General features: G+C 43.9%; 1 protein-coding gene across 1 annotated transcript; it reads right to left on the reverse strand.

The window, feature by feature from the left end:
• Window positions 1–25,998: 25,998 nt before the first annotated feature.
• OTUD7B (OTU deubiquitinase 7B) lies at window positions 25,999–90,541 on the reverse strand. Its single transcript, XM_074938490.1, has 12 exons — window positions 90,425–90,541; window positions 59,320–59,470; window positions 51,342–51,512; window positions 50,027–50,242; window positions 40,288–40,389; window positions 37,460–37,587; window positions 34,645–34,757; window positions 33,132–33,259; window positions 32,303–32,452; window positions 31,269–31,383; window positions 29,350–29,434; window positions 25,999–27,796 (listed from the first exon to the last, which is right to left on the reverse strand). The coding sequence occupies exons 2-12, from the start codon at window positions 59,402–59,404 to the stop codon at window positions 26,468–26,470; spliced, it is 2,622 nt and encodes an 873-aa protein (XP_074794591.1). The 5' UTR covers window positions 59,405–59,470; window positions 90,425–90,541; the 3' UTR covers window positions 25,999–26,467.
• Between the last annotated feature and the right edge of the window lie 30,422 nt (window positions 90,542–120,963).

The following is a 120,963-nucleotide window of genomic DNA, read 5'->3' on the forward strand; positions in this document are numbered from 1 at the left end:
TTGACTGCTGGCTCGCTCTATGAGCTTGGGCAAGTCATTAACCTCCCCCTATTGCCAGGCCAAAGCACTTAAAAAAATTATCAGGCCTCAAACAATTGTGAGACTGCCTTAAAAATTATGAGGGTTTTTTTAATAACATTATTTTCATTTGTCTTCTGGGCTCTGAGCATTCGGGGTCACAGTCAGGTCACAGTTTCAAGCTTTTCTGTATGACCACAACAGCTAGAAAGCTGAGGCTCTCACATAATCACATGACTCCAGGAGCGGGGGCTTTAATGAAAACACCAAATACAGTGAGTGTTGGCAACACTTTGTTTTTCGGCCTCCGCAGCAGTGAACGTTTACCAAGCACTCTAAGAGCCCTAGCTGAAAAGTGCTCAAGGAGGATAAAGTACAGTGATCTGGAGGGTGTTGCCGATACCAGATGCCTCCTGCATCACTTAGAGCTCCCTACAGTGGTTTCCTCATCTCCCACCCTTTGGGCCTTTGTCCCCACCTTGTATCCCACCTTTGAACCACAGCAGCTGTTGGGGTGAGGTTGGAAGCAGGCTGGGGGAAAGGCCAAACCAAGAGGGGGATAGGAAGTGAAGAGGAAGGTGCTGGCTTTGGGGGCACTGCAGATCAGCACCCCTGAAATATTGAAGGGCCCAGCTACCTTGAGGGCTGTAGCAGAACGTGAATAAACCAAACCCTTTGCTGGTGAGTCCCTGCTGCTAGAGGAGTGCTGCTTCTGTTGGGGTAATGCTGGTTCTCAAACCACAAATGGCTCATAGAGGGGAAGGATGGTCCAGTGGATAGGACCCTGCCCAAGCGACCTGAGATGAATTCCCAGCTCAGCTGCAGACTCCCTGGGGCAAGCCCCTTCTCCGCATCTCAGTTCCTCCCCTATTATGCCGCTATCAGCCCCAGGATGAAAATTGATTTGCGACTGCAAGCTGCTGAGACACTGCAGCGCCCAGGACTGGAGAAGTACTTGGGGTTCGTCTTCCCTGGGCTATTAGTTCACGGTATAATGCTTACGTTGCCCCTAACCTGCCTCCTGTCCCCACATGCACAAATCTCTAGCTGGAGTTAAGTGGGGCTTTAAGCTAGGGCTGCAGCTAGCTGGCGTGGCACTCACGGGTGCAATGAAGACGAACCTTCTTAGGCTGCATGGCTCCCAAGCCGTCCGGCTCCAGTGCTTCCCCTCTGGGGGAGCGGAGTTCTGAACTCACAGGTGAGCAGGTCCCCGGAGGAGCAGGTTGGAACCAAGCTGAACAGCTGAGCCATCGACGAGGCGCCCGGCTCAGCAGGACCCAGAACCTGGCGCCTGCCCTCTAAACCAGGCAGGAAAGGTCACAGAAACCAGGCTGCATTGGCCCCGGCAGTGCATGGAACCCGCTCTCTTGGCGGACAAGGATGGCAGCTGGGCCCTGGCTATGGGACCACCAGCGTTGAGCCCACACCGTAGTCTGCTAGGGCTAGATTCATCCCTGTGACAGTGCAGAGCCTGGAGGGGGAGACGGCAGCTGGCCTCTGCCCTATCCTGAGGCTGGCTTGCCCCTTGCCCTGACTTGCCTCCCAGCCGCCATGCTCCCTAGCAGCCTCAAAGCAGCCAGCACAAAGGACCACCCCAGCCACACCCCCTCTGGCCCCTTCTCCACCCCCTAAGCGAGCGGCTCCTGCGGAGGGGGGCGGCTATAGGTGGCAAAGCTGCCTCCGCACCTGGCTGTGTGTTCCCGGCGGGGGGGGGGGGGTGTATCTTCCAGCTGTTGTGCAAATAGGTGCGGTGCCATGGCCGGTAGCCCCAGGAAGCAGCAGTTTGCTATTAGAACTGTATCCCCACGTGGCGCCAGCTGAGATGATGACTTCACCCGCCGGGCGCTGCCCAGCCACAGAGCGGGAGACAGTCCCTCCCCCCAACACCTGGCAGTCTAAAGCGACAAACCAGCCCCAGGAAACAAGCGTCCGGGACTGAGACTCAGAGATATTCACAACTTGATCCAATGCCCATAGAGATCAAAGCAATGGGCAGCAAAGCAGGTGCCAAGGGACCAGCCCAGGGTCACACCAAGCTGGGAGTGGCAGAACGGGGACTAGAACCCAGGGCTCCTGCGGCCCAGCCTTCCTCTGCCAGGGCTTTTCAAACTTCATGGAGCCTGAATAGGCTGAAGTCACATCTGGCCAGGTGGAGTTTTTCACTCAACCCAGAGGCCAAGGGTTATAGATTGTACAGATGTAATCTACGGCTGGGAGAGGGAGGCGCTGATTGGGAGGCTGAGTCAGGCTTGAACCCAGGTTCTCAGCCCCTGCTGACATAGCTGGGCTGACACAAACAGGGTGAGGAGCGGTGCTGTAAACTGCACCTATGCCTGAGTGCAATGGGAGTCTGGTGATGGACGTGCGCTCTCTGCCATGGCCCTGCTGGGGGACGTTGGACAAGTCAGGTCCTCTCTCTGTGCCTTTGCTTCTCTTCCTACTCCATAGTCTGTCTGGTCTATTTAGATTGGACGTTCTTTGGGGCAGGGACGGTCTGTCATTCTGTGACACGCAGCGGCTGGCCCAACAAAGTCCTGATCTCAGCTTGGACGTGTAGGCACCAGCATAATACACAATATCAGGCGTAACGTCACTGGTATCATTATTATCCATACTGCAGTATCACCTAGGTGCTCCAGGTATGGATCAGGACCCATAGGCATTAGGCGCTGTACCAACATAGAACAGAAAGCCAGGCCCTGCCCCGAGGGGTTTACGCTCTATAATCAAAACTCAGCCACTGTCTCATCTCCAGTCTATTGCCGGACAGCTGGTCCCTGGTGCTATGGTTCACGGCCCGCAGGTGACTAGCCTGTATGCCCCTGCCCAGCAAAAAGCATCACTCACTCATTTCTGAAACGCTACTACGTAGCTGGGCAAATGTCCCTGAGAACCCCCAGGCAGCTGCTCAGCACCGCAAAGGAGCAGAGAGGCACAGCAGGGGCTTAAATCCTTGAGAAAGAAAACCACGGTGCAAGCTTCAGGGCCCACGTGTTCCTGGGATGGGAGGGAGACATTGGGCTCTCCCACGGCCTGGCACTTTGGGCTTATTTTAAACTATGGTTGCAGGATTTTGGCCATTTTCATCATGAATTTTCCTTCAGGTCGGGGCAGAGTAAGGATAGAACCCAGGACTCCCTACCCACTGGGCCACATGGCCACCACAACTCTGAATCCAGCTCACTCCTAAGCACTTCCAGCTGGCTAGCAGCTGCCCCCTGCAGCACTCTGTCCTGTGGGGAGCTGGGCCTGCCCACGCAACAAGCAGAACCAGTGGTTCAACCTACAGGAGCAGCAGATGCTTGGCACTCAACAAATTGACTGGCCGCTCCCTCCGGGCAGGGCTTGTATAGGAGATCAGCCTAGCAAGAGAGCAGGAGAGGCAAGGTGAGATGAAATGCAGGCTGGCAGCTCACAGGAGCACAGTCGCTGTATCAGATAATGCCCTGATGGTTTTTGTTCATGCTCATGCAATATAGATCAGCCGGCTCCAGCGTGCTGTCCCAGGGGAAACAGAGCATGCCGTGAAATTACATTGTAAACCAAAAGGCAGGCTCCCCGTCTCACGTGCATCTCCCCGTCTCAGTACCGAACCCAAAGGCCCGTCATGGTACCACAGAGCCACCGGGCAGAAGGAGACACCCCCTCCCAACTGAGACAAAGCCAAAGGGCCTGACATCCCATAATAATTAACATTCCCTGGGACGCATGGGGAGAGTAAGGATGCAAACCCCGGTGTCCTGGCCAAATGTCAAATCAGCTCATCTCATATGTTCCTGTCATTCCTTGTCTGTTCCATCTCTCTCCCCTACCCTGGTGGTCTGGTCTCTTTGGGGCAGGAGCTATCTCCTACGCTGTGATTGTGCAGCGCCTAGCACAAGGGGGCTGTGTTTTTGATTGCGGCCTAGGCGCTACCTTAATGAACATGACTAATAATGGATAGCCCGGTCGCAGTGAGCTCTGGGCCTGGTCCCATGGTGACTGCATTCCAGGGCTAGGTAAGACAGGAGCTTGCATTCTAGCTTGTTAAGCTGGTAACTCTGGCAGATGCTCCTCTGGACAAGTGCAATAAAACCGGGTCACGACTGCCCCTGGGCAATTCACTAGGTACTCAGGGCCTGCCTTGTGCCCTTGCTCTACCCCCAGCTCCACTCCTGATGGCTACAGCATTACAGCCCCACAGCAACGCTGTAGATAAAGTATCATGCCTAGACCAGCAGCTGGAGAGATCTTGGAGCAATAGCTCAGGTGTGAACAATCCTTTTTTATCTGAATGCAACGTTGACTTTGAAGCCTGGCAGTGGTTTTAATGTTCACATTAGCCATTTCATTCTCTAATCCAACACATATGGAGGTCATTTCCAGTGTCTGCTTGTGCTCACTTCAGGAGCTATTGGCCTGAAAACTAGGAGGCCATGCACCAGATTTGCTAACGGAGGAGATGCCATGCACCAAAGCAGCACTGGCATTGTGATGCTGCAAAGCCCTGGGAACAGATAAGCCCAGCTTATTTGCACAGGCTCCAGGGTGTGAATAAGCACAGTAGCTCCGCTGGGGTGTTTGGTTCTGGTGCCACGGAGCAGCTGTGGTTCAAAGCCCCACTGTAGATGCACTGCCCTGGGCTCCCCTAGCTATTTTGTTACCCCAGTTCTGGCTGTCTTTAGCCCAGGTGGGCTCATGCCCTTTCTATCACACTGCCCATGCAGCAGCCACTTCCACCAGGATCATTTAGCTGGTTAGTGCACAGAGAGATACTCCCAAGACTATTGTAAGTGAGTACGGACGCATGGACAGCAGCGGACTATGCCAATTCAAGCCCCCGCCCCCCAAGGCTGGGTCCATGATGTCTGTAAATAGAGAAGTTCTGGAGCTTAGTTCATTAGCCAAGAAGGGAAGAGAGTACAATGGTAAAAATTTTGATCTTGTTTTCCATTAAGACTCATGCAGCGAGTACGGCATGGCTAGCAATGAACAGAGCAGAAGCCATCACAGGTTATGAAGCTCAGTACAGAGCTAACTGAGTGAATTCTCTGGCCTGAGAGATCACATGGTCCCTGCTGGCCTTAACTGCGATGAAGCTCTGTGAGATGAGCATTTGTACCCAGTTAGAGGGTTCAAGCGATTTGCCCATGTCCACAGAGCAAGGCAGTGCACAGTCAAGACTAGACCCCACGGTTCCTGGCACCTACCCCTGCAGCTCATGCCCCAGACCCTGACCCCTACCTGATGAGACCTCTTTTGAACGTAGCACTCTGGTGCTGTTACAATTCCGGCCATCTGTGCCTGTACGGATTTCACTCTTCTTCCCAAAGAGCCTCCCGCATTCTTTATCAGCCCTTGTCTTGACGGATGAAAAGGAGCTGCTCACCAAGCTGAAAATTACCGGTAGCCTAAGTACAAGTGGTCATGACTTGATCACACTTATAATGTGCAAACAGAATAAAGTCCAGAGCAGTAATATATATAGAGAGAGACTTGGTGCCTTAAAAGGGACAATTTCACAATGCTGAAAAGAATTAAGAGCCAGATCTGCTGGGAGGAAGAATTTAATCAGAAAACTGTTACTGATCCCTGGGAATTGTTCAAGAAGACTTTTAGATGCCCCAAAAGCCACAATTGAGGACAATGGCCATATTGGTTAAAAACAAAACAATTTAGAGGGGAAGTAAAGCCGACTATAAAAATAATATTTAACAAATAGAAGAAAGGGGAAGCAGATAGTACTGAATATAAATCAGAAGCTAGGAAGTGTAGAAGATTGTTTCCCTTATCAAAGAGATACAAGGAGAAATCTATGGCCAGCAGAGTTAAGGACAACGAGCAGTAGTTTCTAAAGTATAGTAGGGAAAAAAATAATTCTGACAATGGTATCGGTCCATTACTAGATGGAAATGATAGGATTATCAGTAATAATGCAGAAAAGGCAAATATTTCTGTTCTGTATTAGGGGGAAAAAGACAGTCACATCACATGATGTTGCTAACACTCTTTCCATTCCACTAGTATTGCAGGAGGATGTCAAACTGCAGCTACTAAAGTTAGCATGAAGAAGGGTTTAGCCAACTCCGCTGGGCTCTCAACCTGAGCTCCCAAGGCTTTCAAAGCTACTGCCTAGCCCAGTCCATCTGTTTATTATTTCCCTACTAGATGCACTCTCCCGCTTTGCTCCATCTTGTATATTTAAAAAATAAATACAAAACTTAAACAGAAACTAAAGAAAATTTCCAGCCACAAAAATGTCTCTCAGGGTGAGGTGAGGGCGGGGCAGAGTAAAGGGTAAAATAAGTTTCAGACTCGAGTTTATTTAGCTCTGCCTTTTGGAAAGGAAAATACCCACATTGTTTTCCCAGCTTACACAAATATTGTCTGCTCCAATTCTAGACAGGCAAGCCCCTGTGAAGAAGCCAGGCAGTCACTTGCCATATGCAACATCTGCTGCGAATCAGCGTTCGACCGTAAATTCTAACGGCACAGAGGGGTTTGTTCCCATAGAGAGAAACTCCCCCAGCCCTGGGCCTGCATTCTCTTGAAAGAAACTTAGCTCCAAACAAAAACCCCACGAGGAGCTTCTGTTCTTTTATGTTCCCCTGTTGTTGCAATGCTGGCCCCAGCAGGGAACATTTTAGACGCTGCCCAATTATGGTCTGAAACCGATCATCACGGCCGCAGCGCCATGGGTGAGAGCTAAGAGGAGATGACGCTTCAAAGGCCGCGCAGTGTGCGCGTGTGGGGGAGCAGTCTGGTTAAGGGGGAGAGTGGGAGTGACACACGATGTAGGACATAAGACAAAGGCCTAAGACACAAAGGAAGGGGTTGATTCAGCAACGGGGCCGCATGCATTCCAGGCCATGAGAGCTCTGTTCACGGAGGGTCAGCGGAGCAGCCTGTGGGTTAAAAACAGCTCCAGATGTCCTAACGCCCAAGTAGCAGGCACTCTTGTTTATTATGGTAGTGCTTCGAGGCTCCAACAGAGATCAGGGCCCCGCCGCGCTAGGCGCTGCACGTTCACCAACTAAGAGACCATCCTTCAAGGCAGAGTTCCTAAGCTACCCTGGCAGCATAGCTGTGCTGTCTCCTCTCGCTCACAGCCGGCAGCCCTGTAAAGCACTTCTAGGCCTCAGCTGGGAACCTTATTTTTGCTCTGTTACTGCAATACAGCTGCAATGTCACTTGCCCCAGAGGCCAGCCCAGTGATGGTGTAGCATTCTAGATGGGTTGCAGCAGGTTAAAGCAACAGAGTAAACACAGAGCTATAAATAGCAGCGGGCGTGGTCAGCAGGTGAGTTTCCCCAATGAACAAGGTACCAAAGGCAGGCGCTGCTGTGCTATAAAAATCACAGTAAAACTCCAGTTCGAATTCTATTTTGCTCTTCCGTAATGTGGCACAGCTGGGGCTCTCCAAGCGCTTGGGAGGCGACAAGGGCAATTATGAGCGACACCGAGCTACTGAGGGCTGGTCTGCACTTAAAAGTGAGGTGGGCCCGGCTACGCTGCACGGGGGTGTGAAAAATCCACGCCCGAGCCCTGGCACTAGGCTGACCTAAATTTTAGGCATAGATGCAGATGGGTGGGTGGCAGAATGCTTCCATCAACCTCTCTACTCTCACACGAGAAGGCGGTATTCCCACAACGCTGGGGAAACCCCTTCCGCCGCTGCATCTACACTAGGGGGTTATGGCATAGTGCCGTTGTGTAGTCCTGTAGCTATGGCGGCTAGAGTCTCTGCAGTATAGACCTGGCCTCAGATACTACAAGGATGAAGGCCAGGTATAGACAGATTTTTTAGGCCCACAAGGGACCATTAGATCATCTAGTCTGGCCTCCTGCAGAGCACGGGCCAGAGAATCCCTCCATTATCTCTGTATGGAACTCAATATCTTGTATGAGGCTCAAGCATCTTCCAGAGAGGGAGCCAGTCTGGATGTGAAGCCATCAAGAGCTTGAGAATCCCCCATCTGCCCTTGACACTTTGTTCCGCTGGTTAATGCCCTCACTGGTAAACATGGGTGCCTGGGCTCTTATTTGAATTTGTCTGGCTTTAACTTCAACTTCCAGCCACTGGTGCTTGTTCTGCTTTTCTCTGCTAGATTCAAGAGCCCTTTAGTTCCTGGTATATTCTAACCCTACTGGAGCAGGGGCAGAGAAGGGCAACTAGGATGATCCAGGGAATGGAAAATCTCCCTTATGAGAGGAGACTCAAAGAGCTTGGCTTGTTTAGCCTGACCAAAAGAAGGCTAGGGGGAGATCCGATTACTGTCTATAAATACATCAGAGAGATAAATACCAGGGAGGGAGGAGAGTTATTTAAGTTAAGCGCCAATGTGGACACAGGAACAAATGGAGATAAAACTGGCCATCAGCAAGTTTAGGCTTGAAATTAGACAAAGGTTTCTAACCATGGGAGGAGTGAAGTCCTGGAACAGCCTTCCAAGGGGAGCAGGGTGCAGGGGGAAAAAACAGAACTGGTTTCAAAACTGAGCTGGATAAGTTTATGGTGGGGGTGGTAGGAGGAAGCTGCTTACAATGGCATGTAGCCGATTTGCAACTGCCCACAGCAACTATCTCCAATGGCTGGTGATGGGACGCTAGCTGGGGAGGGCTCTGAGTTACTGCAGAGAACTTGTTCCCAGGTGTCTGGCTGGTGGGTCTTGCCCACATGCTCAGGGTCTAACTGATCGCCAGATTTGGGGTTGGGAAGGAATTTCCCCCCAAGTCAGATTGGCAGAGCCTTTGGGATTTTTTTTTTCTGCCTTCCTCTGCAGCATGGGGCACAGGTCACTTGCAGGTTTGAACTAGTGTAACTGGTGGCTTCTCTATAACTTGACATCTTTAAACCATGATTTGAGGACTTTGCTAACTCAGCCAGAGGCTAGGGGTCCATTACAGGAGTGGGTGGGTGAGTATCTGTGGCCTGCCATGTGCAGGAGGTCAGATTAAATTATCACGATGATCCCTTCGGGCCTTAAAGTCTGCGAGTCTTATACACTAATCAAGTCACCTCTTGATCTTTTTGATACACAGCAGTGATACTCAGGCCTCAGGAGCCAAATTAGTGATCAACAGTACCCAACAGAGCCACAGGAGTATGAATTCATTGTTTCATTTACTATCCATTCATATTGAAACAGTATGAGGAGAAATATTTAGTGTGTATATATATAAATTCTCACTGCAAGAGGACTGACCACATTTTCTCAACTACAATCAGTTAACACAGTAAAAGCAGCCTGATTAGTTAATAATTAAACCAGTGTTTTAATATCACGTGCTGCAAAGAGCCGCACTCAAGAGCCACTTCCGGCTATTGAGCCTGGGTTGGAGTATCTCATTGATACACAGAGTCAGGTACCACACGGTCATGCTGAGAAAGCACTGGGAGAAGAGCCCCAGGTGGAACACACACTATAAATATGACTACCCAAAGCACAAGGATCGTTAACAGCCCCACTATCCCAATGCCCCTCGCCTACAGCACTGCTCTAATCGATAGCAAGGTACCTTCGATGTAAGCACAGGAACAGCTTGTACCATTTAAACTGCAGGTCCATGTCGTACGTAGGATGAGTGCTGGCAACCTGAGCTATTTGACACGTATTAGCTTCCTCAACCTCCCCAAAGCGACCTTGGAGCCTTCCACCAACAACCCAGGGAGATTCATCCACAGGAGTCACGCCTGGCAAATTTCCTTCACCTGGCTTCATTTTATTGGCTGATCGGACATCTCAAGCACCCAGAAACAAGCACGGGGGACGCGGAAGGAGGTCCAGAGGAGATGGGCAAACACGAGGGTTCAGAGCACACAGGACCCTGGAATTTTCTTGTGGCGGTTCTGCTCAGGGGAAGGAGACAGGAGCTTGGGGGCTAAGAGAGATGCTACTTGCACTCTGGAAGTTAAAGACCTCGGGGAATTTATTACCATAGCGCCTAGAGGCTCCAACTGAGACTGGTACTAGGGGCTGTACAGACAACATGATTGATGAAGGACTTACAGTTTAAACAGACAAGGGAAAAGATGGGAGGGGAAACAGGCATGGAGCTAGGAAGTAACTTGCCCATGGTCACCAGCAGGCCGGTGGCAGAGCGGGGACTAGAACCCCCGTCCCCTGAACTAGGTCTCTTAAACTAAGAGCCGCCATCATCTCAAAGCAGTGGGCACTCAGCCACCATTTTGTTTTTGGAACCCAGCAAAAGCTTTTTTTCCTGTTAAGCGAGGCCAGCTCAGGCGTTCTCTGGTCAGTTATGGCAGCAATGAGAACTAAAGCCTGGTCTACACTTAAAAACGTAGCTCAAGGTCCTAAAAATCCACACCCCTCTGGGCCACGGCTCGGCCCACATAACACCGAGTGTAAACACAGCTAGGCTGATGGGAGAAAGCTTCCGGCAACCTAGCTACTGGCACCTGGGGGTGGTGGTGGTGGGGAGTACCTAGAGGGACAAAAAACCCATCCATTGTTGTAGGATGTGTCTACACTATGGGGGGGGTATAGGGCCATAGCCGCACCCTAGTGTAGACAAGCCCTACGCCATTGCATGCACAGCTATGAAGAGGTTACTTCAAGCGAGAGGTGAGTGGAACACAGGCCCTGATCCGGCATTTTCCTGGGCTGCCCCTCTCCGCCTCAGCTTCCTTTGCCGAATCAAAAAGGTGCGTTTCAGCCACCTCAGAGAGAGACTAGCCCACGGAAATCCCAGGCCTGGCTTCAGTGAAGGGCGCTAGTGTGCAAGACACCATCTGTTGGAAATTGCAGGAAGCTTCGGTACAGCCAGTTCTCAGGCATGGCTCCCACCCAGCACAGCGAAGCCGGCTGCCAAGAGCCAGGGTGGAAAAAAGCTGACTGCAGGCAAAGTCATTTCAGCTGATGGGGAACGGCTCCCGGTGTGTGTGTGTGTGTGTGTGTGTGTGTGTGTGTGTGTGTGTGTGTGTCTGGGGGGGGGGGGGGGGGAAGATCCCGTCCCCTTCAACTGCTGGAAAGCGTTGGGGAATCATAGCAGCCTCTCACTCCTAATGAAGATGGAAGAAAAGGAGGAAACCGTTCAGCTGGAAGCGGAGAGGGTTAGAAAGGTTTTGCAGCGCGCCCCATGGAGCTGAATGTTAAAAGCAGGGCCCATTATGGCCAGCGGATCAAAGGAGCTGGGGCGTTCAAGGGAGAAAGGTTGCGTCAAAAACATTCGTCCAAACCAACCGTGCGATGAAAAGAACTCAAAGGATTAACCATTTGAAGACTAAAATACTTAGCAACACACTTGTCCCACAGCCTGGGAACATAACCCCGGAGTCCCAAGTCCCGTCCCCAGGTCTACCCATTTCCTTCCTGAGTCAGGAATAGAACCCAGGAGCCACTCTGCTCTAACCATTAGACCACACTCCCCCCCACCCCGATTCAGGAATAGAAACCCCAAATTCCTGATGCCTTGTGCCCTGCTCCAGCTACTACACAACACACTCACCTCCCCAAGACAGAAAGAGAACCCAGGAGTCCTGACAGCTTGTATACTGCTCTAACCACTAGCCCGCACTCCCAGGAAAGCATTTCCAGTTTGAAAAAAAAAAAGGGGGGGCTAGAGGCATATGCAAGTTGCAGCCCTACAGCACTAGGCAGCCTGAGCACAGAGGGAATGGTAGGAATGCAGCAGGCATTTCTCTGCACCCCTGCTCCGATGGGGCTTGCTCGAGGGACAGTCTAGACGGCCCACTGTTCCAGCATCGGACCGCAGATCAAGCATCAGTCACCACCAAAGCAGCCTTTTAGAGCATCACCAAATTGCTATCGCAGATCACAACAGTGAAGGCCTGGCGCTGAAATGCAGCAGGCCTGGGGAGTCGAGGTGAAACTGTAACGGCTAGCAGAGAGGCTGGCCCCTTGGGCTGCAGCTCTCTCAGGAGGATGAAGGCAAATGGGTTGCTCTGGTCATACTCCTTCACCAGCTGCTTGCAGGGGCATGGAGCGAGAGCTAAATTCTGGTTTAGTCAAGGACCCTTCCCTCAGGGTCTCGGATTGCTAGGTTCAGAGCTCCTGGTTCTTCTCTCCCCCTGTCCTGCAAAAGGGACCATAGGCTGCTGGTACCTGTCAACCTGCAGGGGCAGGAAGGATATTTGCTTCTATGTCCGTGACGAGGGAAATCTCTCCCTTTCCACTCCAGGAAAGTCAGGGGATCCCTCCTTTGCAAAACACCTTTAAAAGCTTTTAGGAAATCCCATTGACTTGATAGGATTAATGCCACTGAATTGTTTTAACCTTGCAAGTGGCATCATCAACACACATTCTGTTGCAGGATGCCGGCAGAACACGAGGGGCATCAGGCCCGAACCAGGAACTGAAGTACTGACAGAGAGGAAGGATGACAAGACACTGGACTAGCTCTCAAAAAAAAATCTGGGTTCAGTGTGGGCTCTGCCACACATTCCTCCCATAACCTTGGTCACGTCACATCAAGTCTCAATGCCTCAGTTGCCCATCTATAATATGGGTATAACCCCTCCTTTCTCTTCCCCCTTTGGCTTGTCTGTTTAGATCGGGAACTATTCAGTGCAGAGACTGCCTCACACTAGGGGGTTGACTTCACTGCAGAGCTAGGGGTTACTCCTAACCCCACGCCTGTCCACACACCAAACCCTCTCACCCAAGTTTGATTGTGCTTTCAACCCAGGCCAACGGGCACAGGTGGGGCTACAGGTGAGTCCCCCAATGTCTTGCCAGTCCCGTCCCTCCCCAGTAGGCCCAAGAGGAGAGAAATTCTCCCACAATTCACTGGGAGAGACTCAGCGTCGCACGCTTGTTTGAGCACTATGAACCAAGGGGTTGTGCCCCAGAAGCCCTAGCGACACACACTGGGAAAGCGCAGCGCTAGTGAGGACGGGGTAACTCAGCCAGGGCAGGGCAGTGCGGCTGCTCACACACATGCTAGCTCTGCGGGGAAGATGTACCCTGTACGTCTGGACACCAACCAGCACCATGGGGAGGGCCAGGTGCTACCGGAATAGCATTAGAACTAGTGTTTTAATTACCCTAGTTTATTCTTTTCCCTTCCCCTTTTAGGTCAATCAATCATGTGCAGGTTTTTTAAAAGTTAAGATTCTTGCACTTAAACCTCTCCCAGTTATTAGTTCCGACTGTGAAATCTGCCTTATTGACTTGTTTTGGGTCCTGTCTATGGGATTCCCTGTTCAAAATTCAAGCTTTACCTCTGAAATGCCACCTAATACTCTAATGTATCTGGACACAAGCCTCTGCCGGCCCTGGCCAGTCAGTGCAGCTTTTCACCGCTACCCGTGTTTTCAACGAGAATCGGAACAAAGGCAAAAAGTTGAAGACCAGCCCCTCTGGGATCAGCCAGCAAACTAGCTGTGAAAGTTCACCCAAAGACCCTGCTAAACTTCATCCTTCAAACTTCATGATCAGTAAAAATCCCATAGATAAGAGTCAATGGAGCGTGAACTCAGCCCTGAATTGGAACTCAAGGTTGATATGTTGGATCATATTAAAGAAATTCTGTATTAAAAATCACAAATGAGTTTGATTCCCCCTAATTAGGAATACCCTGGAATTTAAACTAAGAGGTCTCTTGGTTTTTGGTACTGTTTCTCTCCCTCTAAACTTGCAAGCTGCTTATTGCCTTAGTACATTCTAAGACAGAGTCTGTTCTCAAAGCAGTTCACAGAGAGAGAGACTCAAAGCAATACTCTGTAACAGAAACAGCACCCAGAGACTCCCCGCCCTTTTGTTGTATTAACAATTGTGATTAAAATAGAGATAGAGGATGTATGTGGATGGATGCTTGGTGTGGATAATAACTGAATGATCAGGGAGGTGCCAGCCTAAGAATCCAGTGTCCATCAGCTGAAGAAGGCGTCAAGTGGAAATAACCAGAGGACCCCCGGAGGGCAGACTGGAATCCACCCCACAGCCTCAAGAATGGGAGAACCAAAGAACAAGATAACATCTAGCAGCACAGAGCCGTCAGGAATGTGCCATCTGCTGATTGATTCAGCAACAGCATGATGAAGCAATTCCCACAGACTGGCATAGGAAGAAATTCCTATAAAAATGGACTCTAGAAAGTGAGAACTTTGGGGTCTGATTCTGCAAACCAACTTCCAGGAGCATCAGATGAGCATCTGACAAGGCCCTGCTCCCGCCTCATGTCCAGGCCACCTGGCCAGTGGCTTGGCATGAGCAACTCTAAGGCTGGTAATTATGATAACAACCTTGCAGAACCTGTGTGTGTGTGTGTGTGTGTGTGTGTGTGTGTGTGTGTGTGTGTGTGTGTGTGTGTGTGTGTGTGTGTGTGTGTGTGTGTGTGTGTGTGTGTGTGTGTGTGTATATATGAATGAGTGAATAAATATGAGATTGAATGGAATGTTATAGCTATAACTAACTGCTTACTATGATTCTTTCTGTATTCACAATAAATGTGGTATTTTGCCTTTTTCCCTTTAATAAGATCCTGCTGGTTTTTAATTTATTGGTACAACAGATAGACCAGCTGTAGATTTAAGTCTAGGCCAACAGCTACCAGAAGGGATGCAGTTAGGAGAGATTTTTCCCCTGTAAAAAAAAAAAAAAAAAAATCAGCAATGCAGGGGGGAATTTCTGGAGATGTTTGTTCTTTCGCACAGGGAGGTGGCATTTAGTACCATTAACTCAACAAAAGGTTCTTTCCTGTAATCAAAGACGGGTAACGGAGTTTAGAGCTCAAGCAGTCAACCGCTTTGCAGAAATTGGCTGCATTGGACCCCAGATTGGTAACGCAAACGGCTTTATTCACCCACCACGAGCGTGTCTGCCAGCACAAGACTGAGGCAGATTGAAGCAGAAAGGCCTGGTAGACACCGTTTTTGTCCCAGGATAACTATGTGGGTTAGGTGGCGATTAATTTCACCGATACAGTTATAATGGTACAACTTCACGTGTGGATGCAGTTATACTGGTATACAAGTGCCTTATAGCCAGAAAAGTTATTTCCCTTCCCATATGGAAATAAGCTACACTGGTATAAACCCCTTTATACTGATCTGACTGCATCCAAATGAAGGTGGTCGCACTGCTTTAACTGTACCAGTCTAGACCACTGGGACGCTGTAAGTGTTTAGACAAGACCTTATCGCTGGTAGATTGCAAAACAGGGAAGTATCTCAGTGATCTTGTTCTTTATGAGCCAAACAGCTGGAACAGAAGACCTCTTGCTTGCAACAGCAAGCTGCCCTTTGCATTTAGGCAGTCAATAAATGCCAAGCCCCATTGTACAGACAAGACACAACTACTCCTCAAGCCCAGCAAGGCATCTGTAGGTTTAAATGCACAGAGCAGCGGTCTGGGAGCCAGCTCCCTTGAGTCCCAGATGCTGCTCTGGCCACTAGCCCATACCACCCCACCCCTGAGATTTGCAGAGGGACATTTTGTAAGTGCACCAATGCATCCGATGCTAAGTTACTGCGACTTTTCAGCTGGCCGAGCCAGGCCCACAGCCAGCGTGATCCATCAGAACATACAAACGTCACTGCACGTATCGCAGCGCGAAGAAGCCGGTCAACAGCATTCAGAGTGCAGGGGTCAGTCTAAACTGGAGTAGCAAAATGGCAGCCAAGGCACACAGAGAAGGGAAATTGTATCTGGTCATCTGTGGCTTTGGTAGAGGAGCCATGGCCAGATGGCACGAAGACGGAATGCAAGCTAGGACAATGAAGGAACGGGTGGAAGGTTTAAGATAGTTTCTCCCTTATCCTAGCTTGCTTTTGGTGTGAAGGTTTTTCCACCAGTATCGACTGCATATATTCCTTTCATTTAGGCTTGTGCTCCCAGATGCCTTGGTATGAGTTTTGACTCTGTTCAAGCATTCAAGCAGCAGGAGATCATTAAAGCCAGGGCAGGGCACTGAAGCAAAGACCCGTTTAAAAAAAAAAAAACCAAAACAAAAAGGAAATTGACAATCCAATGACTTATGCCAACTATGAAATCTCCAGTCAATTCCAGCCATTCCACTTTTTGTTGAGGGAGAACTTGGATGCTGTCTGAACTTAGCTAAGAATCTGGCACCTTGCGAAAGAGGAATTTCCTCCAGGGTTATAAAACCAAAGCATTCTTTTCAATCATTTCTACACAAGCTGGAGAAACCCAGCCCTCTCTCTCACAAGGGTTCAATGCCACGAGTGCAATATGAAGACCATGGGGGCTTATTCTGCGCTTCAGGCTGGAATCTAAGGGAAATTCCCATACCACCACTAATTGGGCTGTAATATTTTAGTCTCTGCCAAGTTATCGGTCTCTGTGCCAGGGTAACGCAGCACGGGTTAGTGGCAGGAGGTCAGATTAGATGACCCAGTGGCCAATTCCGGCCTTAAATTCTATAACTCTCAGACCAATTCAGAGAGCGCACAGAGGTACAGGGCGCCCAAGAGCATGTACCAACAGGCCTGTTTCTGCTCTTATTAAAGTCAGTGGTGAGACTCCCATTGGCTTCAACAAGAGCATGGAATTGCCATACTGCAATGGTTTTCAACGGGGCGTGGACACAGCCCTGGGGGGGACACAACATTGTGGGTACGAGGCAGGTACACAACTCATCTAGATATTTGCCTGGTTTTAACACAGGCTACATAAAAAAGATGAACAAAGTCAGTACAAACTAAAATTTCAAGGTTTCAGGGGATAGCCTATAAAGCAGCATAAACAGACTTGTTTATGCTGCTTTATAGGCTATCCCCTGAAACCTAAGTACAGTATTTATATGCCAATCGATTTTATAATGATACGGTAAAAATGAGAAGGTCAGCACTTTTTCAGTAGTAGCGTGCTGTGACGCTTGTGTATTTTTAGGTCTGATTTTGTAAGCAAGTTGTTTTTAAGTGAGGTGAAACTTGGGGTACACAAGACAAATCAGACTCCTGAAAGGGGGACAGGAGTGTGGAAAGGTTGAGAGCCACTGCCACACTGCAATAGTCCATTATGGTAGCACCTAGAGGCCCCGAATGAGATCAGAGCCCCATTGTACCAGGCGCTGCCCAGACCCACAGATTTTGCCCCCAAAGGACTTAACTAGACAAATAGCTGAAGGGTGGGATACAGATAAAGGATGGGAGGACACAAAGGCAGAGAAGGGGGATGACTCATCCAAGGTCACTCAGCTGGAGAGGGGCAGAACCAGGAATAGAACTCGTGTCCAGCTTCTCAAACCCCATGCCCTAACCACTAGACCGCACTACCTCATCTAGTCCAGTGTCTGAGTGGCCAACACCAGCTGCTTCGGAGGAACCTGTAAAACACCTGCAGAAGGCAATTATAGGATAACTTACCCACAAGGAAAGCTTCTTCCTAGCCCCCAATAGATAGCCACTGGCATATGCTCTGACACATGAGGGTTTATTATCCCTTCCAAATATACCCCTACCAGTATATTTACTGTTGTCAATCTGGATATTCTTGTTAGCCATATAAACGTCCAGTCCTGTTTTAAATCTGGTGAAGTTCTTGGCTTCACTGACATCTTGCGGCAAGGAGTTCCACAGTTCCAATGAACTGCACTGAGTAGAAAACTGGAATGTCACTGTTCGGACTATTGTATCCTAAATTCAGATGCTGAAGTTCAAATGGATTTTACAGTAAGTGTTAAACCCAGATCAGCACAGTGCAAAGTGTAATGAACAAACAAGACAGTATTTATACATGAACACACAACAGATGCTGAATCTCTTTTACAGGGCCTGAATTTCTACAGCTATAATGGTATTACTGTGCGGGGGTGTTGTTTTTTTAGGCTTACTCAGTTCACAGCTATGGAAAGAAACCATGCTGCGTTCCATAAAATTAATATCATCCAGTCCTCAGAAAAAGGGATCAATTCAGAAGATTATTTTTGCACCGGAGGATGGGGAGACGGAAGTGAAGTGATGATAAAAAAAATGGTTTGTGCCGTTTGCGATCCTCTCAGCTGTGCTCAAATGTTTGCATGCGGCCACTAGAAGCAGCTGAAATGCTCGATTTCCATATCACTTTAGCATGTTCCTATTGGGGGAGAATTCACACACACAAGAGACGCCTAAGTATGTTTCAACCTCTCCACTTTCAGGCTTGGAAAATCACGGCCACTCAGCTGCTATAGCAGCCATGCTGTCCTTTCCCGCGCCTGCCCAGAGAGAATCAGTAGCATGGTTTGGGGAGGGTGCACACCAATGTTTGACAGCTGCTTCAGTTTGACACACAGCACGGGCTGGGACTTTTGCCCGTCAAGTCAAGCTAGATGGAGCGTAACTATGGGAAGCAAGGATGCCCAGCAATAATCCAGATCCACTATTTGGGGGACTTCCAGCTTTTGGAGGCAAAGAAGTAGAATCCAGAGAGAGAAGAGACCATGGAGCCGAGGATGTTTAGTTATGGTCAGATTGAGCTGAAACATCTATGATGCTGTCATGAATACTCATTCTAAGCAGCACAGGGGAGAGTGGCTAGAGATGCACAGAACAGTCAAGGAGACGTTGGGCTGGATGGGGTGGGGGGGGAAAAAAAAAAACAAAAAAAAAAAACTGTGGGCCTCTAGGAGTTTAGTCAGAAGCCAATAATAGCAAGGAGTTCTTGATCATCACACTGTGCTCTGGTTGGGTCAGGGAACCAGGACCTCTCTCTGGCCACCTGCGTGACCACCACACGAGCGCATGAGGTCTTCGGAAGAAGTAGCCAACCAGAAGGACAGAGCGGTTAACATGAAGCTCTGACACCACAAAGCGAGAGGATGCAGCTTTGATACATGGCAGGTTTCTGGGGGGGAGACCCATGGCAGAGTCTCTCAGAGCCTGGGTCAACTGAAAAGCAGTGTAGATATTCCCGCTTGGGCTGGAACCCACGGTCTGAGACCCCCCCTCCCCTCCACACCCTTGCTGGGTCTCAGAGCCCAGTTTCCAGAGGGAGTGGGACATCTACACTGCTATTTTTAGTCAGCTGGCCAGGCTCTGAGGCTTGCTGCCGCAGGGTTTGATTTGATTTTTTGCAGCATAGATGTACGCTGGGATGCTTAGGAAGTTTGCTTTCATGTCTGCAACAGGTCGAGGCCAATCCCTCTCCAGTCTTAAAGATGGGTGAGAAAGTGACCAGTGAGAATAATTAAAAAAGTGTCTAGGGATAAACATCATGGGATAATCCCAAAGTTCTAATCCAGGATGAATGTTTAAGAGAACAATGGAAAGTGGTGGCTCATTTGATACATCAACTAGAAAGCCAACATACTTTGTTCTTTTACTAAACTATTAATTCATATAATGTAAAACCAATACCAGGTATGGAGGCAAAACAGGAAGTTAGGAGACACTGGCAAATAACAAGAGGTGCGCTGCTAAGCAAATGCATCTAAGCATGCTCCATGCAGGCAACATCAGCATCCGAAAAAGTGGGAGGATTTGGGCAGGAAATCTTGGCATTCCATGAAGACCTTCCATTATTCATGCTCTGTGTTTCTAATTTAACCCAGCTAACAGTGGGCACGATTCTGACTCGGTAGCAGATTCCAGCACAATTGTCGACAATCCTCGACAAAGAATAAAAACTAAAATAGGATAAAGTGTGGACTTTCCAACAGTCATCTGAAAGCATTTGCAAAAGAAACTCATGGTAAACCCGAGGCCATTTCCCCTGGTTACTTCTTACAGGCCTGACTCAAAGCCCATTACACTGAGCAGAAATCAACTGATTTCAGTGGACTTTGGAACACACAGGACAGAGCCAAAGGAATTAATTTTGCGCCCAAGTCAACAAAGCACTTAAGTGCTTTTTTTTGACTCAGGGCCTTAAATCTTTATCTCATCACTAAAGCCATCCCTAGATCTTTGACACTATTTTTTTAAAAAATTGACTCCTTTCCCAGATTTATATGGTTTACTTTTCTGCATTCCTCTCAGTTTGGATGGAGAAGTCCATTTCACCTTCTTGTTCTTATGTGTTGGTGCCAGCACTGCTGTGGTTAAGCTTCTAACATGTCAGGGGACAGTTTACATTCAAAAACCCCTTTTAATTCGAACACCTGCACAGAAGTATTTATGTAGTGGCAATTGGAAGCCTTTCCCCTGGCTTGTTTTTAGTAGAAAAAACAAAATTTGTTACCCAAATAAAGGGAAACCGGAAGTTTAGCACAATCCTATAGTAGCACTGTCAGCTAGTCCAAAATGTGAGGCTACATTACATACTTACAAAGAGCCAGCAACTGAAGTGAAGAAAATGGGTACAAAAGCAGCGTGGCACAGACTGGTTAAGGTGGAAGTTCGAAAAGGTGCCAAGGGGAAGTGCAAGGACCTGATACACATCTAAATCCATGTTCACAGAAGTTAGTGCCACGAACGGAGATTCAGGAGAAAATTGCTCTGGGCAAAATTTGTACTCTGGGCACCACACTTTAGGAAAGATGTGGACAAACCGGAGAGAGTCTAAAGCAGAACAAAGATGACAAAAGGATTAGAAAAGGTGACCTCTGAAGAAAAGTTTTAAAACTGGCTCTGTTTAGTCTTGAAGACAGACAACTAAGGGGAGACCCGAAAACAGTCTTCAAAATACATTAAGGGCTGTTAGGAAGAGGACAGTGATGAATTGTTCTTGTCCTGCCTTCAGTGGACATGGAGAAGTAATGGGCTTAATCTGCAGCAAGGGAGATTCAGGTTAGATATTAGGAAAAAAACTTTCTAACTCTAAGGGTAGTTAAGCTCTAAATAGGCCTCCAAGGGAGACTGAGAAAACCACATCATTGGAGATTTGTAACAAATTGGACGCATACCTGTCAGGGATGGTCTAAGTTTACTTGTTCCTGCCTCACCATGGGGGGGAGGGAGGGGCCGGACTTGACGACCTTGCAAGGTCCCTTCCTGGCCTTCATTTCTCTGATTCTAATATCTATCTACTTAAGAGAATTCTCTACAATTCCAGCATGACAAATTTTGGTTGGAGCCATTGTGGATAGTTCTCTGAACCCATCTGCTCAATGTGCAGCAACAGTCAAAAAAGCGAACGTTCAGAACCATTAGGAAAGGGATAGATAACCGGACAGGAAAAATCATAATGCCACTACATAATTCTGTGGTGTACACACACCTTGAATACTGTGTGCAGTTCTGGTCACCCAATTCTCTTTTGGGATGGTAACAGGTACAGAGAAGGGCAACAAAAATGATTATGGGGATGGAACAGCTTCCACAGGAGAGATTAAGAAGACCGACTGTTCAGTTTAGAAAGGAGATGGCTGAGGGGGGACATGATAGAGGTCTATAAAATCATGAACGGTGTGGGGAAAGTGACTAGGGAAGTGTTATTTACCCTTTCATGTAACACAAAAGCTATGAATCACCCAATGAGATTAATAGGCAGCAGGTTTAAAACAAACCGAAGGAACAGTCAACCTGTGGAATTCGTTGCAGGGGGATGTTGTGAAGACCAAAAGTGTAACTTGGTTCCAAAAAGAATTAGATAGATGTATTGAGGACAGGTCCATCAATGGCTATTAGCCAAGTTGGTCAGAGATTCAACTCCATTCTCCGGGTGTCCCTAAACCTCTGACTGCCAGAAGCTGGGAGTGGATGACAGGGGATGGATCACTTGATAATTGCCCTGTTCCATTCATTCCCTCTGGTCACTGTCGGAAGACAATATAGTGAGCTTGATGGACCACGGCTTTCCTTATGTTCTTATGCAAGACGTTGACAGCCCTCCACACTGTCAGCTTTTTGGGTCAGGAGGACCATCTTTTTTGTTCTGTTCATCAAGTGCCAAGCACAACTAGGGCTCTCCTGCAATACCAATAAATAATCACACACAGGCCGGTTGGTTTGCGTAGCTGCAAAGTTGCATCCCTGAGATCTGGTTTTAGCAATCCAAGAAAGAAGCAGACAAAACAGCCACAGCTGCTTCTCAGCGGTTATTAATTGAACTTTTCTTTTTATTGGTCAGTGAAATCTATGGTAGCATAAATGAAAGTATACCATGTAATAAGACTGATTACAAAGCGCCATCTAGTGTTCATTACAGCAGTGCATTTAAACTAGAGTAAAAAGTTGCCAACCCAATATTTAAATTAAATTAAAAAAAAGTTTATCAATAAGCAATTGAAGAATTAATTCAGGTCACTTCTCTTATGACTAATGAAAACCAGGCTATGTGCTAAACCTTTCTATGGAGATTCTCCAGGCCTGCTAATCACATCCATGGCTCTAAAAACTGGTCTTTAAAATCAAACGATGCCGCAGATCTTGTAGAATTAAAGTCTAGCAGGTGAAAAATTAGAACGACATATCCTACGGTGCCTTCCCTGCAACAGAGCTGGAGTGTAAAACAAAGGTGGAGGGCAGTTAAAATGCTCTTCAAATGGTTCATTAAATATTTTAACCTATAAAAAAGCCGCTAGTGTCTCTCTCAGGAGCCAGGGCAGTGCAGAATAAGAGGCTGCCCGGGGCTATCCAGGTCCCAACGGCAAGCAACGTTTCTTCCAACTGCACCCCTAAGTGCACTTGTTTTAAGACCAAATCAAATGGCATCCTCCCCTTTTTCCGTCTCTTATGCAAGTCCTCCAGGAGCCTGCTCTGCCTCTGGTGCGTGCGCATCGTCCCCACTAGTCTCCGTGGGAATCCTGCCAGGCCAGCAGACACGGAAAAGCCCCCTCCTGTTTGGTTCTTGGAAGAGCGGAGCGTTTGGTACTCATTTTAAAACAAAGGTGCTTTGGAGTCCACACTGCTGCTCTTCCTTCCTCCCGCCCTCCCAACCCACTCCCATCCCCTTTAAAAAAAATAAAGTACCGTAAAATACTCAGCCCCACCACAGGAAGATTAATGCTGCGTGGGCAATTGATTCAGTATGTTTATGCAAAGGAAAACTGACGGTTAATACTGTCTTTCAATAAATATAAAATGTATATTTAATCATCCCTTTTTTAAAAACGCGCACGCGCACACACACACACACACAAAAACACTTTCACTATAAGGAAACATAAATGACCTGAAAAAATCCTAGCAGCTCTACAGAAATTCAATAGATACCTCTCTAGTCAATTCATTATGACATATTAAGGCGGGAAAGCTTTGGAATCAGTTATGTTCAGGGTAATAGTTGAAACTCTGTAGTTTATAGAAAAAATACTCTTCAAATTTTTTTTAATTGGAAACTTAACTTTGTTTGAAGTTCAAATTTTTCTTTTTTGATTAAAAAAGCTATGAACTATACCTAAACTGCAATAAAAAAATGGCAGACAAGCAAATGCCAGAAACTGACTGCAAGGGTAAGATCCTACAGAAACCTCTGTCTAATAACGGACGACACACAAGCAGCAGCGCCTGCGGTCAGGGCCCCATCCTGCAGTCTCAGCTCCCAGGGTAGTTAAGGGGAGTTCTTCGTGTGCAAAAATTGCAGAGCTGGGTTAAATGGGAGAACAAATGTTTGAGGAAACTTGCCCTTCACCTGCTAAACTTCCACTATCTCTTTGCCAAACTACTGAGCAATCAGATCCTGGCATATGAGAGTCTGACTTTGTGTGTTTCTCTTTCACGCTTTCAGACTCCTATCCACTATGTACAGGTTTACATTCACACCACAGTACAGCAAGCTGGGTTCAAACAGTCTTCGGAGAGAGAGGACAATACAGTCAAACTTCATTAATAAGAATATACTGTCAGTGAATGCTGCCACTGGAGAATTAAAGCACCCAGCTAAGCTGTTTTTAAAGAGCAGTGAATCTTTGTAGCAAAAACTCAAGAGATTTCAAATGAATTCCTTTTAGAAGAGTGAATTGATTCAGTGTTTGTAACTCGCATCTTCCTAGCTAGTCTATTATTTTTAACTAGCATTGTGTGTGTGGATGTCAGCTTACAAAATAAGTGAAGCTGCCCTGAAACCGGTTGGTTAATTTCAATTTACTCTATACGGCTAAGATTTTCTGAAGCAACTAGTGGTTTTGGATCTCAAGTCTTGGGGGCCCAACTTCAGATACCTTAGAGGGGTCTGACTGAGAAAGTGCTTCTGAGAACGAAGCCTTGGCTGGGTGCCCAAAAATCACTAGGCACTTTTGAAAAACCTTGGCTTACATCACCCTCATGAAGAATGCTGCAGACTCATTTACCTGACAGCAGGGAGAACAGACATTGTTCCTTCATCAGTTTGGTCTGGATGGAACAATGCTGATAGCATACTGGAATCAGCCCAGAACGGGAGATGGATCCCCTTTTACAAAAGGAAATAAGACTGAAAGCTGATGTTTTATCAGCATAGCAAATGTGGAGCTGCTGTTTTGGTTCCTGGGAAAGAAAAACGCAGCCAGGAAACACAATGAGAATATAACACTCAAACTAAACACCTGGGGCATTATTCTGTTACACTCAGGCTCGGATCTACCACTCTGGCAGTGTAAAGTGGTATCTGTCAATTATAGTTACCCTACTTGTGAGGCCCTTTACACTGCCACAGCTGTGTACAGGGGCTTCTGACTGTCTAAACACAAAGCAGTACCAGTTTAATTAAAGGTGTGATTTAAAATCAATTTAGTGAAACCAGTGGAAGAGGCCGAGTGGACACTCATGTCACTAGTCACCTAGCTTCAGTCAATTAGAAAGAAGTTTAAGCTAAACAGAAATAAGGCATTCCAGCCAAAATAATATCCACAGGGGGTTAGCACCATTTTAAATAAAGCCTTATCTACGCAAGAAAGTTACACTGGTTTAACAAATCAGTTAAGTTACGCCAGTGCAAACTCCTGTGTGGACATTTCTTTTGGTTTAAGAGCAGCTTCTTTTGGTTTAGCTTCAGCCGATTCCTAATGGGAAAAGAGTCCGTCCATTTTAAAGCACACCTTTCGTTAAACGGGTACAACTTTTCCCTGTAGACAAGGCATCAGTCATTTAAAAACACACTTACATTAAACTGGTGCAACTTGCATGTTCAGACACAGCCTGGGTGTAAAAGAGAATAAGGCCCGAAGGTCATTTTCCAGTATAAGTATACTTTCATCTTCTTTGCTGAACCTTCCCTCCCCCAAGTTAAGGACAATGGGCAGACTTAAAATGGAAAATTGCATAGTTATGCCTTCTTAAACCAAAAAGGGAACGTTGTAAAGCTTTTAATTTATCATTACAATTCAAATTTTATTTCAAATGTTCACCCCTGCTCTGTGCAAGACTGGAATGAGGACAGCTCCAGTTTGGGGTCTATCTTTACAAATGTCTGTGCAAACACTGCAGTGCTAAAGTTCTGCCCACCCGCAAAATAACATGTGGACATAAAGGTCCCGTCCACGCTAATGCTGCAGGGGACTCAGGGAGGGTAGGGAGGGAAAGTTGTGGACCACGTAATAAAAGTGTGTTTAAAATTATGTAATAGCTATGCTGTACTTATTACAGTTTCTTTAGCCCTGTTATCAAAAAAATATCTTTATTACCCATTGTTCAAATGTCAGCTATGGCTCAACAAAACAGAGCCAAATTAACGCTATTCAGCACAACAGAGGTAGTATGGAAATAACTTGCTCAAGTAGAAAAATCAAAGTTAGAGAGAAAGAGTGTGCGTGTGTGTAAAAATAGCAGCAAACTGGTATAGATTTAGCTTCCAGTGCTGCAGGGTGCTTGATACATCCTTTCCACTTCTACTTCTCCACACTGATGGTTATTGCTGGGTGGAGACATCGACTTCATTTTCACACTGATTCTTACTAAGTAGGTTTGACTGTATCCCTAACAGAATCATTTTGCACAGTACTTCTGTAAGAAAATGCAAACACTCGGTATTGCAGCCCTCCCACCCCCACAAAAAGTTTAAAAATAAAATTTAAAAAATATAGTCAAGCCCATCTAAAGGGTAGAGTCCTGAGCCTGCTGCTAAGAGGCACGCTCAGAAGACATAGGATGGAGATGGGTCTGGAGGTGAGGGCCCCCTTCAGAGCCACTACACTGAAACTGTCCAGTTCCAACTTTAAATTCTTTTCAGTACCAGCAAAGAATAAAAACAATGTTAAAATCTCTTCTTAAAAAGGTCCACGATATTTAAACTAAAATTGCTGGGCTGTTTTGCTAACTCCTCTGAAAAGCTATTTTAAATTACTTTAAGTTGGAATCCAACTAAAAGGACACAGTCACAGTATTCTCCACGTGCCTTCACTTAAAGCTTTGGTCTTGTTGATTTGATCATTTTAAGAACCTGGCGTCTTATTCCCTGCTTCACCATGTGCTCTGACCCAAGCATGCCTCCTCCAGGGGCTTGCTAATCTTAGTCACCCTTTGCCAGAAGAAAGCTGTGATAGCATCCCCCTCTCTCCTGGGAGGAAAGGTTTGTTCCCCCCACTCCGTTTAAATGGATCACCACTAGAACACTGGAGTGGAATCACATTTGTTACCCCAGCCAGCCGTCCCCACCCTCCTATGAAGAGGGAGAGAGGAGCATGGAAAGTAATTATTATTGCATTCCCCATACTTCATGGGTCCAGATGGCAGCGCTAGCCAGACTCTTCAGAACCTGTGTATTAGTGCTTCTCGTTCCCTCTCTTTGCGTTTCAGCTCCTCTTTGTAACAGCAGGAGCAGAAATTCCCAGTTTCCGGATGCCCGTAAAAACTGCAGGTCGGCTGCTTGCATTTGGTCTGCTGAACGTTATAAAGTATTCGGCTTTTGCTTTTGTCCCCGCATGCTCCCTTCTGCAAGCTGTCCTGCTCTAGGGGGTCCCTGCAGCCGTTGCTGTGGGGGGCCATGCAGGCAGGGCCGTCACACTCGACGGGGTAATTTGGGGGTACATCCATCTCTGTTGGGGAGAGCCGTCCCAGGTGGGAAGGGCTAGTTTGGTACGCGTGAGGCCGCCCCTGAGTGCAATGTCTGGGTAAGGTAGCATAGGGAGGAAGGCTGCTGCAGGACCCACCTGCTACCTGCCTCCTGGTATCTTGATAGCTGGGGGGATGTGCGCCTTCTACACAGTTGACCACAGCGGGCCGGGGAATGGTAAAGACCCCCGAGTAGCTGGAAGGAAAAGCTGTCATTTTAGCTCCTATGACATGCTCCGAGGTCTGGCTGCTGTAACTAGGAGGCAACTGGGGGTAGGATGGATTCAGTAGCACATCCTCACTTTTGTGAAGATTAGCCTCCGGTTCCAGCTTCTTGGCAGCAGTGCCGCCGTTTGCAAAGGCCTTCTTCTCTACCTCCTTTTGCTTCTGCTCAGCCAAGAAGCGCTCCTCGGCATCAGAAAGGTACCTCTGGATCATCTCTTCCTGGTACTGGTGCCGGTTGCTGGTCTTGAGGTGGCCAGCGAAGATAAACTTCCGCTCACCCTGCATGGCTGCTCGCAGGATGCTTAGGCTAAGTTTCACGTCGTTGCTGTATTTATAGGGATCTGACTGCTTCTCGGTGCTCACTTGGCCTGGGCAGGTTTTCTCAGCAGAGGCTGACAAATCCCCTTGGGAAGTTTCTTCTTTGCTGCCTTTCCTCGCTTTTAAGGATCCTTTCTTCTTCTTCTCCAAGGTTTCCCCCTGCCCATTGCTCACTCCTCCTTTGACAGTTTTACTGTGCATCAAGCCACCCATGTTCTTTTTTAGCTTACTTCCCAAAGTCTTGCCAAAGCTGCCCAGCTTATTAGCAACCGAGTCGGTCCGTTTCTTCTCTTTCTCCTTGTCTTTGTCCTTCTCTCGGTCTCTCTTTGGCTTCTCTTTCTCCTTGTCCTTGCTGCTCTTACTGCCACCGTTGCTGGTGGTACTACTGCAGACAGATTCCTTGTCCGACTCCCCAGATTCCGCCGCTGAGCGGGCATCATCTCCGGCGGAAGCAGTAGGGGATTCTGGCTGGGCTAGAGGGGCCTAAGGAGAAAGAAAGCAGCCATCAGAGAAAGTCAATTAGTTCAGCAGTTGCAGTCTTCTGGCCAAATTCTGAGTGGATGCAGCACACAGGTGCTCACTAGAAAGGCCTGAACACGCACCAGGGGGAGCCTTTTCCACACCAATGCTGGCTCTCCCAAAAGCCGCAGACAGGCTACTCCGTGACAGGAGCTGCAGAGAAGCATGCTGAGCCACAAGGCTGCATGTACATCACTGTGTACTCCATAGCACACCCCCACACGGTTAAAATACATCCCTAAAATTACATTTACAAATTAGGCTCTGCAGATGCATCAACTTAGTGCAAGATTTAAATGGGGGAAAGCAAGACCTTAACCAGAGATGTGCTCTACTAGGGTGACCTATCCCTTTCTGGCCAGCTACAAAAGCTATTCTGGATGCATTCTGGAAACAGCCCTTATAAGGTCACCACGAAGGACAAATGCAGGAATGTATGTAGCCCACCTAATAAAACAACCCAGGAGTATAGTGGGGTGGTTCTTTATAGTGTGTTTGTACGGGATACAGGAGCAGCCGTTTGGATTCTGGAAGTAGTAACCACAATCAAGACGACACCACAATAAAATGGTAGCTATTGCTCAAGCTCAGAGCTGCGGCCCATTTCACTAGGGGACACCATACCCCCATAGTTCACTAATGTAATTTACTTGTCATGACCTGGGGCCCATCATGGCGGGCGAGGATTTAGAGAGGATATAGGTTCACAAGTATTGTGGACAATCTATGGGGAGGGAGGGGGGAAAAGAATGGTGGGGGGGGACAGAAGGAGAACTGTTACTTTTAAATGCAGTCATTTGAGCTTTTTCCTTACACATCACACCTTGGCAGCATCTTGTTCTTGGAAATGATCCAAGCTTGAAATTTAACAATTCACACGGAATTTGGAGGAGTCATTCCAGGTCCTGAATTATACCAACCCCACAACTTCCTTTAAAAATATATATATATATATATATATATATATATATATATATATATATATATATATATATATATATATATATATATTTTTATGAACCTGGAAGAATCTAAGCCATGTTTTCACTGTTAATTCAGCTACCATGACTTGGCAATACGACAGCATAGGGATTTCGGGAGTATGCTGAAGTATTCCGAACCCTACATATGACCTCTTAAGGTTTAAGGCCCTGAAGTTATAGCTGAATCACCTTAATATCTTGATTCACTTTCTGGTGGCTGTAAAGCAAGTGTCCAGACCCCGCAGCGTACAGAACATCCCAGGTGGTTAGTGCAGTAAGTTGAACTGGCGACTCTGTGTATTTTGAGCTTTAACATTTAATGTAAACTATTACTAAAGTGTGCACAGAATCTAAGAGGTACATCTGAATGGCATTTCTCTGCTCTTTCTGATCAAATCAATGACATCCAGGCCTTCTAATGGCAGGTTAAAGAAATGTACAAGAATGAAAGCAAAAGTCCACCCCCCGTCTAGTCCTCTGTGGGAAGGAAGCATCACTGTGTTCAAAGGAATAAAATATTTCCTGTTTCTTTACCTGCATTTCACACGGCAAGGTGATCCACTTAACATTCATGTAACTGTGCAGCAAATGTAGTTTTGCTTCCAATGATAATGTCACACTAAAAAAAAAAAAAAAAGATATGAAACAAAGTACCAATCCAGGATCTTTTTAGTAACTGCGGTTCTATTTTCCATACATGGAGATTTAAGTATACTTTAATTGCCTTTTTCTTCTATTAAAAATTGCTTGCTAATTTTTATAATGTAATAACTGGATCAAAAGATACCTTGGAGTGATACCTGTACTTTTTTATATGAATTTCCTCCTTATACGACTAGCATTTATGTAAAAAGTTAATGGGACAAATCAGGTTAATTTAAGCCCCATATTCAGGATTTGTGTAAAAGGAATTTCTGAAAAACACTTCTGTTCACACTAGTGTTGTAAAAGTGTTATTTCACTTAAGTTTTTAAATTCAGATTCTTCTGCAGGTCCGGAAACTTGGACAAAACAAGTGCATGAGAACCAGAAAGGAAAACTGACCACACGCTAAAAACTTTATTTTTAATCAGCAGTTTTATCAACGAAACAAGGCAGCAATTTTCTCGTCTCTTTAAAGATAAATGTATCTTTAGAAATCATTTACATTTTTCTGATTTTACATAAACAAATTCTACGTATTCTTTTCATAAAAGAAAATAGTTGAATATTGGCCACAATGATCTCAGTTAACTGAAGCTGAAAAAATGAAGTGGTCACATACATTTGCTGCATATGGATTTCTATCTTGTCAGTGTCCCTTTAAGAGGTAGCAGCAATACAAGAGAAATCGGAGCATCATCCAGCATCCTAACTCAACCTTAGTAGCACGCAGACATATCATGGCTCTGTTCCTGCCTACACAGAAAGGGGAGTTATGTTGTTCTTTGGCATACCAGGGGATAAATTCCTACGAAATTAACAAATCACCTAAGAGATCCTGAGGAAGCAGGGATTAGGTTACAGCAAACATGCACATGCAAAGTCAAAGAACAAATACATCATGCCTTCAATTATTCAGGAGAGCTCTATCTTTTAACTGGCTGAAGTTTATGAGACTGTAAAATGTTAAGACACTTGACCACACTTAAAGGGTCTTAAAGAGCAAAGGTTAGTTAAATTTTGTCCAGTAGAGGGCCCTTTAAAAATAAAGGCATTTGAAGTTCTGGAACTGAATAAAATAAGGCTTATTTAACCCTATGCAAGAATAGACAAAAGACTGAGCTGTAGAAAGTTAACTAGTGCCATTGAGTTTTCTGTAAGCTTCCAAGGGCCTCAATGAGATTTAGCAGCAGAAACGGTTTTGTACTGTAATTATGTAAAATTAAATGACTGCATGTGAAATGTGGCCAAATTCAAAAATATTTTTCTGTATTAATTTGGCATACAGGATTATTTTTGTAATAATGTTAAAAGGCCAGTCATTTGTACATGATGTGCACTTATTCCTGAAGCAGGTACCACAGAAAAAAATCTAAATACAGCTGGTTGGGAAATAAGCGTTTCCCTCCACAAAAATATGACTGATTTCATCAAAAGCCATTTTTCCACAAAAATGTCCATTTGGTCAAAAAGCAATTGGCCCTTGAAAATACACTGCTAAAAAGTTTTTTACCTGCTCTAGATTGATAACTTCAGAGAGGTTACTTGTTCCATATAATATAGTACCTACATAAACCTGCACCTACCTTAAGTACTTTGATCTTAAATACTTCTGCCCATACAGTCCTACGGCCTTACAATAATTGACAGCATTTGAAAAAAAGGGCTACTACATCTCTATTGATGATTTTCACACACAAGCACAAGTTTGAAACAAGATGCTAATAATTAAAATTTAAGTTATTAGCTAGGGGATACTAAGCGACAGAGCAGCTGCAATCAGGGAGTTTAACTTCCAGCTGAGAACTCACCTTGCTAGTTTGACATTATCAGTGTCATCTCTGTCCCACTCCCATTCTTTCCCAGGATCCACAGCGAAGTGCACGGGAAGCAGTTTGTGTTCAGAGTCAGTCAGAGGGATCACTGCTGCAATGGAAAGAGGAATAACACAGCTTGTTTAGGGCCTGAAGGGACAAAGGCCTGGGCAACAAGGTGGAAGTGGACAGAGGTAATGTGGAGCGGAAATGGCAAATCACAGTTTACTATTTCTACAGGGCATCATTTTCTTTGGAAAGCGAATAGAGTGTTCGTGAAAAGCTCTGGAGGGTGAAGCCAAATGTTTATCTACAGAGTAGGTACAGCATGGGCAACTTAAGCTTCCTTCATATCACCAAGCGCTCCAGTTGTCGAAACCCTATCCTGGGAGCGTCACCCTTAAGCAGTCAGAGTGATTCACAGTCTCTCTGGCTCAGTCTTTGACTGACACTACTGAGGAGGGTGTCAATTTTGAGGGTGGCTTGTGTAATGCCAAAACATGCCCACAGTCTGGGACCTGCAGCGTCTCTTAGCCTGGCAGCCTTATTGCTCATGCCTTAAAGTCACCAGTCTTGTTCTATAAATAGAGATTCTGTTTTTCAGGGTTTATAATTTAATTTGGGGGTGGTGGGGGTGTGTTTTAAGCAATTTGAGTTCTATATGTAGATGTCTAAAAATTATTTTCCCCCCAGGGCTCTCTTTGTATATACTGTACTGAGTAATCTGTTTGCAACAGTCCTTAGTGTGCTTTAACATAGTACTGTTTCAAACAGTACCCCACTAAAAACGCACGAGGGAACCTTTAACGCGCACCAGCAGGGTCTACATGGACCAATTAACACGCAATACAGTAGTGCTCTTTAGAAATCACCCCCAACCCATAGTCCACATGACTGTTCCATGAAGACAAGCCTTTTGACACACACAACCATTTCCGGAGTTTTTCTTGTGTCTAGCGGATTAAAAAAGACTTTTTTGTATTGGGGGCATTAATTGGTGAAAACCAAAAATCAGAAGCCCTATAAGGTACCTTGATCTTTTATGGGTTCCTTCTGCTCCATGGATACTAGTGCAGAAAAATGGGCTTGATCATATGCCAATACCAAAGGAGAGCGATGACATTTGTTGGCTGGAACCTCCAGGGGCAGATAGATGCCTCCGAATGGTATAGGAGCAAATGCTGAAAAGAATTTATAGTGCGTTATTTTTCAGAATAGGTTATTAAGAACCATTTGTATTGAAACCTCTGACAGACTGAGCCAACTCGTTTCACCTTCACATTAGATCCGTCTATCTAAATTATTTTATCAGGGAGGAGGTAACAGACACCACCACATTAGAAAGGATAAAAAACAAACAAACAATCAGAGGTGCACAGTTGTGGAATTAAATCTATCTACACATCCTTCTTTTCTTCTCCACAAATACCCAAAACTTACACACACAAGATCAGTAATTGATTCATCTTTTCTGACAGGAAATGAAAAAGTCTGCTAGTGGAAAATTATGTTCATGGGGAGTGGAATTTCCCTTCTGCACATGAGTACATGGGGGCAAATTTGGAAAAAAACATCACGTACATGCTGTCTCAATGCCTTCGAGACCTCATATTATAAGGTGTTCAGTGGTATGCCTTAGAGCTTCCATCGGAACCAAGCTGGTTCACTGCAGCAGCTCTGCATAACCCAGAGCCAGTGCAATGCATCTTTTCTCCTCGTCAATTTAGAGGCAAAAAAAGCCCTTGTGGAACTGAGTGAAGGGCGGAAGGAAGCATTCCACTAAATTGCACCACATACATTTGAATAAATAAAAGCAGCCTGGCAGTGGAGCGAAGGGGACTGCAGACCTGTGGGACTTACCTTCTCCTCCAGAGTCTCGCAGCATAGTGTCTGCCACTACTACAATAGGCCTCTTCAGCACATGGGCAAGAACAAAGACATGGAACTCCTCCAGGCTCTCGTACACTGGCTCTTCAGAGCTGTCAACACTTTGGAAATAATGGAGAAATGTGATCAGCCCTTCACCTTTTGCACCTTTAAATCACTTGCTTTACAAACAGACTCTGAACAAAGTTTATATAAAGCATCCGCATAGCTCATATTAATATCAGATCAGAAATGGGTGCAAGCAGGGACTAAACAGATTTGAATTTTGGGCCAGTATGGATCCCAATCCAAACAACGTGACAATGAGTCATCTCCAATAATACTAAGACGTTGCACTTCTAAAGGGTCTTTCATCCTAAGGCTCTCAAAAGGTGGCTATTATTCCTATTTTTCAGATGGGAAATGGAGGCAGACAGCCAATCCCTAAACCAGTTAGAGGGCTGTAGTGTTGATGAACTTCCCTGCCACATGGAGCATCAATACATCTGGTGCTGCAGCGCTCTTTCTGAAGCACCAGTGTTCCAGTGCAGAAGAAAGCTAGGACAAGGTTAGACAAACACGAGTTGTGAGCCAACAAGATCCCGCTAAAGTAGAGACACGCCTCCTTAAATGTTGTCCAATGCTCTGTGTCTACTGCGAAGAGAAAGTGTGCTCCAACATCAGAACATAACAAGGATTTCATGGTAGCCTTTGTAGAGACATTAATCCTTAGGAACACAAATACATAGAAGATTAAATTTTTTTCCTCTTCTTTGTTAAACTTGGTGTGTGGCTATTTTTACTTTAGCCTCTGTCATCTGGCTGAGAGGTCAGACAATAAATGAGAATTGCAAACACTAGAGGGCATCAACTAATTCATCTGGGCCTTACTCATGAGTGAGGGTAAATATTTAAGATTTAGGGCTCACCTACATAAACAACTCGTTCACGGCAAGCTGGGGCGTGAATCTACCTGCACTAGCCTGCCGCAGGCTGTCTGTGCAGACCCTGCTGATGTGCATTAACGCACCGTAGATTCATACCCCAGCTTGCTGCAACCTAAATGTTGGTACAGACAAGCCCCTCGCTAGTAGTTGTGAGTAAGTTTTAATGAGACAAAACACTGGCTAGAACCAGAGTACACAGAGAGGTACTGCTGGCAGTAGCACTGAAGAGGTTCCCCATCATGGATCATTGTGATCGGCCCTCCGTATACACAACATAAAAAGATGACGCCTTGCCCCAAAAGTTCACCGTTTAAGTAGGGCTGCGCCTACAGCACCTTCTGGTCCCAGTCCTGAGCTCCCCACAAGCAATTACTGCAAGACACGCACCAATGGTGTCCAGTGAGTTTTACGAGACCACTGAACTATTTTGTTTTTGAACCGAGGGCATCTCAGGGGGAAAAAAAAAATAATAATAAAAAAAAAAAGACTACTGAATTATCTGACTGGCCCGCCAAACCCCTGTGGCATCTGGCATCTTTACACAGGTGTCTTCTACCTACCCTCCACAGGTGCCGCCGTTTGTACCATAATGCATGCGGGGCTCACTGGATGCAAGCTTGATTAGCTCATTCCATTCCTTTTGCCACTCCTCTTCTGTGTAAACAAGGCCAGACTAAACAAAAAACAAAAAATCCACACAGAATAAGGGTTTACCAACTCGCTGAAGCAAGCTGCTTTAATTTGCCCCAGCATCAATTTCCTCTACAGAATTTTGCAAAAGCTGCCAATATATTTCATGCAAAAGAGCATACAGTGATATGGTCTGGACGTCTACCAAGTAACCAGAACACACAATAATAGGGTTAGATTCAGAATCTACCATTCATGTGAAAGATAAATACATTTCTGATGCACTGGAAATATGAACAAATATTTAAAGCTGGAGAATTGGACTAAAACTTAAATATCCCAATATTACACTGAAGGCATCTTGATTCTAAGCGTTACAGATTGCATAACCTATTGAGAGACAGTAGCAGGAAATTATAACTGGATTAGCAGACATCCAGGTTTTGCTTTAGAAAGCAATTTATCTTCCCTTCCTACAGAACAAACCAGCAGCAAAGTGTCCAGAAAGATCCCACATAAGGGCAGATTTTCAGCTGTTAGTGATTCTTCGAGGTGTTACAATAAAACTGAGTTTACATTTTCAATCCCACTTTCATTTTAGTCTGCACACACTACTTTAGTGCTTTCATTTATTCATTTCATTTCAGTTATGAGCACAGATTGGTCTCACATGATGTACTGCACGATTCTGAAATATCTATATTACAGCGGTACCCAGGGGTCTTTCAAAATAGATTGGTGCCCTAGTGGGCTGAGCACTACCAAAAAAACCACATATGAAAGCGCAATCCTTGCCCTGAAAAGCTGATAATCCAAAAAGATTATTGGCGAGTGGTATTACACAGGTGCCACCTTTACTATGTTTTCATTAGCTGTGGTCTTCAGAATCATATCATTCAGTAAATTATATTTTGGGAATAAGGAATCTTCAACCTGCTCTCTTGGCTGAAGCTGGTAGGTTGCTATGTTAACGCCCAGCATGCCCACAAAGAGTGACAATTTAAGGTAAAAAGAACCAGAAACCATCACAATGCCCTAAAAGAACAAAAACCAGAAAAGTCAGACTGATTTTGAAGTTAGACTACACAAGACGTTATGCCAAACTTACTAAATCAGATTTCAGAAATCCAATTTCCCAGGACTGGAATGCGGGACTGCATGGGAGCCTGGTGTACTCATACCTCTCTGCCATCTTGTGCTCCAGAACCTGAGCTTCAGTTTTAGAAAATTAAATCACTAGTCTTATGAAATCATTCAAAATGTGAACCAAGAGTAACCAATGCAGCAGTGTCTGCCCCTGCTGGTCTCAGGGAAGTGTTAATTCAGAAGTATAATGATGATATAATTTAATCATGAACACTGTTAAGTATTTCAGTTGATCTGAGCATCTACAATGTACATCTCATTACAGTGAGCTTATTTTGAGGAGGAGGGGGGAGCTTGCACCACTAATCTTTTTCAATCCAAACCCCAACTTACAAGTCAACAGTTCAACTGCACCTTGAATATTTCAAACTGGACGCTCCACTTCCCCTGAAATGAACTCATTCCACTCAGAGATACCAACGCTATTTTAGTGTCTTACTCTACACCCAAAGAATGTTTGTGCTTGTTGGATAACATGCTTCCCCAACTCAACCAGGGCTTTTACTCATGAACAGAAGAACTGGTGGCAGAGATCACCTGAACTCTGGAATGTCAGTCAGTCACCAGGTGAACAATCAGACAGATTTTCCAAACAAAGGGACTAGCACAAGCCTGCCTTTCATAACACTGAAGGTCATTAAAGCACACAGGATAATTGTGCTTTATTTGCAGGCTACAGCTGGAGACAGCACTCAGATGCCACAGACTGATGAGGTGCTGAAATCTGCGCTTTTAACATTAATGATGAAAAGTCAATTTGGTTTTTTAAATATTCAGTTTTAACAAGGATGGCTCTCTCTTTCTAAACTGGGAAATATTAATCTAAAGTCTCTTATTTACGAATTACGTTTTTAAAAAAGATCAAACAGCCCTAAGGAAAACTTACTGTGTTCTTTAGACCCTACATGCAATGGTATTCTATCTAGCTACTCAAGGACATCTGGTAACTTTCCACCCTGACAAACATATGTCCTTGCTTTCTGGGGCTAGTGTCACAACTGTAATGGTCTTTTAATGTGGTGAGTGTGTGAATTTCCTTTTTTGGTGGTAAAGTCCACACAGCGCTCAGACTGAGAAGTGTCTCTCCGATCTTATCACAAGAGAAGCCTACACAGGGTATGATGCATTTCTTTTCTCTGAAAGAACTGTTTTGTTGGTAGTGACAGGATGCGATCCCTAACGTAGGCACAGTAGGAATGGCTGCAGCAAAATCGTAATGTAACAATACAGGAAAGTATGAGCTTTCAGTCACGTTGTATTATCCCATTTACACTGGCTCTCACTTGGGAGCCTAACACATCAGGAACACCACACACCAATATTGCTAACACAGCTATAAGTCAACAGAACATCCTTACCACAGGAAAATAATTTCTTCAAAAGTTTCACAACTGTACTTCAAATGGATGGTTACTTCCCTTCGGAGTGAGCCAATTCATTGTACATTATGGGTTTGCCCCAAATTTACGTTAACATTTTTTTAAAAAGCTCAGCTTTTACCAGAAGAGGAAGCAGGTCCCAGAGCCAACTAGAATTATGCCTGGACATGCCTCCTCGAGTCACAACTAAGAGCTCAGTCTTCGTTCCTTCGCCTCCTACCTCTTTGTTCTGCTGTGTTTGCTGCCACCGCCACCTCCGCTGGAGCGCTTCCCTTTCCACACCTTTATCCATTAAGGTGTAAAGCGATTTGCGCAGCATGAGATCTCGATCATGGAAACCCCACATACCTACGTGGCGGGGAGGGAGTGGGGGAGAAAAAGAAAAGCATTAATAGCCGCTGGCCTTTCTCCAGCCTCTGCCTTCTGAAGATGTGTCACACTAAAGCCTTACAACAGCCCTGTGAAGTAGGGAAGTGCGTAGAACCTGAGAGTTATGAACACCTCGGGACTGGAGGTTGTTCGTAACGCTGAACAAAACATTACGGTGGTTCTTTCAAAAGTTCGCAACTGAACATTGGCTGAATACAGCTCTGAAACTTTACTATGCAGAAGAAAAATGCTGCTTTTAACTTAAATGAAACTAGCACAGAAACAGTTTCCTTACCTTGTCAAATCTTTTTTCAAATTTTCTGTTTTAGTGATTTACATTTAACATAGTACTGTACTGTATTTGCTTTTTTTGTTTTGTTTTTTGGGGTGTCTGCTGCTGCCTGATTGCGTATTTCTGGTTCCAAAGGAGGTGTGTGGTTGACCAGTCAGTTCGTAACTCTGGTGTTCGTAACACTGAGGTTCTACTGTATCCCCATGTTACAGATGGGGAAACCAAGGCAGGTAGATAAAGTGACTTGCCTAAGGACATTGAGAGTTAGTGACAAAGTTAGGAATGGAACCCAGGAATCCTGACCCCAAGCCCCTAGCTTATCCACAAGACAACAGCTGTATAGCATTTTTCTGTAGCACAGAAATGTGGAAGTTCGAGTTAAAGTTGACATTTTTAATTTAAAATACCAAAAACCCCATCAATGGTAGTAAAGTATTGTGTCCATAAATTACTTGAAATCAATCAGGGGCCAGGATAACATTTGCATGAGGCAGGCTGGCTTCACTACTTATGAACGGCACCAGTCCCATGTAGGAAATACTCAACTTCTGTTGACTTAACCTCAGAATATTATACCAACACTGAGAAGATTAGATCACCGGGGACTAAAAATTGGGCTTCTAAAATGGTCCCAGGCCAGGAGGCAGCATCCCTATACTAAATGTGTGAGGGAAGAACGGGTGGCTCTGCTACTTTAAATTCCCTTTGCAGATATGAGTAAGCTTTGCCAGAGGGAAGGGTAGAGACAAATATCATTTTCAAGCTTCTGATATCTTAGGTGTTTATCTGGCCACCACCACAGGAAAATCTGAGCACCTCACGATCTTTAATGTCTTTATCCTCACAGCATTCTTGCTATTAGCTTCATCTTGCAGATGGAGAACTGAGGCACTGAGAGACTACATGAGCTGCCCAGGGCCACACAGGAAGTCTGGGGCAGAGGACTTGAATCTGGATCTCCAAAGGCCCAGCCTAGGTCCCTATACCACTAGACTATCCTTTTCTCTCTTAATAAAATGGATTAAAAACCAGAGGATAAGCTATCCTAAAGCAGAAGAGGGTCCTGTTTATCTCAAGCAGCTCCCAGAAGCAGCGGCATGTCCCCTGTCCAGGTCTTATGTGGAGGCATGGCCAGGTAGCTCTGAGCACTGCCCTGTCCGCAGGTGCCGCCCCTGCAGCTCCCATTGGCCTCAGTTCCTGGCCAATGGGAGCTGCGGGGGGAGGTGCTTGGGGCAGGGGCAGCATGTGGAGTCCCTTGGCTGCTCCTACATGTAGGAGCTGGAGGGGGGACATGCCACTGCTTCTGGGAGCCGCACGGAGCTGGCCAAACCCCCAACCCTGCTCCCCAGCTGGAGCTCCAGGGCCAGATTAAAATGTCTGGAGGGCCGGATGTGGCACCTGAGCCATAGTTTGCCCACCCCTGTTCTAAACAGTGTTAAGGATATTCATTTACTACCAAAAAACCACTTTCATAGTTGGAGAACATATCTACCCTTCACACATTTCATTTAGAAATCCATGTCTAAAAATAGAGACATCGGGGTGGGGTGGGGAGAACCAGAGGTTTTAAAGTAATGGGACTAGGACAAAGTGGGGAAATGCTACATACTTTACTTAAAAAAAACCCAACCCAGAAATAATCCTTCTCAAGTAGGGATGTGGGCACTATAGGAACTTTTTACTCCCTTCTGCTCTTAGTTCAGTCTTTCATGGAAACACCAGTTCAGCTGCATCTCTTTCATGGAAACTTCCCCACAGCTGCATATCTACCTCATTACTCTGAGGATACAAATCCTTCACCTGAAGGGGAGGGAGGGGGCACCATTAAAAATGAAAGACAGGCTTAGTCCTTTCAGGCTGATGCAAGCTAACGCTGTTGAGGAAAGAATAAAGCTCTTCTAGGGATGGGTTCAGAAAAAGGCAGACAGATGCACAAACCAGAATTCACTGCCCCATCCTAGGTTATTCTGGACTATGTAGGTTTTCAAGAAGGGAATAACACACACACTTACATAGGGCCTTTCAAACTTTAGTTCTTGTCACCCTTCTGTGAAGCAGATGGAAAATGGAGGCACAGAGAGGTGAAGGGATGTGCCCAAAGCTACAAATCCTGACTAACAAATCCAGGAACTAACAAGTTCCTGACTAACTCCTGTACTTAGATCATCTCCCTCTCTGAAATGTAACAAGTTTTATTTCCCTTCCTTAATGACCCTCTCTTTATTTCCTTTATAACATACTATGCTATTAAGGGAGGAGGTAAAAATCAAGTGAGTGGTTGGAAGTTGTGCCTGCAAAACTTCTCTGGATCTGTTGATACTCAAGTGTCAAAAACTGATCAGTCACAACTGTTATTCACTTCACCATGAATTGTTTTGAGGTCTTACCAAGGGAGGCAGCATGAAGCAGGCAGTTCCCGTCGCCTGTCGTCGCCAGAGGAAGTAGCCTTTGGCAGCTGGGATCAACGTTAGCCCACCAGTTCAGGCGACCTGTGGAAATATTGCAGAGTCCCCCACTGTAAGCTCATACTTGACACAGGAAGAGCAATCGTTGTCTTTGCCTGTTCAAAGGCGAAAGGTGGAACGGATTGTAGCTTGGCCTGTCTCAGAGCACCCGGCAAACAGGAATAAGCAGTTATGTATCTACTTGCCAGTGGGGAAGGGAGAGGGGAACAAACATATTTCATTGCATTTTCTGACACAGATGACCCTCCCCCTCAATCTGTTTTTCAGCAGAGAACAAATCTCTCCGAAGAAAAAAAACAAGGAAGGAACTCAAAGTAACAAGTAAACAGCCAGAGAAACCCACTTACAGTAGTAGCTGAACAAATAAGGCAAAGCGCTACTATGGCTCAGTTGATACCAATCAGTCTGAGCCAGAAGGATGTGGAACTCAAGTTATGCCTAAATAGATCGAGGTGGCCCATACTGCCGGCTGTGTCGGCTTTTGAATGAGACTTTAGTATTCTCTCTGGCTGGGTCTGATGAGGGCCCTTGTGGAAGTTAAAGATCCCTATAGCACTTTAAACAAAAATAGCAATTGGTGTCTCCAGTATCAGAGACAAACGTCCCTGGCCACTCTGGAAAGCCAAGCCTTACCACCTGTAAACATATGAAAGATGTAAAAGGAAGGAATAAGAGTTGCTGTAAGCGATAAGTACGTTAGGCTACACTGACGGGGGATAATAGGAGAGAGTACAGGGATGGTGGGGTTTATCATCTTTTCCGGAAGGTGAATGCACAACCAACTACAGTCTACTAACATGCACGCCAAGCAAATCCATTCTGCAAGACACTCAAAACACCTACAGTGTCTTTCATCAGATGTCAAGGTTCTTTACAAGCTTTAATACAGTACATTAAAATCATACAACATCCATTTGAGGTAGATTACTAGATCGGCCCCATTTTACAGCTGAGGACATAGGCAGAGAGGGTGAAGTGACTTATTCGAGGTCACATGAACTAAGGGGCAGAGCTGGAAACAGAATCCGGAAGGCCTGGCTCCCAGTCCTGCGCTTTAACCTTTAGCGATTTTTCTGCCGATCTTCAACTGCAAAATGCTATTTTTAGTTTCTCCTGGTGGTTTCATCATTCATATCTTAAGCATGCAAACATATACTGTACAATGTTCTTTTTGTTGAGGAACAGTGCTTGGGAAAATTCACATATCTCACCAACTAAGCAGCTTTGAAAGTGATTTTAGCAATCAATATATGAACTGTCAGATTAGTGCTTTAGACAGTTTAAAAACTGGGAATCCGAGCTCTCAGGTAGTATAAAGCATTTGAATCACTGCAAATCAAGATATGGCCTCTCAGATCATCTGAAAAGCAAACTGACTTTGAAAAATTAATATTAAGAATTGTGGTCATGTGTAGCATAACTGGAAGAAGTTGAATCTTTGCTTCTATGAAGAAAACAAAGTTAGTTTACAGTAGTATCCAGCAGAGACAAACCTACAGAAATGTTCCAAGCCACCTTTAAGAAGGATTCAGCTTTAAACCATGTCCTCTAAACAACGTGTTCCCCAGCTCCCAATGACCACTGTTAACTTCTCCACAATAGACGAACTGAATGTCAATCTGCAGGCAATAGGCTGGCGTGTCTCTATTCATACTCCAAATAAGTTGAATCAGCATGTGAACCCGTCTTTAGAAAAACTAGGTCTCTTCCCAGAATTACAATTTAGCTTTCTAGTCTATAGAGTCAGTGAAGAGTCTCTGCTAGGTATTAGATACAGACAGCACTTAAAAGTTAGGAACACACATTTCTTGCATGCATCCAATGAAGTGAGCTGTAGCTCACGAAAGCTTATGCTCAAATAAATTTGTTAGTCTAAGGTGCCACAAGTACTCCTTTTCTTTTTACATTTCTTGTGATTTCTCTTTGCAGTCTCACCAACAGATGCAGAAGAACTAAATTAAGGAAGTTTTAACACCACAAAGGGATAAACAGAGAAAGCACAAAATGGAGCGCAAACTGCAATCTGATGCCAGAAATTTCTTTTCCTGGGACTAGAAAAGGAATCCACGCTAGATGAAAATGGTTTAGTACACAACCTCTCAAGACAATGGCTCCACTCAGAAAAACAGGCTATTTTCAGTCAATATAGCTTCTGGCACAGCAAAGTCACAACCCTTCGCCAGGTGGAATGGTGCCAGAAGAGTAAATTGAGAAACAAAACAGCTTCTGACAAAAGCTAAACAAAATTTAACACCACTGTAGTGACTCTTAAGCCTTTTGTCCACTTCACATGTTTTCCTGGGAATTTGTTCTCCTTTCAGCCGCTAAACTTTAATGTGTACAAGGAAGTTAACTTTCCTGGATTTTAACTGTAACTCTGGTTAGTGTCTGAATAGATTGTGCAGTCTCAGGCCTGGGCTACATATAAAATGTAGATCAACATAGCTACACTGCTCAGAGGTATGAAAAACCGCACACCCTTGAGAGCCATACCTATGCAGACCTAGCCTCCAGTGTAGATGGAAGAATGCTTCCATCGACCTAGCTAGTGCTGCTTGGCGAGGTGGATTACCTACAGTGACAGTAAAACCCCTTCTGTTGCTGTAGTAAGGGTCTACACTACAGCATTACAGCAGCATAGCTTCAGCGCCGTAGTTCTGCCTCTGTAGTGCCCGTAGTGTAGACGTGGCCTCTCGCACTGCAACATCAGTTTAAAGTCAGAGGACACATTTTAGAGAGGCATTTTCTATTAGCATGTCTTGATCACAGGCTGCAATGTACCTCCAAAGGGACGTACGAGTAGCAATTTGTACCTATTTCCACATGCACCAAGTTATGCAAAAGCGGGCACCTCAACTCCACTCCCTTATAACATTTCCAAAACCCATTTCTGAATGTTTTGCCTTTTCCAAGGTGATGGAAAGGCCAAGATACCTGCTAAAAGTCTTGAAAACAAGATATCCAGACAATTCGAGAAGTCTATCTTAAGAAGCTTTGCGCACAGCGCTAACCCAAAAGCAGGCCAGTTCTCTCTGAAACCTTAGCTTCAGAGATACAATTACACTACAAGTGGCTTTGGGTAGCAAGTCAAATGAATATGAGCACAGAGAAGTACAGCTAACAATAACCCAGGAATAGTTTATTTTGTACTTCCAGTGAAAATCCCAGTTTGCTCTTCTTTTCCAGCCTCAGAGCTATTATCCTGCCTTACCATGGTCTAGAGATTGATTTCAGGTAATAGGTAGTTGAACACTGTGGCAGACTTAAGTGCAGGGAGAGAGTAACCACAGGAACCTAAAAAGTGCCATCACTCAAACCACCTGTCACCAGAATTGCAGTAGCTAGTGGCTTTAGAGCAGGGGTGGGCAAACTTTTTGACCCAAGGGCCACAGCAGGGTTGCGAAACTGTATGGAGGGCCGGGTAGGGAAGGCTGTGCATCCCCAAACAGCCTGGCCCCCACCCCCTGTCCACCCCCATGCTCTGGGTGTCCCTAAACTTTTGACAGCCAGAAGCTGAAATGGGATGACAGAGGATCATCAATGATTGCCCTGTTCTGTTCATTCCCTCTGAAGCATCTGGCCCTGGCGACTGCCAGAAGACAGGATTGTGGGCTAGATGGACCATTGGTCTGACCCACTATGGCCATTCTTACGGTCTTACTGTATTACAGTAGCACTTACAGGCTCCAACTGAGATCAGGGCCCTCTTGTCCTAAGTGTGGTATATACACATTGTAAGAGAGTCCCTATCCCAAAACTAAGTAGACCAGGTAAAGCAGGAATGGGCAAACTACGGCCCAGGGGCAGCATCTGGCCCTCCAGATGCTTTAAGCCAGCCCTCAAGCTCCCACCGGGGAGTGGGGGTCTGGGGCTTGTCCTGATCCGCGCGGCTCCTGGAAGCAGCAGCATGCCCCCCTCTGGCTCCTATGCGTAGGGGCAGCCAGGGGGCTCCACATACTGCCCCTGCCCCAAGCGCTGCCAATGGGAGCTGCAGGGGTGGCGCCTGTGGACAGGGCAGCGTGCAGAGCTGCTTGGCTGTGCCTCTGCATAGGAGCCAGAGGGGGGGACATGCCGCTGCTTCTGGGAGCTGCTTGAGGTAAGCACTGCCTAGAGCCTACCCCCCTCCCATGCCCCAACCCCCTGCCCCAGTCCTGATCCCCCTCCTGCCCTCTGAACCCCTCAATCCTAGCCTGGAGCACCCTCCTGCACCCCCAACTCCCCTAGCACCCGCACCCCCTCCCATACCCCAACCCCCAATTTTATGAGCATTCATGGCCCACCATATAATTTCCATACCCGGATGTGGCCCTTGGGCCACAAAGTTGGCCCACCCTGAAGATAAAAAAAGGGTGGGGCAGAAAGACAGACATTGCCACTCCCAATTTCTCTGAGCCACAGAGAAATCAAGGGAGCGGCTCATGGTCCACAGAATCTGTAGCGGCACCAGAGACTGAATGCAGCACTCCAGTCCCACTTCCTTAGCCACAAGACCGTCCTTCCTCTGTAACTAGAGCACACAGTAACAACCACGAGTTACTTGCCCTCTTGCGTCTCGATTTAACATCAACACCCACCACCACACCGCTCATGTACTGTTGAGCACAGGTTTTCCTCCTACTAAATCACTGAGCACTGGGTGTGTTGGGTGGAATTAAAATGCAAAGTAGGTTAAGAGAGCAAAGAAATGAATAAAGGGGACAGCTTGGAAAGTGCAATTAAGAGAACTGGTGTCTATACTGAGCTGAGTTCTTTTAAATATTAATCATAGCTTCTGCTTTTTCATAGTTCTTGATTATATATTAAATATATTAGTTAACTCACCCACTGATTCTCCTAATGAAAGCTAAGAAAGCCCACACAAAACGGATTTGACAGTCTGAACATTTTTACCTTTGAAAGTTGACAGCTATGATGAGAGCCTATTCCAATGTACTGATGCATTTACAATTAGCTCTCTCCTTGAGCACAGGGCTTTTTCTGCCTTTCAGGAAGTTATGTGAATTTAAGGCTCATATAAGGTGCTGAGTGACAGCCCCAGAGACACATGTCCTGTATCTACAGAAAACGTACAGTAGAGGCAATGGTGTAGTACAAACTTCACCCGCAACTTGACCAATGTGGCTTAACCCTGGAGGAACCATCTCTGTGGGGTTAATTCCACGTCAGGGCGCATTCAATCATTGGCCTCTCCACTGAGAATGCCAACAGAGGGTCCAATTAGCACAAAAGGCGGTCGGGGATGGAGGGGTGGGGTTTGCAGCGTGGGCACCTGATCAGCAAAAACCTGGAGAGGCTATTATATATTACAAATTCCTTGAGTGATCCAATCCCCAGAGAGCCATTAGAAACCCTTTCGAAACAGTATTGAACGAGCAATGAATCTGACTTACCTGTGAACCTACCTCCAGTAACAGCCAGTCTAGTCAACAACATACTAGCCAGAATATTTGCAGAACCTCTAAAAGCCGAAAATGCATGACACGTAGTGCTTTGGGGGATGGCTTGGAGAAACTCGTATGCATTTTTTGTATATTAAACCTAGGCAAAAGGTAACATCCTGATAGAAAGTGACCTTTATTAAGGCCAGTGGAAGTCTTGTATTGATTTCTCTTAACACCAGTTAACAAATGGGAGGTTTCTATTCTGAGCATACAGCATCTGGTTTGCCATTCACTCACTGACTTCATCAGTAGGGTAAATTGCATTCAATGACAGGACATGCTTAGTTCTAAAAATCATACAGCAATTTCTAATAGTCTGCCTACAGATGACAATTCACAGCTGTATTACCGTAACTTATAAATAGAAGAAAGCAGAAGTTCTCTTGCCAATATGCGGTGGGGCTTTCTAAAAAAGCTACTCAGCATTGCTCAACTGATCTCTAGGGAGGACTGATGATCATGTGATTAAGGCACAAGTCTGGAAGACAGAAGATCTGGAGCTTATTCCCTGCTTTTCCACAGTTTTCTATGCAACCTTGAGCAAGTAACTTCACCTCCAGCTGCAAAGGAAGGAAAATACTTCCTTACCTCCAAGGTGTGTACTAAGACTCAGTACATTAGCATTTATGAAGCACTTCAGGATGCTCAGTAGGAAGAATATTAAAGGGCCTGATTCTCAGGCCTGGTCTACATTAGGAAATTAGGTCAGTATAACTACATCGCTCATGGGTGTGAAAATCCACACGCCCTGAACAACGCAGTTAAACCAACCTTACTCCCCTAGGGTAGACAGTGCTGTCGATGGGCAAGTTCTCCTGTTGACCTAGCTTTTGCCTCTCGGAGAGGTGGATTACCTACACCAGAGGTCCCAAACTGTGGGGTGCACCCCTGTAGGGGGGGCATGGAGGAAAATACAGGGGGACACAGCGGGCCCAGGCCAGCCCCCATGGGCTCAGGGAGGGAGCACCACCCAGCCCCGCCCCCAGCCTCAATTCTGTCCCTGTGCCTGACCCCGTCCCCAGCCTTGGTGAAGTTCTGCACCTGGCCAGGGCCCAACTGCTGGGTCCCACCACAGCCTGGCTGCGGCTCCATTCCCGGCCCTGCTCCGACCCCCAGCCTCAGCCCCTGGCTGCGGCTCCACTCCCGGCTCCAGACCTACCCTCAGCTGCAACCCCCTTATCCTGTCTGCATCCCCTCCCCTGCCAGAGCCATGGTGCCGCCCCCGCCCCTGGTGGAGTGGGAAGGAGAGAACAGGGTTGGGGGTGCATGACCCTCCAAAGTTTGGGGACCACTGACCTACACCACTGGGAGAACCCCTCCCATTAGCATTGGTAGCGTCTTCATTACAGTGCTGCATTGTTTTAAGTCTAGACAAGCCCTCAGTTACAATAAGGCCTGTTTTCACTACTCTGGCAGCATAACGAAGCTTTAAAGTGGTGTAAATTACACTGCCCTTTTACACAACCAGTAGAGCAAAGGGTCCTTTATGTAACTGAGAATTAGACCTTAAGCTTATGTCATCCACTAAGGATACTGCCCACTAAAAACTCATAATAAAGGAATTAATTTAAAATCTGAGAATGAAACTCAAATGTTGCTCTGAACTAAGCTTGGAACATTTAACATTTTGTTTACTATACAGGATATTTCTATATTAAAACAAATACCTACAGTATTTAAATTAAATAAATAAATACAGAATGTAGTTGCATTTCATCTTCAAAGCACTTTCTAGACATCTATTAATTCAATCCATCACCCCTCCAATCTGATAGGTATTGCCCTATTACAGTCAAGGATCTGCTCCAGCTCTATTGAAGTCAATGGGAATCTACCTACTACCTATAACCATAGTAATTCAGGAAAGAATCCATGAGTTCTCACTCTCAGGTCATTGGTCTCACCACTAGATATGCAACATGTGCTCTAGGGTATAAAAGATCTGTAAAATCATTTGAATAAAATATATTTGAGTTACCCAGTTACATTTTGAAATAAAATCCTCCTCAATCATGTGTGTGTCAACACACATTCCATATTAAAAAATGCATATCTCAGATCCACCTAGATATGACCCCAGGCTAGGATACATGAAATTTATTCACATTAGAAAAGATGGCTTCACTACTGCTAAATGGCAAAGCCACAAGTAATAATATCACTCGTATAAAGTGTCAATTTCCAAAACCACAGAATATTTATTACAGAGACACTCAAGCAGATTAGGTCTAAAATTTGACTTACCTTAAAATTTATGTTACCTACTGAGGAAAAAAAGTCTTATTTAGACATGTGTATTGGTGGTGCAGGCAAAAAATGATGAGATCAAGTGCAGAGAGATTTAAAAAAAAAAAAATTCCCACAGGAAGTGGGTGTTGGAACCAGATTAGAATTTGGAAGACCTTATCTTCAAGTCTTCTGCTCAGACCAGGACTCCTTTTAAAGAGAGGAGGATTTTGAAGAAATCTCAAGTTTATTAGCTTGATTCACCCAGATTGTAATAAGCTCCTAAAACAGACTTCACGAGTCCCCTCTCCTACTTTAATCAAGGTTTACAACACCCCACTCCAAATGCTTTTATTAAAGCTGTACAATATCTGAATTAAGCATCCACCACTGTCTGAGATATATATTCTACCCTGTGCGCACACATAAAACATGTCTACGCTGCTGGTGGTGATTATATTCAACATAAATTTTCTGGCTGCAGGAATGTGGAGATCAATGTCCATCATGCTGACCAATACTGTCTCATTGTTTCCTTATACTCTCCTGTCTATTCGTATGCACCTGTTGTCTCTCGTTATCTTAGATTATGAGCTCCTGAGGGCATGGACTGTCTTTGTTCTGTATATGTACAGCACCTAGCACAACGGAGTCCTGGTCCACAACTAGGGCTCCTAGGTGCTTCAATAATACAAATAAATAAAAATAAACAAAACAATACAATACATGCTGGTTTATACATTTCATGCTTCTACCCTCTAGAAAGCAGCTCTTCTTGCACTACTTATGCATCAGTTTCATGTGCATTTTCAGGTTGCTGCACTAAGGTAGTTACCATGCATCTTTTTTCAAATCGTGCATTTCAAAATGTATTGACGGTCATCTGTTGTCATCTGCTATTGTATATATTGGGTAAAAACCTCTCCCGCCTTTCTCACATCAATAACTGATGAAATAGTACACAGTAGAAATGAAATCTTGGTGAGAGAGAAGTAGGGAGTACTGCTAGGTAATTGTGATGGGGCATCCACCCCACACTGGCCTGTAAGGGGTTAATGAGCCCTACGGAGGCTGTGCAAAAAGCAGCCAATAGGAGGCAGGGCTGTGCAGAGCAGCCAATCAGGGCCTGACAGGCCCACATAAGAAGAGCTGCAGGGCAGGGCAGAGCAGAGTCAGTAACTGCCTGGAGCTCAAGGAGGGAAAATCAGGCTCCTAGAAGAGGAAGGAGCCACCAGCACCCTGGACAGAGCAGAGCAGGGACTGGGGAACCTAGAGAGGGCTCCTGGCTGGCTGCTAAGACTGGCACACTGAGGCCGAGGTAAGGGTGAAAAGGTGCTGGGGCCACAGGAAAATGGCCCAGGGAAATGTACTGTGAGGTCGGAGGGAACACAGAAAGTGGCTGACACCTAGAGGGTCCCTGGGCCAGGACCTGGAGTAGTGGATGGGTCCAGGTTTCTTCCCCCCCTCCCCCCGATGGGGTGGCTGGACAGCTGGACTGCAGTACTGGCCCCCCAGGAAGGGCGGAGCACAGATTGTGGCATGGCCAGAGGGCTGTGTCATGAAGAGGATGCTGCGGTCTTTGGAGTGACATGGGTCCAGTAGCAGATGTGACGGCAGGTGAGACACCACTGAAAATGGGCATACCTATGGAGCTAATCCCCAAGACGACCAGCAGGAGCCCCGTCACAGTAATATTTAGAAACAACACAAACAGATCACATACATACAGTGCCTACACACAAAAACAAAGTAGCTTTAAGCCTGTTCTATAGACTTCTCTCTTAACTCTATGGTTTGTTTTCATGCTAGAGAGAGGATCAAACAACTTTATCCTTTGTAGATACGGAGTGCATCATCCCTATAACATGTTCCATTCTTTACAGCCAGAAGCTTGTAAACCAGAGCATTCCAGTTGGCACTGGCACAAAATTGCTACCGCTGCACCAAATTAGTGTCAAGAACAAAAAAAAAAAAATAATCAGGGAAACACTTACCAGCCTGTTCCAGTGCTACCAACATAGATTGCTCAATGAGATCTCGCTCAATGAAACTGCGGAAGTCCTCTGTGTACACGGTGAGATCGGGTAACTGGAAAGTGCAAATGGGCATCTCCAGCAGATGTTCACTGCTACCATTGCTGGAGACGTGGGAGCGGGCCAAAGAGACAATGGTGGAGCTAGCATGGGAAATGCCCCGAGACAGACGTTTCTCTGAAGGAAGAAGAGAAGAAACATTAAGATGTGAAGATAAGGCCTATGCATATTTCCTGGACTACTTTCCCTCGAAGTAAAAGCATTTTACATAGTCTTCAACTAGTATTTTAGTTTTGTGGCAAGCATCTGAATTGCCCTAGCATATAGAACTGACAAGTACTTCTAATTCCAAAAGGGAAGGAAGGAAAGCAAAACTGGGCTGTGGAGAAGGGCCGTAACCTACTTGTTAAACCACAGGTCTCTTGACTCTGTCCTTAGTTCTGCTCCCATCTCTGCCCCTACCTCAGCATGTGACCCTGGACAAGTCATTTCATTTCTCTGCCTCAATTTCCACATCCAACACTGAAGTTAAAGCCTTCATCCACCAGGAATTAAGGTTTTATTCATGAAAGTGCTTTGAGATCTTCAGCTGGAAAGTGCAACGAAGCGATTCTCAGACCCTTCAAACTGCCAGGACTGTACAGAGCCTATCAGTTAACAGCAGCCTGGACTAGCGGTTCCATCTTGAAGATTAAAAGGAAGAGGCAACAACGCTCTGCTCTGGATTCGGCACTCAGCTTGTTATCAAATAACCACTTGAAGACTGACTAGGCCCAGTTTCCACATTTCACTTCCACAAAGGCATAGCCAGTGGCTATGGCACCACCTTTGCATACAAAGGCATAGCTATGGCTATGGCACAATATGGCTTTGGCACCACCTTTTGCAACCTGTGAATTCTGGGCTGCTAAAGGTACTGAAACAGCCTCAGACACAAGTTGGAATGGCCCCTGGTTGTTCAAATGCTCTGACTTTCAGTATCTCACCCTCGGCTGCTTACAGACACCAATGCAGCCCTGAATCCAGCGGTGCAGCACTCCCCAGCAAGCACCCTGTGCTGAGGCTTCTAAGGAGTAACTTAGAATCACTTCTAGTGGCCCTACAATGCGTGTCTGCCTCAGGGGAGTTTTCCCCTAGCTGGATTCCATCCCCTATATTGTCAAAGCAGGGGAAAGAATCTGTCCCACTGTGTTTTAGAAAGGATTTCATTCTCCTTTGACACATGACTGAGTGTGAACATGATCCAGTTGAAAATCATCTAGAAATGTTCCTTTACCTTGAACAATGTCATCTTGCCGCTGGAGCGGTGGCCGCACTGGTCGAGCAGCTTCTTTTTCCAAGGATTTAAAGTTGCGCCCTTCATTGAAGGAATGCGGCAGGTTCCCAGCATGCACTTGCCTCAGCTGTTCAAAGTCACTTAGTGCTGCATTCACATCCCAGTTTTTACCTAGTTTGGAAAATATAACGAAAACTCTCAGCATTAGAGAAAAAGAGTTAAACCATTTTTGAAACATGCTCCCCCGAGGAATGCCTTAAATGCAAGTTATCAACTTGTTATCAAAACACTGACTCTAACCTGGAAATAAACCAAGACGACCATGTGATGGAAACAGCCATCAAGCCTGAAATTCAATAGTATGCATTGTATATGCTTAGGAGTAGAAGATGGAACAGGGGAAAGCTTCTAACAGTTTTTAGTATTTACGTTAATTTCACACTTTGAAAGATGCCTATTTTGTCTGTAAAGCTGCACTGATCCTCAGATTTCCTTCACATTCAACAAGCACTTTCTATGCAGACCAGTTTGTCAGCTGATTGAGGTCATACTTAATATTGTTTTGTAAGCCTCTTCTACTGTATTTCAGAAATTTATTACAATGTAAGCCCCATTTGCTCTCCAATAAAGCTAACAGCACAGAGCTTTCCATTCATCTTTCACATTACTGTAGGGCAACACAAGGATCAAATAGTCATACATGGTCAAATTCAGTTCTTTTAAAAGTTGACAATTTATTTGGAATTTAAGGTTCTGATCATTCATGTCAGGGAGAGGAAAAGATTTTCCCCCCAGAGGAGACAAAACCAAAGTATGAAAGCATGAGAGTTGCCAACCACACTAGTTAGCTGGGACATTTTATAGAAGAATCAGATGCGCTACTAACTGAATGAGAGACAATGTCGCTCAACAGCAACTTCAATGGGATTGACGGTATCTTTAACGTCAGTCCTCTTAATTTTAAGACTATCCACCAATCTGAAAGGATCCCAGATAAGATTTATCAATATAAAATTAAACCATGTAAATCCTTCAGCATGCAATAAATTGACCTTTTAGAAACAGTCATTTTAGATATAGAAAAAACAGATGCCACCAAGTGGGTTATGATGTATGTTGAACCTGCAATACTGAGGATTTAACAACCTATCCAGAATCTTAATACATTGTTCATTTACTGCTTTAAAAGAAAGCCAACATATGCAGTATATTCACTACAAGAATAGTTAAATTGCTGATTGTCCATGATTTATTATAAGCCAAATCAAAACAAGTGTCACAATATCTAATTTCCCAAGGCAAATATGTTTCTGGAGTTTTTAAACTTCTTCTGAGAGAGATTTAATTGATAATGTTTAGTGACTGACTGCACAGCAACCTGCTTGGTAAGTGATCACTTTTTTGAGTCAAGCTTTTATTTAAAAGCATCAGCATCAGGAATTTACTGACCCATTAAATCAAAATTTAATTTGCAATCACAAGTCAAAATCTGCCTCACTCGCAAACATACAAACCCAACAATTTCTACTGTTACATTGCTCGAACTTCTGAGCTCTAGAAGCAATACACATCTGTGAATACTCAACTATTACTACAACTTCTGAATTTCTATATTAGCCAAACAATTCACCAAATGTTTTTTCCCCTATTTTCACAAAGACGACATTAAGTTTATATGGAAGGATCCCATGTGGTGAGGATTCTTAAGTATTCACAGATTTATAGTGATGTTCTGTTTCCTAAAAGCAAAATCAATAGCTAGAGCTAGTGTATTTTTTTAAGTGAACTCAGCATTGAACAACTTCATTAATTATTCTAGATGGAGACAGATACAGTGAAACTGCTGCCCAAACAAAGTTTTCACCAGATTTATGTTATAAGATGTGCTGTTGGTCAAACTTCATTTATATTTTAAAAAAGTGAATAAACTGTGAAGTCAGCTAAACTAATATTAACTCACACAGTAACTCCCCTGAATAAAACCCAAATATGCGAGAGCCTAGGGGCTTGTTTTCGGCTTCAAATAGAAGCTGCAGGAACTCGGCACCTTTAAATCAGGCCTTGCACGCATGCCCTGAAGATGAAACTCTAGCTATGTCAGACTTAGGGCTTGTCTACACTACCCGCCGGATCGGCAGGCAGCGATCGATCCAGCGGGGGTTGATTTATCGCGTCTAGTATGTCGACTGCTAAGCACTCTCCCATCAACTCCGGTACTCCACCAGAATGAGAAGCGCAAGCGGAGTCGACAGGAGAGCGTCGGCTGTCGATTTACCGCAGTGAAGACACCGCGGTAAGTAGATCTAAGTACATTGACTTCAGCTATGCTATTCACGTAGCTGAAGTTATGTATCTTAGATCGACCCTGTGCGGTAGTGTAGACAAGCCCTTAAGGAAAAAGGCAGAGTAAAGGGCCCTGTCCACAGACATAGATTTGTAGGGATTGAGACAGACAAGGTAGGGAAGGGTACTATCTGCTTTTTGACCAACGTCTGCTGGTGGAAAGGACAAGCTTTCAAGCATCACAGAGCTCTTCTTCATATCTGGGGAAGGTAACCAGAGTGTCCAAGCTAAATACAAGTTGGGATAGATAAAGCATAAGGGGATTCACACATGAAGGAGATCACTTCAAAAAAAAAAAGTCCCAATTTATATTTAGCTTTGATACTCTGGTTACCATCCTCACACCTGAAAAAGAGCTCTGTGAAATTCAAAGCTTGTCCCTTCTGCCAACGGAAGTCGGTCTAATAAATTACCTCACCTACTTTGTGTGTCTAATATCCTTGGACCAACACAGCTACAACACTACAAACAAATATGTAGGTATTGTCAACCCAAGTCTTCCAGCCAATGATAGCTGCTAGGTTAAAATACAAGGAGAGGAAGTTTGAGATACATATAAACAAAGACTATAAAGGATTTTATAGATCAACACTAAACAGCTTAAAAACTAAGAATAGCAACCACTATATTGTTTATTGTAGAGTATCCTCTTACAAAAAAGTCAGTTATCCTTAAATCACTGAGACTGCCTGAAATAATGGTTCAAATTTTCCTATCTGAATCAGACTGATACCCACTGAAAATGTTATGAAAAGAAAATAGTCATGAGTGTTTTCACTCAAAGCCTTATCTGCAGTTAGCAGCATTCTTCAATATTGAGTAATTATTTCCTAAAACTTGGAAATATCTAAGTTTAAAAAAGCAAAATTTAGAATTTAACCTGGAGGAGATAAGCGTGCTCATTTCTGTTACTACAATAATTCTGTTACCCTAGTACTGCACGAACAATTTTATATTCTGCTGCTACAAACGGCATTTCTCCTTTCTAAATAAAAGCCTACATGAGGACTGATAAAATTTAGTTCAACTACACAAGTGCCTGTTAACCACACCCAGATATGATCAACTGCTCATGTTTTACTTTAAATTAATTAGTTCAAGAACTAAAAAGTTGTCCAAATATACTGAAAAAAATCCAAGACAAAAATTCACACCAACCCTGTATTCCATATGCCCACAATTGTAAGAAACTTCACATATGTAATACATCACTAACATACAAACTGCTCACAAATTGATGAGCAGATATGCTAACTTAATAGATCCTATACAAGAAACATTACAGCTCCTTCACGTCAGATTTATACAGTACAATGAACTGTATAAAATGAATATTATAAGTAGATTTACACAACTCTACTCCAGACAAATTTTATTATTGAAAAAGTACATTTCATCTTATACATAAAATATTGAACTAGACAAGGATGGGAAGGAGCCAGATAAGGAAGCCAAGAAAAAACTCTGGTTATGATATTTTATATTATCTTCAGGGTGTCTTATAAATTCCCAAACTATTTGGGAGAGACAGTCATGCCACTAGTCTTTCAAACTGTGGCAGTCCCTAGATTAGCAGTAAGGTCTTAGATTTGACCTCATCACAACACTGCCATTTTTAATCTACCACCACTAATATCAGATATTTATATAAATAAACTCTTACTATAAACATATTAGTAAAGTAAATTTAGAGAGTGATGTAATATCTTTTATTGGACCAATTACCTCACACACTTTGTCTAATATCCTGGGCCTGACACAGCTACACCACCACAAAGCAATTTTGGTAGACATGTAAATAAATATTTTAGAAACTAAATTTTGCGTGCAGTTATTTTGTAGATAAGGGTGCTCCACTGGGCACTAATCTTTAAATATTCTGTTATAACTTAATATACATTTCTGTGAATGACAATGCAGTATTTAAGTAGAGCATAAAGTAAATTATTCATTGAAAAGTGAGTGTGGGTTAAGTAGCTCAGACCCATATGGTTTTTGAAAGCAAATGGCAACATGAATCAATCAGATTTCACACACACACACACACACACACACCCTGCATTGACATCTGAATAACCAGACTGAAAATAAAGGGGTATTCCAGAGGCTAGAACTTCAGTGGAGACAAAAAGGAAATTCACCATAGACAACTGAGATCCGTCAACTATTTCTGCAGAATATTTGGTTTCTGGAGGCCACAAAAAGAAAATCTAACAGCGCACATTCTAACTGGAAGACAAAAGAACTTAAAACATTAAGCCTGGATGATCTTTCCAAATGACGTATTTTCCAGATTCTTTATTTTTGTATTGAAATCCTCACACCTGAAACTTAACAGCAGGTCTTGCCAAGCAAAGCCATTTACACTTAACAGCATTAGTAAAGTTAGATTCTAATCAAACTACAAAGCAGGTATAAAAAACTGTAGCTGTGTGTAGGAAAGGTAATCAAGATACAGCATAATGTGTAATCAGAGTCAGACAGCTTGAAATTCATATGTTCAGCTCTGTATAGCTGACACAAGCATATGGCTCTTTATACACAAAAGGGGCCATATTGCATACTTTCACCCTTCTTAAATTGTCAAGGTTTTGGATAACTTAACTTTATAAAATATTCCTGTTCCAAAAAGCATACAGTAGAACCATACGAATCCCCCCGCCCCTCAAATCAGCCTAGCTGCCTTGCCCCACCTCTCAAACATTGATTGGCAAATGCAGTTAAAAAAGATCTTCTATTAACAGACTACACACTGCATAACATCTCACGCTAAGATATCTCCTTTCCTATTCACCCACACAGCTACAACTCTCACCACCTCGCATCTCGATTACTGCAACATCCTTTTCCTTGGTCTTGACAAATGCAATCTTGTCCCCATCATATCCATTCAGAATGCTGCTGCCAGGATAATTTCCCTACCCGCAGCTTTAACTAGGTCATTCTTCTCTTTGCATCCCTCCACTGGCTCCCTCGTCTCCATCATATCAAACAATCTACCTCTTTGCACTTGCAAGGCCCTTCACAGCCTATTCCCAACCCTACTTTTCTCTCATTCAGGATCAAAAAAAGTCAACTCCAGTCTGTCATCAGCCTCCATCACTTGCTTGTTATATATTCCAACAGGCAACCTCATGCTTTCTTCCATGTTACTCCTCACACTTGTGAGGAGTGCCTCAAACATCCACAAAACAAATTCATTTTCCTTCAAAAACCCATCTCAAAACTCTCCTTTACTGCCAGGCCAACAGAAAGACGGGACAACATTTAGATGGATTGTGTGCTGAGACCACAGTCTATCATGCTGACCCACATGGTCTTATTGCTTCCCTGTACCTTCCCGCTGGTCTCTCTGTACCCCTCTGTTATCTCATCTTATACTCAGATGGTAAACTCGGACTACTTTTGTTCTGTGTATGTACAGTGCCTAGCACCACTGATTCTGGGCCATGACTGAGGCTCCTAGGCACTACGATAATGCAAATAAAAAAAAATATAAGACTGCAGTTCTGCTAGTGAATTATGAAAATTAATTAAGATTACAGCTGTCAAAATAACCACACAAGTATTGGAGTGGGAGAGAAAAATTATAAAATACCTCTCCATCCCAAGCTAAAGTATTTCCCCTGAAAGACAACATTCAAAATCCTTAAAATGAAACACTAACTTAAATTAGAAACCAGAAGATATATAAACACCACAAAACCCACACTCGACAGACTTCCTTCTCGACAATATTACCATCTGTAAACACAAAGTGAAATCCTGGCTCCAGTAAAGTAAATGGGAACTTTGCCCATCAGCCAAAGTAATTGAAGAGCAAAAGCTCTCTATATGAATATGAGCCAATCCTCAGCCCTCAAGGGGCATTATCAAGGGGGAAAATGGAAGCTAAGAGGTGAAGCAATTTAGATCTACACTGACAACTTTAGGGCCTGTACCTCATTACTGTTGTAGATCCAAACTGATAGTAACCGCAGGGAAACTAGTGCAAGTTGGATGTAGATGTTCTTGAAATGTTGGCTAGTTTTTCTCTAAGTGGGCTACATGACAGCAGTAAAAATATCGGCAGCTGGTCCCATCTTCGTTAGCACTAGTAGTAAACCGACAGCATGTCCCATTAAAGAACAAAAAACAGTTGCATGCTAGCATCTTAATTTGATTAGAACATTAAAAAACCCACACTGAAGTACTACCTACCCCAAACTGGAATTGTTAAAATATCTATAGTTAAGATTGACAGAGATTGGGAGAAGACTTGCTCATTTTCCCCCTCAGTGACTTGCTCATTTTCCCCCTCACTTTCACCAGGTTGAAAGTGTTTATAAATATTAGATGGGAGACTGGACTGAAGTGTGATGTCATTATAAACACAGTTAGTTATTTTCATAACAAAGATAGACGATTAACCTACACCAGTGGCTCTCAACCTTTCCAGACTACTGTTTCCCTTTCAGGAGTTGGATTTGTCTTTTGTACCCCAAGTTTCACCTCACTTAAAAACCACTTGCTTACAAAATCAGACAAACATACCAAAAAATTGTCACAGCACACTATTACTGAAAAATTGCTTACTTTCTCATTTGTACCATATAGTTATAAAATAAATCCACTGGAATACAAATACTGTGATAAACAAGTCATTGTCTGTATGAAATTTTAGTTTGTTAGTGCTTTTTATGTAGCCTGTTGTAAATCTAGGCAAATCTCTAGATGAGTTTATGTACCCTGCATAGAGAGGAAGACCTCTGCATACCTGCAGGGGTTTGCGTATCCCTGGTTAAGAACCACTGACCTACACTATGCTCCTATGAAAAAAAACAAAAATTGTATGCTATCAGAACTGCTATGTAGGCAAGAGCTAATATTCATACACTGATCAGAAATGTAGACTTAATTTAATGAGAAATAGTGGTTCCAAATTAGATTTTACAATTCAGATTGTATTTGCTTTGGGATCTGTACGTCTAAAGCACAACACATCCCCAGGGTTGTGTACAGTTTTGAAAGCTGCAATTTTTACGATAAAAGCTGTCTGCCTACTAAATGCATGGAAGATTAAATAATCAGAGATTATACAAATGCAGTAAATTTGTCTCAAGTCTTAATCCAAGATCAAGGTTATGGCAAAGTAATAGCAGAAAAGTTTACAAGTGAGTAGTTCAGAGGCAAAAGGGGCACATGTGAAATTCACACCTCTACAACGTAATCACTCACAAAATTCTGAAATAGCCATATGGTAGAGTACACTGAAACTACACTAAAGGCTCTTTTCCCAATACAAGTTGTTCAAGCTTTAGAAAACACCTCTGATCAAACACCAGTTTTTGTTAGCCCTTGAGATGATTGCTTATGGTGTGCATCACGCAAGAATAAAAAGGCATATTCCAACACTATGCTTTTGTTTTATGCATTCTACCCCTAGCAATCAGCTGAGGTTTGTTACGGTATTGACATGGAACATGAGATCAAGCCAAGATTTCACTAACTGTACTACGAAGGTAATCTTAATATGTGCAGTACTACCCCCACTAACAGCCTACCTACCCCTCTCTTGACTCCTTTTTCTATCATCTATACCAATACAAAACCTACTGAAGAATTAACTGTTCCTACCCCATCACTCACTCTTTACCTTCAAGTAGGTCTCTGGCCAGTCCTGGCTCTGCCCCCGTTGAGCGAACAAAATCCGACAAGACGACATCCATATCCAGGGTCATGTGATCATGAATTCCTTGCAGGCAGTTGGAAACAGCTGGGACATAGATCAAAGCTTAGTCTTCAATCTAAGAATGAAATGTACACAGCTCATGTTACAAAGTATAAAATAATTAGCCTGGCAATGCAGGCTATGAGCAAACTGGGAAGTATCCAATAGCAGATGGTTCATTCTCATCTTTTAAAAACTAATTTTGTTTCAGGATTAGAGGTGGCTGCTTGCCTGACTATTCACTAATTGATAGAGAATATGAATTATGTTGCTATTCTTGTTTCCTGGAACAGAACCCTAATTGTTTCAGTACACCTAAATTATGTGACAGGAACTGTGATGGCTTGTGATACCAGGACTTTAACTAAACTTAAATGAGACGTTATCCAAAACCAGAAACACAGCGTGAAGCAAAGAATATTCAGTGTACAGAGAAGTAGCTTTACTAATTAAAGGAATACAAAAGCTGATTAACTTAAGAAAAGCCATTCCTTTAGTCAGCAGGACTTATTTCAAAACAGTAGACAAGTAGTTAGCAAAATATATTAGTTTATCTAGAGAATTTGCAGGATATCTCGATATCTGGACTGAGACCAGTACATCCTTGACCTCTCATCTAGAGACGTTCCTCTTCAAAGCATGTTTGTAATTCACAAGAAAAAAAAATGAGAACTGATTTTCATTAGTAGATGCAGTCTGTACAAAACAAACTACTTTTCAGGTTAAAAAATTATCCTTCCTTTGGACTAGAATAGTTGACCAATCAAACTTTGTACTAGGCAGAAACCATTTCAGCATGCACTTGCTGTAAGAACAACCAACCACTAAAGCAGCTATGAAATAGCTGGTGAACAGCTTTATTTGCAAAACTTTCCATTCAGATTTTGCAGTTACAAAACCCGCCAAGTCCACCTTGTAAAGACAATGATGATGTACTTCAGCTTGGTGGAAATATGAATCAGCTTAGCAGCCTTTGCAATTTTCCATGCAAGATCTCCTTCTACCCATAAAGTCACTACTTTCCTCAGTGAAAGGCCTCTGGAAAGAGGTGTATTGAAAAAGATCCTTCCAATGGCTAAATCTCTTCCTAGGAATCAAACAAGCAAGCCAGTCCTAAAAATTTTAAGTCCAGACACAAGATTTATGTAATCTAAATGTAAACAGTTCCAAAGAGTTGGAGAGATATGCAAGGTGTGTGCTCCTACTTATGCATAGCAAATCTGGATTTGCTATGTTCCTCTAGGCCAGAAATCAATGCATGCATCCACAGAAGTTTGGACCAAGCAAATATCCTGGAGAGATTAAGCAGCACTGTAGCTAAGGGGCTATTTTCAAAGCTCTATTTTCAGGGCATATAAACAGTTTGAAAAATTCATTCTAAACTGAAACTTCGTATGCAAATCGGGGCGGGGGGGGGGGGGGGGAAATGTGTGTGTAAGGTTGATTAAGATATTTCCAGTACCCTAACAAGACAGACTAACCCATTTACCCTACCAAATGTCAAATATTTCTAGGCCTATGAAAGATGAGCAAAACTGCAAAATGACAAAGATCTCAAACGCTAACTAAAGTAAGCAAACAAGCAAGCATTATATTTGAATTTTCTGTTTATCATCTTAATGTAATTGTTTGTGTTTGCTAATCACAATGGAAAAGCCACAATATTTTTTATCACTTATGCAATTTCCGGACTGTCCTCATTTGTAGGCTATAGAAACATTAGAATATGTAAGTATAAAGCAAGTTTTTTGCTGGCAATATGTGGGGACCATTGCTGTGGTTATGGTAATCAGGTATAGAAACGTCTCTACATTCTAGCTCTGGGTCACACACTCATATCCTTTACATGCTACCTAACCTCTGACAGATGCTATATTCAGTGTTTACACAGCTTTTAGAGGAGAACTTGTGTATTGTTGGAACCAAAGATAATCTCATATTTCCTTTTGACGGTTTCAGCAATTTTTAAAAAAGTTACATAGCAAAGCACTGACCTTTGAAATGTAGAAAAAAGAAGCAAAACCAGCCTACACCCATTCACCCAGAGCATTTACAAAGTTGCTTCGAAAACTGCCTCATGCAAACGAATGTCAGTATCTCAGAGGTGAAACTGACGGAAAACTTCAGTTCTGAAGACACAGCAATGAACTTTAAGCAGACTAATTGCCAAGGTTCAAATGAAGAAACATCCACACCCTCATTAGTTTTTGGGTTTTGTGTTTTTATGCAGCACATCTGCTTGTGGTTTCACCATCACTGTGGCTGTTACAGCAAGGGCAAGCTGGAGCAGCACCATGCAGTCTAGAGGGCGCTATCTCATAATCCAGACAAAACGAGACCAAGGTCTCAAAACTCTGTTTAGGATAAGAGAGTGCTTTCTACTCACCGCAGCAATGCCCAATATTTTTACAACAAATACCTCAAAGACCTGAAGCACAAGCACACACACGCTAGCCTTAAAAGCAATAGCTCATACAGAGATTAAGGTCAGAAGGGACTGCTGTAGTCAGCTAGTCTGACAGCCTGTTTAGCGCAGGCCATAGAATTTCACCCCGTAATTACTACATCCAGCCCGATGACTTGTATTTGAGCTACAGCACATCACTAAATCGAGCCTGGATGCCTTTCTTAAAGATGTCAATTGATGGAGAACCTACCATATCACTGAGTGAATTGTTTCAGCAGTTAATTACCCTGACAATTAAAAATGCGCACTCTGATTTGAATTTGACTAGCTTCAACTTCCAGTCATTGACCTTATTTGTTTAACTGCAAAATTATCGGATTGCTTCACAAGTATTAATATATTCATCCTCAACACCTCCTGTGAGGCAGAGAACTACCCCCTCCCCCCCAATTTAACAGATAGACAACCAAAGCACAGAGATTTGGTGGCTGATTCAAGGTGACACTGGAAGCTTGTGGCAGATCTAGAATCTCCTGATTCCCAGCCAGTGTCTCAGAACACAAGAACTACCATTGCCTCATCTACACATATTGTCTAAATCAGATTAGCTCAACTGAGGAATGTAAACCATGGGTAGAGTTTCCTGCTTGCTGTAAAAGCAACAAACACTAATGCAAAAAAGTGTTAGGACTGGTTTTAACATGTACAACATTTACAATGCTTTCAGGTTGCACCAGTATACGCTAAATCCTTTCTTTAAAAAAAAAAAAGGGAGGACTTGTGGCACCTTAGAGACTAGCAAATTTATTTGAGCACAAGCTTTCGTGAGCTATAGCACTGAATGCATCCGATGAAGTGAGCTGTAGCTCACGAAAGCTTATGCTCAAATAAAATTTGTTAGTCTCTAAGGTGCCACAAGTCCTCCTCTTCTTTTTGCGGATACAGACTAACACGGCTGCTACTCTAAATCCTTTCTGTGCTCCCTGGAAGCTCATCCACAGAATCAGAGATGCTTCAAAGGGAACATTTTGTTTTAATCTCTTCCCTTCAAAAATCTAGTTTTTACCTAACACACACTTCACTAGAAATCCACATGGGAATGAGTCAGCATAACTGAGATTCTGTTTAAAAAAAATTTTAAATGTCCTTTAAAAAAAATGTACTTTTCCCTATGTATGCAGTTTTACTTCCCACACTGAATTTGTCCTGCATAATAAAAGTTAGCTTCACTTTCAAGACACATGAGCACAATGCTGAAGTAGTGACCACAACCAAAACACCGAAGTGGGTTAAACGCAAACATTTCACTATTGTTTGGGTTTTTTTTAAAATTCAAGATAACACATGATGAAAATAAGTTTAAATGTTTTACAAGGTTCATCTTTTGAAAAACTATCCCATCTCTTCCCTCCCTTCCACTCCCATTAGTGTTTCTCTGTTAGATTCATATGACTAACACTGTAAACAGGATCAGAAAAGCTTCAGATAAATCAGTATTTGAGACTTGTTTTATTATTGGCTTCAGATTTGGCTATACCTCAAATATTCTCGTAATTCACTTTCTGAACCCAAATTTGCCTTGAGTGAGATAGGACACCATCATTTCTGTCTAAAGTGAGCCAACACTGAAGTTAAACCAGACAGTTACAGAGGTTAACCTCTAGCACCTCAAGTTCCTCACTAATTCCTAAGCGATTGTTTCCAGCACTGTGTAAACTCCAAAGTGTCTCTCTCTCACCAACAGAAATTGGTCCATGATATTGCCTTACCCACCTTGTCTCTTAAATATCCTGGGACCAACATGGTTACAACACTGCATGCAGAGATCAATATCAGTCTCATTCACTCATTGAGAGATAGTGCTACCTCTTGCAATGAAAAAAGAAAAACATCTTTCTGATCACCCACAAATATAAGAGGAGGAATTACTGACAAACAACGATTACCCACACACTCAGATTAAATGGAACTGTTGGAGGCTTTCCTACAGCCAAAACATTCACACCTAAAGAAGTTGTTTCTCTTAATAAGCCATTATGGGACACCATGCTTTTCGTGTCTTTCCTTGATTTTTCACCTTTTACAATGAATATGTAGTTTATTCTGCTTATTCTATAGAAAGCAGACCTCTTGGGGTACCTAGTTACAACTACACTGTACACCTAGTTACTACACAGGTCAACCTCATTTAAGGACTGGCATACAGACAAACAGCAGCAGTTTAAAATCAGATTAAAATCTAGGGCAAACCTTTATGTGGACACCCCCTCCCCCCACCCCCCACCCCACTTGCAGATCTTTCGAGGTTAATCAGCTCCAGAATTCATCCTTGTCAAGATTTCCAAAAATCTAAAACTGGTTAGATCTGTTTAGCTTGCACCTATAATTTACTAATACAAGCTAAACTCACATAAACCAGGTTTAAATCCAATTAGGAGAATCCACAGAGCCTTTTGAACTAAGTTAATGGAATGGATTTAGAAAAAAAATAATCACACCTTTAATTAAGCCAGTGCGCAAGTTGAATTTAGACAAGGGCCTAAACCACAACTCCCAGCTGCGCTGTAACTAGGTCCCCCAACACAGTAGCTTTTTGTATTGTGGATGGGACCAACGTGCATTTTACAATGAAACAGCTGTGCCAGACTGTATAAATGCGGCAAAGCTCAGATGCATTTATTTCTTGTATCAACAGTACAAATGGTAGTGTCACACACACACACACACACACACACCCCGCCTCCCCACTTGCAGGTCTTTCAAGGTTAATCAGCTCCAGAATTCATCCTTGTCAAGATTTCCAATGCAGTGAAAATTTCAGATGCAGCAGAAGATTTGAGAATAAAGCACAGGAAACACAGCATCAGACCTCTTCAGCATGCTGAGCTACATCAGCCGAGACAATTTAAAAAAAAAAAAGCAAGCTTTTGTTAGCTTCTGAATGGCTAGAAGGATAAGCTTACATTGTAAGAGAAATAATAAAATTAAGTGAGGCTTTGTTTTTTCTTCCTGTCAAATGCAGGATAGGCAAAACAAAAACAAAAATCCTCTTATGGACACGAACGAACAGTACTGGTAAAGCGATGAATATAGCTTCCTTGATCTCCAGACAAGCATATTCAATACTTCAGAAAGATGAACAAACGGTGCTGCCATGTACGTGAAGGGTGCTCAGTAAATATTAAGGGGCTGGGGAATACTTCCTCTGGTTTCTGCCACCTGTAATAGGAGTGCGTCTTCAAAACCAACATAAACATCCTCCCTCAAAGTTCTTTATAGAACCTATTTTCCTTCTCCAGTTGACATGTCAAGTTCTCTGAAGACCCAATGGCCTAGCAGTTTGCACCTTAAGGCAAAGGCATTTACTCCAAGGCTTCTTTACACCACTCTGGCAGTGTAAATGGGCCCTAAAGTGAGGGCATGTCTACACTATGGAGACTATGCGGCCATGTGTTGGCACAGCCCCATAGCATAGATTCAGCCTACATCAACAGGAGTTGGTCAGTATAGGAACACCGCCTTTCCAAATGAAGTTAGCTATGTCAATGGAAACCCTCTTTCGTCATAGATATGTCTCGACCGGGGCTTTTGGTGCCGTGCTACATTGGTATTTTTCTTCCATAGCCCTGGCCAACATACCTATGCGGATATATTTTTCAGTTTAGACCAAGTCTTAGATTAATTATACATGTAGAGACATAAATTCTAAGGCCAGAAGAAACCACTGATCTTTTATTCTAGTCCTACAGCCTGAGTTATACACGAGGTCAAACATCCCTGAAATAATTCCTGTTCAAACTATACCATCTCGCTCTTAAAAAAATCCAATCTTGATTTAAAAGATTCCAGTGATTGAGAATTCATCACAACACTTAGGGCTTATCTGTACACAAACCTGCATCAGTTTAATCAAATTGGTTTAAGTAAACCAGTGCAAACCTCTCTGTGGACAATCATTTCAGTGTAAAAGCTCGTCTATACACAGAAATTGTCTTGTTAACTACACTTGTAAACAGTACAACCTCCCCTTCTCCCCCTGGGGTGGATGCAGTGCCTTCCATCAGTATAGCTTTTCCTGTGCAGGAAAAGGAATAAAGCTAAACCAGTGTAACAGCTTCTATACTAGATGAGCTGGTATAACTATTTGGGTAAAAAACATTCACATCCCTATGCAAAATATTTGTACTAGTACAAAAACTGGGTAAAAGAGTAGCTTGTTTGGTTTAACGTAAATGTGTTTCCAACCAACTTCAGCGAAACTGAAGAAAACCAGTTTTAGGCCACGTCTACACTGAGCTTACAGCAGCAGCAGCACCGCTGTACCAATGCAGATCGCTTGTGTAGCCGCTCTACGCCGATAGGAGACAGCTCTCCTGTAGACATAATAAAAACACGCCACAAGCAGCAGTAGCTATGTTGAACGGAGAAGCTCTCCCGCCAGCATAGCATTGTGCACACTACCACTTATGCCCACGAAACTTATGTTGCTCGGGAGGTGTTTTTTCCACACTCCCTGTAAGTTTTGCCAATGTAAGAGGCAGTGTGTGTAGACATGGCCTTTCTCTAGCTCAGGGATCGGCAACCTTTGGCACACAGCCAATCAGGGAAATCCACTGGCAGGCCAGGACTGTTTGTTTACCTGCAACATCCACAGGTTCGGCAGATCGCAGCTCACACTGGCTGCGAACTGTTCCAGGCCAATGGAGGCTGCGGGAAGTGGCATGGGCCGAGGGATTTGCTGGTCACTTCTTCCCGCAGCCCCCATTGTCCTGGAACAGCAAACCGCATCGGCGATCGGCCGAATGTGCGGACGCTGCAGGTAAACAAACCATCCCAGCCCACCAGCGGATTTCCCTGATGGGTCACGTGCCGAAGGTTGCCGATCCCTGCTCTAGCTTATAAGAGTGTCCACATAGACATTTACATCAGTTTAGTTATACTAATTACTAATTTAGTTATACTAATTTTAAATTCACACTTTAGGGCCACGTCTACACTACCCGCCGATTTGGCGGGTAGTGATCCATCTATCGGGGATCAATTTATCACATCAAGTGTAGACGCAATAAATCGATCCCCGATCGCTCTGCCGTCAACTCCGGAACTCCACCACAGCAAGAGGCGGAAGCGGAGTCGACAGGGGAGCGGCGGCCACCAATCACATGCAGTGAGGTAAGCGAAGTAAGTGATTCTAAGTCGATCTAAGATACGTCTACTTCAGCTACACTAGCTGAAGTTGCGTATCTTAGATCAATCCCCCCCCAGTGTAGACCAGGCCTAAGTTATACCAGTGTAACTCTGTGTAGATAAAGCCTTACACCACTTTAAAAATGCCAGAGCTGTGTAAAGGGGCATTAATGTAACTGAGAATCAAATCAATAGTCTTTAGTACCCAAGGCATAATTTGTTTCCCTGGATGCTATGACCCAAGCACGTAACTACAGAAAAATTACAAATCGTAAGAAAACAAGCTGTGTAAAAATTAGGGTGAAATTTAAAAAGCACTTAAGTCACTTAGAAGCAGGGTCCCATTGGAGTCAATGGGATACACAATCAAATTACAAAGGCACTTTTCAAAATTCCACTTTAAATTTTGTATTTATTCTTACAATGTATTAGTTTGCTTTATTTAGTCTGTTTTATGCACACAGGGATTAAAGCATACTGGGTTTCTGACTGGCTTTTTTTTTTTTAGTTTCTTCGATAATACAACAGGTTATAATTCGTCACATTTAGGATTTCTGATTTGCAAAACTCACTGTACAATAGATATTCAATTGTTATAAGCTATCCCTCTGAATTCTACAAATACTCAACATATTTAATAGTTGAGAAAAAATATTTTTCTGTTTGACTACTTAGAATTTGAAGCCTTTCGGGACGAGACCATTATAGGTTTGTAAACTAGAGTGCTGTGTGTGAGAAAAAACGTGTTTCCATTTTTGTGCAAAACAAAAATAATTTGAAAACACAGTTCTCAAATTCTCCCTTAGTGGGGTCCACTGTCTTAGTCACGGTCTTAAAGGCCTGAGTTGCTAAGATTCCTAACTGATCAAATAGTTAAAATAGATAAAATTTAGGCAGAAACAAGTGTCCTAACGATTTGGCCAGGTTTTTTTCCTGCAGAATTTTTTTCTTCTTCTCGTGAACATTCTCCAAGCTCTATATTCTTTTGGGAGATATGAAAATATCCCATTGATGCGTCTCTTGAATAGGTTTCTCAACTCATTTAATTTCACTGTTGAGCTTTCCAGGAGTAAGCAATTTATTTAAACATCAGGGGGAAGCATGTTTGCTTTCCAAATTATATTTTCAGACAGCCATAAAAGGCAGTTCCTTAGCACATTTTATTTTCCGAAGCAGGGATGTCTGTTATTTTGAAACACTTTGAAATGATTCCCACCAATGTAAAGGTTTAGCCTCGGAAGATTTAAGCCCATGTCTGTATTACGGACAGCAAGGACACCACAGTTGCTGTAGCACTGTAACATAGATGCTTTCTCCAGCGACGGAAGAGGTTTTTCCCATTCCTGTAGGTAATTCACTGCTCCAAGCAGCTGCAGCTAGGCTGACAGAAGAATTTTTCCATTGATCTAGCTGTGTCTACACCTGAAATCAGGTTGGCAGAGCTCTGGGGTGTGAATTTTTCACAACACTGAGTGCTGTAGCTATGTCAGCCGAACTTTTAAATGTAGACGAGGCCTAGGTTTGGTTTACAAAGAGACCAGAATCAGTGAAGCTTCATAACTGATTACCCTAGGTATATTAAACAAGTATTTCACAGAATTTTAAAATGGGCATCAAGTATATGCACCAGGTGAGAATTCCTTACAATAACCCTCCTTGCTGTGAAAAGAGCCAGCGGTTCCCTCCCAACAATTCTTTGCCTAGGAGCAAAAGGCTCTTATCCACTCCTTTTGGTATGGATATTAAACCCTGTGCCCAAAGAATCCAGGATGAACACTCAGATAAAATAACCAAAACTGTCAAACACAATGCCCCTTGGGGGGCACCTGCTTTGTAAACAGATTTCTGGGACCAAAGCCATCAAACATTACAAATCATATCTATTTCACCCCTAGGCTAGATACCTGTGGGTTTCTTGGCACAGGCTTGGTAGTAGTGCTAGATATTTTCATGTTTAAAGTTGGCCAGTCTATCTAAAAACAGGAGTGGCAACTACTTCATGGAGTAGTTGGGATACTTAATTCATTGATATTTACAACTCTTTGAGATCCTCGTTTGGAAGGATGTATAAGAATGGTGCATTATTGATTTTCCCCTAGTGGGGGAGCCCTTTACACAGAGGTTGAAAAATTTAATTCTAAACTGGACCTCACAGGAAGTGTTTACCTTCCATCTGGAAACTTGCATGGAATAAAGACTTCAATAGTCAGATCATCTGAGAAGTAAAGAGCTGCATCATGAAGTCAGTGTGAAAATACTTCCTATGGTTTGAATGGCACAATAAATATAAGCTTTCCAGACTTCTTTAAAATGTATAGCTTTATGTCTATTACTTATCCTCAGATACAGTTTTCTGAAATTATTTTAGATAATATGCTTTTTGTGGCAGAAATAGTCTTCCAGAAACTCTGTACAGTTTCTAGCACAGTTTGGGTGCAACTGTCACATAAATACCATAACCAGACCTTCAGATTTGCAAGAACTGTAAATCCAAGTATAGTATGCTATTTCTCAATGAAAAGACATGGTATATTGGTTTCGGGAGATCTTAGCATACATGACATTAAAATCTACACAAGTTAATGTTTCTACAGTTATCTCCGCTCCCTCCTATCCCGCTCCACCTAAATCAGCCTTTCATTTGTAGCCAATTTAGGAAGCACTTTGCATTCCAGACAAGCAACTTACAGAGATCATTCTAGCAATTAAATTAAATGGGCCATTGGGCCTTCAGTTCATAAACGTTATGGGCTATTACAGTCTCCACTACTTTGGCCCTCTAGTCTCTATTCTCATTTTCAGCCATTACTAGCCCAGTTCTTTCCTTCTAAAGCAACCCCCCTCAAATTTGCTCTGCTCCCCTTCCAGTCTTGGGGTACATCCCCCCCTAGAAACACCGCAGCTGTACTGCTGTAGCTTGGACACTTATGGCAGCGATGGAATGACTTCTTCTGTCGCTACAAAAAGAAAAGGAGTACTTGTGGCACCTTAGAGACTAACCAATTTAACCGGTTAGTCTCTAAGGTGCCACAAGTACTCCTTTTCTTTACACAAATTTATTTGAGCGTAAGCTTTCATAAGCTTCACTTATGAAGTGAGCTGTAGCTCACGAAAGCTTATGCTCAAATAAATTTTGAGTCTAAGGTGCCACAAGTCCTCCTTTTCTCTTTGTGGATACAGACTAACACGGCTGCTACTCTGAATTCTGTCACTACAGTATATCCCGCGAGAGGCTGTGCTACCTTGACAGGAGAATTCTTCCATCAACTTAGCAATGTCTACACTGGGGCTCAGGTTGGCATAAATACATTGGACAGGGAGTGAATTTTTATTTTTTTATTTTTTTTTAAACAGCCTTGAGCTATGTACTTTAAGCCAACCTAACTCTACTGTAGGCCAGCCCTTGTTCTCCACATGGGATCCTGTCACAACTGTATTAAAATACAAGGGCTAGCAGCCTTGCTGCCATCCTACTTTTGTGACTGTTCTCACATGCACTCCAGTTGACCTATTGCTTGTCAATGGCACGACACTGAGATCTATGTTCCGTGAACTCGGTCTGGTACATTTCTGTGTTAAGCACATTAAAAACAACTGAGGTATAACCTTACGTAATGAAAACAGGAAAAACAGTTTGTCACCAGGGCATTGAAAATGCAGTAAATTATAACTCTAATGGAATACAGAGACCATAGTAATGCTCACTGATTGGTTACTATTGAGATCACATCTTTACAGCTTGCAACTTTTAAGCCACTTTATTTTCTTGACATTTTCTCTATTATCCATCTTTTATGCCAACAATAACCACCCCACTAGATCAGACATTTCATGGTAAATTATTGACTTGTTTGACAAAAAAAGACCATAGCGGAGGACCATAGAGCCCACCATAGCCACTTACCAGGAAGTGCCCTCCCACTAGAATAATACATTCATGGAAGCAACTTTAAACCCTACTTCCTCTTGGTCAAACACTTCAAAACAGTAATACTTTATTTGTCTGGACATTTCCCTTCCTCCAACATTTAAGTCTTGCTTGAATTTATGATCTTACAGACTCAAATCCTACTGTATACAATCCCACAATTTGGTATAACAAGTCTCACTAAAATTCAGTTTCAGAACCTGGCACTGGCAGGTACATCTTGCAATTATGATACTCACACAAAAGTTCCATACATGCTCACTCTAATTCTCTTGTTTTACTATTTTTGTCTTCCTCTATTCTGTTTCAGGCAGCCCCTGGAGCAGTCTCCCCTTGTCCCCAAACACATTATCTTCCCCCTCCTTCAAATCTCTCCTAGCAATCCCCCATAATCAATAAGCCCATCACAATATCTTTTTTCAACTGCTGTCCTGTGCTCTTCTGCTTTATCTACTTAGATTACCAGATCTTCAGGGCACAGAGCATTTTACCTTTGTAAAATACTGTAAGTTAAGTATTTCTCAACACAGCTATCATACATATTTTCCTAAAATGCTGCCTAATTTCAAAATACAACAGGTCCTTCCAAGTCTAACATACCAGTTCAGTATGTATTAAATTCCAGCCTTTAAATCAAAGGGGAAAACCATGAAAAAAAGATTTAATGCAATGAAGTTTGATTAAAAAGGTAATCCTCAGAGTCAAAAGAGGAGCTGTTTTAACAAAAAACAAGCAAAAACAAACCTCCCACAGATGTGGCAGTAGCAATGCCACTAGCATCTCAACAACTGGAGACTAAGATGTAAACACCCCCCCAGCCTTATTTAGACTATTGAGAATGATGTCAATATTTTCCTCGAATGGAGCATGACTACTCATTTTAAAACCACAATGTCCAAGACCGTTAGGAATTCTCAAAGTTCAACGCCTCTTCTGCTGTGATGCAGACTCTGAAATATGCATGCAAAAAACAAGAGAAATGATCAGTGTAGAGTCAGGCTGATAAAATTTCTTGCGCTTCTTGATTAAGAAAATCCCTCTTTGAGGCAAACACTGGCAAAAACGTCCAAGTCTATAGCAGACAAACACCAAATAGCAGGAAACAGAAGGATCCACTATAACTTAAACTTAATCTAATTTTCAGACATGCCAAACAAATTAGGGCACTATAAAGACATCAAATCAGCTTCAGAACTTTGCTAAATATTGAAGTAACTTGTAAGGGAATGCCCAATGCTGCTAGTTCACAGAATTTTGAAATTTTGTTTTAAATTACCTTTTTCTAGTAATATATATAAATAAATAAAACTTAGGTAAGCACTGCTCACCTTGACAAGATGACAACAACGCTGCTTACAAAAATCTCATTTTGTTTTAAGCAGTCGGAAGTACTATTTATTAGCACCATTGAGCATTTGTTTCTGAAAGGCATGTTAGGATGAGTATAGAGGTGCGCCTTTACATCTCTGCAGATGAGAAGTGTATGCAACACAAAGTATTCGCTCCTATCAGCACCTCAAGCTTCAGTAGCACATTACAATGAAAATCAATTTGTAAGCTAATGTATTTTTACCACCAGCCTCTATCTTGACTGGTTTCAGAGTGACAGGTTTCAGCGAAGTGAGCTGTAGCTCACGAAAGCTTATGCTCAAATAAATTGGTTAGTCTCTAAGGTGCCACAAGTCCTCCCGTTCTTTTTGGTTTCAGAGTGGTAGCCGTGTTAGTATGGATCAGCAAAAAGAATGACGAGTCCTTGTGGCACCTTAGAGACAAATTTATTTGGGCATAAGCTTTCGTGGGCTAAAGCCCACTTCATCAGAGGCATACAGTGGAAAATACAGTGGAGCTTGAAACTTCCTACTGTATTTTCCACTGCATGCCTCTGATGAAGTGGGCTTTAGCCCACGAAAGCTTATGCCCAAATAAATTTGTTATTCTCATTCTTTTTATCTTGACTGTCTACCACATGGACACCTATTATAAGCATATTAACATGACAGCTCATTGCAGTAAGTTCAACTGGCTAGTTCTTCAAGGCAGCCTATTGAGCAGATGAAGAATCTCAGGACCCCTCTATGAAATCTGTATGTTTTCACTAACAGGTTTTTTAAAAGCTAGAACTAAATTATGACTTAATTTTATCACTCCTCCTATTCACTACAAAAGGGCAGTAAGTCAGTTCAGCCCCAGTTTGGTCTCTACTACCCAAAGCTGCTGTTAAGCTTACTAAAGTCTGGTTACATCACAGGAGGGATTGCTTTTTATGCCTTCTCATAACTTTGCTTGTTCATAATCAGACATAAGGCGTAAGGTTGCTTAGCACTGCCTTGTGCCCTTCTAGAAGGTGAAGGATCGATAAACTTTACCATAAACCTCTGAAAACCCCAAAACATACATTTAACCATCCCCCCCCACACACACACATACACTGCACCCCCAAATAAGCTCAGAGGTGCAAAGTGGCTCATTCATCTCCATGAGATGTTCTCAGCAGAAAGAGCTCCACATGGAGATGTACATAGCCTGAAACAACAGCTCTAAGAGATGTAAACTGTACCATTCATCTCAATGGGAGTTCTCCCTCCCCTTCTGAATTCAGGGGTATGTGCCTGTGGCATCCACTTAGCCATTGTATCTACACTCTACCACATTATGGACTACAGGGGTGTGAACACAGAGTGCACCAAAATGTTGCACTCCAACAGCCCTTTGTGGATGCTGCTGTTGCAAACTAAAGGTACCTAGTTTGCGTTAACACAGTCCACATTTTGGCACGCTCTACAATTTGCACCCCTGTAGTCTAAACCGGTGGTTTTCAGCCAGGGACCCCAGACCCCCTCGGTGGCCACAAGCAGGCGTCAGGGGCTCCGCCAAGCAAGGCTTGCATTAGACTTGCTGGGGCCCAGGGTAGAAAGCCAAAGCCCCACTGCATGGGGCTGAAACCTGAGCAACTTAGCTTCGCAGGCCAGGTAATGGTCCTGTTTGCTACCCCCTAATGCTGGTCCTGACTTTTATACGGAAAACAAACAAACAAACACACACACACAGTTGTTGTGGCACACGTGGACTGTGGACTTTTTATAGCATATGGGGGGGGGAGGGGCTCAGAAAGGTTGAGAACCCCTGGTCTGAACTGCAGTGCAGGTAGACAAGCCCAACAGTCTCATCTCCCCTCAATACTGCATGACTGTGGCATGCACTGAGCATGCCTGTTCTCAGCTCCCCAGTCCAATCTCAACACTGCGTGCTTGTGTCAGGCACCAAACAGCCCTGTTCTTACCTCCCTGCAGACTCAGACTGTGGTGCCTGGTGCTGCAGAGTTCAGCGAACCCCTCCTGGCACAGTTTCATCCTGTCAAGGACTCTTGGGTACATCTCATCTCATTTTCAGTATGGCAGCCTAGCACCAGGCCACTGTACCAGGCTTCATATCCCAGACAGTACCATCCATGAAATTCTCCCAAGGGGAGGCTCAGACAGCTAGATAGCATCAGGGATACGCTTATAGGCTGCTGACCCTCCTCAAAATTGCACTTACAGCTGACACTGTTAAGCTAAGGTGCTCAGGCTCTTGTACAATAATACCTTGACATATTTCTGAATTGGTCCTTCATTCCACTGAATAGCTGAGCCCAGGGGCAGTCCAGCAATATGAGTTTTACGATGGTCAAAGATTAACTGTTTTTCCTAGCTCTGCCCCAAGAAATGTTAGAACTGAAAATTCTAAAAGCCGGATCATTTTTAGGTGTAGCTATATCTTGAGAAACCTCTTGACCAAATGTCCCCAAACTTGCTCCACTAACCCTATTCCAGGCCTCAGCAAGGCATGCCAATTCTCAAAACAATCAAAGAATACATGTGGAGTTTATAGCACTCAAAACATCTGCTCTTAATGTGGGAGCATGGCTCAACCTTGACTATGATGCAGCATAGGTGACCCCAATATTATATATAAATATATCCTTGCCTACACAGATCTTCATGTGTTTTACAGACATCAGTTAGTTATCCTAATAGAACGAAAATACCCACCTCATAGGGATGTCATGATGACTACTTAGCATTTTACAGACATTAGCTAAGCTACAAAAAGGCTAATTAACTTCACTATTAGGACACATTGGTAAGTATTTGCTGTCTCATTTTACAGAGGAGAAACTGAGAACACAAGGGAACTCTCATACAGCGAGAGCATGAGGTACAGTCAAGAACAAACCTCAATTTCAGTACCTTGGTCAAACCTCTGGACAACATTCCATGATGCATTTTTCAAAAGCAAAGTAAACTCAAGAAAAAAGTTGGGAAAACAGAAGTCCTATTATCTTAGTACACACAGGAATTGGTTTTATTCAATATTCAACTTCTACTGCAAAATATGAAACAAAGAATATTTTTACAAGTACACACACACACATAAGCTTGATCTTATTACAGCCAACACTGAATTATAGTAGCAAATCACCTTTACAGAGGGTCTTCTCAACTTTTATCACATCCTGTTTAAGCAGTTTATGACTTGGATTGTATCAGGTTGAGACTTGAATATTTAGCCAGACTTAAATCTACAGTTGTTTAAGTTACTCAATCAGGGGGAGAAATCCAGTCCTGATAAGTGTTCGACCCCTCCAAAGACCAGGCGCAAAGTGTGTCAGTTCAATTTCAATCACTTTTCTCTGCTCCTCTAAGGGTATGTCTACACTGCAAAGTTGTAGACAAAACTTTAGGTCTTTCATAGGTACTTTAAAAAGCCCCCCCAGTGAAAGACAAAAGTTTTGCGGACACAAGTGGCAGAGTGATTGCGACTTTGTTGGCAGGAGCGCTGTCCTGCGGACAAAACGAACGCCACTCGCAGGGCTGGAAGTATTTAGTCGGCAAAAGAGCCGACAGAGTGCCGACAAAGTGTTACACACGCTGACTTTTAGTGACAAGGCTGTGTCAAAAAAGCTGCATGGTGTAGACAAGCCCTAACTAAAATCTCCGTGGGTGTTCAAAAAAGAATTAGCTGTCCACAATTCTACTCTTAGTGTATTAGGTTTAAAGAATTCTGCCCCACAATGAAGTTAAAGAATTATTATTGGCATTGAAAGAAAAAAAAATGAAATACTTCTAAAATGTAAACACCACAGGGTCAACAAGAATGAGGAAAAGAGTAGCATAAATGTTATTAGTACATCCTGCACTTATCCTGTTGCACATAGGTATTTCAGCACATGGCATATAATCATAGAACTACATGTTGAGGGTTCCAGTCTGATTCATGGATCACTCCTTTGTATTTGGATAGAAAACGATTGGATTTTTGGTTACTGGATTTTTAACTTGGTTTGTCCTACTCTGTACATACTGTCATACTGCAAGAGTGATATTCAGGGACCAATAACCTCCTTTTGAGGAAACCAGTTTCTCCAGAGTCATACATCATTTTTTAAATAAATTGCAGTACACTAAATAAAAGGGAGGGACAGGATGGCAGCGATGCTGAATGAATGAATCAGGCCTGGTCTCTGATTAATCTCTGGAGGTGTGTGGTCAAATCCAGATTCCCTTTAGGAATTCAGTTTGTGACATTTTAAATGGTTGATTTTTTTTTCCCCCTAGATGACAGTATTTTAAATCAGTCATTAAAAGTTCAGCACTTTCCTCTGATTCTGGCTTGTAGCTGACCACCTTGTGCTGTGCTCCAGGCAGATCTCTCACAAAGCAGAGATTAGCAAACTGAGTGAGGACTGCTGTACATTGGGAATTTACATCAGTGTAGCTACATCTCTCTCAGGCTACAGGGGTGTGAAAAATCCACACCTCTGAGACATGTAGCTATACTGACCTTACCCCGGGCGTAGACAGTGCAAGGTCAATGGAAGAATTCTTCTGTCAACTTAGCTACACACAGGTGATCCATCTCTCCAAGAGGCGTAGCTAGGTCGATAGAAGAATTCTTCCATTGATCTTGCACTGCTTGGGTGTGAAAAATGCTGCATCGGCACAGGTGCAGTGCTTAGGTGAGAACACTCCTATGCCGATGGAGAGAGCCACCATGCAAAGTTTTGTGCTGTTAAAACACCCCAGAAATACCTGCATTTGAGCAGTGGGTAAAGTCACCCCTATGTATAATTTACAAAGCTTTACACACACATAAAAAGTTATAACCAAGCCATTTTTATTGGTCAGGAGCGAAGAATATCTGGTATTTTACCCAAGTCTCTAACGAACACATTGCTAAATTCAGAATAGTTCTGTGGTCTCTTATGGGTCTCTGGAGAGATCAAGCCCCCATATAGGTTTATGCAAAATACTATATTGAGTTACACTACAGAACTTTTCTACCAACAATGACAGAGTCCTTATGTCCACAGCCTACAATACTGGAGTCATTTGCCTTGTCAATACCACTCGTCAAATTAAAAAAAGCTATATACCAAACTTTGTTTTTAAAGACCGTTCCCAGGTTTGCATTTGGCACTGAATCAGATCAATGTGCCAGATGCTATATTGGTTGTACACAAATATGAAAGCAAAACATTACAGTTTCTCAAATTGGCCACTGCACTTTCAACACCACTTATAAGAGATTCTTGCATTACAATTCTTTAAGAATTTTAATAATTCAGCTCCTATAAGTAGTCGACCTTCAGAAAACTGGGCAATCTTATCAAGGCCAGTAGGACAGCATCCAATCTTGATTCTGGCACAACCCTAGTAGACTGAACAGGGAAAAAAGGTTTGGTATTTATTTTTGCCCAACCTTAAATAACTACTCCTGAAAAGACTGAGTGCACACATGGACGCGTTTTGCTTAAAGTTTCTCAAGGTTTAGGTTTCAAGAAAGAACATTTGTAAAGGATGCTAAAGGATTCTGAGCCTGCACGCTGACTATGCAATTTTTGGGTCAAAACCAGCAGCCCCGTGGAAGTCAAAGAGACTGCTCATGCAGGTAAGCGTTGCAGGATCAGGCTCTTAAAAATGCCCAAGAAAGCATTTTTGTCTTAAAAGAACTATGAAATTCATAGGATGTGCACGCCTATTTCTTTACAGTACTTGATGTCAATTTCCTATTAACTCATGATCACACAGGTGACTTGTTTATACAACATCCAACACCACATTAGGGATCTTTGCCGTTACAGCCCAAGAAATATATTTCATTTGCCAAAGAATTTAAAGTTGTTTATCTGACTTTGCCTTTTATTTTTAAAGGTGATTTTACTTTAAGAACAGCAGCCAAACATGACGTCTATCCTGACTTCAAGTACATTCAAATGTTTCTTGTGCTGTTTAAAATAAAAATATGTACACTGAAATTGGGATGGGTCTGTGCAGTTCCCAGCCCAGTTACAGAAGCCTGTTTTTAACAGGGCTTGGGTGTGTCAAATGTCAGAAATACTATGTCATAAGATGGTCTGGGCTGTGAGGTAGAACAGGAGAATTTCATGCAGATGGACTTAACATTAGTAAATGTACACCAGGGGATAGTGGGGCAGGAAGCAGATTAAGTGGGTCCTAATCCATCTCCAGTGCCTATGATTCCAATTTTTTAATTACTGGTGCATTCTCTAACCTCACTGTGACAGGGTCCTCTGCCCGCCCCTCTTCCTGGGGCCCACTGACTGCCCCAGTAAAGCTCAGAGAGGCTTCCTGTTATGCAGCACCCCTGGCTTTATTTACACACACAGTTCTCCCACCGCCAGTGTTGAGCTATTTACAAGGCTTACAGGGTTAGTGCCCTCTTTGGCTAGCAGTCATCCTGCAGCCAGGAGACTGCCCGTTCTCCTGGCAGCCCCCCTTCATACTGGCTTCCAGCCCTTAAACTGCTGGCTTGTCAGGCCCACAGGTGGAGTCAATCACCAGGCTAGGCATCACGCCTGTTACACCAGCCCCAATCTATTTCTCTTGATTGGAGCTGGCTGAGCAGGGGCTAATTAAGTGCTTTTTCAGCAGCACCCTGCTACACTCACATAATATAGGATTTTTTAAAATATGGGGAACTGTTAGGCACAAAACCTATACCATGATATTTAAGTCATGATACCACTCTAAGGCTAGCAACTTCAAAGCTAAGAGTAACATTTAAGTTTATCTCTTGCATTTTTACCCCTTCCTTTCCTTCACCCCAAATTGTGTGTGCACTATTTAACAAATGATCACTACTTAAACATAGGGTTTACAGTCAAATTAAACTGTGGTTCAAAATGTTATTACACAGAAGCATTGGGAAAACAATATTAAGATTACACTGCATCCGATGAAGTGAGCTGTAGCTCACGAAAGCTTATGCTCAAATAAATTGGTTAGTCTAAGGTGCCACAAGTACTCCTTTTCTTTTTGCGAATACAGACTAACACGGCTGTTACTCTGAAACCTAAGATTACACTGTGAACTATGAGCCACATGTAGCTCTGATGTATAATAAACCTGGTCCTTACATGAATAATACTCCTTGCTTGGCCACCACACCCACAGAAACCAAATGCCATAAGTACTAAGTCACATTAAGAACATCCATATTCATCACTACTAAGTTTAATTCCCTCATTCTTCTAAGCAGTGAAGCAATAGATATGTAACTGCACAGAAAAGGAGACATCGCCTTTAGCTGTAACCATACCCCAATGGAACCATTTAAGTGAGAAGCTGGGCCAACCTATCAGGAAAACACAGACAGGTCTAGTAGCTGCTAATCGCTGAACTGAAGGTGAAAAACAATTTGTATGAATCAGATACATTCAGAAAGCAGACAGCATTCAGTATTAAGCATAGGGTTCCTCTCTGGACTCATACAGTAGGCAGTGCAAGAGACAAGCCCACAGGACCGCCAAATTGGGTTGAATTGTATTTCAACTTTTAGTATGAACAAGGCTATATTGATAAGGTCAAGTATTTAAGTGTTCAAAATCTTTACACTGTTCACGCAAAGCTTAAGCACACAAGACAATTACAAAAGTTAACCCACTTTTGCAGCCCCCAGCAAAAGTCAACCATGTTGCAAGGACAGTTATAAATGTAGTAGTGCCCCTGGATGGTTAAAAACAAAAACACAGTTGAGTCATGCAGTACGTACAGGACTGAACTACTGCAAAACTGTAGCATAGCATACTGTAATCAGGCAATGTCTATACTAGACAAGTTAGGAGGGTTTGCCAGTACAGCTATACTAATGTGAATGTTGACACGAGTTATGCCAATATAAAAAACGTGTTTGACAACACAGTGTCTACGCGATGACTTTTGCCAGTACAGAAGTGTCCTAAAAATATCACACCCCTAATCAAAATTATACTAGCAAAAGTTTTTAAATGAAGATCTGACCATAGACAAGTTTAAAAAACCCAAAAACAAACAAAAAAAATCAAAAATCTTGATCATCCTCCTTTGGAGTCCAAGAGAGGAAAAAGCTGTTAATAGTTTGTATGAGGAACTTGCTGTCCTTAGAACAATCCCACCTTCAAACCAAACAAACTATTCACAAGTATAGGCAACCCTTTAATCAGTATGTTATATATGAAGCTCATATTCCATTCACTAATGTTTAGAGCCAGGTTTTCAGAAAGGATTGAATAGCATTCATAAAAATACAGCCCCAAATATAAATGGAGGCTGGTCTATCTGTGTCTTTCTGAGCTAGTCTGCTTTTTCTGATCATTTATGAGACGTGTCCCATGCCAGCCAAACTTTCTGAAAAAAGGAGTTATTTTCCAAACCATAAAGATATGCAACAGAATTACAGTGTTAGGCAGACACAGTACTCGCTGTTACCATAACAGTGGATACAAGTAGTACCTTGCAATTGTTTATGTAGCAAAATAAGATTTAAAAATGCTGATACTAATTAAAATACTAAAATACTAATTGCATGCTACAATCAAAAACATACATACATATACAGAACCATAATTTTGCATGGCAGTTTACAGAGACTAGAGTCATGGTCCCTGCCCCAAAGATCTCAGTCTAAATGATACAAACATTCAACATGAGAATAGACAAAAGAAAGAGAAAGGGAAAAGAATAAAAATGCAATTGATGAAGTATGTTTATTCACTTACTGTAAATTAAGCACATTAGATACATTCTTAAAGTCACTTGCGTCTTCCAGAGCATGATGAACCAAGTATCACATTTTACCAAGCATCTTACCAGGACACAAGTAAAATCCACCGTATCAAAGGAACTGTTCATGCCTGCACCCAATACACTAGTTCTAGGATTGAGAACTTGAGAGTTTTCACATGATCAAATATACACTTTAAAAATGTAAAGAAAATGAAGTGAGATGAACAGCTGCTCTGTTAGAACTTTAAATTTTACTGGAAAGTAGCCGTTTATAGTTTCATAAGGGCCACTGCCAAAATTAAGCATTAACATTGATCTTAAATGCAACCCTATGTTGTACATTTTAGCTAAATCCAGAAAAATATCTCCAAAGAAATACATTAGGAACATGAAACTTAAAACATGTAGACCCCTTCCCCCGCTTTACTGTGTGATCTTCTTGTGTGGGAGGAAGCACAGACTAGTGGATAGACCATGGGGCTGGGAGCCAGGACTTCAGGGCTGTAGTCCCATTTCTGTTATGAACTCACTGTCCTCTGTGCCTCAATATCCCCTCCTCCCAACCATAAAACTTGGATGAGAGCCTTTTAAACAGGGGTACTGTGAAGCTTAAATGTTTGCAAAGTGCTTGGAGATCCTCAGATGACATGTGACAAGATGTAACTTTTTAAAAATAAACAAACTGTGAGCTATAACACACACGCACACACACCTACAAGAACAAGACCTACAGTTTGGGACAGCTTTGGAGACTGACCAAGTTGAAAGTGCCCAACATCATTTTTAAAAAAAATATTGAAACATTTTTAATTCTGAAATAGGACTTGTGTCACCCATACCACTACCCTATTAGGAAGGCCCTGAACACGAGACAACACAACATGCCATCAGGACTCAAATTTCATCAGTTAAAGAGCAAAGATGTATCTGGATTCAAGCCCTGTGCAACATTTTCTTCCTCCCGTATCACCATGTACAGTTACACGGAAGGAATCACCCCAAAGAGGTGTATTGTGAAACCCCACATGGCCTCCCTAGACTTGCACTGAAAACCTGCCCGAATGGAATATTCATGATAAAACCCTTAGGCTAGGCAGGAAAGAATGCCGTGCGCTAAGCAGCCCAACACCTGTACTGACCAAACCCTGCTCCTTATCAAAATAGCTGTTCACAAAGCAAACTACACAACTGCCCTTCGTCCAGACACATGAGAACCAAGTCTTTCAGGGTGGTTTCTACCTTTTGCCACATTTGGACATCTCTCTTCCTTCCCAAGCACACTGCTGATCAGACATATGCAACACTGGTTGGGTGTCTAATATACTCTAAAATAGCCAACGCACACCAAAGCCAGACTAGTAACACAATGAGCCTGATGTGACCCAACACCTTTATTATATTTGCTAAGTGCTGGCTATGTGCTTAGCATTGTATAAAAGACAAGATACAAATAATTCCTGATTATTGGGCAGCCTTGAGGAAGGATACCTGTTTTCCTCCCATTGACAAATACCCATCAGTTCAGATAGCCCAAGTGAAGACCTGTCCCAGTCTGAGACGTCCAAAAAGCCGAAGCGTATTAAGTTTCAACTTGAATGACTATTGTTTGTCATGAGGTGAGCTACTGCAGGATAGCAAATTGTATTCTCCCCCCAGGTGGGGTTTTCAGACACAGGAGGCAAGATATTTTTAACTGAGTATCCTGGGTCCAAAATCTACATGCACATTACAAAAAGCAGCTGCTAAGCCAAAATAGCAACAATGCTAAAAGTAAGTAGTTTCAAAACATTTTGAAACAGAAGCCCCACCCCCACCCCCGTTTCTAAATTAAGGAAGTTTTAACTTTTGTAAAAACAGCAACTACGCTTTTTATAAGTGACATCTTCCTAATTAATTGTATTTTTGTGCTAGAATTAAAATATGACCTAACCACTTTCAGCATTAAGGCTGATAGCATAAGGCGCTTCAGACCAAGTGGGTTTGAAAGAGTCTAGAGGTTAAACCTCAAAGTATGAAACGCGAAGAGGTCTCGGCACAAAAAGGAGGTTGTCTGAATAACTCCAAAGTCCTACCCACATCACCACTATCCAGTAAATGCATGACTGACTTCACCCTTAATTGTATTTATTAATTCTAAAGTGTTTCTCTCTCAGGTTAAATTAAAAACTCTAGCTTTCAGTTTCAGAGCACTGCCAAGACACAGTAACTGACCAAAAATGCAGCAAGGACTGAATCTTAAATAATGTACATGTTAATATGCATTATTATTAAAGTACAGTGTTTCATACTAAAAGTCGTGAACTATGTGTGTTCAGTGACTAGTTTTCGAACAATACTTGCATCCATCTAAGTTTCAACAGTATTAGTTAGCACCATTCATCCTTTAGGATGATTTCCATAGCACCAGCACTGAGATAGGCCCAAAGGTTGCCAAAGTTCTGCACAAACTATATACATACAGTACATGTTCAATGCAGCCATCTGCAGGGGAATGGACGGCAACCAGTCATAACAGCAGCCTACAGGAGGCTGCACATCCTAAGGGGGAGGAATGGTTGGCCTGAGGCACCCAGAGTAAACCGGAACTCTTATGAAGACGGCCATCAGATCTTTAATATCCATGCAGTGCAGACAGAATTCTGGATTGTAAGGTTTTGTCCCAAAGACCCATATACTGTAACATTCACAGTGTTGCATTTAACCTCCTCATGAGGGTGAAGGGCTGTGCTGGCAAGGGGAAAACAATGCAGAAATGAGCATGTGAATTGGAAGTTTTACACAATTAAGCCCTTTTTATGCTAGAATTTGACAAAAAGAAAACACTGTAAAAAAAAACTATGAAAAAAATTTTTTAAAAAACTTTACACTTCCAAAAACAGCTTAAGCAATAAGAAAAGGAGTACTTGAGGCACCTTAGAGACTAACCAATTCATTTGAGCATAAGCTTTCGTGAGCTACAGCTCACTTCATCGGATGCATACTGTGGAAACTGCAGAAGACATTATATACACAGAGACCATGAAACAATACCTCCTCCCACCCCACTCTCCTGCTGGTAATAGCTTATCTAAAGTGATCACTCTCCTTACAATATGACAGGTTTCAGAGTAACAGCCGTGTTAGTCTGTATGCATCCGATGAAGTGAGCTGTAGCTCATGAAAGCTCATGCTCAAATAAATTGGTTAGTCTCTAAGGTGCCACAAGTACTCCTTTTCTCCTTACAATGTGTATGATAATCAAGTTGGGCCATTTCCAGCACAAATCCAGGTTCTCTCACCCTCCGCCCCCCCCCCCCAACTCACTCTCCTGCTGGTAATAGCCCATCCAAAGTGACCACTCTCTTTACAATGTGTATGATTTAAGCAATGTATGCTCTCATTACATTTCTAAGCATGGGAAGTACAGACTCACACAAGTTCTTACAGTGCCAGAGCCAGTTAGCTTCAAAGGCGCCAAACAATGTGTGAATGATCCCTATGCAACTGTAACACTGTTTCTTAGCCTCACAGTTACATTACAGATCATTACAGTAATTAGAATACATAATGAATCAAGTTAGAATCTTTCCCCCACTTCAGCCAAGTACGCAGCCCTTATCTAATATAAACAAACACAAGCAGTTTTCTTATTGGCTATCTGCACAGATAGAAAGCTTGAGAAAACTGCACCTGCATAAAAGTCAGGGGTTAGGCTGGAAATACTTAGTGGCCTGATTTTCAAAACTACTGAGCCATCACAGTTCTCACTGACCTCCCATAGGAGCTCAGCGCACTCAGCACCTCTGAAAATAAAGCCATAAGAGATTTAACTACACTGTTAGGCACTGACTCTTACATATACTACCTTTGATTCAGTAAACTTCTGGACAGTATAAATAGGTCTTCGGTTTTCATACAGCTTACCGGACATCTTAAAGAGTAACTTATGGTCAATCTGTTTAAAGAAACTTTTACAGCTGCTACACTTGAGGAAAACAACATCTAGGCAAAGATATTTATTTGCCTGATATTCAGCATCTCTTTTTGCAATATTGACCAAAAAGACAGCAATGCCATTTTAGACTGCAAAAGCATCATGTCAGGATGTAAAGATTAGATATTGCTTTATATATGGTTCTAGCACTGGGATGCCCAGAACTTTAAGTGGTCTCATCAGAAAAATAGCAAACTCTGGAGAAGAGTAACAAAAATTAAGGAGCTGGAGAGACCAAATCCTGAGGAAAGTTTACAGAGCTAAATATAACCCACTCATATCTGCAAACAGTTATATTAAGTTTGGAGGAATTTCACATGCATAAAACACAAATGGTGAAATCCTGACTCAATTTATTTCAACAAAGTTAGGATTTCATCCACTGGTGGGAAAGCAGTTTAGGAGGATGGATATAATTACAAATAAATAGGCTGAAGTTAGACAAATGAAAGTTAATTCTGAGTATCTGGAAGTGCATTAGACTATGAAGCAGTCTCCCAAAGCAAGAGAACTGGACAATGCATCAGAAAACATATTACAGGGAATCAATCCCATGTTAATTAGGGGATGAGCTAGATGGGACCTAAAAGGTCCGCAACCCTAATTTCTATAATTGACTCCTTGCGCTTGTATAACTCTCCCCACCACGCAGTATAGTGTTTCCTGTTGCTCAATCCTGCAATGAAGTTATAATACTGTTTTTTGCAGCACCGCAGTCTGGTGCTATGGCAATGATGGGGAAACTGTAAATAGAGTCTATGACTTCATGGCAGGATCAACCAGAAGACTGGAAGAAAGGGAACAAGCCCTTAAAGATGTGCATGCATAACAGGTTTCTTCCTTGGATTTACCTTTAAAATATATCCATTTAAATACACTACCAGCTGAATTCACCCACTTCTTTAGTACATAAAAACTGATAGATTTTAAAAAATTATTCAAATCTGGCATTCTGCAAAGGAAGATACAAAAGGTGGCAGCTGTTCCAGCTGCCACACAACTACTTTGCCAGGACATCTTATTTTTCATTAGCAATACACTCCTTTTCCACCATCACATATCTCCTGAGCAAAGACTGCCATTCTTGCTAACCTGTAGTAGCATTTGGTTATTAGGACACAGGAGCTCATCACCAAACAAAAGCAAAAGGAAAGGTTTCACTCATACACCGTAACGCTCAGGAATGCTTAAGTTTTATTCCCATTTTACAGACAGGTAAGCTAATCATAAATTGTCACAGCAACTCAGTGGCAGACATCAGATAGAACCCAGGAGTCCTGTGTCCCTAGTGTAATCACTAGACAACACTGCCTCCTGAAACCATACAGAATACCTGTCCCGTTATTGCATTCCTTACATAGTGACTCCCACTATCGAACATCAATGCGAGGACTGTTTCCCGTAGATATGGGTTTGTCCAAGCTGCTCAACAGTTGAAGTCGGTGAGTCATGAGCCTTCTCACCCACAGTGAAAGCACACAGAATCTACTGTTCTGCAGTGAGGTAACCTTCAATTATCAAGGCAAGAAGCTCCCTTTCCTCATCAGATTAGGACTTGTAAACTCAGGTCTTGTTTTTAAACCTGTGTCACTGCCTCACTACGCTCACTTCAAGGCAATTAATTTCTTCTCGCCCGTATACTCACGCACACAAAGCGCATGCTGCACAGCAAATTAAAGCCTTGCTTCCCAACATTTATCAGCAGGATGCATCTCTATCTTGTATTTGGCACCATTAAAAATAGCAGGCACGTGACAGACAATAGCCTTCTAAAAAAACTAAATCCTTAGTGCGACCAGGCAAGATGATAGCATAGTCCATTTTGATTTATATCAGAAAGTAGCATTTACATACAAAGATGGCATTTGCAAGCCACGTAGATTTCTAGTTTGTTAATATTAATCCTATTTGGTCCACATCAGAGTATCCTAACCAGATTAAAATGATTAGTTATTACTCCCTTGCAAGTGAAAACATTTTAATAACCTAATGATGAGGCAGGTGGCCAGAAGGAACCAGTGACATCACTGTCCCGCTTGTTTATCATTAAAAAGCAACCCTCAATCCTGCAAGTTCTGCACTACTTCCTCTCACTGTTGCCTTTATCCTCATTCACCCACCTGCATTTTATCTTAGATATGAGCTCCTTGGGGAAGGAACTATAAGTTCAATGGGTGCCTAGCACAATGGAGAACCATCATGCCCTGTGGGTGCCACTGTAATTCAAAAGTAGTATTTATTATTCATGACAAATACCAAATGAGAAATGAACAACGCTCTTGGACTTCTAACAGTGACTTTATCCCCTCTCGATCTTTTCCTTAATATTAATATAACTGTGCAAAAATATTTATATTTCATTTCTATAGGGCCATAAAACAAAATGACATCTTGGTTGACTTGGCAGCCACCTGCAGAAAATAAAAGTTGATCATTCTGTTCAAGAATCTAAACCTGCAAGGTGCTAAGAAGCCCCAATTTCCACTGACCACCATGGGAACTGAGATTGCTCAGCACCACTCAAGGTCAGATCCTTAGTGCTCTTTATTAAACTACTTTGGCCCTGATCCTGCAATAAGTTTTGCACAGGTAGACCCCTCTGCCTGCACAGGGCCCCACTGACCTCACTATGAGTCTGTCAAAGCGGAGCTCTTTGCAAGACCAGGGTCCTAGTCAAGCCCAAGTTAGAAATCACTGGCTGAGCAGCAAGACTTCAGACACAGACATTTATGAAGCTATTGACTTCCATTAGGATTACCACATGCACTAGCATTTCTGGCAGGACAAAATATTATAGTAGAATCTTGGGCTCTTTCAGAGCATGCCCCAATTAGGAAATATTTTACAGAGTGCAAACATGAAGATTTGATTTTTTTTAAAAGGTTCTCTTGGGTAGTATTTGGGAGGAAACCCATTAATTAAGTTTGCTAGAAGTCTGCTCCCAGTTTATCTAGGTCATCTAATATATCTTTATGAAAAATACAGATGTTCAAGTGCATACTTTTCTACTTCTGGCCTTAACATAGGTAACATATCCCTGGGGTCATTATTAAAGTTCTCAGGGCAGGAACCTCACCTGCATCTTTGTTTGTGAAAGGCTTAGTATACTGAGGGTGCCAATAATTACTGATGTATCATAAGAGTTAGAAACTTGAATGAAGTCCATCTCCCTGCCAGGGCAGTGCAAAGTCCTCAGTTGACGGCATGTCTGACTAACTCTTCACTATACTGGAACTAGTCAAAAGATGGAGAGATAAAAAGGACTGAAAGTAAATGACACTTTACCATATGAGTGAACACTAGGAGTAAACACCAATTTTCCTTTTGAATTTGAGAAAAACCAATGATGCAGATATAGGTGAATGCATGATCATTCACCTGTAACCCTGTGGATGCATGATAAGGTGCAGCAGACAGGGCTGGATTTGATAGTATAATACAGCTTCTCCATCTTTAACTGCTGTGAGCCACTGAGGGTAGCCAGTCTAAAAATACACAAGAGTAGTAGACACACAGGGCTAGGAGTCCCCATTATGTTCACCCCTATCCACTGTTAACCTATTAATTACAGACACAGGAAATCTAACTGCTTTACTTAGTCATCAGCATCTCCTAAAGTTTCTGTTTGCATTGCAACTTCAAGTTAACAGGTGTGTGTCCCGGGCCGTACATCTTGTGTGCATTTCCACACACACACACACACACACACACAGGGCTTCACCAAATACTAATATTAACTTAACACTTGTATAGCACTCTAAAAACAAGAGGGCAGCTCATCACCCTTTCGTACCAAGACTGAAAGGACACTGTATTAGAAAAACAAAACAACCCTCTGAGGATACAGTAACAGCACTTAAGATAAAGCTGTTTCAAAGCTAATGACATTGTGACCAGTGTAGCCTAAGGAAGATGTTACCCAACTTCAACCTCATTTATCAGAGCTGACTAGCCTAAGAGAGAAAGTTTAGTGAGACCAATTAAACAAATTAAACCTTGCATCCAGGCTTCAGACACATGGGTCCCTAACTGCTTATCACAGAAGAGAGTGAGTCCACAAAACAAACACTGCCTGCAGCTGTTCGTCCAGCAAAGTCACCCTTAGTGTATTTAAAAATAATAAGAGTCAAGGAGAGAACACAGAAAGATAAAACATGAGAAGGGGAAAATCATCAGCAAAATAGGGGGCGGAGGGGAGGGAGAGTTGGTCCCTGCCTGGCACTGAAGCAGTGGAGTAAAGAGGAAAGAGGGAGGAAGCTGTAATGAGAGGGGAGAGATGCGAGGAGGAAAGGGAGAGTTAGAGCGGAGTGAGTGAGGGCGACGAGGGACCTTTCTTAGGGCTGCGTAACAAGCTGGCCCGCTTGTGGGCACCATGGGATACAGCTGGGCGTGATGGGGCAGGGGTGGAGATGGGGGCTATCGGGGAATAAGGCTGCAGGGGAAGGGAACAGAGATAAGGGGGGGGGAGTGCTATGGAGAAGCAGGGGGCGAGGGCTGGGGGTCCTGGGATGAGGGGGAAGATGGAGGAGGAGGGAATCCTGGAAGGGGCTGAGGCTGGAGGCTTGTGCAAAGGGAGGGGGAGACGACGAGGCAGGGGGCACAGGGGCAGAGCTAAGGACGAGAACCGGCGAGGGGGCGGGGGAGCTAGGGAGGGGCTGAGTCAGGGATCTGGGAGGGGTTGATGGCAGTCGGGGGGCCTTATGCATAAGTCTCAGAGAGAGACAGGGCTCGGCAGAGGACCCAGAGGGGTGGGGACTGGAGAGGGGGCTTGGCAGTGGGGGGGGGGGGTAGTGCTATGGGGAAGGAGCGGGCTCAGCACGGGGGACCCGGAGGGGCCATTGAGGGGAGGCTCGGCAGGAGACCCCGAGGGGGGAGGGGCTCCGCAGGAGGGGAGTGCTACGGGGAAGGAGTGGGCTCAGCACGGGGGACCCGGGGCGCTATGGGGAAGGAGTGGGCTCAGCACGGGGGACCCGGGGCGTGGGGCGCTATGGGGAAGGAGGGGGCTCAGCGGGGGGGGGGACCTGGAGAGACCATTGAGAGAGGCTCGGCAGGGGACCCGGAGAGGGGGCTCAGTCGGGGGGACCCGAGGAGGGCTCAGCAGTGGGGGGGTACTATGGGAAGAAAGGGGCTCAGTGGGGGGACCCAGAGAGGCGACTTGGCAGTGTGGGGGGGCGCTATGGGGAAGGAGGGGGCTCGGCGAGGGGGACCCGGAGGGGGGGCTCGGCAGTGGGGGGGCGCTATGGGGAAGGAGGGGGCTCGGCGGGGGAGACCCGGAGGGGGGGGCCCGGCAGTGGGGGGGCGCTATGGGGAAGGAGGGGGCTCAGCGGGGGGGACCCGGAGGGGGACTCGGCAGTGGGGGGGCGCTATGGGGAAGGAGGGGGCTCGGCAGTGGGGGGGGGCGCTATGGGGAAGGAGGGGCCTTGGCGGGGGGACCCGGAGGGGCCACTGAGGGGGGCTCGGCAGGGAACTCGGGGGGGGGGGGGAGTTACCCTTGGCCGGCTCCATCCCCGCGCTCGGGGTCCCCGGCCGGCGCTGAGGGGTCCCCGCCCGGGGGCGGGTGCGTGGCGGAGGCCGCTCCGGGACCCTCTCGCTGCGCCGCCGCCGCCGCCGCCGCCGCCTCCTGCTCGCCGCTCGCTCGCTCGCTCGCTCTCCTCTAGGGGAGGAGGGGTGTGCGCCGCTCCCAACCCTCCGCCCGCCGGGTTTCCGCCCGGACCTCTTTCCCCGGGACACGGGACACTCGGGCCCCGCCCACCTCCGGCCCGGGGCCAATCGCAGCGCGGCGCCGCCACCCGCCACGCTGCGCCTGCGCGGCCCTTGGAGACGGGCGGGGCCGGAAGGCGTGGCCTTGGCGAGGCGCCGGGAGCCCCTGCCCTGGCGCGCGGGAGCTGGCGCCGCCACCAGCCCCCACCCTCGTGCACCACCCCGTGCGGCCCTTCCCCCGTGCAGTCACCCTGCACCCTCGCCACGTGCCAGCGTGCACCCGCCTTCCTGGCAACCCTCCCCCGTGCAGCTCCTCCCTGCAGCATCCCCGAGGCAACACCCATGACAGCGCTGTCCGGTGCAACACAGCCGGGGGTGGGTAAGGTTCTTTGGCCTGCCATGCACAGGAGGGCAGACTGTCTGATCATGGTGGTCCCTTGTGGCCTTAAAGTCTGAGCGTGCAAAAAGCCTTGCCGTATAATACACCCCCCCCCCCCCGAACATCCTAGTGCAGCAATTGCCAGGAGTATCCCTCTCCCCGTTCTCCCCCCCCCGCCGACAGAAACACTTCTCCTGTCCTTTACAATCTGCTTGTTGGATCAGCCCCCTCGCTCAAGCTGACAAGGCCAAAAAGTATTTATTTCCAGGGTTGCTAATTTGAGATTTCATTACAAGTCTCATGATATTTGGTGTTCTCAGAGCCCCAGCTTCTGGGGTGAAAAATAAACCAGTAAGTTTCTAGCCTTTATGGTTCTAGAGAAATGCTGGAAAATATGATCCCAACTGTCGCCTAAAAGTTCAGAAACCACAAAGCGAAGGGAAAGACCCAAAAGTATTAATTTAAAAAATAATTTTAACAGTAATGCTTATTTTTAAGCCAATTTCATAGTGGGGGGGAGCTGATTCATGATTTTTGAATGGTTGGGGTTTGTATAGAGACTGCATTTCTGGGGAAAAAAACTCGCTGAAACAGTAGAAATGAACAAATCAAAGTGAGGGGTCTTTCTTTGCGTAAAATATGGGAATAATGATGTCTAGGAGTTGTGAGGAAGACACAGACAGATGCAAAATGGTAGTGAATTTTACATCCTAGCACATGTGCAGCAAAGACCTGATCATTTGCCCCATGACTCTAGATTCTAGGCGGAGGGGTTACCTGAATATTTCAATTTTAGTTGAGCAAATACATCTTTTTTTAAAATTTAACCCCGCTCCCCCCACCCCCCGCCAAAAAAAAAGATTTCCACTGTTTCGCTAACTCATTAATTACTCTGTGGATTTTGCTCCAGTGTATTGCCTCTAGGTTGAGATCAAGCATGGAAAATTTCAGCCCAAAGGGAGAATTTGAGAATGTAATTGAGAAGCCGGATGGTCATGTGGTTACAATGCTGGGCTGGAACTCAGAAAATCTGGGTTCTGACTTTGCCAAGAGCATCTCTCTGTGTGACTTCGGGGGAGTCACTTCATTTCTCAGTTCCCCATCAGTAAAAAGGGGATAACACTTCATTTGCCTATTTAGATTTCAAGCCCTTTGTGGCAGGGATGTCTCTTGTTATGTGACTGTGCGGCACCTACCACAACGGGGCCCTGATGTTGGTTGCGGCTTCTAGGTAACAGCAGGCAATTGCTACTCTTGAGAGTTTGTTACTTGATGGTGCCTCTGTCTGGTGCACAAACAACACAGCACTATCCTGAAGCCCCCACCCACTACAAAGAAGTTCCTCAGTGCAACCCTGCCCACAGCAGCTATGTGGTGAGTTAGTGTGCAGCAAGCCAGTGTGTGAATGTACAGGGCCGTGCACTAACTCACTGTGTGGTCACTTATCATCACTCCAGGACTTTCACTGCACTGTAGCAGTGTCCACATGGTGAGTTAGCGAGCAGCAAAGTGGCGCGCTGTAGATTTAGGTCCTGGCTTGCTGTACACTAACTCACCATGTGGATGAGCCCTGAGTAAGGGCTGCGTAATGGTCACTGAGGTGCTGACGTACAGCAGTGCAGGGAGAATGTTCCATATGGCAGGAGGCTCTTGCACCAGCAGCAGTGAAAATGCAGGGGAGGGGCTGGATTGAGCAGGGAAAGTGATCAGTGGCCCAATCCTGCTCCTCTTGAAATCACTGGGATTTTTGCTATGGATTTCATTGGGGGCAAGAGCAGGGCCTTAGGGCCAACCCATTGCAAAGCTAGTGGAAGTATCCAAGGCCCGGGGGAATGTAGTTGCTCCTAAGTGTGATATTGTATTATATGGACTAATGGCCTCATCCTGAGATCCTTCCTCTGGCAAGCAGTCTCACTGAAGTCAATAAGATTTGAAGGAACTCAGCACCTGGCAGGATCAGACCCTTAAGCAGGACCTTCCGAAAGGTCATTGACTCATACCCAGTGTCTCTCACCCCCTCCACTCTGTCTTCTCTCCAGCCTTGAATCCTTTTAACCACCGGGTGGTGGGGGGGAGGGGGAATGCCTAAGCCTTTGCCATGAAATCATAAAAGCTCCTTCTTCCTCCTTCTCTGCAACAGTTTTGGCCTGGGTGCCCCAGGAAGTCTGGGGCGTAGAAAATGAGGGAGCAGAGGGAACAATGCTCTGTGGGCTGCCCTGGCGCTCAGACCCTGAAAGGAAAGGGACGGCGTGTACCGTATGGGCTAAGAGGCACCAAGTGCTTTGCATTCCCCGGGCCGTAGGCTGCCAGCGCTCACAGGCGAGGCATGCTGAAAATGCACCGCGTCAGCTGCCATTCATTTTATTTTTAAAGGCAGGGAGGATGCATCCTCACAAAGCAGAGCAGAGGTTCCCATAGCCACACTGCGTGGGATTCTGCTACAGGCCCAGAGTAACTCTAGCGGCCCCTGGATTTGCACAAGTGCGACTGAGGTCAGGATCTGTCCTGCAGGGATGGGGAGTTATTCAGGGCTGACAGGACCCTGCTAACCCTTTCCCAGACTTTCACGTAAGAAGGAGACTTCACTGCAACGCATGTGTAATAGGCCCACGTTTTCCCCAAGCTCTGGTGAGCGAGGGATGAGGCTGCACTGAGCGACTGGCCTGCAGCGACACATCAAAGTTTAAAATCAAACCAAAGCACTGAGGGCAACAATAGCCCGGAACCCATCACAGCAGGTCAGCAGGGGTGTAATCAATACATCATGTGCTAGCTGCGGTTATTCTGCATGCCAGTGGCAGGCACTAACAGACACCAGGGTCTAGTGGTTAGAGCAGGATGCAGGGAAGCTGATTCTCCATTGTGCTGCACATTGGGCGGTCCTTTACCTCCACGCAAAATGTTACCGTTCCCCTTGGCTAGCTTTCTGCATGCACTTTGCTCTGCCATAAATAACTCCCCAAGGAGCAAGGGACTGGGAATCAGGACTAGTGTGAATTTCTTTTCATGGATTGAAAGCCACTTCAGATTGAAAATTGTCAACCAGCAGAATCAGCTGTCAATCCAGAGACGTGTCTCTCTGCACTGGGGTCACTGCTAATAGCAAACACGGCAGGGAATAGCGTTTGTAGCCATGGGACTGTCCTTCCAGCACCTCCATTTATCTTATACTCTTTTTTCTAGCCTCCGCTTCCCTAGAGCACCCACTCCCTGCTAACCAGGCCCTTTTCTGGGCAGGGGATGTCTCATTTTGGGTCCCTAATAATTGAGGTGACCCACATTGCTGAATGCTTTAGTTTTTGTTGGTTAGAATAACTTCTTAAAATCTCCAAAACATTTCTATTCCCAGCATTGTTTATAACCAAACCTATGTGCTAGGGTGCCCATAACAATCCCAGCACAGCTACGGAGCCTGGGTCACCCTGGTACTTTGTGCTCTGACTGAGCATGACCCTAGCGCTGGCTGGGTTTCTGACTGGTTTGATCAGGCCCAAGGGAGACCACAGCAAGGCTTCACACCACCCCCTGCAGGCATCTGGTGGATGCGGCACTGGGTTGGGACTCGGGAGGGAGATTTGGTTTCTGTTCCTGGCTCCGACCTGTTGTGACTATAGGCAAGTCCCTTTCCCTCTCTGTGTGTCTGTTACCATCCGCAGAGGCAGAAGGTAGGCGGGGAAAGGGGAAGGGACTAGCACTTACTATGGAGATGTGCAATGCACAGCGATCATAGCTGGGGCCTCTAGAGTCCAGGCATTACAGTAGTACAAGTGATTTGCCACGACTGATTCTCCAGGTGTCGGTTTTATTTGCTTTGGTGAGTGTGTTTGGTGGGGGTGGAGTTAGTTCTTATTTCTAGCCCCTCCATCAGCCGACAGTAATCAACATATCATTTGCATTAAGGGGCAATGTTGCGTTATGCTGAAGAGTTCCACCCCAGAAATGGCTGCATTTCAGTAGATGCCCGGGTGTGTCATCCCACAGTCTGGGGCTGGACAGCATCGCTGTAGTTTATTTTTTACAACTCCCCCTAGGGAAAGCTAGTCGGCTTTCAGCTGCAGACCTTCAGCCCCAAAGCACAGATCCCTCCCCCTGGGGCTAGAGGACGAGCAGTAGTAAGAGGTTATCTTCTGGGCAAGATGAAGCTAAGCTTTGTACTTGAAGCCTGAATCTAACACTACCACCTGCACCTCCCTTTTCTTCCTCTCTTTCCTAGCACCATAGTGGGGAATAGCACCTTGGCTTCTGTCTGTAATAACGTCTAGCTCTTATATCGTGATTTTTATCCAAAGCATGTTACAAAAGAAAGTCAGTATCATCACCCCTCTTTTACACATGGGGAAACTGAGGCACAAAGCGACCTCCCTATAGTCACGCAGGAGGTGAGCAGCAGAGTGAAGAATCAAATGCAGTTATCTTGACTCCTGGATGAGCCCCGTAGCCACTGGGCCTCACCGTTATGCCAGTGTCAACGTTCCAGTCCAGTCATATTGCTGTAGAAAGCCAAAACGAAGCCACCAGACTTGTATTGCTCAAGGGGCTGGAAAGCCAGGATACAGAGGTCACCTAGTCCAATCCAGCTCAGGTCAGTAGTGACGACAGGCTGGAACCATCTCAGGGATGCTTTGATGGGTTTCAGTTTCTATGGGCCAAAGAGCCAACTCCCAAGGTACAGATCAGCTCCCTTGCCAGCCGCTTGACTGAGGGCTGAATAGACCCTTCATAACATTAATAAAGGGGGAAAGCTGTCTTTCAGACAGAGAGCTCTATCTGGCACAGTTCCATTTTCTATTACATGAGGGTATGTCTACACTGCAAGGTATACTCAGACTCAGGTTTGAGCCCAACTTCACTCCCATGCCCACACAAATCTGTCTGACTCCGGTCAGCAAGCGCTCAGGACCCAGGTCTTAGGACTCATGTGGGGAGGGGAGTCCAAACCTCACTGAGGCTGTGATCCAAGTCCTGTCATTTTGCAGCAGGGAAGCAGTTCAAGCCACAGCGCCCAATCAGAAGCTCTGTGTGGCTGTGTTAGCATGTAAACCCAGATTTACAATGCAGCATAAGCGCTGACTCTCGAAAACACCAAGTCCTCACGTGCAGGTTCTCCTGGACCTAGCTTTGCCATGCAGCATCAAGGAAGCCTTAGGTGCCCACTCCTGGACTGGAGCCCCATTGCATTGGGCACCATACGCCCATTCAGTGCCCATGAGGCTTCTGGAGCTGAGCCCTCCACCCAGAGCCCGGTTTGGGCCCTTTGCTTAGGACTTTAGCTCTATTTCTTCTCCATAGAGCTCACACAGCACATCAGCTGCCCCTTCCCCCAATCCGAGGTCTTCTGCAGAGGCCTGGCTATTCCTAGTTTCCACTGGACAGGCTGCCTGAAAGTTACCTGCTCCAGGCTCCTACTAGCATCAACCTGCTTGCTATCACTCTCCTGCACTTCCCCTATGGGCTGCCTGTCACTGGCTCCCCAGACTGAGCCCCTTGCAGGCTTTTCTAATCACCTGATCCCTAGTTGATCAGCCCCAGCTGTGAGATAGCTGAGCCCTCACACCTGTGGTTGGATGCAACTTCCCTTAAAGGGCCAGCCACGCTGTGACATCCTGCCCCCAAAGAACTTAGACCCTGAGCCTCAAAGATATTTAGGTTCCTACCGTCCACTGAAGTCGATGGGAATTAGGTCCCGAACTACCTTTGAGGATCTAGGCTTTACAGTCCAGGGACCTGACTGTACAGGCTGCAAAGGCTGATCCCTGCTCCCGTGTGCAGTCTCACGGAAGCCACAGGACTGCCCATTGGCCCTGCCCAACACGCGTGCAAAACGCCATGATTTTGGCTGAAAGCGTTTCCACCCCCACTTTGCCTTGCTGCAAAGGCCCACAAGGCCCACCAGCTTTGCCCATGATGCCACTTTTGCAGGATGGGGGGGTGAAGCTTTGCTTCTTAGCTTTGTGCCATATATTTCCGGTTTCCATCAACCCTCCCCTCTCAGTCCCCCTTGGTTTCAAGCCCACTAATATGTTACCCTCCGTGAGTTTATAAGGAGCCCCATTGTATGCAGAGAGGGGCCCCCTTCTCCAATCCAAGGCTGCTCTTCTAATCAGAGGAGCTGTTGCTCTCAGGCCTGTTTCAGCGGCAACCATCCACGGCAGTCGAGGCAGGATGGGGCTCGTCATGTGGACAGCTCAGCTGACCCAGGGAATGAATCGCGGCTTTTGTTCTTGTCCAGCAGCCTGGTGTTGTTTATGTCGGACACAAAAGGATTGTTTATCGTGTTGGAGGCATAGAAAAGTCCAGCAAAGAAAGGAAAGGCTGTGCCCTCAAGGCTGGCCCCTGTGAGGCCGGGTTCGATTTTCATTGCGGTGTTTAAGCAAAGGGCAGATCTTCCCAAGTGACAGTGATTTTATAGAAATCAACAGAATTTCAGATGGTCCCAGCTCCCCATCACTAGTGTGTTTTGTGTGATTTTCCTTTCTCAGTGCTTGCAGGTTTTGCTTCTTTCCAGCAGCCTGGAGCGCACAGATCAATGCGAGAGGCTCAGAGTGTAAGAAAAAATAAAAAGTCTGCTTGTCCCTTTTCTGCCAGTTCTTATTTAAGGCCCTCTGATTGCATAGCCCAGGAGAAATTATTTTGTCAATGAACTCACCTCCGCCAACACCACAGCGGGAGCAGAGAAACAGGGCGTCCTCCCAGTTTAGATACAATCGGCTTACATTTCCACAGCCCCTTTCATTCCAAAGAGATTGACAAACTTAAAGGGGCCACACAGAGGGACGTCTCCACTCTGCCGCTGAAATGCAGCCACTTCTGGGCTGAAACGCAGCAGCTGTTGTGACGGCACACACATCATCATCATCAATCACTCCCTGATTCTCACTGATGGCAAGGTCATTTTACACACGGGGAACAAGCCCACCCTAACTTAGCGTGTAGGGTCAGGTAGAATCACAAGAGGTGAGACAGCACCAGGCCAAGTGACACAGTGAATATGAGAGACCTTGAATTGGTTCCAGGAGGAGACACACACACAGAGATGCACACACTGCAGCTAAGCTTCCTCCATTTGTTTCCCAACACCATGTGTCTCACTCTGGCGCGATCTAGCGTGATGGAGCTGCAGGTCAATATTCAGCCATATGTGGCAGCTGAAGTCAAGCTGCTGCTAATGCAGCTCTCTCCAATATATGACACAGCAGGGCTGTCAGCACAAGCATGGGAACCCTGCAGGAACCAGCTTTATGCTGAACTTTCACTCGGCCAGCACAGTTTTCACCTTGTCACTATCCCCGTTAGCTGATGCTTTATAGGACTCTGGTTTTGTAGCACTGCCCGCCCCAGCCTCTGTATCACCAACCAAGCTTTTATAATAGCTATTGAGAAACAAGGGCAGATTCATACTCGGCTTTGCTGGCCTGCACCTTGCACAGTCATTTGCACTGGTGTAAAGCGAGTGAAAGATGCTGCCCATTCTGACCTGGTGTAAATCCAGCATTTAGATCTATTTTTCCCTGGTGTAAATGATTGTGCAACATGCAAGGGAGCAGAGAATCAGGGCCTTCGGTGACTCGAATGTGCGTCTGGCTAGATGCAAACAGTGTAAAGAGCTTCAGGATTTGAACAGCTGAGTGCAACACTGTTCCCAAGAAACATAGCTCTTTCAGATGGGCTGACCCAAACTGCTAACCCCAATCCACTTGAATTTGGGGTGACCTTGCAAACAGGCCCCTTTGTGGCTTCTCCCAGGCTGCCCCTCAAGCTCAAAAGGAGCTTCCCATAGACACCCACAAAGTCACCTCTTTGTCCTCCTTGAAATCCCTCCTTAAAACTCTCCTTTTCCATGATGCCTACAAAAAACTTTACAACAGTTAGACTGCTTGTATGCTGAAACTACCGCCCACCATGCTGGCCAATACTGTCTCATCACTTCCTTGTGCTTCCCTGTCTGTTTCTAGCCACCTGTTGTCTCTTGTCTTCTCCTTAGACTGTAAGCTGTTTGGGACAGAGAGCATCTTTGTTCTCCGAGCACTCTGGGGACCTGGTCCCTGTCTGGGGCTCCTAAACGCTACTCCAGTGCAAACAACACCTAGCCCTTTTCGTCTATCGATTTAAAAGCACTTTGAACAGGAGGGCAGTATTATTGTCCCCATTTTACAGATGGGGAAACTGAGGCACAGAGAGGGGAAAGTGACTTGCCCAAAGTCACCCAGCAGCAGAGCCAGAACTAGAACCCAGGTCTCCACCTAGTGCTCTATCCACTACACACTGCCTCCTATAACACAGAGTAATAATGACATGTGCACCCAGGAGCCAACTTTGCAGCTCCCCTCATGTCTAGCTCTAATAATCAGACTGCTGAGAGTTTGAAGACTAAGCTCAGGAAGCAAAGCTGTGAGCTGCATCCCCCGGCAGCCATGCACGTATTTCACCTACCTGTGTGCATCTCATCAGTGCTGCTGCTCCAATCAAGTGAATTTACACTTCGGGGTGTCGCCTTCAATTTCGTCTGGAGCTCTGCAACTTTGTGGTTCTGTCACTGCAATTCAAGCCCTTCTGTGAAGTAGCCTCGTCTTGGGATGCGGGTAGACGTCTAGCAATCATAATCATTCCCATCAGCGGATACTCTGGCAGTACTGAGGCCAAACCTGGAAGCAGAACGGTTCCTAAAATACATCTTCGCACCTTTGGTGGCTCGGCAGAAAAGGGGCCTGTTTGTAAATTTCAAGAGCCAGGGAACGATTTTTTGGAATCCAGAACTAACAGGAGACGCCAGGTGAATTGGGCTGCCTGAGCAAGCTGGGATGGCAGAGGAACAAAAGCACAGCACTGCAGTCCAATGTGCGGGAGGCAATATTCTCACAATATTCAATGCACAGCGCCTCCAAGGAGGTATTTTCTGTTGGTTCCCCTTTCCAAAATGTGTTCGCATCAATTTTGGGGCTGGAAACAGATGACAAACCTGGTGACTGGTTTCCACTGTTTCACCAAAGAAGCAGTGAGAGGGTGCAGTGGGACCCAGTGAGGGCAGGGCAGCACAGTAACCTGGCGTGTTGCAGTCCTGGGGTCTAGTCCTGGTTCTGCTACTAACCTGCTGCGTGACTTTGGGAAAGTCACTTCCCCTCTCCCACCCTTTGTCCACTTACAGTGGAAGTTTCACTGGGGCAGAGACTGTCTGTGCAGCGCCCAGCACAGGGAGGACCCGACCTTGCTTGGGGCCTCTAGGTGGCGGTGCTACGGAAATATTAGTAATAATAACGAGGCATAACAATACTGTATTTACCAGACCGGCCTGTAACGTGTGCTACCAGCATCTCCCATAATGAGAATTCAGCAAAGCAAATCAATGCCCTAATCAGTTGAGACCAGTCTCTGACCACTGCATACATCATCCCACTATAAACCTCTCCCTCCCACTCAGCGTAGTGCTCTGCAAGGCTGCTGAGAGAGGCATAAAGAGGGGACAACTGTACCGGGCCTCCCCCACCCCAACATCTGTGTAAATAAAGTGAAATGGGCGGGGTTGGGGTGCTAGTAAACATGGTGTACAGGGCCCCAAATTTCTCTTGATGGGCCTGGCCCACTGCTCCCTGCTGCTGCTTGCAGAAGTGTCGCATTACAACAACCGCAAGTAGCAAGTCCCCTTCTTGGTGCAGTAGCGGGAGCTTCTCATTTGCCAGCCCAGTAGAGGCACCAACGGCGGGCGGGCTGGCGAGCAGGGCTGGACGCCGTCACGCGCACAACCCTGGTGCAGTTGTGGGAGCGCCCGCTGTTGCTGCCACCAGAGATGGGAAATTGTAACCAAAAAAAAAGGGGTGTGTTGTTGCAGCCCAAAGGGTGACACTCATGAAGCACTAAACTCTCCAGGCCTGACGCTCAGTCACCCGTGGGCCCCTTTCTGCTCTGGCAGAATAAAGGGGCCTTGAAGTGAAAAGAGCCTTTTGAGGATCCCCCTGTGAAGGTGTGCAGTTAATGTAAAGGCCTTGCTTCCAGCCCCCAGCAAAAGGCTGGGTCAAGGACATGGCCAGAGAACACTATACTATGACTATTCTCTGCTTCCAGGGGGCCACGAGGTGCAAAGCATAAGTTAGTGCAGCCTCAAGGCTACCTTACACCAGGGGCCTCCCAGAGTACATGGAGTGCAAATGTGTCTTAAAACCACCTTCACTCCCCCCCACCCCGCCATCCCGGTCCCAGTGTCAAAACAGAGTAACTAAGACCAGGCCCTCCAGGTCAGCCCCTCCCTCCGTGGACTTGAAACCAAGGTTGCGGGAAAGGGACAGCACAAACGAGGCTTCATGCCTGTCTCCCTACACTCCACCTAGGCAGAGAGCTGCCTTGAAAAATTATTGATATCAGGAAGCACAATGCTGTCTCTGATGAAAGGCGCTGGAGTTCCTTAAGAGCTTGCATCAGTCACTTCTTACCACACAACACGATGCCATCAGTCGTGCTAGGCCAAATTCTGACCTGACGTAAGTCGGCGCAACTCCATCGTCTTCAACAGTTTCGCTTACTAACACCAGCTCTGAATGGGCTGCTCCTTTCCTGCCAAGATTCTTTATGGATTTTTGTATTCAGATGAAAGCTTTTTTGGAGCTTCCTTGTTGGAAACATCTCAGTAGCCACCAGATCATAATACTTTTCACTTCTACAGGGCCTTTCATCTGAGGATCTCACGCACTTTACAAATGTTAATGGATTAACCCTCTCAATGCTGCCTAAGTACATTTTATTATATCAATTTTACAGATGCAGGGGGAGGAACCTGCAGCACAGCAAGGTTAAGTGACTTACCCAAGTTTACACAGTGAGTCAGTGGCACGGCTGGGAAGAGAATCCAGGCGTCCTGATTCCCAGTGCCTTGTTCTAAGCTCTAAAAATTGGAAGAGTACAACCCTGATTCTCCAAATTCCACATAGCCAGAACCAGAGGCTGGTTGTGTCCCTTGGGTTTGCATAGTCTGAGCATCACTCATGTGAAAATGAATGGTACAGTAATCTCTGTAAGAGGAGCGCAGCATATGACATCGAGTCTCAATCAAGAGGCAAAGAACTGGATATACTGGGGCTTAGAGGCTAAAAATGTGCCGGTGTGCTGAAAAACATTATTATTATTATTTGTATTATGGTAACACAGGAGTCCCAGTCACGGACCAGGACCCACAGTGCTAGGTGCTGTACAAAATACAGAACAAAAAGACTATCCTTACCCCCAAAGAGCTTACAATCTAAGTAAAAGATGAGAAACAACAGGTGGATACTGACAGATCGGGGATTACAGCGAAAGAATGATACGATACCGGTTAGCATGACAGGCAGCGGTCTCAGCCCACCAGCTGTCCAACTGGTGTCAAGTTTTTTGCAGGCATCACAGCAAAGGAGAATTTGAGGGAGGACAATGAGGTGGTTTTGTGGCCGACCACAGGGACTTTGCTCCCCTGCTTCTCCCAAGCAGGGCACAAAGTACAGAAATGCTGCCTGAAGAACAGAGTGACCACAATTGGAAAAGAAGGTTTCAACCCCTTTGGAGAGTTGAACTAAATGAAGGAGCCAAGCAGCTGGTTCTAAAAGCAACGCTCCATCTTCACTTGTCTCCAGTCCTTTGGGATGAGATTGGACCCTTCATCTGGTTAGTTTTAACTGGATTGTCCTCACAGATCAAGAGAGAAAGATGGAAAATGCCCGGGTGTGGCTGCCCTGGCAAATGCCAGATTACAGTTCTCCAAGGTGGCTATGCCGCCTTGGGGGAAGCCTGGGGGTGGTTTTGCCGGAGCAGGAGCATCCTGGCATATGATCTTTTCTTTGCAAACCCCCCTAAAGGAGAAGCGAATGTTAGACTAGAGCGGATCTATTTGGATAAATCTTGCTCACCTGTGAACTGTTAAGTTTAACTGGGCTACAGCTGGTGCTGTTTGTCTCAGTTTTAATGCCTTGGAAGCAAAAAAATGAAGAACACACAAGAACAGTATGTTCTTTGAACTAAAACACCAAGTTTGCATTTATTTGGGTATATTGGACCTACTGTCTTTGTCTGCTATAAGCCACAGCTAGACAAAAAGAGAAGGTGTGTGTGCATGAAGTTAATAACTTCTTGGGTCAGATCCACAGCTGATGTAAATCAGCATAGCTCTATGGACATCCATTGGTTTACTCCAGTTGAGAATCTAGTCTCTTGTCTGTCTGTCTGCATATGGACTTTCCCCTTTGGGTCACTGCAGGTCTCAGGGAATTAAGGACATAAAATTGAGAATCCCCAGTGTTCATATATGGTACATTACATAGTGGCCTTGAATATTATAACAGCAGGTTAAAAAGTTTGCCTGGATGAATTCAGGGGGTGGGTAAGTGGATGTGGAGCCTTTCGTCTCCATGTCGCCAGTTCAACTACAACCCAGGTTGGTATTTACTAAAAGTTGTTCCCATCTGATGTGAAACAAGTTGTAGGTTTCAGTTAATTTCCGAGACAGCTATATCTGTGTCCTTAAGAGGAGGTCTTTGCGGCTTTGCAGCTGATTCAGGAGATTAAGTAACAGCACAGTTCCAATTAGCAGAGTATCTGGGACCTTAGCCACTTTCTGGGACTTTAGGTCAGCTACACAGTACGGTTAAATGCCCATCTACACTAAACATTGAAGCCTGAATCTAATGGGGGGTAACTGTATTATTTTTTAGTAGTTCTGCAGCACTGTAGATCTCTATGTATGGCACTAATTAAAGCAGGTGACAATGGAATCCCTGCTCCAAACTGTTTGCAATCTATATTGAAAATAATATGGGGTGGAGAAGGAAGCGCAGGAGGCCCCGACAAGATGGTCACTTCAGAGACTAATGAATGCCACTTGAGGGTAACTACGTCTGTTTCATCTATAAGAGATATAAATGTAGTTCATAAGGCTCCTTGAAGAAATGGGATTTGAAATGGACTCGAATGAGGAGTGAGTTATAAGGGATAATCTGACTCAGTTGTCATTGTAGTGTAGATACAGAAGAAGCAAGGCAAATAGAGATTGGTCAGTATGCGTAAAATGCTTTTTGCTTATACTGTAGAATTCAGTATTTCAAGTGACCTAGGGGATTTAGAATGCCCCATTCCTATTAATATTAATGAGAACTGAGGCCCAGATCCTCAAAGGTATTTAGGCTCTTAACTTCCATTGAAATCAACTGCAGGTAGGTGCCTACATAGCTTTGTGGATCTGGCCCTGAATATCCAAATCTCAACCTAGCCTTCCCGCTGTTACCCCCGCTATTTTTTATTGCAGTCAAGCTTTTTAGCTCAATTCTCCCAGTTACTAAGATGCTATGTAAAGAGGCTCTGCTCAATAACAATATTCCATGGCTCCACAGGCAATAAAGACTCAAAGCTCAGGTTTCATGGAACAGGCCCAGCATAGAGATTTCCAGCTTCCTTTGGAGCACCAGGGATTACCTATTGGCAGAAGTACTGTACTGGTGGCCCAGTGGTCTGTCCCAGGGCATGGTGTTTCTGTCCTTACCACCTTCACAAGAGGCTGACACCAAGGCAAACAGGAACCTTTATGGATATTAAGGGAGATTAAGATGCAGATCCTGAGTCAATGCTATGACTAGTGGGAGATCACATGGATATGTTAGGGGACATTAGTATAAGAACAGCACAATGAAGAGGATAAGGGATTTGAGTAAAATGGGATAAAGACACAGGAACAGATGGTCTGTGTGCCAACATACTAACCTAGGTGAGGGAAGACATTTGTTAAGCTAGGACTGCTATTGTCTGCGCTTTGGATAGAAAATATTTCAGTGGAGAGAAAAAGATCACAACAAAGCACCGGGGTTGGGACCATGAAGCCTTTTCAGCTTGAATTAGAATCAAGCAGTTAATACTGGACTGATTTGTGAAGAAGACAATGAGAAGTGACTTGATGATAAGGACCTTAGCTAACCGGAAGGCACTTTGGTTAGTGAAAGCTTTTCTTGCCTTAAAACTTACTTGACTTTTTCCAAACAGCTCATGGAGTGGGTAATTAACTTGATACAATTGACATATCTATGTGGCTTCCAAAGGGCATTTGATAACATTCTGGATAGAAAAAGACCTTTTGTTTGTTTGTTTTTCCTCTCTGTAAAAGAGGAAGCAAGAATTAGATTATGAAAAAAATAATGAAGTGATGCAGCCCATTCCAGATAATGAAGTATGCACATTTTCCAAATGACCAGCAGGAAACCATAAAACGCACTTTACTGTAGGTCTGTTCAATAAATGCAGACTATCCCCAAGGCAGTTGAATACAGCTATTCATATTTACTAATGACATATAACTGGGTAGAAAAAAAAAACATGCGTACTCATGGTACGACGAATGGATTTACTAGATCAGAAAATGAGAGGTTTAAAGGGCAGATGACATCTCATACATCATATCAAGACAAATCAGATTATGGCTTTATGGACCAGCAGCTCTCCAAAGATGGGGTTTGATCTAAGTCCCATTGTAGTGAACAGGAGTCTTGCCACTGACATTAATGGGAGTTGGATCAGCCTTGTGATGAGGAGCTCAGTAGAGAAATAAGTATGGTCCGATGGTAATGGCACTACCTGAAAACTGGGTTCAGATCCTTGCTTTGCCACAGACTTCCTCTGTGACCTTGGACAAATCACTTAGCTACTGTGTCTCGGTTCCCCATCTGGAAACAGGGATAATAGTAATCGTTCTCTCCCCTGGGTGCTGTGAGGATAAATACATTAATGATTGAGAGGTGACAGACACTACACCACTGGGGGCCATGTAATAATATCTAGCACTTTTCATCAGTGGACCTCGAAGCAATTTACAAAGGAAGTCAGTATCATTATTCCCATTTTACAGATGGAGAAACTGAGGGATCCAGCAGCAGAGCCAGGATTAGAACCTATGTCTCCTGAGTCCCAGTCCAGTGCTCTATCCCATCAGAGTACCTTAGACAGATAGCTAATTTAATGGGAAAATGAACCCATTAAATATACTAGAAAGTTTCCTAGTAAACATTCTAGACAACCAGAGGAAGGAGAAATATCACAAAGAAGGGGACATAGAGGCATTACTGTCGATAAGCACCTACTGTATGTATTAGTTTTCCATGAGCTATAGCTCCATTCCATTAGCAGCTCTTTGAACAAGTTGTTACTTTTGCTGGTGATCTGTTACATCCACTGTAGCTTATTAGCCCCCCCCCCCCCCCGTAGTGATATCACAGGAAAATAATTTTGTTTGTGCACTGAAAATATTAATTTACAGGACCAGATCCAGACCTGGTGCGAGTGGAACTCCAGAGCTATATCCTGTTACACCAAAGATGAATTTGGCCCATGATGTCAAGAGTGAGTTTGTGTGGGGGGGAGGTGAGAAAACCTGGATTTGTGCTGGAAATGGCCCAACTTGATTATCATACACATTGTAAGGAGAGTGATCACTTTAGATAAGCTATTACCAGCAGGAGAGTGGGGTGGGAGGAGGTATTTTTTCATGCTTTTTGTGTGTATATAATAAGATCTTCTACACTTTCCACAGCATGCATCCGATGAAGTGAGCTGTAGCTCATGAAAGCTTATGCTCAAATAAATTGGTTAGTCTCTAAGGTGCCACAAGTCCTCCTTTTCTTTTTGCGAATACAGACTAACACGGCTGTTACTCTGAAACTAAGAAGTACAAGAGATGAAATATATTTTCTGATGACATGCAGAGACCTGCATATTTAGAATGTGGTTAGTCTCCCATGACACACACACAGACAGGCAGTAATGAGATCCAAGGAAACATTTCCAACATGCATTTCTCATCATAAGACTCTGCTGCTTTTAAAAATTATTCTGTCATTCACAGAGATGAAACTCACCCCATTTCACTCCTAACATATAGCAGTCTGACAACAGGGTTAACATGCTGGGTGTGGCATGATTACACACACATCTGATCCTGCAATCCTTTCATATGCAGTGCTGTCATTGCTTTCAACAGAAGCTTTGCACATGACACAATGACAGAATGTATGGAAGGATTATCTTCTGTGTCTCACTGCAGTTCTGGTACTTCCCACCCGCAGGCATGGGAGCTTGATAACTGAAATGTTGTACATTTGCTAACCAGTTCATCATGCAGATGTGATATTAGCGGAAAACAGACACTAATGTCAGAACAATTGAGACAGCTGGTTCAAGTGGGCATATCCAAATTTTTTTCTAACAGTGAATCCCAGTGTTTATGACATCTCAAGTGGCAACATATAAACATAACATGGAAAGTTATTCCGTAACTGTGTTTTTGTTTTGTGCAGAATGGTTTCTTGTCCTCCCAGATATAGTTTGCAGTACTACCTCTTGCCTTTAATCAGAAACCTATAAACGACTTCCCAAACAAGCCAACTGGAGCAGTTATATATGAATGTCATAAGTAAAGGTATGACTAAAATCTATGGTGTAAATTTTATAGCTGCAGGAAGCTATTTGATACAGGTCAAGTAAGTTACTCAAAGAGAATAAATGTCATGTAAAGAATGACTTTGTGGAGTCTCACTCTTATCAGGAGAAACCACCCCCAAGCCAATCCCTTAGGCTTTGCTGTGTCAGTATCTGGAAACTTGTTGCTGTGAATGGTTGGCATAGAAATCTGTAACCTAATGAGATGGACCAGCTATGAAAACTGGACCAGGATTATATGCTAAGGTACAGCTAGTGGAAGGCAATTATCTTAAGTGAGAATTTAATAAAATTATTTGAAGAAAATGACAGTAAATCCCCTTATTCATGCAGAATCTGCCTCTGTCATCCTTCCTTTCGAAATGAGTAAAGGTAAATCTATTTATTCTTAAATAACAAGGGCCTGATTCTGATCAGTTTATTCACATTGAATAGCATTTTACTGCACCAGTAATCTCATTGATTTTACTGGGATTGGAGAGGGTGCCATTCAAAATAAGGGTATAAAATCTGGCTCTAAGAAATCCTTTTGTCATCAGAATGTTTTAAAAGTAACCGAACTAAAATAAAGCATCAGTGGGATTAGAATAGGTTTTTATTTTTAATATATATATATTTGAATAATTTGTTCAGTAAGAGTTAAATGTGAAACAATGTCAAACATGTTGTCCGGCAGCCAGACATATTAAAGTGAAATTGCTCTTCTACCATTCAGACTCATCCTGTGAAGAGAAGGCAAGATAGTTATCATTTCTTCGAAATACAAAACAGTTGCTGGAAACGTCTTTTCTAAAAATAACAGATTAACTTCCTATAAGGGTACATGAAAATTTTCACTCTGCATGTTTAATAAAAGAACCATCTGAGCTATTTTTAACTTGGACCACTTCATTTCTGGTAGCAGTGGAAAGTGTTTATCATATTCTTTATTAACTAATTTGGAAAATCAGTAGATCAGAATAAACCAATTCCAGTTAATAAAACATGGTTAGTTTCTATGCCGTGGAAGTCTAAGCAGGACTTCACTTTATCACAAAAGCTAGATAATGTTTTTGTTGATTCTTCCTCAAAGCAATAATGGCATTAAGATATCGGTCTTCTACAGTTAGAAAAATGCCACAGTGGAAAAGTATTTAAGGAAAACCCAGGGCCTGATCTTGGAATTCTTTTCTAGAAATCTTTCGTGACTACAGTAGGTCTGTTGGCTTCAATGGGACTACTTGCGAGAGCGACTTTGGATTGCAGCACTGACTCTACCAAAGCAGCCTTGAAGTTCTGGAGATTTCTGTTCAAATTCCAGTTAAGGTAACAAAGGAATTAATTTTGTGGTCTCACTCTAGTTCCCATATGTCCACAAAAAGAAAAGGAGTACTTGTGGCACCTTAGAGACTAACCAATTTATTTGAGCATAAGCTTATGCTCAGACAAATTAATTAGTCTCTAAGGTGCCACAAGTCCTCCTTTTCTTTTTGCGGATACAGACTAACACGGCTGCTCCTCTGAAACGTATGTCCACAGTTATTACTGATATTTGGCCTGACTGATGCTATCTGAACAGCACAGGCTCAGGGCTACTTTGAAGGTCAGGAGTGAGGGGCATTGACAAAACTCTGTAAGAGGAAGTTTGCATAGCACCTGCCTACAGTCTGCTGGATTCAAGTGAGGTAAAGCCAAGAGATCTTCATTACCTTTGCCAAGGGCTCTTCAACTATGCAGCTGGGTTTAGAAGAAAAAAACAAATTAAACAAGATATCAATATCTCCAGCATGAGATCTACGCCACCTTTTTATTCAACTACTAAACTATTTAATTGAACTACTATGCCACTCCTTTCAAAACACAATTATTGCTACCGTATCTTACATTTTTCAGTAAGACTCTAATCTATAATCAATTCGACTATGTATTTGTATTGCACCAAAAGAGTGCTAGATACTTTAAAATATTTTTATTTGTACTGCAGTAGCCTGGAGGAGCCCCAGCGCCACATTTACTCAGTGCTGTACACCACAGAAAACAAAAAGGCATTCCCTGACCAAAGAGCTTTCAGGACACATAAAAAGACACAATCCTGCCACTGTTGATTTATAAGCTAGGCTCAAGGCTCAGGCCACAATTTACAACTAATTTGGGGTGTCTCCATTTTTGAGTGTCTGATTTTAAACACGTAGGGTGAAATCCTGGCTTCACTGAAGTGAATGGGAGCTTTGCCAGTGATTTCAGCAAAGCCAAGGTTTCACCGTTAGTCTTGATTTTCAGAGGTGCTGAACACCTGCAGCTCCTGTTGCTTTCAAGTGGAGTTATGGATGCTTAGCACCTCTGAAAAACTGGCCCTAGGTGTCTCAAGTTGGGCATCCAAAAATACAAAGAAGCAGCCAAATCCTTTGATACCAATGAAGTGGTTACATAAGAGCAGCCATACTGGGTCAGGCTAATGGTCCACTGAGCCCAGGATCTTGCCTTCTGACAGTGGCAAGTGTCAGATGCTTCAGAGGGACTGGACAGAACAGGGCAATTACTGAGTGATCCATCCCATGTCGTCCAGCCCCAGATTAAGATACTTTAACAGCAAAAACTTGAACTTGAGTGTTTGGGTGTATTTCACAGCCTTTAAATGTGAAATTAAGTAAAAACCTATGTACAATGAGGTTATGTAAAGAAAAAAAGTACTTTGCTAACACCTGAAGTGCAATGTTTTTAAGAAATATCAGTTTCATCATATGGTACCTTGAGCTATCATCACCAGTCTGAGTTGCAACAGTCCTGTGTTGCAAAAACAAACAAAAGCAGATTAATTACATGTCTTTTGCATCCTTCTTTAGTAAGATATTAGTTTTAAGATCAGAAAATCAAATCTACTTTAAGCTTTTAAAATTCACTTTGGCAAATCCAACACAATACAAGCCGGTGAATGAACAAAAAGACATTTCTTATTCTTTCAAGGATGATTACAAAGATGAATTTCTAAAGAGGAGACAACATACTTGGCTTATTTAGTCAAAAGTAACATCGCTGACATCATTACAAAAGCATTTCCACAGAAACAGAACAAATAATTAAATAAGTGCTTTCCTGACATTATCAAAGCATTTTAAACCAAAACAGGCCCAGAAAACAACAAAATGCAATTAAACCCTAATTTAAGACCTGATTTTACAATCTGGTGCTATGATGAGTAGTACTTTATGCCATGTGCAGTCCCATTGACTCCTAGAGTAAGGGAGTATGAGTGGCAAAAATCGGTCCTTAGAAAATACCTTCTTATGGAAAAAGCTTAGATCTTTTAAAAACATACAAAACAGTACAGTATAAAGATCTCTAAGTGTGTGTAGCTTCTTGGCCTACAATAGTTCTTACAGGAATATATCTGAGAGCTCATAAATCAGCAAAGTGAAATAAAACACAATCACACCTGTGCTTAAAAAGGCAACAAATACGTATTTTACAAGATGAAGATAAGGAGAATTGCTTAATTGGAGCTGAAAGGCAGGATTTATCCATTCAAAATTATACTATAAATAGTGACATTATAGTGGAGGTGCACTGGATTGACTATGTTTAACCCCTTTTCTTAGCTCTCTCATGCTAGGAATAGCTTCTAATCCCAAATGCTATTCTCATTGAGATTAACAGGACCAAGAGCTGTTCTCTGTTCTTCAACATTAATGAATCAGAGCTGATATTCTTTAAAAGTAGTATTAGCTTCTTTCCTGTAAAAACAGAAACCTTTCTGGTACTCCAAACCAAGGCTACAACAGTCTGATTTGCCAGGTGCTAACGTCCATGTTTAGTTCTGAGTAACAGAGACACTTGGTTCTTAGACAGTTATAAAGGCCTGTAATACAGAAGTTACAATGCTGAACACGCCACTTCCCCATACAAAACAATCTGATCACTCAGGTTTGATACAAACCGCTTTGGTGACAGTTTGAAGCCAAAGCCACTTCCAGGGGTTAGAAGGAAAATATCTCTGCAGTTGTTTGAATGCACCACTCTCAAATTAGGGGCAAAAGGAACAGAGAAGTTGGAGGAGGTGAGAAAGGGAAGCACAGAAAAGAAGAGAGTGAGAAAGCTTTTAAAACATACAAATTATAAAAAAACAAACAACAGGTGGCTTAGAAAAACAAAGTTGTAATGCTATCTTTCTTATGGTTTGTGTTCTGACCAGGAACCACTGAACAGATGAGATGCAGTAGGTAGCACAGGACACAAAAGGCATCCTTGAATACTAGAAACTGACAAAGGAAAGAAATAAGTGGACCAGTCAGTACAATAGTCCCTTGCCACCTATAAAAACTGGACTTAGGCCCAGAACCTCAAAAGGTATTTAGGCACCTAACTCCCATAGATTTTAAAGTACAAGTTTCTGATTGATAGGGATTTACTCATAGAGGTTATATGCCTGATGGCCAAAAGGAAATGTCATAGCTTTTTGAAACAACACTAGAATGCTCCCAGAAATCTGCTTTTTAACAACACTGAAGAGAGACGCTGAAAGGGATTTCAGGATGTCTCTACTCTACTCAAAATACATTTGGATTTCTTCCAGTCTGTTCCTTGAGAGACTCCTCCTATGACATGGTAACCAATCTTGTGAATGTGCTGGCTGCCTGACAGATACAATGGGCCAGTTCCAGCGGTGGCGAGTTTTCCTTTGTTCCACACGTCTCAAGGCCCATCCTCCTCACACTAGGTTTAATGTTCGCTTTGGGTTTCAAGATAAGTCTCTGCTTACTGCTTCTTATGAAGAACCTTTATGCACAAGCTGAAATACTCATTAGGCATGACGTCCCAGTAACCGGTTATACAAGATATCTGAGCAAATTGATAAGCCCTCTCCAACTGTGGAGTCCTATTTATTACCTGTATCCTCAGCACAGGAAATACCTAACTAGAATGGCATTTGGGCTTGGGTCGCATCTATAGCTGCTCCCACATTTACACTCTTGAAGAATTAATTAGGAAAGTAGCAGGTGACAACCCTCAATGCCAAATGCTTAGAGAAGGGTGCCAGCCAATGCCTTTGCCACTTGACACCCGGGGTGTGTGCTCAGTGGTTACTCCCACTCCCTTCACTGATTCATATTCATTTTAAGCCCAAATGTAGCTGCAAATAACTCCACTGAGACCAAGCATAGCTATAGCAATTAGATAAAGCAAGTAACAGAAGCTGGGATGCTTCCAAACACACTCCTTAAATAAGATCCATAGAGAAGAACAGAAATGATACCAATAGTTAGAAAAACTGAGGTCCTGAGCAACTGTGGTCATTATTTCTTTATCACACATTTAGCAAAGCACCCACCCCTGCTTACAAAAATGAAGAGCTATCTCTGTCTGTCATAGCGACAAAGAGTCCTGTGGCACCTTATGAATCCGACGAAGTGGGTATTCACCCACAAAAGCTTATGCTCCAATACGTCTGTTAGTCTATAAGGTGCCACAGGACTCTTTGCCGCTTTTACAGATCCAGACTAACATGGCTACCCCTCTGATACTTGTCTGTCATAGGTACTTACATGACCCCCAACTGAGTGCCACAAAGTCTTTAATGCAATATCCTTGCAATTCTCCTGTGAGGCAGGGAAGTGCTATTAACTCCATTTTACAGATGGGGAATTGAAGCACAGAGACATTAAATGACTTGCCCAAGGTCACACAATGAGTCTGTTGCAGAGCAGGGAATTTAACTCCAGTCGCCCAAGTCCTAAGTATTTGCAGGTATGAACCCTGCCAAAAACCTGAATCTGTGTTGACAGGGAGTTTGGTAAGTGCAAATCAAATGTCCAGACCACTAAATCATCCCCATTTATTTAATAACGGTCCCTCAGGTCAATGCAACTGAGATATTTGCAATGTAGATCTAATTCTGGATGTAAATTTTCTTTTGCACATCTATGGGGAGGCAAAAAGGTTGGATGCTGATAAATCCAGATAATTCACTAGATGTCTTAGTGACAAATTAACAATAAAGACATGTATATAGCCATTTTCATCAGAGGATCTCAAAGCACTTTAGAAAGGTGGCTTAGTATTATTATTCCTATTTTGTAGATAGGAAAAATGAGACATGAGAAAGTTAAGTGGTTTGACCTGTGTCACACAGTGAGTGGGGCGCAGAGTCAGGGAGAGAAATAAGAACTCTTGAATCCCAGTGCCAGGTTCTAATTTATAGACCACTCTCATACGGAGAACTGGTTGCACACTTAGAAACATTTTTCGCAAGATGCACAGAGATTTAGCTATGCAACTTTCAAACAGTAAAAGCAGCTGGAAGGCTGGACTCCCAACGCACCACACTGAAAGTTCACGCCTTAAGGGATCTAAAGACTACAGTTGGCTGCAGAATCCTTCAGAATTTATTGCTATTTCAATGCACACACAGATTTAGGGACCCATGTACCACAGCTATATACAAAGGACTCTGAGACTGGCTAATCCTGCCCAAACATTTCCAAAAGACTCTGTCTAGCAGATCTTCTCATTATATTTACCAACTTGAAATTCACCTTTTCTTATTATTCCCTCCTATAGATCTTCACTAAACCAGGTGCAAGGGGAGATGAAAATGACACACCCTTCTCTTTCAGAAGGGATTTACCCAAAGGGAGGGGCATGGTAGTGACACTGCTTGTGGTACTTACTAGTTTTAAATCCCACTAGGAGTTACTCACCAATCCTCCCAAAAGCTGCTAAGGGGATGCCCTGGCGAGCATCATCCACTCTGTGGGCAATGCTAGCCCTTTACAGCATCCCTGCAGTGGATGGAAGGCTGTGGCCACTTAATTCAACACGGAAACCATCCCAGTAGTGTAAGTACCACAAAACCACAACATTTAAATTAGTTTATATCTAATGAATTGCAATCTAATGAATTAATAGAGAGAACAGCTGTTACCTTTTCTCCGATCCAAGAGCGCCCTCTGTCTGAGTGCTGTAGAAGTTCAAATGCAAGTACAATCATTTCAAAAAGCCATTGATCATTCAGGATTAGCCCTTTAAAACTGCAGCTTTTGGGTATTTATAATATTCAAAACCCCAGACTGTTTATGTTTAACTTGCTATTTGCCCTCGGCTCCTACAAATTTATTGCTAAATGTAGGTACTTCAAAATTAAAATGTGTAGTTAAATAACGTTGAAGTGGAATTGCAACTTTCTTTGAAAGAGTTCCTTTTAAGACACAAAATGCATTTTACAGCCTACATCTGAACATTTTAAAGCCAAAGACAAAAGGTTCAACTGTGACTATCAATTTGGGGTGCTGGTCCTGAGACAGCACAGACCTGACCTGCAGTGATGCTCATCACCCAGCACATTGAATGAAGTCCATGGGAGTTGTGAGTGCTCAGCACCTCTGCAAATCAGACACAGTCTATTTTCAGAAAGTTCACCTGAGAGTTATTCAGGTCAAACTCCACAGTCTGCAGAGTGATGACATCCTGGTATTATCTCATGTTATCATTTCCTTTCAAACGGTAGCTAGTAAATGCCACCTGTTCCATTGCTCACCTCACATGTTTGGTCGATTCCCTCGGTGCTCTCTTATCTGTTAAACGTACAAATGTATTATGGTCTCTCTAACGTTAGAATTTCCTGATTAAGGCTTGATTTCTCAGCCTTAACACCGCATTCAAGTTATTTGCTTTGTGATGTATTTTAAATTAGCACGCTGCTGTTCATGCTCTAATATTGGATCAATGTTTTCAGTACAAACCAGTGAAAATTATGGCAGGGTATAAGATAGCTGAGGTACACACTACAGTAGCCTTGTAACAAACAAAAAAACATGACAGCCAGACAGAGGAAAGTACTTTTATAACTATCTTAAATGTTCTTTGAGATCTCTAAAAATAACATACCTGGGCCATTCAAAAGCTCTGACTCTTCATACTAAAGGAGAGACAGTTCATTTCAGTCAATCAGAAAAAGTCAGGCATTTTTGTGAAAAAATCCACTTTGGGACATAACCAGAAGTACTGCATTCCTAAATGCATCACTAGCATCTGTTTCCCTAATGCAGGCAGAGGAAGTAAAACAAAGATTTATAATTGCTTTCTTTCTTTGCTTCATTTTGGGATTCATAATTTTTCTGTCTCTGATAGTCTTCTATTCCCTCTAAACAAATGGAATGAACTCCAATCATTGGTATAGTTAATGTCCCTGGGCTTCTTTTCTTTGGTCTGACTATTTTTATATCACACTAGCTGACAGTACAACAACATCCTCAACAGGGGTAATCCCATCAACGACCTCCCCGAACTGTTAGTAATACAGATATACTCACCCAGAAATTGGTGACATTTAAGTAATTAGATATCTCACCAGAAAGCCTCTCAATCTCACTTTGAAAACAAAGCAAAATGCAAGTAGACGTGTCACTCACCAGAACTATTTTAATTTACAAAATTAACTTACATCAGTTTATTGGAATCATAGCAGCTAGAAGTTGGGAAGATTTATTTATCTAGCTGAAATTCGTTCACCCCTGTGCAGCAGAATTACAAGTCCATTTAAGTTTCATACTAAGGGCTTAAATGGGCTATAGAACTTTAGCTGGCTCATCTGTACTGGGGGAATTTAATCTATCATCTCACCCCAGCCAATGCAGAGATGTTCCCTGTGGCCCTAATTTATCAGAGCACTTAAGTACATTCTTAATTTTAAGCATGTGCTTAAGTCCCAATTAAGTCAGATGGGCTTATGTTCTCCAATGGTTTCTCATGTCTAGTTTTCAGTGACTTAAACAATGGCCTTAGTTGTTCCACAGTATACCAGAACTCATTGTTGAGAGGTTTTCATAGAATCATTGAGTATCAGGGTTGGAAGGGACCTCACGAGGTCATCTAGTCCAACCCCCTGCTCCAAGCAGGACCAATCCCCGATTAAATCATCCCAGCCAGGGCTTTGTCAAGCCTGACCTTAAAAACTTCTAAGGAAGGAGATTCCACCACCTACCTAGGTAACTCATTCCAGTGTTTCACCACCCTCCTAGTGAAAAAGTTTTTCCTAATATCCAACCTAAACCTCCCCCACTGCAACTTGAGACCATTACTCCTTGTTCTGTCATCTGCTACCACTGAGAACAGTCTAGAGCCATCCTCTTTGGAACCCCCTTTCAGGTAGTTGAAAGCAGCTATCAAATCCCCCCTCATTCTTCTCTTCTGAAGACTAAACATCCCCAGTTCCCTCAGCCTCTCCTCATAAGTCATGTGTTCCAGTCCCCTAATCATTTTTGTTTCCCTCCGCTGGACTCTTTCCAATTTTTCCACATCCTTCTTGTAGTGTGGGGCCCAAAACTGGACACAGTACTCCAGATGAGGCCTCACCAATGTCGAATAGAGGGGAACGATCACGTTCCTTGATCTGCTGGCAATGCCCCTACTTATACATCCCAAAATGCCATTGGCCTTCTTGGCAACAAGGGCACACTGTTGACTCATATCCAGCTTCTCGTCCACTGTAACCCCTAGGTCCTTTTCTGCAGAACTGCTGCTGAGCCATTCGGTCCCTAGTCTGTAGCGGTGCATGGGATTCTTCCATCCTAAGTGCAGGACTCTGCACTTGTCCTTGTTGAACCTCATCAGATATCTTTTGGCCCAATCCTCCAATTTGTCTAGGTCCCTCTGTATCCTATCCCTACCCTCCAGCGTTTCTACCTCTCCTCCCAGTTTAGTGTCATCTGCAAACTTGTTGAGGGTGCAATCCACACCATCCTCCAGATCATTTATGAAGATATTAAACAAAACCGGCCCCAGGACCGACCCTTGGGGCACTCCACTTGATACCGGCTGCCAACTAGACATGGAGCCATTGATCCATGTTTTCCTGCTATTCACCCTAAATTTGCATTTGTTTAATTTCATCCCATGTAGGAAAAAGGAAAACAAGCAAAAACTGTGGTTCAAGGAGAATTCAGATGGAAAACAGGCACAAAAGTGAGCCGATTTTTCTAAATGAACTCTGACAGGAATGAATCCACCTTTTGCAAAATTTGGAAGTGCTACTGAAAGCAAATACATTTTAGCACCGTTGTGGACCATTTTAAACCCTCTGTAAGAAAATACTAGTGCATCAACCTTACTTTTCATATTCTTCTTTCTTTAATGCCCAATCTAAGAAGAGAAGGGAGAAAAAAGGAGTCATTAATTTTTCCACCCAAAAAAAAAAAAGGTGAAGTTCTGTTTACGAAACTCCATACAAGTCCCCATTACTTTCCAACATTAAAAGATCCATGCAAATTTTCCCACAGATAATTTCTTTTTTGTGGATGTTTTTGTCTTTCACCAAGTCTGTTTACAAACAATTTAGGGCCCTGATCTTGTAAAATGTGGTGTGAAACATGTTGTTTTCTATGTGGTTCAATGCAGGTGCAGTCCTCTGTCTACATGCTACATGTTGCAGCATTGGGGTCTAAGACAGCCATACCTTGCCCATGGATTTCTATGCAAAGTTCTATTGACTTAAAGGTGAAATGTGGGTGCTCAGCACCTCTGAAGCTCAGGACACATATTAGATGCTAGATTTAAGGCATCTAAATTTAAACATTTTGGCCAGAATATATACCTTAAAGTCTAACTCATTTTATCAGTGGTTAATTTTACAATACATATCCAATTTCTTCATTTTCATCATTTTTCTACCACAATATTGCATCTAAACCTTTTCAAACCCACACATTTAATCTTCAATTCTGTTTCTAATATCTATAATGATCCAGCTGGGAAACTTCTAGGTTCTTTTTAGATTATGTACCTTTAGTTTTATAACGCAGCCTTGAGTTCTAATGAAAACGAAGCAGAATGAAAATGGGATTAGGCACAAATATAGAAACATTAACATTGAAATCTCGGTATATTGAAAAAACAGAATTAGCTAAAGTGATTTCTGTAATTATTCCCTGAGCAACTGCAGAGAGCTGTCATACATTTAACCACCTAAAAATTGAAATACATTATGTAAAATATATACCGCATTTTTTAGCTTCCTATTTTCTGTCCTCAAAGCATCAATTTCTTGGACCTAAGAAAGAAAAATAAATATATCAATCATTGTGTTGGGAAAATTTTACCATCTGTGTCACCTTTGTAGATCTTGAAATTAATGTCAGCTTTTTCAGGTCTTATTACAATATACTTGTCAAATTTTAAAACACCTGTAATATTGTTCTTAATTCTATATGTTAGGTATATGCTGTAAACAACTTTAAGAAAGTTAACTCGTTTACTGATACCGAATAAATATGATAATCACATTAGGCTAATAAATATTGTAATCACACAGGCTCTGATCCTGCAATGTGACTTCATTGGTGCGCCATGCAAGAGCAGGATTCTACACAGAGAGTATATTCCAGGAACAGGACCATTGTTTTAAAAGTATAATGTAATTTAGCAGAATGTTACTACCCAGATGGATCACAAAAATGAAGCCAGTGAAAGATATAATGACTATTGTGAGGTTTACTCCTTCCTCAATGTCACACACACAGTCAAGCCATGTTACCAACAAATCCAGATTTCACAGAGTTTATGACCAGAAGGGACCACTGGATCATCTTGTCCGACCTACTGTGTACCACGGGCCATTCAATTTCACTCAGCGACCCCTCTATTGAGCCCAATAACTTGAGTTAGACTAAATAGTTGTGTGCCACAGTCAGAGAACAGAAGAGACCCAGGTCAGGGGTGATGGAACGAAGGGAAGTAGGGGGGACTAGCACCGCTGCAATGGAAATATTGTGGGAGCTCCACCCCTGTGTAAATTTGCATGCATCTGGGGCAGAGGGGGAGAGCTGGATCCAGGGGGCTGGAGCTGTCGCTGCAGGATCCGGCGTCAGGCTAGGGAACAGGGAATGGGAATCAGAGAAGCTGGAACACGCTTGGGAGAAGTTTGCAACCCCTGGAACCCACCTTCCCAGCCAAGAGCTGGCTGCCTAAGTCTCAATACCTCCCCTCACTCCCCCTCCTATCCCTTGACCTCATTCACAGGGAACTTCTGACCCCCCTGATTCCCAACGAAGGTGCCCTGGTCTGATTTAGTTGGTTGTTCAAACTATACACTGGGATTTTAAGACTGTTACAATCTGTCTCACTCTGGAGATACTACTGGATTCTCCTCTGCTATCCGCTCCCTGTGCATCTAAGTGGAATATGCCATGTTTACAGAAGGAGAGTGGGGAAGGAGACTTTTCTGGCTTGAGCACTTTCATTGTGCTCAGCAGGGAGGGGGACGGATAGCTCAGTGGTTTGAGCATTGGCCTTCTAAACTCAGGGTTGTGAGTTCAATCCTTGAAGGGGCCATTTGGGATCTGGGGCAAAAATTGGGGATTGGTCCTGCTTTGAGCAGGGGGGTGGACTAGATACCTCCTGAGGTCCCTTCCAACCCTGGTATTCTAAGATTGTGTCCCTTCATGTTTAGAAGAATTACTTTCCTGTTGGTTCTGATTGTTTATGTTGCATTATCTGGTGAATAGAGGAATCGTTTTTAGCAAAAGGTGGCCTTGCCTACACACAAAAGTTATACTGCTTTATTATTTTTATTTGTTATTAATTACAGTATTATTATTACTATTATTATTATTTTAACAGTTATACCATGTGGGAAGGGGAATAAGCTATAGCAATATAAGGCACCTTTATATTAGTATAAGAGCATTCACACTAGTGATTGTACAATATAACTATATTAGTAAAAAAATAACACCACGAATAGACATAGTTATACCAATCTGAAAACAGTGTGTAGACCAGACCTCACAGAGTCTGAGCTACATACACGAACCTCAGTTTTCACAGGCTGAACATTAATAATGTATATGTAAATGTCTTCAGGAATCTTTTGTTTGTTTGTTTGTTTATGTATTACTTACAGACTGACTGCTGTCTAAAAAGGAACATATTTCATGGACAAGTCTCTTTCTCTGATCCTTATTTTTCCTACAAAATACAGGAATTTTAGACTATAGTCACATTTTTAAATGTACTTTGATGAACATTAAGTGTAAATCAAACAGAATAAAAAGTGAACTAGAAGTACAAAGGCACGGCATATGAAAGAGCTCAGCTTCTCAGAAAAGGTACTTACAAGATTTGCAAATAGGTTTCATTTTTCACCAGCACCTGCTCACCATTTTCTGTATGAAACATGCACACATTATATTATTACACTTTAATGAACATAATAGCTCTTTTCCAAAAATGTCATAATCAGGAATAATAGCAGCAGAATAAGTGTCACACAGACCTACGGCTTTAAAGCAAAAACTATACAGGGCTCAATCCTGCAAGTTGTTCAATGCAGGCGGACCCCTGCACCCTAACATTCACTTCATGGGGCGCCATGTGGGAACAGAGATCTGCCCATGTGGCTCAATTTGCAGGAGCAGGGCCACAGTCTGCAGGAAGACAATGTTAAGTCCTAGCAGTACAATGAACTGCTTGTTTTAAACTTGTCTCTCAACTGACCTGGAGACTTATGTAGCCAAGGGCCTGAGTTCAGATTTCACTCACACTGATGTA

This window comes from Natator depressus, chromosome 24 (genome assembly GCF_965152275.1).
Source record: "Natator depressus isolate rNatDep1 chromosome 24, rNatDep2.hap1, whole genome shotgun sequence".
Classification (NCBI taxonomy): domain Eukaryota; kingdom Metazoa; phylum Chordata; order Testudines; family Cheloniidae; genus Natator; species Natator depressus.

Coding starts and splice junctions, on each gene's coding strand:
- OTUD7B (XM_074938490.1), bottom strand. CDS start 59,404: ATGACCCTGGATATGGATGTCGTCTTGTCGGATTTTGTTCGCTCAACG. Junction 51,513..59,319: donor GGCCAGAGACCTACTTGAAG/GTAAAGAGTGAG, acceptor TTTCCAAACTAG/GTAAAAACTGGGATGTGAAT. Junction 31,384..32,302: donor GGAACCCATAAAAGATCAAG/GTACCTTATAGG, acceptor TTTCCATTGCAG/CAGTGATCCCTCTGACTGAC.